The sequence below is a fragment of the Vicugna pacos genome, chromosome 26 (assembly GCF_048564905.1).
Source record: "Vicugna pacos chromosome 26, VicPac4, whole genome shotgun sequence".
NCBI classification, from domain to species: Eukaryota; Metazoa; Chordata; class Mammalia; order Artiodactyla; family Camelidae; genus Vicugna; species Vicugna pacos.
In genome coordinates this window covers 11008654-11152832 of record NC_133012.1, presented here as the reverse complement: position 1 = coordinate 11152832, position 144179 = coordinate 11008654, and the positions used below count along the sequence as shown (strand labels likewise).

General features: G+C 40.9%; 4 protein-coding genes and 4 long non-coding RNA genes across 8 annotated transcripts; 5 read left to right on the top strand and 3 right to left on the bottom strand.

Moving 5' to 3' along the window:
* Positions 1–36836: 36836 nt before the first annotated feature.
* LOC140689608 (uncharacterized) lies at positions 36837–37825 on the top strand. The gene is made up of 2 exons (XR_012064646.1): positions 36837–37027; positions 37556–37825. It is a non-coding gene; the product is annotated as an uncharacterized lncRNA (long non-coding RNA).
* Positions 37826–56370: 18545 nt separating this feature from the next.
* Positions 56371–69873, bottom strand: SARAF (store-operated calcium entry associated regulatory factor). Its single transcript, XM_072950336.1, has 6 exons — positions 69741–69873; positions 64658–64836; positions 61077–61494; positions 59077–59206; positions 58285–58439; positions 56371–56642 (listed from the first exon to the last, which is right to left on the bottom strand). The coding sequence occupies exons 1-6, from the start codon at positions 69841–69843 to the stop codon at positions 56617–56619; spliced, it is 1011 nt and encodes a 336-aa protein (XP_072806437.1). The 5' UTR covers positions 69844–69873; the 3' UTR covers positions 56371–56616.
* Positions 69874–72391: 2518 nt separating this feature from the next.
* Positions 72392–80889, top strand: LEPROTL1 (leptin receptor overlapping transcript like 1). The gene is made up of 4 exons (XM_006201150.4): positions 72392–72550; positions 77351–77426; positions 79559–79745; positions 80578–80889. The coding sequence occupies exons 1-4, from the start codon at positions 72535–72537 to the stop codon at positions 80692–80694; spliced, it is 396 nt and encodes a 131-aa protein (XP_006201212.1). The 5' UTR covers positions 72392–72534; the 3' UTR covers positions 80695–80889.
* Positions 80890–91180: 10291 nt separating this feature from the next.
* Positions 91181–96990, bottom strand: MBOAT4 (membrane bound ghrelin O-acyltransferase MBOAT4). Its single transcript, XM_006201149.3, has 3 exons — positions 96872–96990; positions 94348–94572; positions 91181–92201 (listed from the first exon to the last, which is right to left on the bottom strand). The coding sequence occupies exons 1-3, from the start codon at positions 96988–96990 to the stop codon at positions 91238–91240; spliced, it is 1308 nt and encodes a 435-aa protein (XP_006201211.2). The 3' UTR covers positions 91181–91237.
* A 4083-nt stretch (positions 96991–101073) lies between these two features.
* DCTN6 (dynactin subunit 6) lies at positions 101074–118980 on the top strand. Its single transcript, XM_015236749.3, has 7 exons — positions 101074–101202; positions 104439–104503; positions 112883–112988; positions 114352–114440; positions 115657–115704; positions 116723–116865; positions 118511–118980. The coding sequence occupies exons 1-7, from the start codon at positions 101180–101182 to the stop codon at positions 118607–118609; spliced, it is 573 nt and encodes a 190-aa protein (XP_015092235.1). The 5' UTR covers positions 101074–101179; the 3' UTR covers positions 118610–118980.
* Positions 118981–119925: 945 nt separating this feature from the next.
* On the top strand, positions 119926–126127 carry LOC140689470 (uncharacterized). Its single transcript, XR_012064449.1, has 4 exons — positions 119926–120036; positions 121089–121333; positions 121982–122035; positions 123637–126127. It is a non-coding gene; the product is annotated as an uncharacterized lncRNA (long non-coding RNA).
* Positions 126128–129327: 3200 nt separating this feature from the next.
* LOC140689471 (uncharacterized) lies at positions 129328–137118 on the top strand. Its single transcript, XR_012064450.1, has 4 exons — positions 129328–132643; positions 133154–133237; positions 134179–134300; positions 136798–137118. It is a non-coding gene; the product is annotated as an uncharacterized lncRNA (long non-coding RNA).
* Positions 137119–142681: 5563 nt separating this feature from the next.
* Positions 142682–143376, bottom strand: LOC140689404 (uncharacterized). Its single transcript, XR_012064320.1, has 2 exons — positions 143149–143376; positions 142682–142851 (listed from the first exon to the last, which is right to left on the bottom strand). It is a non-coding gene; the product is annotated as an uncharacterized lncRNA (long non-coding RNA).
* Between the last annotated feature and the right edge of the window lie 803 nt (positions 143377–144179).

The window sequence follows — 144179 nt, the reverse complement described above, 5'->3', positions numbered from 1 at the left end:
CTCAGTTGATTTGCATGCAAATTCATTTCCTGATTTTCTGAAATATGTCTGTATAAACTTTCCTTTCCTTTTGTTCATTTTTATGATACTGCAGTGTTTTAGAAGGGTCCTAGTTGGATTCCTTTTTTGGTCTAGAAACAGTTAGATACTTTGGTGGGTTTTGTTTGTTTGGGGGGTTGGGGGAACAGATTGTGATGCTTCCAATTTGGGGGTTCCCTTTGTCTTATAGGACATAAAATTCCTCCCGTTTTCTTCTTTTCTCCTTCACCATCCAATTCCCAAAGGGCTCATCTTCCTTCTTTTTTGCCTTTTTCTCTCCTAGAAGATTTTCCTCCAGAAAAGTATCCTTTTTAATCATGCCTGTTCTTTCAAATCAGGTTTTCCCTTTTAAGTAGTTTGTCCCTTTAAAATGAATGTCTGGCCCTTTTCTTCAGTATATCTGATCCTTTAAGACCTGAACACTTTGAAATCCTTTCCCAACTCTCATGCTCTGATCTGCCTGGTTACCTTTTAAGGATGTTCAGATTTAGGGGGGATAGAATCCTTCTGCTGGTCCCTGCAAGTCACCCTCAGGTCCCCTCAGTAGCATCCCTCTTTCGTGTCCCTGCAGTTTCTCCCTGTCCCTTTGCTTCTCACCACCCCCACGTGGTGCGAGGAGCGAGCGTGTGGACCACGCTCTGGTATTTGTTCACTCTTCTCACCCCCAGTTCTTCTACGGTTAAGAGGTGGCTTCCATGGAATTTCCATAGATGTAACGTTCTGTCCTATCATGTGGGGAGTTTCTTTACCACTCGGCGGCCACTGCCTACGCTTCCCCATGTCTCCATTTCTAAATCTTTTCTTAAAGGATGACAGACAGACTGGAAGTGCACATACCACAATGTACCACTCAATAGCTTTTCATTAACTGATCCAGAGGGAAAGAACTGCCAACCTCGCAGGACCGCCTTGTGCTCCTTCCAGTCAGCACCCCCACAACCGGACCACAGAACAGATGAGTTTTCCCTGCTTTAGCGCTTTCTAGAAATGAGTTCATACGGCAGGTACTCTCACTTGTCTGGCCTCTGCCATCATATCTGTGAGATTCATTCAGGTTTTATAGTTTGTTCCTTCTTGCTGCTGAGTGCTATTCCATTTGGGAATGTGCCAGAATTTACCCATCCGATGGTTTGGGGGTGATTTCGAGTTTTTTGGCTCCTTTGAATAGTACTGTTGTGAACATTCATACACATACCCTTTGTATATATGTATATATGTAAACATTTCTGTTGAGTATACAGTTGATCCTTGAACAATACAGGTTTGAACTGCATGGGTCTATTTATACATGAATTTTTTCAACTGCTACATTGGAAAAATTTTGGAGAGTCAGAACAATTTGAAAAAACTCACAAACTGCATAGCCTAGAAATATTGAAAAAATTAAGAAAAAGGTATGTCATAAGTGCATAAAATATATGTAAATATTAGTCTATTCTTACCTAGGCATACATTTAATATAAAATTAGTAATGTGTTAGTTTTCTCATGTTTTTGTAACTTTGCTTTCAAAGAATTACATGACTCTATAGTATGCTTCTCATAATTGGAAAAGCTGCATATCATCCTATCATCACAGGTAAATGGCTTTTTTTAATGTACCAATGTTTCCAATACTGTAGTATGACTATGACAGTAATACTGTGTGCCATAAAACTTTTATGGTTCATTCATTAGTGTATACGCGAGGCTACTACGAAACAATCGTATTGCTGCTCCTTCATTATCAATGAAGGAATTGTTATACCTGTAAATAAATATGAATTTCTTCTTCACATTACCTTTTCCTTTTTTATCTCTAGTGTTAACAATGCATATAATATCTACAGTGTTTTGTATCATACAAGACACCATTGATGGAGGTACTGACAGACAATTCATCTTGTAAACAGATGACGTAAACTAACAGTACTGATAAATACAGTAGAGTACTTAAGTGCATTTTCTCTTCTTTATGTTCTTCTTAATAACAATTTCTTTTCCCTAGCTTACTTTATTGTAAGGATACACAATACATATACTATATAAAATATGTTAATCAGTTGTTTATGTTATTGGTCAGGCTTCCAGTCAACAGTAGACTACCAGTAGTTACATTTTGGGGGAGTCAAAAGTTATAGACGGATTTTTGACGGTGCAAGGGTTGGTACCCCTAACCCCTCATTGTTCAAGGGTCAACAGTATACCTAGGAATGTAATTGCTTGTTGGTGCATTAGCAGCAGTATATAAAAATTTCTGTTGCTGCACATCCTTGTCGAGATATGGTATTGTCTCTCTTTTTTAAATCTGTTCTGGTGGTATGCAGTGATATCTCACTGAGATTGAACATCTGTTCAACTTTTATTGGCCATTTGGTTCTCTTTTGGAAAAGCCTCTTTAGGTTATTTTTCTCTTGCTAATAGGACCTCATTTTAGAGGAAAGAGATCTTTTACCTGGTGACTCATGATCTCCCCGTGTTTACAAAACTAGTTAGTCAGAGAGCGAAAGTCAGACCCAGAACAGCAACACTAGATTCTCCAGGCTTTTTCATTTACCACATGAATAAGGAGTTTGGAGTTAATCCTGTTAGCATTTGGAATACTTTTAAGGTTTTTGAGCTAGGTGATGGCACGGCATCAGTGAATTAAATAGGCTAACCTGAAGATGGTAGGTGGGGTAGGTTATGGAAAAGTGAGCCTATGGTTGGATAAATCACTGGGAAGACAAATAGCACAAAAGTGGTAAAAACAGCGAGAGACACAATAAGATTGGAAAATAAGAGATAGATCAGAAATAACTTGGAAAGAAAAATCTGACAGGAATGAAAGATTTCGCTAACCACTTTTTAAGCCCAGAAGGTGGAAAGAATAGTGATAACCCAAACAGAATAGGCAAATCACAAGAACGGACTATTGGGAGTGGCAGGGTGGGCAGGTAGGGGGATCATGAGTTTGGTATTAAATCCAATGATTCTGACATGACAGCAGGACATCTAGGAAATAGTATCTGGCAGGCAACTGAAAAATAAGCATTTTAGTTGAAGAGATGCAAGGCTCAAGATAGAGATTTGTGACTCATCTGTACAAAAGTGCCATGGGAGTAGGGATAATGTAGAGAAGAAGGACATGGAATCAGAAAGAGAAATGCCACCCCTGTTTAATAAATGGGGAGAATAAAAGAATTCAAGGAGACATCAGAGAAGAGGGGGCTAGACAGGAGAACAGAGGAGAATTAGAGCAGCATTATGGCCTGAGGCTCAAAGAAATAAAGTTTAAAGCAGGAGGTGGTCAACACCAAAACCTCAGAGAGGCAGAAGAGCACAAGAACTACGGGAGCAGAAAAGCCTGTGGGATCAGCTTGTATGTTGTCACTGGTGACAGGAGAGAGTAGTTTCAGTGCAGCGCTAGAGATGAAAGTCACAGGAGAAGACATTCAGAAATGAGTCGATAATCAGACCATACAGCTTGCAATATATTAATAGAACACTCCACCAATGGCTTCAACCGTGAAAAGCCGAAAAGAATTAGGTCAGAAATAAAAGACAGAGTCAAGTGGAAACCTTTTTAAAATGGAGATCGGTGCTTATTTTAGGTAGACAGGAAAATGTCCCCAAAAAGAGAAACCGACTGTTAATAACTGGTAAGCAAAGGGGCCATGCAGTCATGAAGCTCAAGAGGATAAGGTTTGGAATATCCCTTCTGAAAAGAATAGTAAGGAACTGAGGATCTCTGCTTCTGAGACAAGAAAAAAGAAAAAGTCCTGAAAATCTTTCTTCTGTAGTACAATCTAAAGATGCTGGATAAAATATAGCAAGTATTCTTTAAAAGTATAGGTGAGTTGGCAAGAAAATAAAATTTTCAAATGCCAGAAACAAGAAGCAGCAGAAAACAGAGGTAAGACTTCCAGTTGGCATCACTCTGCAAGGTGCAGAGGAAGGAAAGGGACGTTATTGTTTTTGGGTACCCTAGGGGTGTTGATTTTTTTGTCTGTGTTGGAATTAGAATTCATGCCTCTAATTCAAATTAGGACTCTTTAAAGATTCACTCTCATGAAAGGTAGATTAGAGAAAAAACAAACCAACCAGAGGCGCAGAGAGACATCCAAAGAAAGTTGTCTATTTCTAGCCTAACCTTGGGTGGGAAAAATATTCTCTCCTAAGAATGCATATATCTGGGTCTGGGCCACACACGGATATTTCTGGCTTGAGTTTATACTAGCCACAAGATGTGCTAACCCTTAGCCCAAGAAATCAACCAGGTTGTTAACCCTGGAATGCTAATGCAAAACAACTCTGAAAGGCTATGTCCCCAGTTTTGGCCATACAGGAGTCCCACTGATAAAGTACCAATGAAGATGAACTTCGAGCTCAATCATTGTAAATACATGAGCAAGACTTTAGAAATACACTAGTAATCTGTCCATCATGGGCACAATAAACTGCAGGATTAGATCCTCAAAAAATGCAGATAATTAATCTGAATAAGCTCAAAAATAATTATGTTTTAAATGATTAAGGACATAAAAGAGGATATGGGAAAAGCTTAAGAGGAAACTACTGTTTAAAACTTAAAATCAGGAAAGAAAAAGCTCAGAGAGAACAGATATTGCAAATAAGGAAGAAAAATTTCTAGGAATAATATATGTATGTGTGTATGTATATGTGTGTGTATATATATATATATATCTCCACTGAAATTATAAAATTCAGCAAATGCATTAAATAGCAGAGTTAACACAGGAAAAAAGGATTGGTGCCAAGATGAATCTGAGGAAATTACTCAACATGAATCTCAAAGAGACAAGATGAAAATATTAGGCTGAAATTAAGAGACAGAGGGTCAAATAAGAAGGACTAACACACACCTAGGAGGAGTTCTAGAAGGGGATTCAACCAAAGGAAATATGGAATTGATTTTATTTTTTGAAGACTTGAATTTAGAAAGCTTGAATTTTAAGTTGTTCGAGTTGGCACAACTGGGACACTAACTCTTCTTCCCTGATTATTTCAACCCACACTTTCTTCCTTCTCTGAAGTCCTTTGATAATTACACTCCATATCTCACAATGTACCATCTGATTATGTACTGTCTGCTGACAGTGACGATGGTTTCACACGTGCTGGCCATATCCCCCTATCTGAACAGAAGAAGTCCTGTCTTATATTTCTTTTGTATTTTCTGCAGAATATGGTATTATTTACTCTAAATTAGAATTCAGCGAAAGAAGCAATAGAATTAAAGGTAAAAACCTACATTTGAATCCTTTAATATATAATTATTTTAATAAAGGCATATTCATTTACCTTTTTACAGAAAAGGCATATCCAATTCAAGAATATGTGCTTCAACCAAGCCTGGCTGAGCAAGAGTTCAGCTTAAACTTTAGCTAAAAATTCCTTCAAGTATTCACTCTTTTAGTATGCAACCAGCAAGTCTACATGCTGAGCATATTTTGTAAATCAAACTATAAATAGCGATAATAAATGTCATATGTAAATTGATCTATTTTCAAGGTTTCTGAGTACAACAGAGGATCTGAATAATTTTTTGAATGGCTGACAAATACTTTTTCTGCTTTTGCATTTGGATAGCTCCCAAACAACTGAGCAAATTTTCCTAAAACTTCATGTACAATTCTCTGAAAGATTAAAAATGGACATGAGAAAATTCACTCTTAAGAAGGTAATTACTGAAGAAGGTCCACAGCAAAGAAAATTAATGGCTTGAGCCTGACCTGGGTTCCCTACATTCTCATAGCTTTATTCTAATGACACACTAGAGAGTGCAGGATGGAAACATCAAAGAATAACCAGTGGGAAAAGTACACAGGCCCACAATCCACAAGGGCACCTCACTGCTGATGTTTTTCAGCAGAAAAAGTCATTGTTAGGACACAAGTTGAAGGCATCCCAAAGCAATAATCTACACCTTCTTAATAACCTCTAAAGGGGCTAAGTGAAAGCAAGCCAAATCTTTAAAGGGTTTCTGCACCATGAAAACAACCAGATTCCTTCATAACACTGCTGTATTTCCCACACAGTCTAATGATTACGTACTGAACAGGGATACTATGCTGGCCAAGAAAGAAACTGGCCTGAAGAAATTAATAGATCAAGAGATACAAATCAGCGACCTCAGAGAGAGAAAAACACAGAGAGAGCTCCTCTCAGGCTCTGTCTCCCACCAGAACACCACACACACGCATATGCACACAAACCTTAAGCCAAAAGAAAGAGAATGTCAAAGTTCACGACAGGAAATGACAAAGGAGCAGCTGTCTCAGCTGACTAGGACATCAGTTGAGGTGGCTTTCGACTCATCAAAAGGAAAAAAAAAAAAAACCGCTAGAAACATGATGTCAATTCCCGTTTCTTTTGCTAATCTTAGTAGTTAATTCTCTTTACTTGAAGCATCCATTTTTATGGGAGGAGCAGCTGAACTGGGTAAAAGTTTTGACCCACCATGTTATAATGAACCTACAAACTGTCTTGGCCAGAATCTAAAATAAAATCCTAAGTTCTAAATGAAATTATACATGATATTATATGAACTTTAAGTCAGCTACTCCAAGACCCTCAGCTATCCATGCACTCAGCTCTTGAGGAAGCCAAACTCACCTGTCCGGGGTGACGTAAACACATAAACCAAACAGTACATGGGAAAGCACTTTGCTCCCAGGTCTGTGTTTATCTACAACAGGCTGTGCTCACAGCCTCCCATTGAGTAAGGATTTTTCAGCCATGAAATTTTCAACTGAAGTTTGTCTAACTCCTGAGTAATAACCAAGGGCTCCCTCACCAAACCACTCCTTGGGGATCTCTGGGACTTAATTCTATCAAACAGTTCAGTCCTCTCCATCTGTAAATGCCCGGACTTCTAGCTCAAAGGAGGAAGCCTAATTAGTTGAGAGAGCAGAGGGACCTTGAATAAGTCAGGCTGGAGACTGGGGACATCGAGTGCATGATGGGGAGAAGAGCTTCAGTCCCACTTATGCCCCTCCCAGGAAACTGACAATTAAGTCCACTGGGTCCCTGGGGAAAGAGGCCTAATGTGTACATTCTCCTGTGAAAGCATTCTTCTTTGAAAACCAAATCCCAGAAATGTCACCCCAGAAGCCAGCAGAAATTATAAGATGTCTCCTGATTCTTTCAAGTTGTAGAGACAATGAGGGCACTTGTTTGGCGCTATTGTAGAGACATTTAGAGGGACAGGAGCAGAGTTTCTTACCCTAAGAAACCTAAATGTGCCCCACATATGCAAAATGTTTATTAAGCTTAACACTTCTCTGTGAAGCCAAGACCTTCAAAGGAATCGAGAAAAAACTCACCTTTTACAATAAATCATCCCTGGATCAAGTCTGGTTTTTCTAATCTTATAATTTTATAAAACAATCAGACATTGCACTCATGGTATCACAATTCAGATCAAACCCCAAACACAGAAGATTTCTCTTCTGATCTTTTGTCCATTAGTATAGCATCCCACTTTTCTCACTTTTAAATGGGGTGGGCTGGGGAAGAAAGTCTTCACACCTCAAAATCAGTCCTTCTTCAGCACTTCACCCAACAGATTATTCTCAGATTTGATGATTAAAGTGTACATACTAAATATACAAAAGTAACAGATAAACAAAACCTGAGAATGGGGAAGAAATTTAAAAGTCACTAATCCAACCCTCTTACTGAGGCCCAGAGAAGGGCCTAGCATCTCATGGTTAGGGCCTGAGCCAACATCATCTGAAATTCAGATTCAGGTCACTGGCAGACCAGAATCCTCTCCATGCACCTATGCCTTACCCCCACAGGACTGAAGAATCTCAGGACATATGTGATGACCAGTTGGAGGATTCAAAGTCACATGCCACTCCACTTTGGCCAATACTATTTACATGTAATTTATGTTCATATTGTCTCTTTCAGTTCTCCAGGGTTTGCCATTCCACCCAACCCCAGTGCAAAGCCACTGCCCTCGGTCATGGGGAAAGTAATGTCTTTTGTATCTACCTCTCCATCCCAGGTCTAAGTTTTTCTTTAAAGCCACCTAACTTTCAAGATTGCGACCAAATTTTTTTTTATCTGATCTAAACTCAGCTCAGTGAGAAAACATGGTTTGGATCAACTCCCTTGAGCTGCCTGTGCTCGAAAAGCTTCCTCCTACTTTCTGAACCCACTGCTTCTCTATAACTACATTGTCCAGTACAGTATCCCTAGCCACAGCACTACGTAAGTTTAAATTCTAACTACTTAACATTAAATACAATTTAAAATTCAGTCACAGTAGCTGCGTGTCAAGTGTTCACTACCCACGTGCGAATCGTGACTACAATATTGGACACTGCAGATACAGAACGTTTTCAGCATCAAGGAAAGATCTATTGAAACACCACTGCTCTAGAAGCTGCAGATTTCTTCCCAGCTAGACTGTGAATTCCTTAGTCTTCTCAAATACTGCGACTCTGAAACCTATTTGCTTTTAGATTTTTAAGCCTCAGTCAGCCAAAATGGAATTCCACCAAATCTGCGTTTTATTTGTCGTGGAGAAGTTTACAGTCTAGCCCAGGCCTTGCTTTGGTTTGGTTTGGTTTTGAGATCACTGCAGATTCAAATGCAATTCTAAGAAATGATACAGAGAGACCCTATATCCCTTTTACTCAGTTTCCCCCAATGGTTGCCTCGTATATAACTATAGTCCAATATCACAACCAGGAAATTGATGTTGATATTCTCCACAGACTTCATTCAGATTTCACAATGTTACTTGTACACACTTGTGTTTATGTCTGTGTGTGTGTAGTCACATGCAGTTTTTACCATGTGTGTAGATTCAGAGTCAATTACAGTCAAGATTCAGAACAATTCCATCACAAGAATCTCTTATGCTTCCATTTTATAGTCACAACTACTTCACTGTCTCCTCCCCTCCTAACTCATGGCAACAAGGAACCTGTTTTCCATCTCTATAATTTTGTCACTCAAGAATGTTATATAAATGGAATCACACAGTAATTAACATCTTGAGATTGGCTTTTTTCATTCAGCACAATTCCCTTGCAGATTCATTTAAGCAGGGGTGGGTAATAGCTCAGTGGTACAGCGCATGCTTAGCATGCACGAGGTCCTGGGTTCAATCCCCAGTACCTCCATTTTTTTAAAAAAAAAGAGGTTCATTTAAGTTGTTGACTGTATCAACACTCCATCCCTTTTCAGTGCTGAGTAGTGTTCCCTGGTATGGATCTTCCATAGTTTGTTTAACCATTCATCCATTTAAGGACACTTGAGTTGTTTCCAGTTTTGAGCTATTACAAATAAAGCTGCTATGAATATCTGTGTGTAGGTTTGTGTGTGAACATAAGTTTTCCTTTCTCTGGGATGAATGCCCAAGAGTGCAACTGCTGGGTTACGTGGTGAGCACATGTTTTAGTTTTGTAAGAAGCTGCCAGATGCTTTTCCAGAGCAGCTGTCCACTTTCCATCCCCATCTGTGGTGTATGAGTAATGCAGTTTCTCTGCATCCTCATCTGCACTAAGTGTTGTCACTTCTTTTTATTTTGCCATTCTAATAGGTGTATAGTGATACCTCTTTGTGGTTTTAATTTGCATTTCCTAATGGCTAATGATGCTAATTATTTTTTTCATGTGCTTATTTGCCATGTGTCTAGCCTCTTCAGTGAAATGTCTGTACATATCTTTTGCTGATTTTCTATTGGATGGTGTGTTTTCTTTCACTATTGACTTCTGAAAGTCTTTGTGCACTCTAGACACTAGTCTTCTGTGAGATATGGGATTTGCAGATATTTTCTTCCAGCCTGTAGCTTTTCATCCTCTTCACGGAGTCTTGCACAGAGCAAAGTTTCTAATTCTTATGAGGTCAATCTATCAATTTTTCCTTTTATGGGTCATGCCTTTGGTGTCAAATCTATGAAACTGTCACCTGGACTTAGGTCGCAAAGAGCTTCTCCTAAGTTTTTTAGCTGAAAGTTTTATAACTTAACATTTTACATTTAAGCTCATGAATCATTTTCAGTTACTGTTTGTATAAAGTGTTAGGTTTAGGTTGAGTTCATCTTTTTGTCTATAGATGTCCCATTGCTCCCGTATCATTAGTTGAAAAGGCTAACTTTTTCTACTGAATTGCTTTTGCACCTCTGTCAAAAATCAGTTAGGCAGAAAAAGTTCTGGAGCTCTGTTGCACAACATGAATATACTTAACACAACTGAACTGTACACTTAAAAATTGGTTAAGATGATAAATCTTAAATATTTTTTATCACAATTAAAAAATTTTTAAAACAATTAAAAACTTAGTTGGGTATATTTGTGTGGGTCTAATTCTGGATTCTCTATTCTGCTCCATTGATCTATATGTCAGGCAACAGGCTTACAGAGATGAAACGGGATTGACCCCTGACCTCAAGGATCTCACAACAGCAAATAACTACCACACGTTCTAAAACAAAGGTTTACATAAAGCTCCACTGGAATCTGAAGGAATAAAAAATTTGATCAATCAAAAGAGGTCAGGTAAAGCTTCAACGAAAATTTGACATTTGAGTTAGTTTTAAAAGGTTTAAAATCATAGAGACAAGTCAGGAAAAGGACTACCTTGGGGAAAAAAAAATTTTTAAAGCACTTTTCTCAAGGAGAAGTTTGACTTTGGAATTCTTCTCCAATATGATTATCTGTCAGGTCCTTATCTGTAAAGCAGGGCTGACATCACCTCCCCTCACACAAATATTGTGAGAAATGACAGTGACACTCCTGATAGAATGGAAACCATCACCAAAGCAGGAGTGCCACACATGTCTCTATGTTCCCTGCATCACACCCACCCAGAGAACTGCCTTTCCAGCCAAGTGTTAGAACACAGATTTCCACCAGACAACCCTCCTCTGATGACTGTCATCAGGTGAGGGGGGGGGGCACAAACCAAACAGCTGGAGCCTCGGAAACAAGTTAGGAAATATTTTAAGGGATTGAGCCTCCTTGACAGGCAGACCCCTATAGGTAGGTCACAAAGCCAGAGACACAGAATATTCAACTAAAGGCAAACACCAGCTAATCAACACATTCATAGATGGAAGAGATGCCAAAGGTGAACGTGAACGATGTCAAAAGGAGTAAAGGCTCCCTGCTGTCGAGACAATGTTGTCCTGTTCACAGTTGATCAAGTCACTCATTTTTCAACCCAAAACCTGACATAGCACTATAAAGTTTAAACCCTTACCAAGTTAGGAGATGCATACTTAAATGACATGGCATCCAATTAGACTTGAAGTGTCATCCCAGCAAACTCTATGCTGGCCCAATTCTCATCAAAAGTTCACTTGAGAGAAATCATATCTGAGGAAGATGACCTCAAAGATGAGCCGCTCTCTGCTTGCTCAGTCAACAAGGCTGCCAGAGAGCTGCCTAGGCAACACTAATGGAAGCTTAAAAGTTAAAGTAAGCTTAAATTAAAGAGTCCTATGAAGTCCTCCTTGACTGTATAGCAGGCATGTCATGAAGCATGTTAATCGGCCCATAGGTTCCACCGTTTCTGTGGAACTTTCAGGAAATTTTTCTCAGATCTTGGTACAATACAGGTCCTGCATCTCCTGGAAAGAAGGTAAATTTTTTTTTATGGATGCTGTGACTATCACTACTCATTCTATTTACACTTTTGCTTTGGCTACCAAGAAGCACACGTACAATTATAACACACACACAACTGACATGCCCTTAGAGTCACTATACAGGCCCTATGGCATGTATTTGGTGTTATTTTTTAACCCTGATTTTTCCTTCACCCAATTTCATTGTTAGTTTTTTTTTTAATCTTCTTGTACTATTTCTGTAGGATATAAAAATTAAAATCCCAGACAAGGAGAAGAAATGTTGATATGTATCTGTTTGTAATGTATGTCGGTTAGTAGATGCCATCACCATAGGCTGTGTGGCAGGAAAACAACTGTCCTGGGAGAGAAAGTCTGACAGTACCCTCGGGTCTTGTACCAGGATCCACATGCTGGGGTCACTCACTGAGTGTGAGCTTCACCAAATGCCTCAAAGACATTTCCTCAGACTGGTCTTAAAGATCAGGCATGGAAGGAAGAACTGATGGGTACTGTTTTAAGGCAGTCCCACTTCTTTAAAAGGAGAATTGTTAAATGTATAATTGAATTTGGTTCAATGTTACTAGCTCTCTAAACTTATTTCAGAAATAAGTTCAGAATCTTAAAATGATGATTCTTTTTATTAAACCATATTTTTGTGAAACATAGCAAAAACAGTTATATTAACATATACTATTTTAACATAGGACCCCCTGAAGGCAGAGCTTGGGACAAAGACTCATGTGAGTCCTTCACTGAGATACATGATTCCAACGAAAAGGGATGAATGACAGCGTCAGCACAGCAGGCCAGGAGGAAGAGACGTTACAGATGCGCATCATCCAGCTGGCCTCCACTACTGACAATTGGCTTCTCACTTCTACAGGACTGTCTGACAAGCCATGTGAAATATGTTTTAGAACTGTCAGTAGACAGAAGAAATACTTATATACCAGTTCCCAACACCCATTAATCAAGGTTGACCCCATCAGCGTTGATGCCCCAATGTTTCCAAGTTGCACACATGCGGAAACCCAGTGGATTTCCACGGCACCCCCTGCTGCCAACATCGACAGACGATGCCCAGGGTGGGACACGGGAAATGGCAGTAATGGGCCAGAGGCATCTGCAGGAAGCAGGTCAGATCCCTCGCAGAACTGATTAGCCCACAGTGTCGTATTCCTGGGAACTTATTAAAAACAAACAGACTATGCATTCTTTCCCCCCCCAATCTGTCTATATCCTTTTAAAGCTGGAGGGAGAAAAAGAGAAAAAAAAAAGGCAGTCTGTGCACAAAGCATCAGTGATTAAAAATCAAAGACTAAAGCTGACATCAGCACTAGAGAACAGGTGGACCGGAAGTATCCCATTGTGTGATGTAAGTATTAAATTAAATTAAGGATAACATCACTGCAGGTACAACAAGGAATCAGGTACCCAAAAATCTTCTATCTGAAAGAGACCCTCATGAGGGAACCAGTCCACTGCCAATTTAAACACTGTGCACTCAGGGCTGTCTATTTTTCAGAAGAATGCCAAGTTAAAGGAAGCAGACGGCAGCTGTTTGAATGGAAAATTCGCTCTCAGACATCCAAGAAGTATTCAGAAACTTTGGCAGCCTAAAATTATCAGAACCTAAGACTAGAATCTTTTGCTATTGCCATTAGAATTTGTAGCAAAGACATTTAACTCCAGCAACAGAAGGTAGCTGCAAGAATAAGGCAGGAGCTGTGAATAAGGCTTAGGGCTTTTTTACACCTTGAATAAGTGAGTGACAGTTAAACATTCTCCTCAGAGGGAAATACAATTTTAAATATATTATTAAAATACATAATACAAAAGTAAGGTACTGAAAATAAACAGCCTTAATGTAATGAGAAATTATCACAACATTCTATAAAGGCTCTACTCCTTTAAATATAAATCGTGTATTAATCATTTATAACTATTCATTAAATGTGTATAGGGAAAACATGAGTAGGCTTTATGGGATTCTAGTTCTGTCTTACATTAGAGAATCATCTTAGCAACCTTTCTCAGAGTGGATTGCATGAATATTAAAAGGGCTTGTGAAAAGAGTTTCCTGGTAAGATGTGCTTGAGAAACTCTGGGTTAAACAAGGTAAACCGGTTCCTTTTCTGTAGAAATGTCACTTTCCTGGATCAAGATCATGACATAGGTCATTCCCACCTTTGGTCTCCATCACAAGAAGATACCATTGTGAAAATTCCAGAACCTGGGGATGAGGCTGGAGCACGGAGACCAAGGAGGATCTAGTTAGAAGGGGCATTTTGAACACATCAACCCTCCCCCAGGCCAGCACAGCACTGCACTAAGAAGGCCCTCTGGGCCTACAGCTCCTCCAGTGGAAGAGAGAGCCCAAGGTGGACCTCTAGCTTCCCTGCGTGACAGAAAGCTTCCCGGAAGACCCACTGGTGTCTCACCTCACAGAGCTCCCTGGAGGAATCTGCAGGGTTTCCTAGCTGGGGATTAGATAGACATGGGGAAGGGGGTAGGGCTTCCAGCAACCAGCATTCAGATCGTGGTGGACCGAGATCTTCTCTGCGGCAGCCCCTGAGCAGATACCAACCAGCGGTCTGCCTCTCTGCAAAGCTGAGCGAGTGGCCCCATCTGGCCAGGAAGCCTGGTTGTCAGCTCTGCCTGATGTGGAAATCAAGACAACAGGCTGTACCAGGGTGGATCCCATTCTATGGTCCTGCCTGGGCAGGGAAGCAAATTCATAGCCCTGCCCAATTGCTAAGCATAGTCCCCAATCTCCCCACTCCAGGAAGCACGACCATTAAAGCCAGGAAGTCACTGAGCATAACATACAACCCATCCAGGCAGAGCCAAGTAGGCAGACCTGCGCAACTGCTGGGCATTGCCTTGGGCCCCGCATGACCAAGAAGCCTGAACAGTGAGTACCGAGCAGCCTCAGAGCCCAGCCACAGCCCCATCCCAGCAGAGCTGAGCCGACAGCCCTGTCCAGTTGCTGAACACAGCCCTGGTCTTTTCCAGGCAGGGAGCCTGGCAGGTGGCCCTGCCCCCTCATGCAGCACCACCTGCATCCCCGTCTGACCAGGGAGCTCTGAGCATGACCCAGCCCATCCCCACTGCTCACTCTACCACCAGTGTCTACTCCACCAGCTGAACTCAGTGTCCCGACAGCCCATCACATCCAGTGGGATGGTAGAGCGGGCTCCCCAACTAACCAGGGTACAACCTTGAACCAGCTCCTTACCTTCTCTGGGCCTCAGTTCCTTGACCTATAAAATGAGGAGGAGGTTAGGACTAAGATCTCTACAGAGTATTTGGGCTGAAAACTGAAACGATTCTGTGCCCAGTCGTGGCCCAGTCCCACCGATTAGATCACTGGTAGCACAGTCACATAGTTAGCCTCAGAGTCCTTAGTACAACACAGCCTGCAACTTCTGCATCACCCAAATCAGTGTTAACTTGCAAAGGGTTTCCCATGGGGCATTATATCACTTAATAATGGGTCCTGCGATAGAAGTTTGGGCATGCTGCCTACTGTACTCTCCTCACAACACCACCATATTAAGGACCCTGAAAAGTCCCACAACCAAGAAATCAGTGTAAGTCTATCAGAATAACATCTTTAAGTTTACCATAAGTGCTTGTGCTAAGTATCTGTCAACAGCCCCACTTTGTCAAGCAGTGACTTGGATTAATGATAATTAGTTATTTTATACCCCACTGAGCCTTCCTTTCTCCTTTATGAGCCTCAAAGCAACATCAGCAAAGTATAGTGGCCACCAGACTGCCATATACTTGCATTATTCCTGTTCACAGAGAAAGTAAAACTTCCCGAATCATCTCATCCACCACCCACAATTCTGGAGAAACAGAGGCACCAAACCACTTAAAATTTCAACCACGTGCACATTCGAGAGTCAGGTCTCAGAATTCAGTGCTTTCTGACGTACAGATATTCTCAACTTACAGGTTATTCTCAAGTTATACATCTCTAAAATCAGTCATTTAAGAGCTGTATCAAGAAAGGAGAAATAACAGATTTTGGAAACACTCTTTCCAAAAGTAATTTTTTATACTTAAAAAAAAATCAGCCAAAAGCCTCAGTTATCAATGTAAGTAGTAGTATTTAGAGCCAAACAAGAATGATAGGTACAAATGAAATAAGGTATGAAAAAAAAAGCTTTTAAATCAGTGATTCATATTAGTACTGCTCTGTTGTCCATTTTAGCAAGAAATTAATTGTAAGGGCAAACTCCAGAATACCCTACAGCAATAATCTACACTGTCTTTATAACCTTTAAAATGACTTAATGAAGGCAGAGTTAAGTCTGGAAAGGTTTCATTACTATTAAAGGAGTGGCCCATTCACCAGTCTCTTTCATAATGTTAATGTGGTCTCCCTAGCACATAAAATTTAATTACTGAGAGACATAATAGATTGCCTAGGGACCCACCTTGGATGGAAAATTGATAGGACTTCCATGTCTTTTCTCCTGTTGCCCTGCTCCATCCATCCAAATCCTGTTTATTTTAAATTCAAGCTCTAGCTCTAACTCTCTCTTGCTTGAAATATTCCTCAATCTTTCAATGACTACTTTATGTTTGAAATCCCCGTGCTCCAAAGTAAGCCTAGAAGCATCAATCAGACCAGTACAAATGAGGGGACACAGGGAGGACAGCACAGATGAAGATGTGTACGTTACAGATGTGGGGGGAAAGCTGGATAGAAGGGTAAAGCTGGGGGGCAGGGAGGGATTAAAGAGCCCTCAAACAAACCGAGTAATTTGCTTTATCTAATGCAATAGCTCCCTTACACGAAATAGTCACCTTTTCAGTCATTATTACTTAAATCATCAGGTTTAACTCTTGCCTCTCACCAGACTTATTACCTTGGAAAAGTCACATTATCTTTTTGAGCCTCGATGTATAATTAGGATTAGGTTTGATGGCAGAGTTGGGGCGGGGGTGGATATAAAATAAATTGCAGTACTTAAACAAGATAGAAGTTTCTTTCTTTCTATTACAGGAGTTAAGAGACACACAGTCCAAGGCTGCTACGAAGGTCTAGCTGACCAAAGTCCTCAAAGACTTAAATCCTCCAAATCTATGGTGTGGCCACCTCAGTCCGACCCTAAGCAGTATCCTCGTTCTAGGCAGCTGGATGGAAGAAAGGACAGCAGAAGGAGTAAGAGGTATATACCAGCTGTCTCTTAAGGAAGTTTTCCATAAGCTGCCATGTCACACGTCCACTCTAAATCCCACTGGACAGAATTTAGTGAGATGGCCACACTTAACTGCAAGGTGGGGTACACGTCATCTTTAAGCTGACCATTCGTGTCCCCAGCTAAAAAACCTGTTATCAAAGAATGGGGAAAAAATACTAGGAGACAACTAGTTGTTTCAACCACGCTATTGTTTACCTCAGAGATAATATCTACCATATGGAATTTATTTGGGAGGAAGATTAGAATTAAATGAGAACATACAGACAAAGCATTTACACAATGTTCATGAATCAAAGTCCCAATCTTCCTCCTCCTCCTCTATATGCACAAAAATCAGCTTATCCACATGTATCTGCTGACTATCTTGTATCTTCAGACCCGCATACAATCACTAACCTTTCCAAGTAGAAAAATTAATATGCCACAATTTCTCCCTATTTTGACTTGCAGATATCAGCAACCTAGCACAAAAACATTGCCTACTACATTTCACAACCTTGCACAACTGTTTACACCATACATTGCGAAGGTGCCCATTAGAACAATGGGATAGTGGCAGTGAGGTCCCGAGCTTACACTGTCCTCTGGGATGTGAGCACCACCAACGTGGTGACCTTGTCTTAGACAGTCACACTGACACCCTGGAAGAGTGGTGGTATGCAGTTGAGATCAATCAGTATTTGTTGAAGGAACTGATACTGGAATTGTTAAATATCTACTACAAAATATATAATATTTTTAAAAAGAGAGTAGGAAGGAGTGAGCAGGATACATCATTGTTGCAAAACATACTGGAGCCTTAAATGGCAATATTGTGGATCAGGTGTTTAGAGAAAACTCTCCCAGTAGAGTGCACTAAAAATAGTTGAATAAATTAAAAAAAAAACAGAAAATAAAACCTTTTAAACACATGAATGAGCTAGCATGAAAGTAATGAGCTAGAGGTTGGGAAAAATAAGAAAGCTCAAATCCAGAAGAGTAAATAGTTGTGAAGCTGGGGGTTTGCCTTGGGGGTCTAAGAAGATAAGCCTGTGGCCTTACTAGGGTGGGAGGTTGAATTAAAGGCTTTCACTTCTTAAAGTTGGAATCCATGAGGGTAACCATCCTTTATTAAGTGGATGACCTAGGGGAAAAAAAAACACTCCACAAGTGAAGTCAGTAGGGTACATTATTATGTCAATCCCGGCTCTAGGAAGGAAGAGAGGAAGGGAGTGAGGAATGGGAAAAAAAAAGAAGAAAAGAAGAAAAGAAAGGAAGAATCAATCCTCCCCTAAGTAGTCCTAATTTACACTTAAGGGAGTTTGGAGTCAGAGTTCAAATCCACCTTGACTTTAGGTCTGAAGTCTAGGATATTATGATCTGCATCAAGTTTAGATGTGACTCTTCTTGATTTGGAGACTTACTATAAATTATGTTATGTCAATACAAAGTTACAAGACTTAATATAAAAAATGATGTTATCTCCCTCAACCCTCCTAATATACAATGGTGAGCCAGGTAAATACCATTCACATTTCTTTTTGAAATAGTGAAGAATTTAGGTACATAGCAGTCACTGGTGCCCCCACAGGCACATAAGGGCTAAGAAATCACTATTTTAAACTACTGAGTTTGGGAGTGGGTTTTTTTTTAACATTTTTTATTGATTTATAATCATTTTACAATGTTGTGTCAAATTCCAGTGTTCAGCACAATTTTTCAGTCATTCATGGACATATACACACTCATTGTCACATTTTTTTCTCTGTGATTTATCATAACATTTTGTGTGGGAGTGGTTATTATACAGCAACGGCAAATCAATTTCTTGATCAAAGAATTCAGGGACACATAAGCCAGTCTAAATTTGGAAGTCTCAGGCAATGTTATGAACTAAATTGTGTCCCCCAAAATTCAAATGTTGAAGCCCTAACTCGAAATGGGACTATATTAGGAGAGAGGAGATAATTAAGGTTAAATGAGGTCGTAAAGGTGGGGCCCTAATCTGATAGGACTAGTGTCCTAATAAGAAGACAGACACCAGAGAGCTCTCTCCCCGTAAGTCACAGAAGAAAGGCCATGTGAGGACACAGCAAGAAGACATCCGTCTGCAAGTCAGGAAGGGAGCCTCCACCAGAAATCAACCCTGCAGGCACCTTGATCTTGGGACTCACAGCCTCCAGGACTATGAAATCACAAATGTCCACTGCTGAAGCTACCCAGCCTGTGATATTTTGTTACGGCTGCCAGAGCAGACGAATACATGTAGGTTGGAAACAACAGAGGGTACGTTCATTGCTATTAGTCTCCTACCTCTGAGATGAGGGGTTGGCATTTTCCTCCTGAGTGCTTCCAATTCTACTAAACTTCTAATATGTGAGAACAGGGACCAACTTAGGTCATGCTGGGAGACTCTGGATGAAAACTGGGAGAACTGGCAAATAAAAGCAGGTAAGAATGTCTTCCACCGGCAATTGGTAGAAAAGGAAAGTTAATTTATTGACTAGCCAAAGGGTGGAGCAGGTTTTCTATGTGCAAATCTGGAGACAAAATCTCTTTGTCAGCAAGTTTAGATGGGGGTCCAAATGTGAGGTTGCACTCTTTGTCTGCATTTCCTTTAGTCGATTACACATCAAGGTCCCTAAGTGAATTAAAGTTCAGCTACTTTAGATAATTACAGTAACAGGTTTTCTCTTAGCCAGAAAGGTCAGGGAGAAGGGGAGGAGATATGTCATGTCCCTGATCTCATCTCCTTTCTTTAAAACCATCTTTCTTCCCTTCAAGCTCATTGGCTTGATACACAGCTGTATTAAATTTAATCCTGAGCTCCTCTGCCACAGCTTCTTTTCTGAAAAAGATCCTCTGAGGAGTTTCACACATTAAAAGAGTAGCCAGCAAGACGGAAGGAAGTGAGTTTTCCCTGTTTATCAGACTTAACGTCAACCTACAGGCAAAACCAGTAATCCAATAGCAACATCTGTTGAGTGCGTATCACCGGCCGGGCACGGTGCTAAGAATTTTATACACATCAAGTCACTGTTGTCTTAGTGTTAAGTCCTCCCCATCCCTGGTATCAAAATCTCCCTTCCTGTCTTTGGGGACATGCTGTGCCCTCTGCCTTTCCAGGTAGGTGATTCTCAGATGGCCCTGATGTGAGCAAGAGATGGGTGTGGAATGCAGACTGGAAAACGTGCTTCGTGCTTTGCCCCTCCCTGACCTGACAGTGACACTAATTGTAAGAGCAGCTTGGGAGAGAACAGGATTGGAGATGAAATGCTAAAAAGAAACTTTTTTGTGGACACGCTGGTGGGAGTGTGAATGAGACAAATGTTGACGTAGGCCCAACACAGCAGCTCTCACATAGAGTGCATACCCAAGAAACATTGATATCCAATAAATGTCTGTTATGCGTGCACATGAAGAAATAGTTTTAAATTTAAAAATAAAACATGTTTCCAACATTAAACCCTCCTACACTACTGGTGGGAATGCAGTTTGGTGCAGCCACTGTGGAAAACAGGAAACTGTATTATGTTTAGGTCAAAATTTGCAATAGGTATCCATTATTTCAAACAGGTCTATTAGGGAAAAAACTAGAGTAGAAATGGTTGCTTTCTGACTAACAAGAGAATACACACAGTATATCTGGTGGAAAGTCAATTAACATAAAACTGGAGAATTCATTTATGAGAGTGGTGAGTTAATTAACACCGGACTGGGGAGTTCATATACAGCATAAGTAAGCAAATTCAATATTCTATACAACAAATTTATGGCTTAAGTAAATGACTAGTTTCTTCCAACAAACACATTATTCCACATTTCTAGTTATTGCCAACTTTCCAGTTAAAATATTACTTTCCCAGGAAGTAAAATAAAAAGTATAGAGTTAAAAACTAGAATGACTTGGAAAGCCTATTGCTTCTTGTGCATCCATAAGCATGAGGAAAAGAAGTGTGATCATGACAACAAGAAATAAAGCACAGAAAGTTTTAAATTGAAACAGGACCTTTGCCCCACCAGGCTAGTATCTAACAGGGACCTCTGTTCACTGTGTTCTATAGTTAACAAAATGTAAGATGCTCTGACCTTGGTTTACCTCACTGTGACATGCAATAGAGCAACTTTCACTTACATTTTCAAAGGACTTCCCTCAAAAAGATATATCCTATCAAGTCTTCCATAAATTAGAATTGGTACCCATAATTTATTCTAAGTTTATATAAGGTTGATTCAATGTTGTAGTTTTGTTTTGGTTTAGTTCACTTTCTTTTGAAGCTTATAATGTTACTTCTGTGGTTCAATAACACTCAGAAAATGGAATTTTTATACAGAAAATATACATTATATACTGTTTCTGTAATTGACTGTTTTACATAAACACACACATCTATTTTGAAAAATATTCCAGAGGCAAATAGGGCTATAAAAAATTAGCACTGCAGGAAGCCCCATTAAACTGTTATTCATAGACTACTTTTCTCATAAAAAAGGGTATCCAGTAAATGCAAAAATAACTTTTTTTCTAAAACCTAAGGCCATTTTCAGTATCAGTACAGATTCACTGAAAATGTTTTTAATAACATTCATAGCTAGCGCCTCTTCAACTGCTGGCTTATGTTTGGTTGCCCATCTTAGCTTTACTGCTTTGCTCTCCTGTGATCGGTTGATGCCCTACAGCAGGGGAAAAGCCCCTTTCAGACAGGACAGGGCAGGTCTTCTCTTATCTACTCCATCCTGAGGACATCAGGGAAAGGGGTTGGGTTGAGGGGTAGAGGAGCAGAGGGAAAAATGGCGCCCATGAGCCTACACCATCCAATTACCCAAGATGCTCTAGAGAAATGGTCCCAGGCACCTGAGAATGCTGGGCCCAGAACAAGACCAGTTTGGGCTGCACAACCAAAGCAAACCTCAGAGTGAGATTTCCCCACCTGTTATTCCCACACTCTCCAGTCAGGGAGCCAAAACTACACTTCCAGCTCCCCCGTAGGGAGGGCAGTTGAGGGTCCAGTCTCCAAGAGTGTGGAGCATGAACGGAACTGGCGTGTGCCCCTTTGAGCTCAGGTCATTGGAAAGCCAGTGTGCCTTCTCTACCCTCCTCTCCCCCTTCTGCTGACTTGAGGCAGCCCAGCATGGGGACCTTGGGGGTCTTGTGTTAAAGTTGGTGGAGCCTTGATAGAGGGGCCCGTGTCCCTTCATCACTGCCTGGAAGGAAGCTGCCTGCTGACCGAGCACACCCTCGTGGGGCCACAGTGAGGGAGCAATGAACTTCTACCGTGTTGGAGTCATTATCCATTTTGGAGTTGGTAATAACAGCTCACACATCCTAACTAACACGTAAGCGTACATGCGGAACCTGCACCAACATTTTACATAAGGGTTCTTTCGGGTCCATAACATCTCCCTTATCTTTCAAACAATCCATTGTCTCTAATCATTTTACTCTTCAGTGTTCCAACATCATAAGTTCCAGCTCATCCCCAGGTTCTTTTTTTCAGCTATATTGATTTTTTTTAGCTACTTACAATTATTGACAAATTGTAAATGTAAATTGTAATATGTTTAAAGTGCACAACATAATGACTTGATATACGTAGACATTTTGAAAGGACTCCCACCATAGAATTAACATATCCATCACCTCGCAAATTTACCTCCTTTTTTAAAAAATTTACCTCCATTTTTGAGAACACTTAAGTTCTACTCTCTTAGCAAATTTCTGTTTTACAACATAGTATTATCAATTATAGTCATCAGGTTACACGGTAGATCTTCAGACCTTATTCATCTTGTAAGTCAAAGTCTGCACCCTTTCACCACTCCCCATGTTTCTCCTACCACTGAGCCCCTGGCAATGACCAATCTACTCTGTTTCTGTAAGTCTGAATATTTTTTAAGATTCCACATAGATGTGATACCACATGATATTTGCCTCTCTCTGGCTCATTTCACTTAGCACAATGCTCTTCAGGTTCATCTTTCTTTTTATGGCTGAATAATATTCCATGTATATTTATCACATCTTCTTTATCCATTCATCTGTCCATCTTAGATGCTCAAGTTGTTTCCCTACCTTGAAGGATATTATGAATAATACCAAAATGAACATAGGAGTGCAGATCTCTCTTCAAGATAATGATTCCATTTCCTTTGAACATACATGCAGAAGTCAGATTTCTGATCATACATTAGTTCTATTTTTAATTTTTTGAGGAAACGCCATACTGTTTTGCATAATAGCCTGCCAGTTTGCATTCACCCCAACAAAGTACAAAGGTTCCCTTTTCTCCACATCCTCACAGTATCTGTTACTTCTTGTCTTTTTTATAACAGACATCCTAACAGGTGTGAGTGCTATTTCAGTGTGATTTTGATTCCAATTTCCCTGATGATTAGTGTTGTCGAACTTTTTTCACATACCTGCCAGCCATTCGTATGTCTTCTTTGGAAAAATGTCTATTTAGGTCCTTTGCCCATTTTTAATTGAGTTATTTGGGGGTTTTGGCCATTGAATTGTATAAATTCCTGGTATATTTTGAATATTAAGCTCTTATCAAATAGTTTGCAAATGTTTTCTCCTATGCAAGAGGTTGCCTTTTCCTTCTCTTGATGATTTCCTTTGCTACATGGAAACACTTCAATTTGATGTAGTCCCACTTGTTTACTTTTGGTTTGTTCCTTGTGCTTTTGGTGTCAAATCCAAAAAAGCACTGCCAAGGCCAATGTCAAGGGGCTTACTTCCTGTGTTTTCTTCCAGGAGTTTTACGGTTTGCGGTCTGACATTCAGGTCTTTAACCCACTTTGAGTTGAGTTTGGAGTGTGACGTAGGATACAGGCCCACGGGATCTCAGATCTGGTAACTCGGGCTCAGCTCTCCTCACCAGCTCTGCTCCCTACACCCCACGCCAGTCAGCTCTTTGAGTGCTCTGTAGGGCACCCCAGCGGGTGATACTGCTAGTGATTATGGTTAATGGGGTGTTTATCACTGCATGTGCTGAATATCAAGTTTGAAGGGGTCTGATTTTGACTGCTAGGAACCTACGGTCTGATTCCTTTCTTAAAAGGCCACAGCCTTGTGGTAATGACACATGTCAACCCACCACAGATGGCAAAACTGGCGGAGTCAGGTTCTGACTCATTTAACATTTTTATGAGTGGTCCAGGAGAGTGTAAATGGCACGTTAATAGTATCTGCAAATGGTATCGTATGAGACAGTGAGCACAGGAGAAGGTGATGCGGCAGGCAGTCCCAGGGGCTCAGATGAAGGAAGAAAACTGAGAGTCAACCTGGCCGAGAGAGATGCGCTAACAGGCCTAGGAGGGATGGGACAAACCGCAGGTAATGAATGGGTGGTCTGCCCAGCTGGCGCCCGGGATGGAAACTCTGGGCGTGAGTCACATCCTCATGGGGCCCCAGCCGTCTGCGTCAGGCCACTGCATGGATCTGCAGCTCAAAGCCCCGCCAGGGAGGAGGGTGTGTGCTCTCCCAGCACAAGTAACTGGAATGATGAGTCTGAGCAGGGTGGGCAGGAAGACAGGAAACTCCAGGGAGCTGAGGGAGGAAAGTCAAGGCGTTCTGGAAGGGTCACGGGTACAGAGCATACACTTCCTCTGCCTTCTCTGCATCCTCAGTCGCGAGGTGAATGAACCTCAGACTCTCCTCCCAAGTGAGTACAAGCAATGCCTGTGGTCTGGAGTCCACACAGGTTAGACCACCGCCTAGGGTTAGCCCAGGTTCTTCTCCACCTAGCTCTCAATTTCTCAGTTACAGACTCTAACCATGAAGAGAATCACTCTCGTCGAAGAAATACATCTGTGGGAGTAGCCAGAAGTCTCTTTGCCTGTTATAACCAACAACTAAGGACACCAAGCTGTCTTCCAGGGCGGTGTATGAGGGAAATGCCAAGAGCTACTGCAAAAACCCCATAGAAAGAGTGGGCTGGGATGAGGTGGGGGTCTGGTGGGAGCCAGAGGCAGAGCAGCTCCATTCGAATCTGTTTCCTCTGAGGGTCTATGGATTTCACGGCTAACTTGCTATTAACAGTTTTGAAACTCCCTGTTGTCACTGGTTTCCTGCCTTTATTCTTCCTTCCTTGTCAGCAAGCCCATCCTTAAGCAATTAACTGCTCATTAACACCTTCACGGAAAATAAAAGGAATGAAACTGAAAAGGGATGGGGGTAAAATGCCGAATCTCAACTTGACCTGAAACAGAGAAAAGGTGTACTTGATGCCTTAGGCCTCATCTAAGATAAGAATCTTATAGATCTAACTACAGAATCATACTTGAAATCAAGGTAAGAAATGTTATCTCCTTTTGGCTTATTTTCTTCCTCGTTTTCTGAAATGTCTGTTTTATATTATACGACCCTTCAAATTCAGAATCATGGATACTATCTGTCTTAATGATAATCCATCTTCTAATTTATAGACAGGAGCATGAATGGGATGAATCTTCTCTTACTGAGACGTTGTTTCAAGTAGTTTTCCACTGGAAACCTGCAGTGTTTCTGATTCTCGTGGGCAGTGGAAGAGGGTGGAGAGATGGCGGTGGGGGGACACTTTTCAGAGTCACCACAGAAAACCTGGGGAAGTGGTTACTTCTGGCCCACGGCATCTTAGTCATCTAGTCTGGAAATTAGGTAGTGACAGCAGTAACCCTCTAGGAGGAAACAAGAACTTAGCGAGCAGGCAACACTCCAGCTTTGAATTAAGAAGCAGCCCAGAAGCCTTTCACAGCCGTCAGCCTGACCCAGCCTATGCCCGGAATATCTGTGATGGAGACTCATTCGTGAAAATCACAGCTAAAGAAAGTCAGGCTTCTCCAAAGGGGAAAACCAGCCTTAGCATTTACTGCCTTAGCAAGCAGTAAATGAGGGTATTTATACACGATGAATGGGACAGGCTAAACATGCAGGTGTAGGACCTGGGGATCTGGCGACATGGAAGGTTACTTTTGAAGCTAAACCCCTCTTGGAGATAACAATTCTCCTTGATGTAGCCATAATGGTTTCTGTTGTTTAAGCCAGTCCCTGACTCATTCAGACGTTGAAAAGTCATCTCCAACCTAACCTGTCCAAAATCAAACTCATGTTCACCACGCCCATCTCAACAAAGGGAAACCCTGTCATTTTGGTTGCTCAGTTGAAAAAATCTTGGCATCTGTCCCTTGATTTCTGTGTGTTTGTCTGTCCGTCTGTCTCTCTCACACACACATGTACATCTACTATGTCCTACTCACCAACACATCATGCTGGCTACCTTCCAAGTTCTCTGACATCCCCAACAACTTTCACTACCCCCCACCCTGATCTCACTAGCTCCTTCCACACTCACCCCAACAAAGTCTATGCAGTGCAGCCAGAATGATCCTTTAAAAACTTAAGTCAGGAAAAAAAAAAAAAACTTAAGTCAGATCATATTCTTTCTCTACTCAAAGACTCTCCACTGGCTCCTTATTTTGCTCAGAGTAAAAGTCTCTCCCATGGCCAACCAGGGCCTGGCAAGCTGGCCCCTCTGCTGCCTCTTCCATCTTCTCACCCACTGGGTGATCCTTCCTCTTCCCCCAGCTCCTGGCTGTTTCTGAACCTCACAGCACATGCCCTCCTTCACGCCTTCAGAGCCCTGCTTACACGGCAGCTTATTAGAGAGGCCTTCCCTTAACACCCTACATAGAAACCACTCCCGGTCCCTTTTACCAGACTTGACTGTTCTCCAAAGCATTTCACCACCTGGTGGATCTGGCCATGTGTCTCCACCCATCTCCCCCACTATAGAGTGTGAGCTTCATCAAGACAAGGTCTCTCTTTCACTGCTGTATCCCCAGGACCCGGAACAATGACACATCACAGACATCCAACATGACCGTGATGAGTGACTCATAACCCCCATTTCTCTGTCTGTAGAGTTTCTTCCTATTTCCTTAGTGTTATCGGTGTTCATCCACTAGAAAGGCCTTTTGAAAAATTTCTGCCTTATCCAGGCTACTCTAATGGAATAGGTGATCCATCTATACTACACTCAAGAGCAGGGAAATTATGCCCTAAGAGGCACGCATGGTGACAGCAGGGGCCACAGCAGGTTGAGCACCTAGAAGGAAGGAAGCTGGGGGCAGGTCCAGGGAGAAAAACAGGAGAGGACTCGGGACAACTCTGAGCACTGACCTCTCCTCCCTGTGGTTTCCTCAGAAAGGAAGTCAGACCCAGAAACTTTAAGTGACTGCATCACAGACGTATTTACTGGCAGAGCTGGAAATACGATTCAAACTCTTCCTATATGACTGAAATATTGTGCTATACACCAGAAAATGACACAACATTGTAAACTGACTATACTTCAATAAAAATATTTTTTTAAAAAATCCTGTGTCCTGGGATTATTTCCCTCCAAAGTGCATTTTTGAAAAAAAAATTTTTTTTAATGTTTAAGCTTCTGTTATTTCCGGGTATTAACTGATGGATCCATTTCCACCCTAACCCTTTTATGTTCAACATGTTTTTCATCAACCTGCAGGAAGAAAAAAGAATGCAAGCTTATTTCATTTGCATGTGACACAAATCTGGGGGAAAACAGCTAATAGAGTGAGTGACAGAACCATGATCAAAAAAATGTTGATGAGCAAAAGCAATGAGCCAAAACTGATGAGATACAATGTAGCAGGAGCCTAAAAATTTAACTGCAAAAACATAGGAAGGAAACATGATGGAGCCGCAGTGCTTGGGAAAACTATGTCTGTGCTTCAGGCCACTGCAGAGGTTTACCCAGAGGAACACAATGGACAACACAAGCCTGGGCCCCCAACCCCTGGTCCAGGAGATGCTAGTCCAATAAGCCCAGATACGATACAGGCATGCTTTTTAAATGTCACAGTGATTCAGAAGTACACTCCAATTTGAGGATCATCAGTTTTACAGTGAGAGCAGCGTCAGTCACAAACACAGCGTGGCGCCCGCAAACATCAATGCAGTCTTGGGCTGCATTCATAGAAATAAGACTCTTTAAAAAAGATGATCATACTTTCTACTGTATATAAATCAAAACTTTAGGTTCATTCATTCATTCATTCATAAAGTTTTGGTGCCATGCCTTTTAAGAGTCAGGCACTGGGTTTACCGGAACTAAAAGACAGGCATAGCCCTTGCTCACAGAGCTTACAATGGGGAAAGGCCGTGTTTGTGTAGCTGGTATCCCAGGCTTTACCAGCCTGTGAATGTAAATGAGGACAACTCTACAAATATTATTCCAGCTCTTGATGGTCCTTATCTCCATATGTTTGCCTCCCAAGAGGTCCAACCTATTCCTGGGATTCCTCACTGGAGATATTTCCAACAGTCTCCAGGAGAGTTTAGAACTGTCCACAATTTATTCGGGATTTCTTTTCGCTTCTAGGCAGAAGAATGGGGACGAAGACTGAGCCCAAGAAGCCAGACTCCATAACCAGTGGCTTCAGTACTAATGGCAAAGGAAATTTCCAGCACAGCCAGTCTTGCATCCTTACAGCACTGTGACCTGTTTTGGAAGTGGAACAGAGGACGTGCCCTCCTAAGCCAGGGGCATCCCATACCAAAGCTGCCTGTGCCTCTAAATGTTACCATTCCTGTAAATCACATCCATGTGACCAGAACCCCCAGCTCCACCCACCCTCACCTGGGTAGGTCAGGAAGTCTTCCTCACCCAAGATTACCTACCCCTCCAAGTGTCTGAACTCGATACTGAGGGTTGCTTGCAACTCATCTCTCCTTGTCCTCACAGCGAGGTCCTCTCAGGGGCCCCATTCTCCTGTCTGACCTTGTCTGAACCACCTCGGCCTATAAGACATGTTTTTAGATCCTTGGACATCAGTGGGAGTCAGAGTCCCTTCCAGGGACCTCTGCAGGGCCACATGCAAAGAAGTGGCTGCAAACAGTCGGCTGAACTTTCCAGAATCAACTCCATCTCCCTTCCCCTTCCCAGCCAAAGGCCTGTTCATCTCCAAATATCATCAGTTCTGGGGGCCAAATTTTAACGGGTCATGAGCAAGTTGAAGTTCTCTTCCAAAGAAACTGGATAGAAAAGAATGACAGAAAGAAAGAATTAGATGTGTTCAGCCTGGCCCCTTCTTAGTCTGGGATTCTCTGACTGGCACAAGAAAGCGAGCTTTGGGTGGAACAAGTTTGGGGTAAAGATATATAGTCTGAATCGGTGACTGAAGCACAGAGCTGAGATCGGGGGACAGCAGGAAAAAAAAACTGAAAGGGGTACTGAGGCCTCAGAAAGCCTAAGAAAGTCTGTTGGGGGCTTGTAAGACCATGAGGAGCTCATGGAGACGTGCGTAGAGTCCAGACCCGCTCACAGCTGGGCTGTGGTCCTATGTCGGCGGACTAGTTAACAGGTGCAGGGCAGACTAGCAACAAAGTAAATGGTTACGATACCACCAAAATGCCCTGGGTACCAGACAGCAAACATCTGAACTAGACAAAGTGTGATGAGAACCCCCCTCTAGAAAAAGGATTTGATGAAAGAGATATTACGGAAGTAGAATTTCAAAGACTCAGCAACTGAGTGGATGGGGTGAGCGGACCAAGAAGAGGCAGGAGTCAGGACTACCTCAAGTCCAGGTCTATGGGATCTAGTAATTTAAAAATGAGAAAGCAACAGAAGGAGTGCAGATTTGTTTTGGATTTGTTTTTTGTTTTTTGTTTTTGGTACTTCCCTGATGGCTTGACTGTATTCACATATCTGTAAAATTACTATTTTCCCCCTAAAATAAATGTATATTAGGTTTGAAATTAAATAAATAAATAAATACAAGAAAGTGATCTAGGTTCTGGGAAGAGACAGGGGAGAGATGAGGCATGTAAACAAAGAATATTCATTCCATTTTGGACATTTTGAGATTGAGATCGGGGTAGGCACCCAGTTGGAAATGTCTAGAAGATAGTGAGAAGATAAAAGTGATCTTCACTAGAGTAGGCTGAAGCTGAGGGAAAAAAACACTAAGTTAAATAACCAGGTGATCTTTGTGTTTGGAAAGAACTTCAGGAGAGATTGGGGGATGGAAGGTGAAAGGCAAGGGTTAGTAAAGGAGGTAGGCAGTGAGAGGAAGTGGGGAAAAAATAAGACAAATAACAATACAGCCCTTTTTATGATTATTAAAATGAATACTTTTTTTTTAATTTCAAGGACATACAAAGAAGAGAGTTTGAATTTCCCATACTCCCACCTTAGAGATACACGCTATGAACATCCTGGGCTAGTGCTCTCCAGACATTGTTTTTTATGCTTATATTAGGGAAGCCTGTGTTTTTTAATATGACCTTGATGCAGACTTATTCTTGATGGTTTCCTTTAAACTATATCTGGAGAATTTTCCTATGTAACTAAGTAGTTTTCAAATGTTATTTTTAATTTTTTCAGCAATAGTCCACCTTCTGCCTAAAATCAAAATGTATGTAACAAAGAGAGTCATCAGGGTTGTTTCAAATCTCTTATAAGTAAAGATCCACCCTTCATGATGTTGGAAAGAAAGATAAAAACAGGAAGTTTGCTCCAGGGTATGGCGGGATGGGACTGTGATTTTGAAGGGTTTTGTATCTAATGACGAAGAAATCTGAATTTGAAGACAAAGCAAAGAGAAATTGAGATGGAAAGCTGAAAGAGGAAGGCTCTCATTACCAGACCACAGACGACAGCCCCAGGAAGGCTTCACACAACCACGGTCAACTGTCACACAAGACAGAACCTGGGCCCCTATGTCTGCCTGGCCTGGCTGCCCTCCCCTTCCTGCTCAGGAAACCAGGTAGCACTGGGGGAGTCATCCTCACATAACTGCCCTCAGGGCTGATGAGATCACATCCTCAGGGAAAGAGGTACCTAGATTCAGGACAAAATATTGTTCTAATTATTCTGATAGGAGCAAAATAATTAAGGACCACGTTGATTCCTCTCTTCCTGGAGGATGATCAACTCAGGCTCCAGTGGCTCAAGGCTATTTCCTTTCCCCATGTTTTCCACCCCTCCGAAGAGTCCACGTGTCTATTCCTTCCTTGCCTCTCCGCCTTCCTTTGGTCCCCTCCCGGTCCAGTCCCCATTCCAATTTAAAGGAACAATTAAGATCTCCAAATGTCAAGGTCTGGGTTCAGCTCCCACACACTTGAGCCATCCTTGCTATTTGGGTTTGAGACACAGATACCTCCGGCAAAGGTTTTGTTTGAGCATCGGCGTGCGCTCCCTCCACTGCAAACTTGGTATCTTTGTGCTTGAAAGCACCCAAGTAGTGCATTGCCAGAGGAAAAGGACAAGATACATAAGTCTCCAAGGGGTAAACATCCTTTTGTATTTCTGATCCTCGGAGAGTATCAGGCCAGGGAGGAAACGAAGCAGCACTTATCAGGCCACGTGCATTGCTGCCACCGCGGGTTTCCCTGAAAACGGGGTTATAGAAGCACGAGTGGGAAGGTAGGACAGAGCTATTCGGCAGCCACGAGCGCCCTCTAGTGTTCAGCCGGCGGCCTTAACTCCTCCCCAACCTGAACAGAGGAATAAAACAATACGCGGATACATACATAGTAGATATTCATTCCATCGTATCTTCATTTTGTATTGCATTACCGTCACCGATCCAGGTCACACAAAGAACAGCTATCTGTTCTTGTGGAAAATTATTCAGAGTGAATAAAATATTTTAAGGGAACCTTGGGTCATTTAATTTACTGACCAATAGCAGCAGTTACCATGTTTAAACACTGAGCAGAATTATCATTATATATCTGGAAGCCAACCCCAGAGGATGTCTTAATGGTAACATCCAGTAATTGCAGAAAAACTGATAAACTCATACTTTGCTGGCATCATTGTAGATTGGAAAGCAATATGACAATATGTTTAAGTATCATGAAATATATTCCCTTTGATCCTGATCCCAGGAAATAACGCAGCAGGGTTTTTAAAATTATATATAGACAGGAAATGTGGACTACAACTTTATCTGCAATTGCTTTTCACTATTAAATCACTCATTCACTTAAAATAATGACTTTAAAACCTCTTATGTGGTTTGATGTGAAATAAAAAAGAGCAGATTACAAACTGCATTATAGTATAATTACAAATTGTAAAATGCATATATTGTATGGATATGTACTAATACTAGCTCGGAATACAAAATAATGAGAACAGTTGTGTTAAAATAGGGAATGACTAACAGTCTTTTGTTTTCCATTTTTAATTGCTTATTAAGAGGTACTTAGCTTAGAATAAAATGTTTAAGTCTACAGGAGCCTTTCCCAGTCATGACTAAGCTGTTAACTAACTTCTCAGCTTGTAGATTGAGGTCAAATGATCATTCCAAGGCTTTTGTTTCTAAAGGCCAAGAGCCCTATTAACTTGAAAGAAAACACAATAAACACAAAGCAAACAAAAAGAATTACTAAAAACAAAACAGCCTATCAGTAAAAATCACATTACATGAATTACATGACCATCAAGGATGATTATACTGTTGTCATTATTGAACGTCAAGGTGAGTGTAATATTGATACCAATTAGAATAGAATCTTTAAGAAAAATATTAGAACACAAAATTATACATCCACACTTGTTAATGGCAGCTTAATCACTGGTATAGGTACATAAAAATCAGAGACAAATTTGAATGGCTTCATGTTCATGAAATTGTTAGTGTTCTTTCTTATTGTGCAGTGAAGTTCCTGTGCTTCAGAATTTTTATGACAACTAACCCCAGAGATTAAGAACATTAGAGCCAAGCACAGGTGTGCTTAGTACTGCTTGCGGCTCAGGAGAAGAGGTCCCTGCAGTCTCAGCAATTTACTAAGAGACCCAGAGTGCTTTCAAAAGCAGGGAAGCAGTAGCCAAAACACGGTGATGGTTTAAAAGGCAGTCTTACAAGGGCCTTTTGGAGAGCATTAGTAGTATCCAGTTCAGAATTTGTGACGAAGATAAAAACTCCAGGCAGGGTTTTGGTCTCCCCCGGAAGGTTTGATGTAAGCCACTGGAATGGTCACAGGACAGATTTGAAATCGCAAGTCAGGCTCATGTCTATACAACCTAAAACTAATGAGACGCTATCCATACAGCTCTGGATTGATGATCCAGGGCTAGAGATCCGGCTCAGGGAACGTTTCCGAAACAGCCAAACCATTCAAAGGCAGAACAAAGAATTGTAAGGTATGTCCTAGAAGCAGGCCAGACTATGGTTCAGGGACAAACAAATCAATCTTGGCAAATAATATTCTCATAGATGTTTTCCTGGCTGAAATATGTATGCAAATCAATTTAACAGTAGAAAGATAAAGGGGGAAATGGAGATTATTCACAAAGTAAACAAAATGCCTTCACAAAGATGAACACATTATAATAAGAAACAACCCCTGGGGAAATATGAATAGTTCAGCATGTAAGACTATGCACTCCACTTGCCAAGAAAAACAAGACCATCCTGGCAAATGTCCTGAGTAACCATCACTGCAGAGTGGGCTGAGGATCCAGCTGGGGTTCCCTTTAGCTTCACGGTGTAACATGCCATGAGGGTTAACCTTAGGGGGAAACAGAGCTTTCTTTTCTTTTGCTGGAATACAGTCCATTCTTCTACTTCAGAACCAGGGTTCAGAGTTCTAGGCTGCTTCTCATTCCTTCCAGTTCCAGCCTCCTCTCCTCACCCTCCTTCCTCCTCTGACATCCAAACCTATAACAGTAGGGAATCCCAGAAAGGAATGTTCTGAGCTTACCCCAGTCTTATACAAGGCCCTGGATCTTTTCAAAGCTGTTTTTATTGCTCGTAAATACATCATCGAAATCTCACTGGGATCTTAAAGCTCACTGTAAATGGCTTACCCAAAAAACAGAGAGCAATGGGACAGGGGACACAGTGGGGAGCCGGGCGCCAGCCAGAGTTGGGGTTTATGAGGGAATCTTCTAAAGGGAGATTCTGTAGGAAGAGGAAAAGGCATCTGAGTCACCAGCAGAAATAAAATTGGGTTAAATTAGTAAATGTAGAAGAAACTGAGCAGAACAGCCAGACCTTGTAGCAAGAGACATGAGGTAAGGAAAAGGAAAAGATAAAAAGCAGAACTGTGGGATGCTTTGCATCTGTGACTTCAAAAGTCAGAAGAAAATCCAACCAAGGCTAAGGCACATATGGCCACAGCTCATTGACCTGGTGACCTTCCCCTTTCTTTCAACAGTGGCTTTCTGGTAAGAATAAAACACATTCCAAAGAAGAAAATAGTAATCTAAATCTAGACTATGCACATGCAGATTAATTGGCTCCATCTTGGGTGGGGAGGAAGTTGCTCAAGAGAAGAGCTTGGAAGTTTGTGCTCTGGGCAAAGAATGAAAAGGAAGACTCTGATTTGTATACTAAAAGGAGAAGTTGAACTTCCGGGGCCCATTGACTTGTTGCTCCTCCCACTGGTCAACCAGGGAATAAATTGCATAATTACATACCCACATCTACACACCAGCATCAGCCTAGAAGGCACCACAGTCTAGGAAATGATGAAAGATCATTTCCCAGGGTCCTGGGTTTAAAGCAATCTCTACAGGCTGCTGTTAGATTGCACTCTATTTGTTAGAAGTTAGCTTGGAGAAATCAACAAAGAAATAAACAAGCTCAAAAAATGTTAAATGTCTTGAACAAATCCAGGTAAACATACCATATATCAAAGTTTGCTCCACTGTGACAGGAACCCAGGTTCCTTCTAGCTTGTTGCTCTATCACATAGAGTCTTGACTTCATGGTCTAAGATGACAGCATCTTCCTTACAAGCAGTGAGATGAAGAAAGGTTCTCAAAATCTGCTGCACAATATTTCCACTTACATCCCTTTGGCTACAACTTAGTCACAAGGTCATACTCAGCTGTGAAGGAAACTATGAAATGCAGTGTTTATTCCAGACAGCTAGATGCTGAGCTAAAAACTGGGAGTTCCATCAGCACAGAAGAGAACAAATATTGGGAAAAAATTAGCAGCCAGTGCCTCCCTCTCCTTGACCTCACCCATTATTCATACGGAGTGGGGAAGGGAGAAGAGGGAATAAATGCAGAGCAGCACATGTATTGACTTCAGAAACATCAGTGGCCAGACAGTTCAAGGTTCGGTCCAATGTACATTTTAATTTTAATGGCTAATGTAGACAAAGAACTGACCTTTTAGAAGAAGGGTGTCTCTTGGATGCCAGTAGCAGGAGAGGGGTAAGAGGAGAGGGAAGGATAGGATAGCAGGAGGGTGCCGGGGACCCAAGAAGACAGGTCTTGGGCCTCCAGGGAGGGAGAGGAACAGAAATGGAGAAGGGAATGTACGAGATGTCAAAAGTAAACATCATGCCTATGTCTGTACCTCACTTCTCTGAGTGTCCTGGGTTGCCGATAACCAGTAAAGCTTCACCTCAGTCATCACTACCTCTCAGAAGCCAGCCTCATCTTTGAGGCCCATTAGCAAGGATATAAATCTGAAAACAGAAGAGCAAGCCCAGCTGGACAGGCTGCCACTGCGGGAGACTGAGGGTGGTCCTATGGCCCTGTGGTCTAACACACACAAGGTCTTACTCCTGTTTCTACCAATAATGGGTTGTAATCCTCCAAGAAGTCTCCTGGATTCTCTAACCCACATTTTCCTATTTATATAAGAAGGAGTAATATTTCTGCCCTCTGGTCATCTCTTAGAGTCATGGGAAGGTTTAAAACAGATAATAAACAACTTAAAGCTCCTTGGAGACAAATAGCTAAAATATAATGAGATAATATAAAGATATGTGTATCTATGCCTTAACTATACTATGTAATAATAGCATATAAGATATAATTATGATAATATATATTATGTTACATATTATAATATAAATATATCTGTATCTATATATTAATTATAAATAATTGTATCATATAATATACAATTATATAAATATAAGTGTACCCAGATGCTAATTATATCATATAATTATATCACATAATATATAATATAAATATGTGCATCTATGTTAATTATATCATATAATTACATCATACAATTATATAAATATGTGTATCTATATATTAATATATAATACATAATATAGTATGTTAATTATATATTAATGTATGTTATAGAGTATAATTATATAATCACATAATATAATATATATTTATACTACTATATAATTAACTATATAATATATACCATATTACATATTATATATTATTTCTACTTAACAAATAGGAAAGTTTAAAATATATGTATTATTATTTCTAATATATAGATATGCTTATATATAATATTAAGTAGTCTCACAGTTTTCACGGTTTCACCTATGGCCTAGAGGTTTAAGAGAAAGACTGGAGGTGGAGGAGAAATCTCGGAGGAGCCGAACGCCGCCCTCCCCCGGCTTCACGAGCGCAGCGAGGCCGCGTTCACAGCCCTCCATCCCCGTCCACGTGCTAGGGCTGCGAGGCGGGCTCTCCTCAGCTCACGCCGGGCCACAAAGGAACAGCCTCACGCACATTCTTTCTGGAAGAAGTCCTAAGCGAAAGTTCATGGCTCCTACAGAGCGCTTCGTACAGGCGCACAGGCACGGCGGAGCCGGAGGGGGCCGTTTCCGCGCTGACTGGAGGGCCGCTCTGCCCTTGGCCGGCTCTTTCCCGGAGTCCAGCCGGCGCCCGGCCCAGCCGCCACCCTCCCCTCCTCACGTGGTTCCTCTCACCTGTCCTCCGGGTCCGCGGCGGCGCTGAGCCATCCAGTCCCCGCAGCCAGCTCTCACCCGCAACGTGGCCACGGCCACGGGACCCCCAGGAGACCCTGTTCCTGCCGCTTCCACACTTGCCGCTGCCACCACGGGCGTGTGCGCCCCACCTTGCGCTGGCCGCCCGACGCCTTCCCTCACGGCCCCGGAGGGCTGCCTGACCTGGTCCGGCCGGGACGTCTGCCTCGCCGTCGGGCTCCCTCAGCGTCCAGATAACACGACCGCCGCGTGCAGCGGGGGCGGGGCGGGGGTGGTGCTGGGCAGCGGCCAGTCACGTGACCTCCTTAAAGCGAGCCGGCGCGTCCAGCAGCCTGGCAGCTCGTCTGTCCAGGGGCCAAGGGTTCCGGAACCTCCGCACTTTCCAGCCGCTCTCACCTACGGACCTCCTGGGATTTCCAGCTCACCTTTAACCCGAGCTCCTCACGGCAAGAGCCAAGTCCAGCGCACGCTGGTCACCACGCCAGGGACTTGGAGGAGGTCGTGAGAGGACGTGACCGACGGTTGACCCGTGAGCCTGCCAGCCATGGGAGGCTCTTCACCCCTCCCCTGTCCAGAAGTTTAAGATTCTGGCGGTGGGTGAGAGGGCTTAACAGACCCTTTCTCTGGTGCCAGAACACCTAGGACCACACTTCCTGGGAGTGGAAGAACCCTTATGCAGGATGCTTTCCAGGAAGGGACGGGGAATGTGCAAATGCGTCCAGAACCATCAAGCCTGACCTCTCTCTCCTCCCACCACATACATCCTCCTTCCTAGGACCAGCAGCCACGCCTCAATATCCCTAAATGTGCTAAACCTTTAGGTTACAAATTACAGATTCTTACCTAAACCTCATAGGTGAATAGAACAAATATATCCTAAACAATGCATAATAAGAAGTTGGTGGTGTGTTGCCCTCCAGAAGCTTAGAATAGAGTTGGAGAGGCAAAAGTGACCCCAAAAAAGAGAGACAGTAAATAGCATAAGGGCATATAACAGTGCGGAACTGCATGTAAATCAGTGTTTCTTCTCTCTCTCTCTCTCTTTTTTTTTTTTTAGAAGGAGTTCTCTAATTTCTCACCACAGGAGTTGAAACTTTTAGAAAATCCAGGAAAAACAAAACAACACAAAACAAAACAATAAACCAAACAAGTAATAATCAAGGTCTACATATGAAACAAAGTAAAATGTGTCATCATTTGGAACAATTAATGGAGTATAAGAAAATAGAATTGTCTGCCCTTGATGTTAGAAACATTCTTCCGTGAGTGTTATTATCACCCTGACATTCGACCTTTGAGAAGTGAATAAAGAAGGAAATGTTTTTTACTTCTGCTGTGCATTTTGCCATGAAAAATATTTACATAGATTGATGTAAAATCTTGTTTTCAACCTTCAGAAATTATCCATGAACAAAGGACTAATTACGTATTTTTAAAGAAGAAAGTATTCACTTTGCTAATATAAAAGTATAGGGAACTGCAGATGTTGAAAAGAGAGTGATGAATGGGGAAGCCACATGGAGCAGTTACAAGGATGCTAATATTCATACGCAGTCAGTAACTAAGAGAGAATGTCTAAAGAAGATTAAACAAGACACAGAGAATATGTGTCATTTGCATTTACAAAATAATCAATTGAAGCTCTGAAAGTGATTTAAAATCATGTGGGTATGAGGTGAGAGAGGGGAAGTGACAAAAAGATGTGTTGCACCCTCATCTTTCATAGCAGGAGTCACAGATAATGGGAAAAGCTAATGCATTATGAAAGATGTATGCATATCTTTTTGAATTATGGCCATTACTATCAGAGTAAATGATAACAGATAATGTAGTTGCCTCTGGAGACTTGACAAAGTTATGGAGGGAGTGGGAACTATTGATCTTGAATGTAAATTCTTGGATATTACTATTTTACATGTTTAAAAATAATAAAAGTTAATAATTCCAAATTAACACCTTCCATTTAATTTAAAACATTTAGTAATACTTCAAATCCTCCTTTTTCTGTGTTTTTTCTTTGGGTTTTTTTTTTTAAACACCTTTATTGTGGTATGGTTCCTATTAAATCTGTATTACTTCAGCATGCATCAGAGCACCTGAAAAACTTACCAAAAACTTATCAAAACTTTTATTTAGAAAAAAAAAATCAAAACCATCAAAAAAAAAAAAAAGAACACTTTTTTCAGTAGGTCTGGGGTAGGCTTGTGATATTTCTAAGAAAAATTCCATGTGATTTTGATGCTAGGAGGCCAAGAGCACAAAAATACAGCACAATAGACATCATTAGATAAGTTAGTGGTTTTGTTGTAACAACCAAATTACAACTAAAACTATTTAAAACTATGTTTTCTATACTAGCCAGTCCCTTGACTGTACCGGTCACCACTCTTAGCAAAACCAATTATTCTATTTCAAAGAGGAGAGTCAAAGACTACAGGAGAAGTACTGCTCTGTCTGGAAAATCTCCAACACATTCCTTGACTTATAAAGCAATTCAAAAGAAATAAATTTAAAACTCTTTCTGTACCTTTGAGCTTCAGGCAAAAATATATATATATATTCACCTTTCCTTTGGAGGAATGACTAAATTTTGTTGCTGTGGGTTGAATTAGGTAGCTGCTTGAGTTGGTACAATGAAACTCAAATATTTTGAACTTACTCAGGCCTTAGAACCTGAAAGCCTCAGTACCAGTCCCACCCCCACCATGTCTTCCTGTGAATTCAACCCTTTACTAGCAAGATCTAACCTAGCACCACAAGAGGGGAAAACATTCCAATAAAAGAAAGCCATAATTTGATTCAATCGGTATTTCAGCTCAAACAGGGTCTCAATAAATGTTCTTTACTGTAAGAATGACAAAATTTTTAACTCTAAGTTTCGCAAATTATTTTTCTGTAACCAAAAGTCATCTGAAAAGGGGGGGAAAAAGTTGTTTTAGGGAGATTCAGATGAATTTTTTGGCTGACACAGAGGTAGAGGAGACTTCCAGTTTCTTGTGGTCTTGATCCATCTGCTCAGCCTCCAGGGCCTCTGACCTTAGAGCCGGAAACGCTGATTCCCCAGGCCAGACGTGCTGCCTCCACACCCAACCAGCAAACTCAGTGACCTCTCCTCAGTCATGAACCTCTACATGTGAGCTCACCCAGTCCCACCTGCTAGGATAGACCCAGATAATTCAAAGAAAGTAGAGATTGTGGTGGTTGTTTCACCTTTTACCAGCCTCCTTATTTTACACGTAAAGGAATAGACGTCCAGAGAGTCAAGGTCACAGAGCTTCCACCTCTCCTGGAAGTCGTATGGGAAGAACCCTCATGCCTTCTGCAGCCAAAGCTCGGTTGCTCCAGTTTTCTCTCTTTTGGAAAGAGGGTTACAGAAGTGGGAATGGGCTTCTCTTGCCACCTAGCCTTGTGTGTTTTGTGGTCATCCATTAATCTGCTCCGCAGCCTAGTGATGACAATACATTTAGCGCTGCTGGGGGCCCAGTCAAACATGTTCACTAGTGGGGATGGGGCTAAATGACTTCCAGTGAGTGAGATAACTTACCAGGGAGACAAAGGATGGCAGGAAGGAAACTCACATTCATGGGGTCACCATCTCCCTACACAGCCCAGAGCAGAAGGACCCAGGGACGGTACCCCCCTTGCCCCAGGCAAGGGAGTAGGTTAAGCTTTGGTTGAAGGCTTCCTCTATACAGGTGGTAGGAGCCTGCTGAAAAGAGGGAGGTTGGGGAATGTTCTGTCTATACCCCACAGGCCTGGCAGGGCTGAGTTTGCCTGAGCTCACAGAAGAATCTCAGCGTGCAGTGCAGCCTGGAGTAGGTCTGGCCGATCGAGTGCTGGCAGGGCCAGGAGGGGAGGCTGGGCTGGCTCGGGTTCCAGCGCCAGCGGCAGTGTGGGCAGGCGAGGAAAGAGGAGGCTCTTTCCCACTGACTCACCTCTCCCCAACCCCCTGCAGCTGCTCTCCCTTCCCACTCTGCCCTCCTCCACTCCCACCCTTTTCCTGGTTTGGGTTCAAACCTTAGCAACAGGCTCCAACAGTTAACAACACCTGCTTACTCAAAAACCTGGGGCGCCGTCAAGGGACAGGTACAGAATCTACTATTTTGACATCGCACCTTCCCGTGAAACCAAGATGCTTGAAAGAAAGAGAGAGGACACAGCTCAGTGGACTGGCCCCTGGCAACGTGGGCACCTCAGAAGCTCACATTTGCATTTGCTTCCTCAGCCCCCAGCCCCAGGCCCAGTCAGTGGAGCGCATAGGAACAGGTGGCAGGCATGGACTCCAGCAGATGCCCTGTGCGCCCACAGCAGATGCGATATCACCCTCCTTGCAGGTTTCTTGGCTCCTTCAGGCCCTTCCTAAGCCAGCGCCTCATAGAAGCTGGCTTCCTGGGGCGAGATCCAGCCCCTTCAGCATCACAGTCCAGGAGCTGTCACTCACCCCACAGGAACTAGGAGCATGCGTTTTCTAGGTCACAGAAGTCTCTGTCTACATCTCACTGCCTGCAGCTCCTGCCAGGCTACAGAAACACCACATATAGGAGAGACCCAGATCATGGAGGCCTCGGGGAGAATCATCATCACCCCAGCTCTCCCCGCAATGGCAACAACCAAAAGGAGGATTCTGGAGCCCTCTGGAACACAGGTCTCCAGATCTATCTCCTTGCCTGTCCCACACTGGATAAGCGAGATGATACCCCATTTTCACAAAGCTCACCCCACACTCGCATCCATTCGGTTAAAAAATTATTTTTTGTTGAAATGTCTACTGAATGTTAGATTTCAATTTTCAAATCATTGGAACTTCGTGTGCACCAAATCAAGTGCCTGACCTCAAGGCACCTATGTTCTCATAAGAAAATTAAGGTGGGCAACTATAGATAATATATGTGTAGCTAGTTCACACAGCTTTGTGACACTAGACACAAAAAATGCCTATTTATTTTTTTTAGTCAAATTAAATCTAAATCTAAACTAAATCCACACGTTAGTGATAAATATCTGCTAAACGAGTCATTGAATGTGCCAGGTCCCCACCCTCCTCCTTCCCTGATACTATCCAGTGTTCCTCCACCAACAAACCCCACCCCTAAAGGACCTCGTATTCAAAACCAGCATAACTCAAGGATGGAAAATGGGAAAGTTTCTTTCATTCTTTCAAGCTGAGTCAACAGCAGAATTAACTCCAATTAATTTTCCAATCACTTACCACACACATAGATACATCTATCTATAATAACAGGATTATTGTAAGAGAATAGTTAATTAGGGACTGAGCTGGACCACATCACAAAAATGATCTTGAATTCAGTGATTTTTCAGAGTAATGATTTGGACTTGACTTAAGGTTGCTTTTGCTTTTGTTTGCTACTCAACTGCTCAGTGAGCAGTGTAGAGCACACACCCAAAAATAAAGCTATGGATGAGCAGAAGTCTCCTTGTCGCTTTCCTAGTTCCTCACAGGGAAGCGCCCAGAACTGAGTGGTTTCATCAGGTCAAGTGGAGTAAGGAATCCACCAGCATGGAAGAGCCCAGAGTCTCAGTTCATTGGCTTTCATAGGAACTTCCTAAACCATGTGGGAAGCTCTTGCCCATGGAAGTACATACATCTGTCCTATTTTTCTAAGAGCACCAGTGAGCCAGCTTCAGGTGTGGAGGGCTAGGTTTGGTCAGAACCCACCATAGGAATTACAATAGAAAATAGCTTGGTATCATCAAAAAATAATAATAATAAATTATTTGATGATTATTTGAGTCTAGATGTATGGTTTATGCAAGGAGAGTAATGTGCTATGGAAGACAGGGAGAAGAAGATGCTTTCAAACCAATGAAGTGGTTTTGTTTCAAGACTTGGAAAAGAGTAGAAGTTGAGTGTGCAGAACCAAGAAACCCACACAAACCAGGCTGGCTCAAAAGGAGGCTGTGGGCAGCGGTTTACACTGAGAGACTAGAGCCACCTGGCGGAGAAGATTGAAAACAACCAAGAAAAACAAGAAGGATCAGGGAAAATCTGCTAGTGAAATCAAATCCCAGAAGTGGTGACTGGAAGAGGTCTTTTAACATGTGATAAAATTGAGACCCAGAAAATTTAAGCGATTTGTCCAAGCTGAAAGAATTAGGTAATGGCATTATTAAATGGGTCACCCCCGAATGTGGTTTAAGTCCACTATGAACCAAAAAGTGGAGACACTGGTTTTGAAGAGACTCAACTATCAGGGGGTTTGTACTCCACTCTATTACTTTTCAACTCTTGCTCTCCCTTAATCCAGGAATCTGTAAAAGGTCAATCATGATCTCTTAGTCTGTCCTGATTCTCCACCTGGTTTGATTCTCACACAGCCAGATTCCCAGCTCTCTGTCACAACTTCACTGCCCAGCCTGACCGACTCCCAACAGGGAGGAAGGCAGAGGCAGAGAAACCCTGCTACAGTTAAGACTGCCTTCTCGACACCACCCCTTATCATTAGTAGAAATCACTAAGGTTGCTTTTGCAATCTCTCAAAGATTAGATGAGCCTGACCTACCTCAATTGCAGAGGAATTTTGAAAATTTACCTTGTTATGAGGTGACTTCAGACCTAAAGCTTACAAAATGGATCAGTGCAGACATGCTTTTGTGCACATGTAAGCATGGGCTTTTTTTTTTTTTAATTGAAGTACAGTGGGTTTACAACATTGTCTTAACTTCTGGCGTACAGCATAGTGATTCAGTTATATATATATTCTTTTTCATATTCTTTTTCATTGTAGGCTATTACAAGATATTGAATATCATTCCCTGTGCTATACAGTAGGACCTTGTTGTTTATCTATTTTATATATAGTAGTTAGTATCTGCAAATTCCAAACTCCCAATTTATCCCTTCCCACCCCCTTTCCCTACCGGTAACCATTAAGTTTGTTTTTGATGTCTGTGAAACTGTTTCTATTTTGTAAATAGGTTCATTTGTCATTTTTTTTAGATTCCACATTACAAATGATACCATATGGTAGTTTTCTTTCTCCTTCTGGCTTACTTTACTTAGAATGACAATCTCCAGGTCCATTCATATTACTGCAAATGACATTTTTTTATTCTTTTTATTGCTGAGTAATATTCTATTGTATATATATACCACACCTTCTTTATCCAATCATCTGTCAATGGACATTTAGGTTACTTCCTTTTCTTGGCTTTTGTAAATAGTGCTGCTATGAACATTAGGGTACACGTATCTTTTCAAATTTGAATTCTCTCCAGATAAATGAATGGGCTTACATTTATCTCAAGAAATTCAGAACTTTCTCATGGCTGAGGCTGCAACCTGGGGCAGGGACATGGGGTGGAAGTCATTTATTAAAAATATTTAAAGGAAAACGTATTAGCTGATGCCACCTGGGCAAGGAGTAAATGCTGGAATAAACAATAGGCAAACCGAAAAGCTTTGGAGGAAAGGCTGGGGTATGAAATGCTCTGGAGAATAAGGGCTTTGAAAAGCTTCCACATGTCTCTAGGATTCTAGAAAACCACATACATGTCCAGGGCTGGACCAGTGTTCAGAAAAGACCTCAGAAAGCTCTGATCTCTCAGTTCTGGCCATTGTTCAGGCTGTGCACAGGCAGAAAATGAAGGCTAAAGCAGAACTGTAAACGACCTGGCCAAGCATTGAAGGTATGACCAGCACACCCAGTCCATCTCCAGAGAATAGATTTTTGTTATGGTTCCAGGCATGAAAGTAACATCTCTGTAGAATCACTGGTTGATCACTAAACTAACAGAGCAGAGATTTCATTGGCCCCACATGACAAAGAATATAGACTTTTTAAACTTAGTCCATAAAAGTTACCAAACAAGCAGCAACTCCAACAAGCAGTAACAAAACTCCCTAGGTAGTGGGGGAGACTCAGATGAGCAGAGTTACCACATTCTCATATCCAAAACGTCCAGCTGTCAATTAAAAATTACAAGGCATGAAAAAAAAATAAGAAAGCCAATAAACAGGAAATAAAGATATTAATAGAAACTGTCCCTGAGGAAGCCCAGGCTTTGGACTTGCTAGACAAAAACGTTTTATTAACTATTTTAAATATGCTTCAGCAGGCGAAAATAACAATATACAAAGAACTAAAGGAAATAGAATATCTTACCAGATAGAGCATCAATAAACACCTAGAAATTATAGAAAGGAACAAAAAGAAATTCTGGAGTTAAAAATAAAGTACAATAATGAAATTTAAAATTCAGTACCATTAGTCATTAGGGAAATGCAATTCAAAACCCCCATGAGGTGTCACTTCATACCCACTAGGATGGCTATAACATTTTAAAAACTGAAACCCTCATCTGTTGTTGGCGGAAATGTAAAATGATGCAGCCACTGTGGAAAACAGTTTGGTGGTTCTTCAGAAAGCTAAACATAGAGTCACCATACAACTCAGCAATTCCACTCCTTACCTAAGAAAACTAAAAATGTATGTTGAAATAAAAATTGTACACAATTATTTAGAGCAGCATTATTCATAATAGCCAAATGTTTCCACTAAAAATGTGGAACAACTCAAATATCATTAACTAATGAATGGATAAACAAGATGTGGTTTGTCCAGACAATGGAATATTATTCTGCCATAAAAAGGCATGAAGTGCTGATACATGCTACATGATGAACCTTGAAAACTAATGAAAGAAGTCAGATACAAAAGGCCATGTATTGTATGATTCTATTTACGTGAAATGTCCCGAATAGGGAAATCCACAGAGACAGAAAGCCAATTCGTGGTTGGAGGAAGCTGATGGGAAGGGAAGACAGGAGATGACTCATGGGTTCGGAGTTTGTTTTTGCAGTCATGAAAATGGTTAAACAGTGGTGATGGTTACAAAACCTTGTGAATGTACTAAAAGCCATTGAATTATACACATTAAAATGGTTAAAATGGTGAATTTGTTATGTGAAGTTTATCTAAATTTTTAAAATATGTGTATGTGCATGCACATACCACAGGATTAAATTATTCAAGCTCTGGTTAGGCAATAGACTATACTTGACACCCAGCTCTACCAGGTAGGTGAATGAGAGCAAAATATTTAAACTCTCTGAGTCTAAGTTTCCTATGTAAAAAAATGGGGCTAATAATAATGCCTGCCTTGCAGAGTCATTGTGAGGATTAAAGGAGCCAGTGAAAGTAAAGAACATATCATGGGACCTAGAATATAGTAAGCTCTCAATAAATGGTGCAAAGCATAACCACATGTGCAGATAATACATACCTATGCAGAGAGACAGAGAGAGAGAAAAAAAAGAGAAATAGACTCCTACTGGGAAGAATATCCTAGTCAGCCCACAGGAATTTCTTGTCTTGAAACTTAACTAGTAAGAATTTTGTAATTTATCAATCATTCTCTGTTAGATTTTCCTACAATGACTCGGTCCCCTGAAGGCAAAGTACCTGATAAAATGACAAACTGAAATCATTGAATTAAAATGTTGAAATCCTATTTTCACACACACACGCACACACACATACACACACATGCAAGAGCCTGTCTGACATGACATACTAGTTCATCTCTAAAACAGCATCAGCGATGACTGAGGAAAGCTATTCATTGCAAAGGAAAGCAAATGTGAATTTCCACTTTGTGTGATGCATTCACCAAAATTAGAGCTCCACATATCTTCCAGCCTCTTTGCCCATACAAATCTTTCCAAGACCAACTCAAATCTCACCTCAACTGAGCCTTTCTAATCACCCCAGCAGAAGACACTTCCACTTCAATTGAGCTTCTTAGAAAAAGGAAGGAAGGAAGGAAGGAAGGAAGGAAGGAAGGAGCCAGAGGGAAGAGAAAGAAAAGGCACTAATTAAAAAATCCCATCTCCTACCATAACCTGTGCTTTCACTTCCCTTTCTCAATTTCTTCCCATCCCAAGACAAGAGCTCTTTGACCTCCTCAATGTCCCCAACACACTGACACTTCCAAACATTTTACCCAGCACGTCCCTCCTTATCCAGTGGCCATTCCAAGGACTAACACTGCATTTGCTCTCTTGCAAATACCTTCGACTTCTTGAACTCCTTCCAAATCACAACCCTAACTATGTATGGATCCAATATCACCGACCTCCTCTCTACCTCAACCTGCAACACTAGTTATTGCTGGAGAGAAACCCCAACTAGGCAAACAGGTAGCAGGTTGAACACATAATGATCAACCTTGAACTTACACACAATCATACCTCGAATCTTCCTAAATTTCTAAGCCCCTCTCCCGTTATTCATGATTCCATACCTCCCCCCTCCACTAAAACTCTGACTTCCTCCTTCCCTTCTACCCTCAGCTGATGCTCATTCCTCACACTTCATGAAGAATACAGAGCCCTCTGTGCCAAGTCCCTCACAGTTCAGCCCCCAAGCCTGAATTTGCAGCTACTACCTTCTGTTTCACAGAGGAAATGCCTTTCCCTTAATGAAACTCATTTTTCTCCACATCTGCTCTGAGCTGAATCTTCTCTCCATTTAGGGCCTGACTGTCCACCCAAGGTGTTAATAAGGCCGTGTCTGAGTGATCATGGGTGACCCGACCTTGGTTATTTTCTTTTATTTATCTTTGTTACAGAAGTTATCATCGATTACTTAATTTTTTTTTTTAAGAATTTAAGAGAAAGGTATGATCTGCTATCGTCTAAAAGTCCTGACAGGCTTGGAGATGTGGTAATACCCTTTGTCATTCGAGTCAACATTCAGCCCCCATTCGACTTGGGGGTAGGAATAGATGCCAAATCCTTCCAGCCACAAAGCTGGGTGAGCCCAAGTCTTGAGGAGACATGCTAAGAGATACTGAATATAATAACTACGTCTTGACAGGCCATAATCTCAAGCCTTTTCTGCAGCCAATTTGTCACTAATTTTCTAATTTACCTTAATCATAAAAACTGAGTCAGAGAGGTTACCTAATCGCCGATCCCTGAAAGAGGAGTGAATTCAAAAGGAGTCAGGCAGCATCTGAGGGGCTCGGAGGTTGGGGGGGGGGTTACCTCCGCGGAGCCACTTTTCTTGTCAGTGAATCACACAGTCAAATTACGGGAGCAAGTGACAGGAGCTGGGCTGGCTTCCAGCTCGCCGTAGCTCTCTGTTTGGCAAGGATGTTGCTTCTGATTATGTATCGCTCCCCGTGGGCCCCAGGCAGGACCTTTATTTTCTCCACAGTCATTCATATGCTCTCCAGGGTTAACAAGAAGAGCAGATCTAGAAGTATGTAAATTCATCCTCTAGTCTTTCTCCTCGTCACTCAGTGGGCCACCTCAGGGGCTCCCTAATGAGTCCCTGGCCAACTAACTAGCCAGCTGGCCAGCTTCTGTTCCTAATGATCTCTCCCCAAATGGGATTTTTTTTTTTTAATTTCAAATACACAGGCCAGTTCAACACACCAAAATATACAACTTTTCTGCAACTTTCTGGTAAAACTTTATCTAAATTGGGCCAGGTTAAAATTGAGTAACTAAATCACAACAAAATTGAAGAAATGCCCAGAACTGAAGAATTCAAATGGGCACAAATTCAACACCTGGGGACTTTTCTGTCCTCAGAGACTGAGCCCTCATCTGTATTCTGTTTTCAAAATTTCACCCTTCTGATGTTTCCTCCTCTCACAACTGCAAAATAAAATTTATACTCTGAGGCAAGTTTTAGATTGAACCTTATGAAATTGCCAATTTTTGATGATTTTTGACCTATGAACATGGCAGTTTCATATGGTGCAAACCTTGTGTACAGGCCCTTGGAGGGCTTCTGAAGGAGGCTGAGTTTTTCAAGCATAAAAATAAATAATCATAGGAACAAAATAGAGCACCTAGGAAAGAACCATCACATACGGTCAATTAATCTACAACACAGGAGGCTAGAATATATGATGAGGAAAAGACTGTCTCTTCAATAAGTGGTATTGGGAAAACTGGACAACTACACATAAAAGAATAAAGCTGGAACATTGTCTCACACCATGTACAAAAGAAACTCAAAATGAATTAAAGACCTAAACGTAAGACCTGAAGCCACACAACTTCTAGAAGAAAACATAGGCAGTACTCTCTTTAACATCGGACTTTGCAATATTCTTTTGGCTCTGTCTACTCAGGTAAGGAAAACAAAACCAAAGATAAACACTTGACCTAATCAAACTTAAAACCTTTGTTGCACATCAACAAAACAAAAAGGCAACCTACTGAAAAAGAGAAGACATTTGCAAATGATATGTCTGAGAAGAGGTTAGTATCCAAAATATATAAAGAACTCATACAACTCAATATCAAACAACTGATTAAAAAATGGGCAGAGGATCTGATAGGTAATTTTCCAAAGAAGACATGCAGATGGCCAACAGGCACATGAAAAGATGCTCAACATCACTAATCAACAGGGCAATACAAATCAAAACCACAATGAGATATCACCTCACACCTGTCAAAATGGCCATATTCAAAAAAATGAGAAATAACAAATGTTGCTGTGGATATAGACGAAAGGGAACACTGTTAGTGGAAATGTAAATTGGTGTAGCCACTATGGAAAGCAGTATGGAGGCTCCTTGAACAACTGAAAACAGAATTACCATATGATCCAGCAACCAATTCTACTCCTAGGTATCTGAAGAAAACAAAAACACTAATTCAAAAAGATATATGCACCCGCATGTTCACTGAATCATTATTTACAAAGCCAAGATAAAGGAACCTAAGTGTCCATCAACAAATGAAATGGATAAAGATGATGTGAGATATATATATATGTATATGTGTGTACACACACACACACACACACAATGGAATACTGCTCAGACATAAAGATTGAAATTTTGCCATTTGGAACAATGTGGATGGACCTGGAGGTTATTATGCGTAGTGAAATAAGTCAGACACAGAAAGACTCTATGTTATCACTTATATGTGAAATTTAAAAAATAAACAAATAAATATAACAAAACAGAAACAGACTCACAGATATAGAGAACAAACTAGTGGTTATCAGTGGGGGGAGCGATTTAGGTGAAGGGGCTTTAGAGGTACAAATGTTACTGAACCAGTTTCCTTCGCTTGACACACAGCAAATCAAACACTGAGACACTGAAGTTGGCAGCAGAGGAAACGTTTATCCATAAGGCAGCCAAATGAGGAGATGAGAGAACAAATCTCAAATCTATTTTCCCAAAGGCGAGGGGCATGGGGTATTTATGGGATAAAACTGAGGTGTGGGGAACATGGGGAAGGGTGATTGAAGATAAGAGTGAGGTAACCGTTGTTCCATGCAGTTTGTTCTCTGCATCTGAATCTGTGAAGCATCCTTTTGAGTGCATAGCTAAGCTCACAAGAAAATAATGGAAATTCTATTATTTTCTATTTATATATAATTTATAATTATATATAAGCTATATGATACCTTATGTAACATTTATGTGTATAATTGATATTACATACACAGAATGTGTGTATATATATACACAATAGATTATAGTATCTATTAAATGGACAGATTGATAGAGGTGAAATAGATATGACAACATTTTAAGACTTGATAAACCTGGGTAGGAGGTACAAGGATACATGATATACTTTTTTCATATTTGTTATATTTTTGTCATACATTCTAAAATTAGAAACTATTCACAAGGAAATCTGAAACTGAGCACTGAGGATGAATTTGCTGTTCTGGTCTCTGCCGACACGTGACCCAGGAGAGAGAACAAGGTGTCCAGTTTTCCCCACTTGTTCTCTTCACACAATTTCATTCATAAGTGACGTCACTAGCAAGAAAACCCCTTAGCACCTGGGAGGGGGAGGCAATCGGACTCAGATGTACCTAAGGAAGATGGATATAGCATATATTAGGGCAGAGATTCTCAACCCTGTTTCCTCTACACCACACCTGAAGAAGAAAAGTCACATTTGAGACACGCTTCCCAGAGGGTAACCTGGATTGTTTTTAATAGATAAGATTAGCTGTGGGCATTATCTGTTGATTTGTCAGCTATTAGTCCACCTCGTTCTCTTCCTCATATCAGAGAGAACAAAACCCTGACCTAAGGTTTGAAAAAAAAGAATAAGGCATTGACTTTGGGCATCTGCCCTCCTGATCTGATGAGAGCAGAGCAGAAGTGCTGTACCTGGCCTGGGGCATGGTTTGGGTGATGCCTTCTGCAGAGCCTCAGCTGTTTCCTTGACAGTTCCTCGCTCCCTCCCTCCCACAGCTGCAGTCCTGAGAGCCAGCCGTCACCTCAAAGGGAGGCATGGGAGTAGGGCAAATTCCCGACTCTGAGAAAATACTGAGGGTTTGAAAGAGGAAGCCACTCCCAGTGTTGGAGCTGGTGGCTGACAGTGGAGGTAGAAGTGGGGAAGGGAGAGGGGCCATCTTTCTTCGCCCGTCACTGCCTCCTGTGCTGGCTTCCCACCCTAGTCGTCCAAGCTCCCCCAGGGCCCATCCTCCAATAGTCTGAGGAAAAAAGAAAGGGGAAGAGTGGCCCCAGGCAGAAAGAAAAGTGGAGAAGTGAGGGAAACAGAATGGAAGGCAGTAGAGACAGGAGAGAGGGGCACATGACAAGTCCATTTCCCAGAGGCCCTACAGTGCGCTGGGTCAGTGTACGGAGGGGATTGTCAGATGGGCCCAAACTAGTATAGCACAAGAAATATACGTGATAATCTTTTCAAAATACTAATGAAAGCTACTTTTAAAGATGGAGATTAGATAAGCAACAAGGAGTTAGTGTATAGCACAGGGAACTATATTCACTATCTTGCAGTAACCTACAATGGAAAATAATCTGAAAAAAATAAATATAACTGAATCATTTTGCTGTACAACTGAAATAACACAACACTTTAAATCAACTATACTTTAGCTTTTAAAAATAGATCGGACTTCATACTTATTATATGATGCTCATATATTTTTAAGGGAAAGCAGAAGAGGTGTCTTATTTTTAAAAAGCTTGTCCTATGGGAACTCAATTATTTTAGTCAATAGATGTCTCTGATGCTCTTGAACAGGTGTTCATTAATTTAAGGAAATTTGGTCATTTAAGATCCTAATGCTTGTTCCAGTGGGCTCTGGTCTTAATTTGAACCCACATATACCCAATGGTCTTTCTCACCAAAAACAAACAAAAAGTTATCTGTGACTTCTTTGAAATCAAAGTAACCATCAAACTCCCCCATTCCACCACTATTTTCCCCTCCTTTCCCAAGCTTACAGGGTGAAGCAGGAGAGGAAAGCAAGGAGACAAGACAATTTCTTTTTCAAGTGTCACCTTATTATTTCTCAAAGGTGGTATTGGAATGGAAGCTGACAAGTCCCAAGATGTGCATGGTGGGTTGGCAAGCTGGAGACCGGGAGAAGTGATGGTATGGTTCCAATCCAAAGACTGGCAGGCTTGAAGCTGATGCTTCAGTTCAAAGGCAGTCAGGGAGAAGGAATTCGCTTTTATTTGGGGAAAGGTCAGCCCTTTTGTACTATTCAGGCCTTCAACTGATGAGTCCCACTTACAGTAGGGAGAGCAATCTACTTTACTGAATCTACTGATTTAAATGTTAATCTCACCCAAAAACACCCCCACAGAATAATGTTTGTCCAAATATCTGGGTGCCCCATGGCCCAGTTGAGACATAAAATTAACCATCACAACACGGAAAGATGGAAGCCATCCGAGAGGTTGCCTTTGTCTGTTTCCCACCAGTGCTGGCACTTTCCCTGCAGAAAGTGACAGTAGATCCTTTCATTTCCATGAAGTCCATTAAATAACAAATGTGAATCCCTTGACAAGTATCAAGTCAAGCAATACTGATCTAGTAACACGAATGCTGCTGTAATGAAGAGTCTGACTCCATTTTTTGATGTCTGACTGCTGACACCTTTTAAGCTTCAGCCTTCCCTCTTCCCCTTGTGTCCTGGCCTTGCATAAGAGCTCTCACCCCAGCTCCACCCACTAATCATGATTAAAACTCACTTGAAACCTGCTTGAGAGGCCTGCCTTGTTCTCCCAAGACAACTCAGTTATGTAAATAATAAACCTGAGTTCTCATACCCTCTTGTGTATGGGAGATGTCATCAGTCTCGACATCTAATCCAAACTTTGGGTGGGGGTCTACCTGCCTCTGCAGGGATCCTAACAGCATATATTTAAATAAGTGATTATTTTGTTTACCAGATGTGAACCCAACTATCACGATACAGTAAACAATTTTACCAATCTGTTTGTCATGATGATTTTGGAGCTCCCAGGTTCAAAAGAATTCATTCTCCCAGTAAGACATCCTACTTGCAGAGGTTTTCCTAACTAATATGGTTTTAAATAACTGTAGGAAGCAATTTCTCTAACTCATGCCATCGTCCCTTTCTTGCTAGCCAGAGCAGCTATGGTGGGCCATTGTATGAGGAGAACAAAACCAGCATATGATTGATTTCTGATTCATTCACTCAATATGTACCTATTGAATGCCTGCTATAAGACAGACACTGTTCTGAGCAGTGCAAATACAGTATAAAACAATGTAGACAAACCCCCCTGCTCTTGTGGGGCTTATATTCTAATGAGAGAGGGTAGAAAAAATAATAATAAATTAGAAGATAATAAGTGCTATGGGGAAAACATGCAACAGAGTAAGGGAGATGCAACGTCCTGGGGCAGAAATAGGGAGCTGGCAATTTTAGAGCAGTTGGAGTTCATGGCTGTTGATTACTAAACATATTTGGGTTTCCATTTCCAAGCCCATGCAAGGATTGTACTTCCCTACCATGTTAAAGCTAGGTATGGCCACGGGACTTGGTTTGGCCAATGAAGAGCAGAAATGGCATGTCACCTCCGGACAGAAGCTCTGTCAGGACAGTGCATGATTCTACACGTGCCCTCCCCTCTGCTGCAGAAATAGCAGCAGTATGTCCCAAAAGGAAGCTTCTATCAGCCAGAATCCCTGAGCTAACTGTGATGAGCTGAAGCCCCTAGTGAGACTTGGGGACTGTTTGTAACCAGTCCACCTTGACATATGCAAGCAGTCCGAGTAGACCTCATTGAAGTGACAGATGATGGTGATCTGAACCTGAGTGGCAATAGTGGAAAAGATGAGATGTCATCAGAATCTGGACTTATTTTTATGTATAGAAAATAATTAAGTACTATATGACTGAAAATGGGAGACCAGTGACAGCAGACCACACTGGTTCTAATAGTATGTCAAAAACATTTCATGTGAAAAACAACTGTGACACAACAACCCTTATATTCTGGTAACAGTCTAGGAGAAGATAATCTATCTAGTAGGTCTACAAAGGCATTAACAACCCACAAAATAATAAAAGTGGACATTTCACTGCTCAGTAACTTTGTATAGTGGAACATTACTGCCCTCTAGTGACGAAAGAAAAAAATTTAGAAAAAGCTAGGCAGTGGCAACCAATGCTAGGAAATACACATTTTGAAGTTTTGGGTTCTTTGTACCATGACAGGTTACTTCGTAACAAATTTTGATTAGGAGATACCATGAGCGATTCTATGTCAGGGAAAATACAATCTGGCATTGCTTGCTCTTCAAAGTTATTCACAACTTACAAGAAAGCAAGAACTCTGAAACCCATTGGTTAAGGTATAATAACTAGTGTAGGTGTAAGAATTAGTAGCATTTGTATTGACAACACAAATCTTTTCCTGTGCTCCATAAAAGAAAATTAATGAAGTTTAGTGAGTGTAACTTGGAATTTCTGAATTTTGTTTGTTTGTTTGTTTTTTAGCCTCTTTTACAAATGCAGTATAGTGGCAAATTTTCTGACTGTAGTTCATATGAAAGAGTGGCATTTTTTAAATCATCTTCATAAGCTCAATATGAAATAGTAGAGAGATGTAGCTGCCAAAAAGGCTACAATAATAAAATGTCCATCCATATCAAGAAGCAATATAACTATTCAACTTTGTACCAGTATAACAGGTATGAACTATTCAATTAGCTTGAGGAACAAATATGGTTGCATCTCTTATTTTTCCCAATTAAACTGGGCCAGAACCCCAATATTTTAGATTAACTAAAGGTATAATACCTCTCAAGGGACAGCTCTTCTGATCACTCCCTCCCCTTATTCAAGAACCCCAGGGACATTGTTCAAAGAACCTGAACATTATTTCTTAAATGCCTTCCAGAGAACAATCTGAAGAATTTGATCCAGCCATTAGCAAGCAAAATTTTCAGCTACCATTGTTGTTGCCACGTTCTGAAAACTGGTCTTGATGTATTCATCTCCACTGTTCTTTTCAGTCCCTCTTCATGTACAGGCCACAGTGATGCTCTACTCCTAAACAATAATTAGCAAATGAGGGAAGAGGTAATAAAATGCACTCTCTTTTATATTTGACCTTCCAGTAAGGAGAAATGGGGTAAGGATTTTGTGTAATATACCAAAAGAAAAACTGTTTCCTCTATAACAAAGATTTCTACCAAGTTTTACTGATAAAAACAAAGAACAGTCTATTCACAATACTCTTTCAAGGGCTTCCTAAATCACATTTTAAAGTCTGAACAAAGGTTTGTTTTTAAGTGGTTCCTAAAAGGTAAAAATGAGACTCTTAGGTGGCAGAGCTTAACTACAACAGATTGGGTAACCTTTGCAGGTTGGAAGGCTTGAGGATTTAATTATTTTTTTAATGAGTAATTTTTCAGCAGAGGCTTCTTTTCACACCATTTCTAAATTAAATTAAAAATTTTTAAAAACATTTACCAAATTGAAACAGCACATAAAACTTTACCCAGCTTAAACTACTTTTGCTTCCTTAAAACAGGTTGTTAATTCATCAGACCTGGAGTTACTCTACAGAGACAGCACTGCACATGTGCAAGACGGGAACCCATATCTCCAGGACAACCCTGGAACAAAGAATCTTCAGTTTACAGAACTCAAACAATAGAAATGATGCCCCCAGAGCCCTCTCCAAAGCCAGAAGTCCTTCAGTGAGAAAATCCAGCTTCCAGCAGCTGGTTACCATACACTGGAGACAAGCTGATTAGCTTATTCCCCTAACACCTTAAATTTCTCCCTGAACCCTCCCTGAATGGGGGAGACAGATTTGAGCTCTGCTTCCTGTCTCTTTGCCAGTCAACCTTGATATACAGCTCTCTCTCTTCTCAGAATCCAGTGCCATAGTACTGGCTTCTATGTGCTTTAGGCAGAAAGCTCTTGCTTGATAACAAAAAGACTGGTAGCTAAGGCAAGACTACCATGGGAAATTACTGTTTAGGGAGAGAGATCTTTTGCATGAACCTCCTTTTTTTGGGAAAAAGGGTAAAAAAGTAACACCAACTTCTGTTAACACTGGAAGAAAGAAACAATAAAACCTCTTCTTTGGTTGGTTATTTTTGTCATTTTAATTAAGATTGAAACAGACTGCTACAACATTTGAGATTCCAGAGAATTGCATGCTTCTGCTATTAGAAAACCTTTGCTGAAGCACTTGAACTTTTACCTCTAAAAAAAAAGAATATGGAGGTTTCAAGCATTTTTGTCAACACACAGTCATTCATAACAACCTTCTAGATACTTATTTTGTACCTTTTCCTAAAAAAGGTTAACTCTCACTTACCAAAACCCCACCCACTACTGATGGATTCAAAGCTCCTGAGCTCAGAAGTGATCAAAACACACAGGTAAGTAGAAGTCCAAAGCTTGGTTTAAATGTTTGAAGAACAGCAACACCCAATAATACATACCAAATAGATGACCATCGTTTCTATGATGCAATGACTTGTCAACTAGAACCACCTGAGATTGAAAATTTCCATACTCAGTGTCTACTGGTGTCTAAAGCCTTCACTCTTAATGCTTATGGCATCACAGGTTCTAGAAATTACACACCATTCCACAGTAATCATCACTTTGAAAAACTATAATAGACATCTGCATGTTACACAAACATACAATTCTCTACATGAGCATTGTGTCACATGTCAACTCAGCCTCAAACAATAGAATACAAAAAGCCATACAGGACAAAACACCACTGAACTTTTGCATATTCCCTTTGCTCAGTTGTCAGCAGGTAACACAGTTTTTTAAGAGAAAGAGATGAAAAATCAGAAATTTTGCATCCAGTGTTTGACCCCAACTTTTCACTTTCTTATCGTCTCCTGGTACCACCATATCCTAGAATGAGAAGAGTAAATTCTCATTAGTTTCTTTTTAATGTATTAGACTTGCTTATAAAATTACAAAAGTAATACATGTCTACTGTTAGCAAGTGAGTAAGAGATATGAGGGAAGGGGGTGAGGATGAGTGTGGACCAGCTGTGCAAGATGCAGTCCGTCGCCTCCCACAACAGCCCTTCCAATCATCCAATCATCGTCAAGTCCCCTAAACACACACATACTGTAACTTTAGTCAGGAAACCAAACATGGTACAGGCAATATCCAAAGTCTAAGCCAAAAAGCAGAGAGGCCAACAGAGCCTAAGCCAGGCCCTGCCACACACACACACACACACGTGTTCCTATCTGGAAATTCAATTTTTTTCCAGATTTTCTTATAAGTTATTTGGTAATGTCTTCTGATTTTCTTCATAAATCCCATATACTTCTAGCTGACATATATGGTTTCTTACAATTTTTGCATCCACTGAAAATGAGTTGTCCTTTGTCACATTATGTTCTATGTAGTTACATTTTTAGATATCCTCTCAATCATTACTGACCCTTTCACTCTCCAAAAGTAACCACTATCTTAACATCTAACGCCAGATTAGTTTTGCTTGTTTGTAAATATGCATATTTATGAAACATGAATGTTGCAATCATATTGAATATATTTTGTGCTTTGCTTCTTTCTGTACATTTGGAAATCTATCCACATTATTGCATACAACTATTTATTCATTCTCCTGTTGCACAGTATTCCACTATAGGAATATAACTCAGTTTATTCATCCATTTTACTGCTTTCTCCCAGTTGGAGGCTATTACGAATAAGGATGCTATGAACTATGAACATCCTAGTACTTAGCTTTCAGTGTACAAGCGTATGCATTTCTGCTGCTATATATCTGTGACACTGCTGGATCTTGGATACGCTTACGTTCAGTTTTACTAGGTGATGCCAAACAGTTTTTCAAAGGGATTGTACCAATTTATTCACACCAGCACTATGAGAATTTCACTCTTACATTTTAAAATACATTTAAATACATTTTCTCAATTTCAAGAATTATTCATTGTTCTGTAAACTTCCCTCTGATGAAGAAGACAAGTTTAATCCACAGTAATCTATTACTGCCTCATTATCCATTACCTTCCAGTCTTTGCTAAATAATTAGCTGGATGTTTACCTCCAAATAATTCTTTTTTATATTACATCTCTGTTCTTTTACAGAATTTCCTCTTAGCAATTGCAATAAACATATTTTTGACAATTATTTAAAGTGTGGTTGAATACATTTTTATTGAGTTTTACTAAACTAAGGAAAGTTCAACCTTCTACCTAAAAAATTTCCATTTTAGAGCTTAAAGGACTCCTAGAGATCACAGAATTAAATGTACATGGAAACCAATGTCCAGGAAGGTTTAAAACCTTGGTTAGTGGCAGAAGTGAGTTTAACCAAATTCCTGTTTGAGTTTTATAGCATAGAAGTGAGAGGAAAGAATGAATCTGAGTTATAATCTTAGTTAACTGGGCAACTAATATTTCTGATGGGCAGACCAAAGAAAACCATGATTGCTAAATATACAGTTACTCATCTTAAATTTCAAAGTATTTCTGTACCTTACGTAACAGGAACTTTATTTTTGCTCTCACCTGACGCTGTTCTGGTTCTTGGCTCTGAGCCTGAACATGCCGAATAGCTTCCCGGGCCCCCCCCAGGCGGCGAGTAAGTGCGGCTGTTCCAGGAGCTGGAGTGCGAGGCGGGGTGCGACGGGTAGTACCATGAGTCCGAGAAGCGTGTGGCAGCTCTAGAAAGACAGAAAAGTGTGTCGGGCATTTTTCTTGTGGCTGTGATTTTTAAATCCCTTCCGATTCCTAAACCATCAGAAAAAAAATCTTTATCAAGTGTTTTTCCCTCAACGCTCTGGCACATTAGGGTTAACATGAAATAAATATTGTTTTATATTTCTGCCAGTGTTATGGTCATTGCTATGAGGGAAGATAAGGACAGGGAATAAAGGCTCTTTCTGAATTCACATTCAAGTGAAATCTAAACTTAAACTACTATTAATACTGAAGACATTCCAAAATCTGGTCCCACGCTCTTTTCACCCTTGCTTCTATCATTCTACTACCAAACCAGAATCCCAACTGTTCTCCAAATGCTGTGTTCTTTCCTGCCTTCAATATGTCAAGTCAACTGTCTTTCTCCTAGCTCACGTCTGTAAGCATGACATGTGAATGAAAATAACTCATATATCACATGTAATATTGATCAGAGCACAGACAGCATTCCTTCCCCATCCCCAGAGAATCTGACTGAACAGGGTAATGTCACCATAATTTATTCTCCTTAACAAAAACAAACCCAGGCAAATTGTAAGCAAAACCAGCCTCTAAAGAAAGGCTGAATTAAAGAGCAGGTGAGATAAATGCAAAGCCTACCTATTGCTGCCAAACAAATATCCTAATATTCCTCCAGTTCCCAAGCCGGTCCAGAACCCTGGTCCTGAATTTTCATGTCCTCCTTGTCCCGTGAAAGCACTGCCAAAACCGTAAGTTGCACCATGCGGTCCTAGAAACAGAAATGATTCATATCCTCACTTAGACTAAACATAGCCTACAAAACTAAAGGGAGTATGACATGTCGATATTTTCACTTGTACGATTTATTAATAATGCTCAGGCCTCAACTTACAAACAACATATATTCAAAAAGTGTATTCATAAAATACTGTTTACAAAACAGTGTTTATAAAATCAAGGAGCGCCTGCCTTTCCCACACACATGGAAAAGGCGAATGTACTTTAGGATAAGGGAGGGTGGTTTCCTCCTGTGAGGTCACATCTGCCCTGTTCAAGATCAGCCACTAGAAGATGACCCCACGTGTCAGAGTTACTTCCTTTCTACACGGTGAACATCTCTAGAAGCCCCAGTTGAGATCTGTACCTGAGTGTTTCATGGAGGAATTCAAGAGGATATTTGCTACTTGGGAAGTCAGGTCTTAAAAGTGACCCCAAAAAATTTCTGCTCAAGTTTTTCTTAAATTGATGTATAACACACATAAAGGAAAAGTATGCCAATCTTATGTGTACAACATAGTAACTTCATATGTAAGTACCCATGTATGTAACACTACCCACATGAACAAAACTTTCCTAGCATTCCAGGGACTCCCTCGTGGTATCTCCCAACACATACCACCCGCATCAGAGATAAGCTTACTCTGACTTCTCTCACTACACTTTGGTTTTACCCACCCTTGAACTCTTTATAAATAGAATCATATAGTGGGTACTCGTCCGTGTCTGGCATACCATTATGAGAGTCGTCTCCACTACTGCATGTATCAGTTTTTGCTTTTTTCTAAACTTACGTATAGTATTTCAAGGTGTGAAAAAAAAAACCCACACTTTGTCTCATTCTAATGTTTATGGACATTCTATTTCCAGTTTTTGGCTGCTGTGAATAAACTGCTGTGAACATTCTTGTGTGCATCTTTTTGTGCACACATGCATGCACTTCTCTTAGGTCTGTATCTAGGAATGAAATCACTGGGTCATTGGTTGGCATGTGTCTGTTTTAGTAGATACTGACAGTTTTCCAAAGTGTTTTATCATTTTAACTTCTTCTAGCAAGTTCCAGCTGACTGTATCTTTGCCCTTAATTGGGACTGTGTCTTTTTAATGTTAGCCATTATGGTGGTTATATGGTAGTTAATTAAGAACCAGGTTTTAATGCACATTTTCCTGAAGACTAATGATGCCAAGCACCTTTCGTATTTTTAGTGGACATTTGGATATCTTCTTTTACTACAAAATGGCTGTTCAAGACCTCTGTCCATTTTCAAAATTAGGTTGTCTCTCTTTTCTTGGATTTGTGAGAGTTATTTTTGTAGCTACATGTTCTTTATTGGAAATATGTTACTTCTTCCAGTCTGTGGCTTGCCTCTTCACTCTCTTAATGTTGTGTTTTGATGACTAGACATTCTTAATTTAAATGAAGTGTAATTTATCCATCTTTTCTTTTTGGCTAGCATTTTTTATATTCTAAGAAGTTTTTGCCTATCATGACAAATATTTCCCTATGTTTTCTTCTGGAAACAATTATTTTACTTTTTATGTTGAGCTCTGTCATACTTCAGGAAAAAAAAATTGTGTATGGTTTGAGACAGAGTTCAAGGTAAATGCTTATTACCAAATCTGATCAAGTTTGTTCTGATTAGGATCATTTACAATTTAATCATGCATCCTTAACATAGTAATCACAATTATCCCTACAGAGAAACAAAACAGAAGAGGTAAAAGAAGGTGAAAGTACAAAATAAAATAAGGAGACAGATCTGCTTTTGTTTCCCAATGCAACCATTTCCTATTTCAGAAACCTGCACAGGATTCACGACCTGACTTCCACCCTACTCACTGTCGTTGCTAGGGAAACATACCTGTGAATTCAGGCTTGAAGCCTGTGGGAGGGGGTCCTGCTGAGTTGCTGAATCTCTGATACTGATGAGAATATGGAGGATACTCAGAATATGGTGGAGGAGAGTCTTGACCATCACTGAGGAAGAATTTATAAACTCCAAAGGCAATAGCAAGCAGCACCACAATGGTAAGGACTCCACTGATGTTACAAGAATCTGGGGAGTACAACTTATTATAATAATCAGAGAAAGAGTTAAAGCCATGGTTTTTTCCAGACTCTCTCAATTTCTTCAGGCCAAGTTCTGTGTAATCTAAGTTATACTCCAAGCCACAGGAACCTCTTAGTACATACTGGTCTTCAGAGGATTCATAGCCTTCACAGCTCACCACAGTTTTTCCAAATTTGTACGCGATATCTAAATCAGTCTTACATTCCCACTGTGAAGAAAAGTAGAAACAGATTATTAGAACCAAATAGTTTTTTCCTTTCATTTAATATACATTATTTGGGCTATACAGCTATCATAAAACAGCAAAAAGAAGCAAGGGAATGATAAACAAAATTCAGGATGAGTATTTCTGTATTGGGGGGGCTTCAGAGATATTGGTGATGTTAATGTACACTTAAGCTAGGTGGTGGGTACGTGAGGGCTCATTTTATTACCATTCCTTATTCCTTACATATAGATATAAGGAGTTCTTTTGTACGTACTAAATACTCCCTAATTTATAAGTTTTAAGCAAATTTTTAAGTGTCAACTTTTTACCACTGTTGTTAAAGATGGTTTCTTGAAAAATAAAGTTTTTTTTAAATGTTAAGGCTCAAAAATTAGCATCATATATGAATATCTGGTAGCTACAAAGACTATCAGAGACAGTGCACAATCATCTGAGAAAACTTTCTACATAATTCTATAAAAGGCATAGATCATCTTTCCCAGGGTCTAATCCTTTAAGTAATTTCCTTAAGTTTTTTTTTAAAGATATTTAGAAAAATGCAAAAAGAATCTGCACTAGCCTCAAATTTTTACACGTTTTAAAAAAGCACCCCAGTTTAGTTTAAATTCTGTAACTACTTTGAGCTGAGTAGGTAACATGTTCTTTAACAACATTTTAAAAGACATAAACTAAAATAGATCTGATTGGTTCTATTGCTTTTCTCTTTTTTGGACAAATTATCTTCTTCACTCAAACTTTAGATACACTGTAACAGCTTTATTCAGATATAATTCACATACTATTACATGTTCACTCATTTCAATGGTTGTCAGTATACTCAGAGTTGTGCAACCATCCCCACAATCAATTTCAGAATATTTTCATCACCCCCAAAAGAAATCTCATCTCCATCAGCAGTCACTCCCTATGTACCCCCAAATCTCCCAGCTCTAGACAACCACCAATCTGTCTTCAAGGATTTCTGTATTCTGGACATTTCTTGTAAATGGAATCATACAATATGCAGTTCGAGGTGACTGGCTTCTTTCACTTGGCAGAGTATTTTCAAGGTTCACACGTGTTCATGTATCAGCACTTCATTCCTTTTTATAGCTAAATAATATTCTACTATATGGATGTACCACATTTTATTAATTCATTCATCAGTGATGGACATTTGGGCTGTTTCTACTTTTTGGCTATTATGAATAATGCTGCTACAAGCTTTTATGTATGTTTCTGTGTGGACACATGTTTTCAAGTCTCTTGGATATTCACCTAGGAGTGGAGTGACTGGGGCATACAGTAACTCTTTGTTCAAACTTTTGAGAAACTGCCAGCCAGTTTTCCAAAATGGCTGTGTCATTTCACATACCAGTGTATGAGTTTCTCCACATCCTCAACAATGTTTGTTAGTATCTGTCTTTTTGATTATAGGCATCTTGTTGGGTGTGAGCTAGTTTCTTATTGTGGTTTTGACTTGTATTTCCCTGATGACTAATGATGCTAAACATTTTTCATGTTTTTATTGGCTATCTGCATATCTTCTTTGAAGAAATGTCTAGCCAGATGTTTTACCCACTTATAAATTTGGTAATTTGTCTTCTTACTGAGTTGTAACAGTTCTACATATTTTCTGGACACAAGTTCCCTATCAGATACATAGCTGCAAAAGCTTTCTCCTATTGTATGGGTCCTTTTCTCTTTCTTGATGGTGTCCTTTGAAGCCTAAAAGTTTTTAATTTGGATAATATACAATTTTTCTATTTTTTTTGTTGTTACTAAACTATTTCATTTTTAAATAATTTTATTTGAAGGAAAATGTATAAGCTTGTTGATTTAGATAAATAAGACAAATTAAATCTCTATTATTATTTCGCACTGTCATTTCCTTAACAGTATATACTAAAAGTGTCTTCTGATTATTATATTTAAACTTTCAGAATTAGAAGAGGCTCTCTTCTGCTACTAAGTCCATGTATGAAGTCCTCCATGCTTCTCTGCTCACGCCATTCATGCCTTTCTCTATTTCTTCAGCTCTAAAAATCTTATCCTTCCTTCCTAACACAGTACATACATTCTTCCTGAAGTCTTTCCCAATCCTCTCGACCAGACATGACTTTACAACACTCTGTTGGCACCTACACGTAATGTGAGTGCTTATCTTATCTTTGCAATTAGGAAGAGAGTTTCCTGAGGGTTGTGACTCCATCATTCATTTTTATATACTATTTAATATATGTTTAATGAATGACTTTACCATTAGTATCTTTTTTCCCATCAAGACTGAAAAGTAATATGAAAGTAAAAGTAATTTCAGCTTTAACCTGAAGATACTGTGATTCAGTTAGCAAGACTAGGAAAAAATGTTGTGAAATAAGTATCAATGAGCAAATTTGAACTCTCTCCCTAATTTGCATACACTAGGCCTAAAGATTGTATCAAGCAAGAACATCATTATGATGGAAGGGGGAAATTGTCAACACAAGTTTCTTGCCGAATGACCAGCTATCTTAAATACTTTTTGAAAGGGCAGAATACAAAGTAGAAATCTTCTGGTATTGATTTAAATTGAATTCACTGAATAAAATCTATTCCATTTCCAAAGCATAATAAATTTCGGAACTTCAAGGAGATGGCCTACCCTAAATAAAAAATGCCAGAGTCCTAAAGACAATAAAGCCCACTGAAATGTTTTCATTCAGAAATAACCACCCTCAGTTCTAAAACAATTTTAAAATCAAGCATTTGAAGCACAATAGGGACACATGTACCCCCACCATTTACAACCAACAATCCCTTATCATCTTAACTTTACTTTTTAAGGGTAGGTTGGTATTTGTTGAGGAATGACAGAAAAATGACAACCAAAAGAAATCCTCTACCCCTACCCCCAAGTATATGAAAAGTTTTGAAAATTTACTAACGTCTTAGAAGAAAGTTATGGTATAAATATGACCTGAGTATTTCCAGGCTTCAAAACCAGTTCATTTCTTTTGAAGGACGTTTCTTCCAGAGAATGAATGATTGATTTACATTTGTATATTTTAGGGTAACATGAGATTTTCTTTACATGCTTCCCCAAAATACTCAATAATGTCTCAATAAACACTTTACTGAAAAAAAATTCCATTTAGACTGCTATCAACGTAACGAATATTACCTGCACATCATAACCATCCCAGCCTTTGTTCTGACACTGTATGACTTTTGGGGTATAAGAATCACATCCAGCTGTGCCTCCAACACATTTCAACTGTGGGATGGGATCCAACCTACGGGAAGTGGTATAGCGGTCATGGTGGAGAGTAAGAGCTTTTATATCCCGCAATAATATTCTGTCTGAAACAGTAAGAACACAGTTAAACAGATCTTAAATATCTTATCATACAGAAAGATTCATTCTGATAAAATTCTTGTCATAAGAAATATTTTCATAAGTAAGAGGCTTTCCTGCCTTTTGAGGATGACTCAGAAAGAGAAGCTGAAACCCCTTCCCAGACCCCAAAGTGATCCCAACAACTTCGGGCTTTTTGCACAAATTCAGTCACAACTTTAAGGCCTCCCTTCACATCAGGATGGATGCCCCCTAAACTGTTCCTGTATCGTTATATTCTGCATAATTTTTCCAAAGGTAAGAACCAAAAGTTCATTAATCAGAAATGTTATACTATTGTATGACAACAATAATGATTAATTAAAATGGCAAAAAATATACATGAATGTCCCTGAAGCGCATTTAATGACTTAAATGTCTGTCAATAGGTGAATGGATTAGCAAAATTCTGGCCTATTCACAAAGTGGAATATTCTACAGCAGTTAAAATGAGTGAACTAGAATTCCTGTATCACTATAGAAATAGTAAAAATATTATAAAACAGTACTATATACCGTTAAAGTCTAGACATGTATATAATAATGGTATGAAAACATGCATAGGAATGACTGAATACCAAATTCAGCATCTCTGAGGAGAGAGGAAGAGAAGAGATTTTAGCTCTCTGCCCCTAATGTTTTATTATGTTGAGGGGGTGAGGGGTAGATTTGCTGCAAATACAGTAAAATGTGAAGATTCAATAAAACTGGGTGGTGAGTACATGGGTTTTCACCATATACTTCTGTGTGTTTAAATATTTTAAATATTTCACAATTTTAAAAAATTAGAAACAGTTAAACTATTCCACAAATTAAAAATCACACTGACAAAGTGGTTTAAAAAGAAGTCAACACAAGGAAATTACATCTAGCATTGATGTACATAAATGAATTTTAAAATATTATTGGAAAATGAACAGTTTTCCTATTTATCACCCTTGGACTATGATGGAAGATACTGTGGATTGGTTTACTCAACATCCGTTTTATCGTCAAACTGGCACAACTTCTCACTAAACTGAAAGAATCCTAAAGCCTCTTGCAGCTGCAGTTCCCAAAAGTGAAAGCCACCACTATCAAAACATACATGTAATTAAACCTATGTAATTCAAGCAGTAACACAGGCTTAGAAAAACTGATCACCATGAGCGCAATGTATAAAAATTAATCCCCAATTGTTAAATGTTTATCCTGACTTTCCAGCCAGAACTATAACCTGAAGCAGCCTCATATGATAAGGAAAATCTCAACTTCACTGAACAATACCAGCCAATAAATGCAGAGGAAATGATAGAATTAGAAAAAAAAATCACCATTTTACAACCCCTAAAGAAACTCATTCAGGTAAGGATTAATTAGTTTTAAAATCATTAAGTGAATGGATACTGATATGGTGCCAAGTAACATTATACAGAGTGCTTTCAAGTCACAAGAGGGGAAAAATAAATCTTCACAAAAGAGAAATAAAGCCAATTTAATCCACTAGTCAATCTTAGCACTAATGGTAGAACATTGATATTACAACATAACCTATGATGTAATCCCTGAAAGTATTTAATATGAATCTAACCAATTTTTTGGACCCAATATTCAGTTTACTAGAAATACAGGGAAGGTAAAAAAAAAAGCTAAAATAACACCATGAGAAAACAGAATCCAGAAGGTAGGATATTCTAAAGGACAACAGGCCCAATCCCTTCAGCAAAGCAGAAGCATGAAAAAAAGGACCCTTCTACAGTTTAAAAACACTTAAAGGATAATTCCACTTCTTTAATAAATGATTTGGGCATAACTAGAAGAAAATCCACCTGAAGCTCTAGAAAAACTTTTGGCCACATGGGCCAAAGATCTAACTTCCCAAGAACTATATTAAAATAAAATATGCTATATTAAACCCAAACTACTTCCTAATAAATAAAAAATTGTAACAATGAAAATGCACAATGGTTTAAAAAATCAGAAAGTACTATTAAACTAAATAATAGGAATAATAATTTGAATTTGTTATAGCAGGGTTGAGATAATGCAAAGAATACTGAATTAAATTCCCACCACCAACTTGCCACATGACTTTAGCCAACTCAATTTATCTGTATAAAAATTACCTGTAAAGACTATAATATCCACCTTAAAGTTGGTTGTGAAGCTTAAATATGATTTACTAAAATTATCTAGCAGAGGACTTGACACATAATAGGTGATCAAGTATGATAACTGTTACTGAAAATGTTTAAGGAGTCATATACATACGGGGTTACCATTATCATAACCCTACGGCATCTTTCCTCCCTGGAGGTCCTAAAGGTCGCTATGTTTTGTGTCACCCTAAATTCATGTTGAAGCCCTAATCCCCAATGTGATGGCATTTGGAGGCAGGTATTTGGGGAGGTGATTAATCTTAATTGAGATCATAAGGATGGAGCCCCAATGATGGCATTACTATCCTTGTGAGAAGAGGAACAGTCCAGAGCCCTCTCCCTCTGCCATGTGAGAACATAACAAGATAGCAAAGCCGGAAGAGGGCCCCCACCAGACACCAAATATGCTGGCACCTTGATCTTGGACTTCCCAGCCTCTAGAATGTGAGAAATAAATGTTGTTTACCACCCAGTCCATGGTATTTCCTTTAGCAGCCTGAACTAAGACAAGGTCTAAGAACAAAATGCTCACACCCATACCCCAACTAGTACATCAGTCAAAGATGACACAGAGTTCCCTGAAGTCCAGACTCACAAATTGAAATCGATTTGCAAGTCTCAAATTTAACATGAACAAAACCAGACTCCATCAAACCTGACTCTCCCACAGTCTTCCACATCTCAAGAAATGGTAATTCCACCCTTCTAGTCACTAGACCAAAAAGCATCGAGTCATCTTTGTCTACTCTCCTCCTCTCATCCCTACATTTAATCCCTCAGCTCCACCTTCAAAATAGGTGAGAAGCCAACCACTCTCGTGGACTCTGCTGCTTCTCCCCTGGCCCAAAGCATCACCACTCTTGGAATTCACTGCACAAGCAGCCTCTTTACTGGCCTCCCAGCTTCTCCCATCCACCCCCACACCCTAGTCTGTTTTCCACAAAGCAGACAGAATGAGCCCTAAAATACAAGTCACAGTAGGTCATTTACACCCCTCTTCCTTCAGGTTTCTCATCAAATGTCACCTTAACAGTGACATCTTCCCTGACTAATGTATGTTTTGAAAGTCCCTGTTTCTGCCTGCACCTTGTCCTCCTTATTCTGTTTTATTGTTTCCACACCACTACTCACAATATGAAATGCTACCTACCTGATTTGTTTATTGTCTATTTCTCCTCAATAGATGTAAACTCCTCTGGGGCAAAACACTGTTTTGTTCACTGCTATATTCCCAACACCCAGAAGAGTGATAAATATAAGGTAACTCAATAAAGACTTTTGAAAATTTTTAGATCTCTTTAGAAGTGATTTAGACAGTGATTACTACTTTACTAAATACTTGATAAAAACTAACTCAATACAATGCCTTCATAAACTAGTTCCTCAAAAGAAATTTAAAGCCAAGGAGAATTTATAAAATTAGTTGGGCTTACTCTGCAAAATATTTTGGTGCCTTTTGTTCCGCAACAGTATTATAGAGTAAGTAGACTGAGAACTACCAGGAAGCAGTTCACCATTAATTTAAATTAGGTTCCTTTTTTTAAATCTGTAAACTTCCTTTTTTAATTTAAGAACTGAGCGTTCAAGTAATTAATGTTTTAATCTAGCTTTTAAATTTTAACACTGATCGAAGTCTCCTATTTATATAAGACTTTCTAGGAATATATAAGGAAAATGTATGTACATTTAAACCCAACTTGGCTTTTTATTTATTAGTTATAAAACGTCCATATCAAAGGGGTACTCAAAGTCAAGTATTTACAATCACATTCTCTCATTTTAGCATTTAAGCATAAAATAAGAAACTGCAGAAATAAATCTGTTGCTTACTTCAAAAACAGGCCTTTCCTATCACCAAATCAAGACTGCAATACTTTTCATGCCTTAACATCTTTACTCCCCAAACCAAAAATGATGTTTTCATTGTTTAAAAATCATTGTTCACATCACTCTAATTTAGAAGCACACATCATTTATTAAATGGAAATCTATGTGTGTGTGATATGTGTGTATACAAATACAATCAGTTAAATGGTGTATTATCGATTCCATAAAAATTCGTTGGAGAATTCTAGTAACATAGTGATAGAATCTTTTCCCTAGAAATAACTTGTCGTGTACTATCACATTAAAAAGAAAAGGAAAATTTTTCATTTCAATGGGAAAAGATGGTGTAACGCAATGTACTTCACTGTAATGGTTAGAATAAGCACCATGAGTTATGCTTACATAAATAGTACAGTCTATGACTCTGCTAACCTACCTCCAAGGCTTGCAGCCCTGTCCACTAAGTGTGACTCAGAGACTGTCGGCGCCATGGCAACTGCTAGGTATAGCAACAGGCAGCCATGACAACAGTCAGCCACGATGACATCAGACAGTTATGACAACAAAGCAAGTTGCGCAGGTGAGTGTCCAGCCAGACTCGGGATGAGGGCTGTAGCCCGAGAAAAGAGAAAATGGGCAAATTATGACAGTCCAGGGAAGGGAGAAGGGAACGTTATTAACACTGGAGTCTTCCTGCCCTGTCCACTCCCCAACAGTCCACACTCGTCCAGCAGAACGTCTGGGAAGAGCAAAAGGACCAGGCAGCGCACAGATGAACAGCGAAGAGGATTGAAATGAGGAATTAGGAATGGAAGGGCTCAAACGGAGGCGAATCCTTCTATCACTATGTTACTAGAATTGTCTAACGAAGGAGGCAGGAAGGCGGGAGTGACAGCAGCACTCACCAGGGTCGTTCCAGCCCCAGGCAGAACCGGCGATCAACAGAAGCAAAAGGAGACTAAACACAGGGCAGCATCCAGCCGCTTCCGGCCCGCCGGCCGCCGCCATGGCGCTTGGTGAAGATGGCGCGCGGTTGTCCGGCGCTCACGAGCCGGAACCCGGGGACGCGGAAGTCTGCGCGCCGCTACGCACCGACGCCGGCAGCTCTGGCCGCGCAAAAAGGGAGGTCTATCTGCAGACCCGCTGCCGCAGAGGTCTGTGCGCCAGTCTGACGTCACTGCCGCTGCGGCGCGTGGTAGAACGTGATTGGCCGTTGCTGGGGGGGCGGCTCCTGGGCTGTTGTGGGCGGGGTCAAGGGCGGGACGCCGCCGTTGGGGCGGGGCCAATGGTGGGACGCAGAGGCTGTGGGCGGAGCCGAGGGCAGCCCTCTTGAGGGTCTGTTTAGCGCGAAGGTGCTGCTGTTGCAGAGTTAACTCATCGCAACACTACCTTTTTCAGACAGTTATTTTCAAGCTTTAGTTTGCATAGGAGTCCTTTGGAGTGTTGGTTAAAATTTCAGATTCCTGGACTCCGCCTACAAAAGTTATGATTCAGAAGGTCTGGAGTGGGACTCATGAAGTTGCATCTTTAGGAAGCATCCCAAAGAATTCTGTGGTAGGTGGTCTTTGAAATATAACATTTGGAAATATTGGTTTTAAGGTTTGGACTGACTCTAGACAAAATGTGTAGGCCAAAAAATAGTCCTTAGGGTAGTGAGTGGGTTTTTGTTTTTATTCTTGTTTTTCTAGAAACACTGTGGATCTCATGGCAAAGGTCAAAGAAGCATAATCACTTAGGATTCCCTCATGACCACAGATATTTTCTGACCTGAAGAACAATCCCAGTTGCCCATTAATGTCATAAAGGGTAAATGTCTAATGCCCAACCAACTTGTATTCACAAGAAGAAATTAGGGGACTAGCACCTCACTCAGCCACTAGGCCTCTGGAAGCCCCAAAAGACTTCCTAAAATGTGTCTGTCCTACCACCACCCCCCCCCCACGACTATGTTCCCTCAACCATCCCTGCTCTCAAGGCCAGAATACTGTGGAACAAAACAAATAGTGTTAGTGGTGACAATTAGGGATGGAATCATATACTTTTCCAGAAATTCTGCTAGTCCTTCCAAGATGTTGGGGAGGAGGATGCATATGCCTGCTTCAGTAACTTAGGGAAGGGAGCTGGTGGTTCACAGACTGTCTAAACAGCAGTGTTTCCAGAGCGTATGTTTAAGTGTGCCTTGTGTCTCTGCTATCACATCCTTAAGTGGAAAATCTTTCTTCATGTTTCAGAAGATGGCAGAACTTTTTGCAGTACCTTGAATAGAAAAACAATTCTACTCCACAAGACACAGAAGTGATGTGTTTTTAAAAAATTCTAATTCAACCCTGTAAGTATTGGAGGGAAGTGGGATGGACAATACCATTAGCTTCCCAGGAGCTCTTATTTTAAAGCATGCTGTTATTATCTCTTCTAACCATTCACTCTCTACGTCTTATATGCCAGTTCATCTTACTCTGATGACTGAAAAGATTGAATAATTCAAATCTTATGTCACCCCACCACTACCTGTATATTTTTAAATCCTTCAAAAGATTCTCATTGCTCAGGGTAAAAAAAAAAAAAACAACAAAATAAACAAAATAAAACTCCTGTAAGACGCTGCTATATAACCAAGCTGCCCCACCCCAACCCGGAATAATCTCCACTGGCCTTCTCTCCTCGGTCCAACAGACCAAGCTCCAGGCTCCCACAGTTTGCCGCCAAAGCCCAACATTTCTCTCTACCCACCTCAGCTATAAACACCTTTCCCTCCCCAACATGGCTTTTCCCTTTTCTCACTTTTTCATCCCTTTGTTGTCCCTCCCTCGGGGAAATCTCTTCTAACTAATCTAAATCAAGGGCTTTTCTAAGACCATCTACTCATTTTCCCAGCAGTTATCATTGTTGCAATTTTACACTTGTTTGACTGTCTCACTAAACAGCAAGTTCCTTGAGGGCAGAAACCGTACCTCGTTGCGCTCACCTCAGTACCTACCTCTGTTCCCCACACATAGTAAATGTTCAATCAATTTGTAGGATGACTTAAATAAATGTATTTATACCTCTGCTTTCTCCTTTTTTTCTTAGCCCTGTTACTACCAAAACAAAAAACAAAACAAAAACCTATTCTCACAAAACTCCCAAGAGCTCGAGTTTGTATTAAATCCACCTGTTACTGGGTCCCGCCGCTCCGATCTCGGGTCTCACCGGAACCCTAGTTCTGTATCGGAAAGAGAAGAGCCAAGTACAGACCACCTCCTTTATTACGTGATGGGGAGGAGAAAGAAATGGGTGAGCTTTGAGGAACTCAAAAAGATTCCCCCCAATGCTTCACACCATGCCTCCCCAAAGACGGCGGCCACTCGCGCTCCCTTCTCCTGAAAGAGTGTGGGAGGTCGCGGGATGCGCGACGAGGGCTTCGGCAGGGAGCTCCCCTGACACTGAAGGGAATGCCGCGGCTAGAGTCTACACGGCGGGGACGGAAAGCCTCAGAGGGCGGCAATCCCAGAGCAGCGGAACTGGGGAGGAGGGGGTCTGGCGGACCGCCCCCAGCTCGGCGCGCCCCCCGCGCCCCCCGCGCCCCCGCGCGAGCGCGAGCCGCCGGCGGAAGTGCTGCGTCGCGCACTTCCGGGTGTTGTCTGGTCGCCGCTGCCGTGCGTCTCCGGGCTCCCGGCCGCTGCCGCCTCGGGTCCTGGAGGCTGGAGCGACGTCAGCGCCATGGCCGGCATCAAAGGTGGGCCGGGGGCGCTGGGCGCCAGAGGGCTGGGCGGCCGCCCGGACAGAGTGGGAGGGAGGCCCACGCGGGCCCCGGACGCCGTCTCCCGTGGCCCGGCGCGCGCCGCGGGGTCCCTGCGCTGGCAGCAGATCCCCGACCCCGACCCCAGCCTGCGCCCTCGCCGCCCCGGAGCCGAGGTGGGCGCGGCGGCATCCAGGCAAGGACGGCGGGGTCGGCGGCTCCTCCGCCAGGCTCTACTTTGTGCCGACCTCGGCAGTCTCGCTCCCACCCCCTCGCCCCCCGTAGGAAGAATGAAGTGGCCCGCGGAGTGTTCGGAGTCCGGCAGCCGCTTGGGCCGTCACACGCGTTTTGCAGGAGTTTGCATCGGAGAGCGAGGCGGGCAGAGCGTGATGTTAAGGGGGTTGAGGTGGCTAGAGATGCCAGTTATGGAAAATCAGTGTCATTTCCCACTTAAAGGCACAAGTGCCGACTTCGGGTGCTGAGCCGAACCGAGTCCCCCAGGAACATCCTGCAAGGGCTTAGGAACCGTTCTTTCCAAAACCTTGGAGAGCACGTCCACTGTCAGAACCCGTACTCGGAGCTTTACGCACCTAAACCGGATGCATTTTGATTTGTGGTGTTGGTCTGATAGGGTAGACCCTGTAAGCCACCCACAAAGGGCTCCTGTTCCGTGTCGTATCCACAGTTGCACGTTGAGGCTTTTCTAATTTCAAAGTTTTTACTTAGTTGGGTTGGTTTTTGTTTTAAGATAAAAGAGTTTTTCATTTAAACTTAATGAAAAATACTCGTTTATTTGTGTATTTCCTTTAGAAATAAGGAATGTTGCATTCTTTCCAACTCATAGTTTTGTTAGCGTGGTTAGAAGCAAATACCACTAACAGCGTTTTCAACTTAACTCTTGACAACGTTGAGTTCCTGACCTGCGGCTTTTAGAAGGTCAGGCAAGCAGGAATTGAAGAACTTTAATATTGTTTTTAATTTCTTTTAAGGACAACTTTTGTTAAGCTGCTTCCCCAGAGTCACATTTTACTGTTTCTTGTGTGTTTGTAATGTCTGAAAACATTTCATTTCCCATGTAAATCGTGGTCAGTTGAGCAACTGAAATACCTTCCAGTCTCCTTTGGGACTATAAAATAACTTTGTAATTGTGGACCTACGTAAATATTAATCAGCTGAAAGTGTTTCAAATGGAATTGTACTTAGACTTTTGGTTTCAGTAAGACTTTCTGATTGTTGTGATTGTTTATCAGGATGTTTTCTTCCTGTTAGCCTATCTTAATATTAGGCGAGATGGTTGCTGTAATTGAATCCCTTAGTTATTTCTCAAGTCACTTGCTTGTTACTTTGTTATATACTGAGTTTTTATGTTAACTCCCAGGTTAGGGTACTGGTCCCTTCTACTCTAATCTCTTTGTAATCACAGAACCAGCACCCAGTCTCTTGAGAAGATAGATAATTGGGCTGTTCCATCCCTAGCCTGGGGGTTTGGGGAGTGAAAGTCAGACTCATCTAAGTTTTGCCTTCCCAATGTTGCATCACTCAATTACAATATAAAATGTTGCCTGGTTGATGTGTCATCTAGGACAACCATTTATACACAAATGATGAAGTTTGTCTGTAAATCAGCCTAGTTACTGATTTCGTAAGACTGGAGAAACTTTACAACTTTTGAGAACACCTTTGAGCAGTTTATTCAACCTCATTGGCTATTTATCTTATCTAGTATGCCTGGGAGGTCAGATGTCACATAAAATTACTTTTTGATACCTGAATCTTATCTCATTTTAGTTCTTTTAAAAAAAGAAATCATCTTCATTAACTTTTTAAGAGTATACTTAAAGAATTTAGACTCTTTTTTTGGTAATAAGACATAAGTAATTGTTCTCTATCATAGAACAAAGTTAACCTCAGCAACTGAGTCCTAAGGCTACTTATCTCTTGGCCAAGATGATCACAAATTTGAAATACTTTTTCATGTTTTTATGCCTGATTTAACCTTTTTTTCCCCCTCAGTCTCCTCCCTCCAGAGGATAGTTCTTGCTTGTATGCAGCCCTCCTTCCTATTTCTCATTTGTTTCAATATGGGAAACAAAATAAGCTTAGAAAATTTTGTCATGACAAGATACAGGTAACAGTAACTATTATCTGTATCTTGTGTTGACAAGTTACTTTTCACTTAACTTTGTTCTGGGTACACTAATTGCCTATTGAAATATATATATATATAAATGAGCATAGATGTTTTTTAAAATAAAAAGATTTTATTCTGTTGGAATTCGCACACAATTGTCACAAAAAAAAATAATTTCTGAATAAGAGCCTAAGTGTTTGTTTATAAAGAGTATTAGCATCAGTGTATGGGCTTTGTGACATTTATTTTCTCTTTTTTTCCTTCAGGAGTCTAAGCTATATTCTGGATAAATGGCTTGAATAAATAAGGTGTTGTTATAATAATGAAGTTAGCTCTTTGGCAATTATATCTCAAAAAGTAGAGGTAGTTTTTCACTTCTTCAGCATGTCTTGTAACAGGTATCTTTAGTGTTCTGAGAGTTACTTGCTTTTTAGATCTAGTCCAACTTGTATTTTATAGAAGAAAGAACCAGCTCTGAGATAACTTACCTAGCCAGTGAGGGGCCAGTAGGAGTGAGGACCTACTGCCTCCTGACTCTCAGTTATGTGTTTTTTTCTGCCCTTTGACGTTGGGCTCTCTTCTCTTCTGTTCTCTTTTTCCATCTCCCTCTCTCTCTCTCTTTTCCCTTTTCCTTTCATTCATTCTACAAATATTTATTATTGTGCGTTAAGAGCTGGGCCCTGAGCATCATCAACAACAGAACAACTTTTTTCCTGCTCTTGTGGCATGAACAGCTTAGACGGAAAGACCAATATAAATCAGTGTAACACTGCAGCTGTGGTAAACGAGCATGGGGAGTGCACACAGCAGAGAGGGCCTATGCCTGCACACCTCCCTCTGCCTGGAGTGCTTCCCACAGGTGGCCACGTGATTGGTTCATGTCTTCATTTCATACAGATCTCTGCTCAAATGTCACCTCTGCTCAGAGACGCCTTCCAGGCCAATGTGTCTGGAATAGCCCTCCCACCCTCTTACTGTACTTGAGTTTTTTCATAGCATTTGACATTTATTTGTTTACTTTTTAAAAAATCATTTTGAGCTTCATGAAAACAAGAGCTTTGATTTATTTTCATTGCTCTGTCTCCAGTGCCAAGAACGGTGTGCAACACACTTTAGGCACTCTGTAGTTAATTTGCTGAATGAGTGAATAAATAAACACGATAGGGAGAATTGGTCTATTCAGGAGGTTTGGGGAAAGTTCAGGAGGAAGAGGTGACTGGTCTGAGATCTGAAGGAAGAGTAGTCCACTTGGCGGAAAGAGGCAAGAACTGGGGCCAGAGTACAAGCTCTTGTCAGTGCCACATGGCCTTGCCTCATTTATTAACATGTCCTCAGCACCTGTTACATGTTTGGGTCTCTCTGGACATTTCTTGAGTGAAATGAATGAGTGAAAAAGTGCTTGAGGTAGAGGGGACAGCATGTGCAAAGTCCAGATGGATGCGGGAGCCAGCTGGTTTCCAGGAAATGAGAGGAAGAGGCCCATGCAGCTGGACTGCAGAGACCAGGATGCTGGCCCAGGGTGATATGTGTCCACTCAAGTCATCAGAGCCAGAGTATGAGGACTTGTTTTGAACAGAACAAAACACATGGTAAACTTGGTATTTTCTTCACTGTTTACAACTCATTCCCTGGTAAAGTTCCTCATTTGCCATAAATTAAAGTGCAGGTGTTTCTTTTTCTTTTCTTTGTGAACTGAAAGTCTAGGGGCGTGAAGGACTGAGTAAATGTGTTCAGGGTTGATGTGACCTGCATCAGTGAGCTGAATGATAACTGCCCAGTTCCCACGTCCGTGGGTGTCCTTGATTGTGACCATTTTAATTCAGAGAAGTGTGTCAGTAGGACTGAGCAGCATTTAACCCCTTTACTGTTAATTTTGGTTTGTATATGTTCGATTTTTGTCTTGGTAACTTGCAGACCTTCAGCAACTCTTGAATTTTAACATTTCTGTTAAGGTTTTAAAAAAAGACATAAGTTATTCTGTATTTTACCTGTAGAATGCATACATTGTTGGTTATAATATCCTAAAATAGTGATACCACAGAAGGACTGTATCCATTATCCTGCATGTTTTCTAACATGTAGGAGATTAGGGAAAGAAACCCAGCTATCGTTACACACTGTTTAAGGATCTGTAACAAAATTAATTGATTGAGATTATTGACTGCGAATATCCTTGGGCACTTTTTATCTGTGGACATTAGGAGCATATGTGCAAGAAGCAGGAGCTGATCAGGAGAGGTTTTCTGTAGAGGAGGCTGCTCAAGTCAATAAACCTGACTGTGGAGTTTCTCCACACACTGCTTTTCAAAACTGTGATGATCTGTAGAGAAAATGTCATACTAATGTCTGGAGGAGCATTGATCTCACAGACTCAGATGCTCATTGGAAATGGAACCAGTAATTTAGGAAAGTGGTGATGTGCCAGCAATAGGTCAGGACTTTAAAAATCAACATCAGTTTGTTTTGCTTTGAAGATGCCACCAAAGACTTACTCTGAGACCATATGACTTCAGCTTTTAAAGATAACTTGCTCTTAATATGTTTACTTTTTTGGTGTGTTTCATTTTGCTTTTTGCTTCCGGTATCACAGGTAATGTTCAGATTGCTCATAGTAACATTAATAAAAATAATATTAATTTAATTTAATTGCTATTTCTATTCAACAGCTTTGATTAGTTTGTCCTTTGGAGGAGCAATTGGGCTGATGTTTTTGATGCTTGGATGTGCCCTTCCAATATACAAGTAAGTACAATTTTTTGTCTGTTTGAGTATTTAAATGTAAAATGTTTCTAGTTTTAAAGCTTTAGTTCTTTTTTTTTTTTACTACAATAGAAGTAGCCCCGAGAAGTGGTCATTTACCAAGGAAAAACTATAAGTCTTCACTTAAAATTTGTTTTAAAAGATTTTAGGACACCAGGGTGCAAAACAGACTTCGGCTGTTGTCCCTTGTCTACTGCTAAGTCTAATGTAATGGCAGGCTAGCAACACAGAAGCCCAGCACTACTACTCCATATTGAGAACCTATTGATTAAATTAAATACAAGAAATTTATAATATCTTTTCAGCAAAATAATAATAATAATAGTAAGTGAAGTTTAAAGCAACTAATTAAGAAAAAAAAGTCATGTAAACAATTACTTTCCTTAGAATAAAAAGAACTTTTAAAAACTAATAGGATAAATTAGTAAGAAAAATATAGACAACTCAATAGAAAACTGAACAACAAATAAGAAAAAGCTGCAAATTGCTAATAAGCACGTGAAAATATACTCAGCCTCACTCAACATTAAATGAAATCCATTGGGAAACATAAAAGATTTGAGCAGACAAGCATTGTCATGTACTGTGGGTGGAAGTTTAAATAGGTGCACGTCTTCTTGGAGACGAGTTTGCTTATAGCTCTCAAAATGTATATATTCTTTGAACTAGCCCTTCCACTTGTTAGAATTACTCATACAAATCTACTTGCAGATGTTTGCCAAGATATGTATAGTCAGGGGAGAGTATGGATGTTCATGGCAGCCTTGTTTTTAATAGCAAAAAACACTGAAAGTGTCCTAAAGGTCTGTCAAAAGGAAAGTGGTAAATTATGGTACATCCATCAATGGAAATATTTGGCAGTCTTAAAAAGAATGAGGAAGAGCTGTGATTGCTAATATGTAAAATGTTCAAGATAATGTTGTTAAATGAAAAAGTGCAGCGATTCATTCATCTTTTTAAAGTTAAAAGGGAGAATCCACATCAGTTGGAGCGTGGATAAGAGAAAGTAGGGAAAACATGAAGACATGGGCAATGTTGATTTTTCACTTCCTGTGCTTTGTATTTTTTGCATGTTTTTTTCCTTAAGGATATGTCTACTTGTAATTTTTCTAATTCTCAAAACATTTAGGGCTAGATTTTTAGGGAAAACATATAGATAAAGCTTTGCTTATCACAAAAGCCTCTGAATGCAGACAAATCTCCATCTGCTATGCATTTTATTTTATGGTACCTTTAAAAGCCATCTATTTCTTTTTCACCTTTTATTTTGAAATGTTGATGGACTCTCAAGAAGTTGCAAAAACAGTACGGAGAAGTCCCCTGTACACACATCTTCTCCCAGGGGTAATATCTTACGTAACTGTTTTATATTATCAAAAACAGGAAATGACATTGACAAAACACAATAGCTAGACTGCAGACTAAAAGCCATCTATTTTTATTGTGATAAATTTGATATTCTGAGTGATAATCTTCAATATTTCAGTTCATTTTCTGTATTTTGATTTCAGTATTTTGGGAGTTCCTTGGGACCTGAGCTAAGTTTGCAGGTGTTCCAGCTTCATGCTGAGGCAGGATAGTAGAAGTCAAGGGCATGAACCTTGAATTTTAAAAAGTATTGTGTTAGTGGGGGGAGGCTATAGCTTAAATGACAGAGCACATGCTTAGCATGCTGGAAGTCCTGGGTTCGATCCCCAGTACCTCCTCTAATTATAAATAAATAAACCTAGTTACCTCCCTTCCCCACAAAAAGTAAAATAAATAAAAATTGTTTAAAAGTACTGTGTTAGTGATCCCATTTTTCATATACCTCTTTATTTATAACCTAAAATGAAAAATATATTTTTAATTTGGGGCTTTGATTTTGTTATAATTTATAAAGCATTTCCTTTTATTTTAAGAAATAGTTAATCATCGTATCATAATTGACTTTTAGGAATACTGTGACTCTAAATGTTTCTCATTTCAGTGTTCAGGTTATAGCTTATTTTTAAACTGTATCATATTTTGTACCTTGCAGTATGCTTCAGTCCTTATTTTTAAAAAGCATATTTTGTGTGTAGGAAAATGACAAAGATAGCAAAAACTACATTAACTTATTTTTCTTTTTCTAGCCAATACTGGCCCCTCTTTGTTCTGTTTTTTTATATCCTTTCACCTATTCCATACTGCATAGCAAGAAGATTAGTGGATGATACAGATGCCATGAGTAACGCCTGTAAGGAACTTGCCATATTTCTTACAACAGGCATTGTGGTCTCAGCTTTTGGACTCCCTATTGTATTTGCCAGAGCAAGTCTGGTAAGTGAAAGCATTCTTCTACTAACAATTTTACATTAGACTGTGTTAAATTTTTCTCAGAAAAAAAAGGTTTTGGTAAATAACATGAAAAAGAGGTAAGAGACATAGGAGCCTTGAGGATAGAGATGAAAATCCTGCGTTTATATTTGGTAACTGGTGGAAATAATTGGAGAGCATTGGCAGCAACTTCACTCTCAGAATTGGGCACATGGACTTACCCAGTGCTGAAGCCATAGGCTGGTCCCCGTACAGCTGAAAACACAGAAGACCTAAGGAGCTCTTGTGTTCTCTGCAGGTGGGAAAGTACCAGAGAGTAGAAGGGGCCTCACAGACTCACCAGTCACGCTCGCTCCTCCATCCTTGGGGAGGTAGACATGGCAGAGAAGCCAGAGACCTGCCAGCCTTCCACATGGAGAGGGCCATGACATGCCCCCTGCCTCTTAAAGAAAATGGACACGAGTGTGTTCACATCTCTGATATTTTAATCTGCTCTCTAGATAAAACTTAGGTTTAGTAAGGAAGAGTTGGAGCAAATTTCTTTGTAAACAGAAAATTGTAGAATTCTGTGCTGCCTCTTCATAGCCCAGAAGTCAAGCTTGCTTTTGAATAATTATCATCTTCTATGACTTTCTGTCTCCTTAAAGGGGCCAGAGATAAATAAAAACAGCAATGTAGAAGTACCATTAAGGCTTCAGTCGTGTCACAGTTACGGTGACGAGTTGTATGTGTCTTAGATCATGATTGGCGGATAACTAGAGCCGTAATTCGCTGTTCGTTTCCTTCTGTTTTTCCCTACGTCTGTTAACTGAGCGTTTCTATCTTACGTCCGTAGATCGAGTGGGGAGCTTGTGCACTTGTTCTCACGGGAAACACGGTCATCTTTGCAACTATCCTGGGCTTTTTCTTGGTCTTTGGAAGCAATGACGACTTCAGCTGGCAGCAGTGGTGAAAGGAATTACTGAACTCTTGTCAAGTGGACTTGTCATTTCTTGGCCATCTGTGCGCACAGGAGATGGGCAGTAATGCTGAGCGGGATAGCAAGCCTCTTGGGGGTATTCTAGGTGCTCCCTTGTCACTTTTATTGTAAGCATACTATTTCACAGAGACTTGCTAAAGGATTAAAAGGATTTTTTCTTTTGGAAAAGCTTGACTGATTTCACACTTATCTCTAGTATGCTTTTTGTGGTGTCCTGCTGAATTTAAATATTTATGTGTCCTCCCTGTTCAGTTTTTTGTTTAATCAATATGCAATGTTAAACATTTTTTAAATGTAATAACCATTGGTTAATAGAATTCTGCTAGCTGTTACTAGGCTAAAGTACATCTTTTTTTCTCGAAATTATTTAACCTCCATTATTACACAAAGTTATAAAAATAAGTTTTCAATCAGTCAGGATGACATCACTCCCAATTTTATGCAAACATGCAGACCATTAGCATACCTTATAGACTATATACTCAGTGCAAATATAGCTGCATTTATACCTCAGAGGGGCCAAGTATTAATGTCGTGCCCTCCATAGGGCTGCTGGTTTTACCGGTGAACAGGTGTTTTGTGAATGGAAAATTATTTTATGGACTTGCTTATGGAGTGCTTTTCTTCTCAATTTTTAGAAGAATTTAGTGTTGTTAAAGGTAAGGGTGTAAAAACAGATTTTTGAGATATGGTTTTTATTTATGTTCATTATAGTTGAAGTAGAGTGAGTTGCATTGTGGGAAGAAACGACGTTGAAATTCCATCTTTTGAATCCTGTCTCTATTTATAAGTGAACTTTTTGATCTTTTTTCAGCCTTTCATGTTTTACATGGGTAAAGGGACACACACGAAACTACTGCTGACATGGGAAAGTTGTGTGTTTGCATCCTACAAACCGGAAAACCTTTCCCCGCTTCCTCCTTTTAACTTATTTCATACGTTGTATATATGAAGTGAAATAACTTTTCAAATATAGTTGAATAACACATTAAATTAGAGGTGTTTAATGCACCCGGAAAGTGACCGCTACATCATGCAATCGAGTGTCCCCCACCCCGCAAGGCCTTGACGTGATTGACAAGTCACTTGTTAGTCTTGCCGATGATCCATGTATTAACAACTCAAGATTTAGACCACAGTAATTGTAGTTCTTATTCCCTAAGGTTATATCATATGTAATTTTAAAATATCTAAGACAAGTTTCCTGTATATCTCTCAACTGTTTTGATTTTTATTTCATCCTCATAGATCTGCTGTTTCCTTTTACAAATGGCCTTTATTGTGTGAATTAATGCAGAGTAGCCAAATCCAGCTGTATTGCAGCTTCAGACACAAACCTGACCAAAAAATTCCCGGTAACCAGGCATGATCAAATCATAGTGGTCATTTGCACCTCACAATTACCAGTACTTCTTTCAGGAGCTCATTATGAAAATGTTCAAGTTGGTCTGACAGTATTTTGTTAAGGACCTCGTTTGTATGTTTATTCAGTGTACTTACGTAAAAATTGTTTTGCCTTCAGACAAAACTGAGTAATCATGACAGCTATCTTTTGTTGTTCTGTAAAGCTGGTTTCTCCAAAAAATGGGAACAAGTTGTGGGTTTGTTCGGCTTCTTGCTAAAGATGCCTAAAGGCCACAGGTTTCATTGCCCAAACCGCGCTGTTACTTTTAGCCATGAGACGGGAAGCAGAGTGACATGGCGTGCACGTGGCTGTGTGGCCATCACACTTACACACAGGCTGAGAGTGGCTCACAGTGTTAGTGTGGTCGACTGAAAGAGGAAGGTGCGGAGCAGTGGATTAGACAGCTGGCGACACAGTTGGGAACTCAGTGCCTGTGATCTCCTGGAGAGGGTGCGTTCTCTGGTCCTCCCCATTTTCTGTTCTGGAGTGTCAGTGCGGTGCACTGCTACTGTTTGATTTCCTTGCCACAGACTCCTTTTCTAGCAGCTCATACTCTTTCTGTCTACTAATCGCACTGGCAGCATTGTGTCTCGGACTTTGCACACGAGCTTGACGTAGTGCTGTCTTTGGTTTCTAGGCTAGTTACTTGGGGTATGACTTTTCCATAGAATATGCACTGATCCTGCGTTGCCATTCTTCTATGGAAAGAAAACTTTTGATGATGAAACAATAAAGATTTTAAATATCTATTGTAGTTTGTGGGTGTTTTTGAGATGGAAATACACAACACACTTCAGTTCCTAAAGTGCAGTATCCGTCTTTATAATGCACTGTAAAGCAGGGATGGCGTTGTATGGTTAGACTTGTGGAGGTTTTGCTTCCAAAATAAAATTGAAGCCGCAGTAATAAGTGCTGCAGTGAAGCCCTATGAGTCTGAGCTGTAGTGAAAGGATTGGTAATCTGGGGAAATCGAATGTTTTACCTCACCTTTTACAAAAACAGCCATAGAAGGTTTGGTTGCCATAAAAAGACTCCTGACCATCTTAAGTCAAATTTGTACTTGTTCCTAAATTTTCAGAACTTTTTTATGATTGCATGTTTTATTATATATTTTTTATTATTCATTGTTAGAGCATTTTGCTTTTTGCAAACATTTCAAACAGTTAAAGGTAAAAAAAAAATCCATCTGTGTGGTACAGTGTGAAAAGTACTGTTCTCTCTTATCAAACATGAATCTTGTCCCAGATTGTCCTAATTATAGTCTCATTATATACTTTAAAAAATTCAGATCATAGATCCTTTAATATGATTTTGGGGGCATTGTCAAAATAATCCAGATTTCAAAAGTAAACTCTAGAATATTTATATTGAATGTTACTAGATTCATAAATTTTAGGTAACTTTAAATCGGCATATCAGATTCAACAAGGAGCCATGCAACATACCATTAAGTGACATGTACATTTTAGATCTCAAGAGGCTTTATGTAAAATACATAAAATTGGTGGGAATTTCAAATTCATATTTCTTCCCTGTAAGCCTGTGTTATCTTTTCTGTCAGTAAAGGGTGAGAAGCTCTTACTCGGTTGCAGGCCTCCTAACTTTCTGGCAGTCCCAGGGAAGAGAACATATTTTGTGAAATAAATATGATAGATAACTAAAGCTTAACTTAAAAAAACAAACAAACAAAAAAAACTAATATTGGTTTTATTTCAACTGTTTTGATGAAAGTGTTAAGTGGATCATATACCCTTTTATATTTTATTCTTAGAATATATTACAACATTTGAGTTTTCCTTGGTAATTTATGGTTATTGTAAATTCTTTCCCTCCTATTTTAAGTGACCCATACCTGCATTTTTCTGGAATTGTGTTTTTGCTGGCTTTTCTTGTAACTGAGTGTTTGTTCCTAGCACTCCTTTTGTTTCTAATTTTCTAGTCAATACTATGTTAGTAAGACTAGAAAGTAGTTAGGGGAAAAAATGAGGTCGCCAAGCTGACTTGAATCAAGTACCTAACATTTCTGTACACAGTACAACATCAGTGGGCTTAATTAGGGTGTCTCCCACTTCTTATACAAATGAAATCCTTTGTGATGGAAAGGGCTTTTTAAAAGACTGTCCTTGTTAACTACACCAAATAAAGAGGCGTTGTGAAAGGGAGTACCAGACAGGGAGACGTTACTGTGCTGTGCAGCAGAAGCCTCAGCCTTAAAGTTCAGTTTTCCACGCTTTAATGTAGGAGTTATTCTGGGCTTAAGGTAGTCGTAGAGCTTTTTCTGACTTCTGATATCTTACATCTCTCTTCACTATTTGCTTTCAATTGCAGAAAGTCTCAAGAAGAAGACAATTTTGCAGTTAATTTTTTTTTTTTGGAAACTTTGTACTGTGTATTTTGCTTCCAGTCTCTTGAAGATTATTTGAATTTATCCCTGGGTTTAGGATTAGACACTGAAGTCACAACAATTCAAATATTAACTCTTAAGCTTGTAAATTCCAGGTGGAGAGACTAAAACAGAGAATGTCCAAAAATGTTGTCACAAGTGAGAAATTAAGACCATAAAATATTCCTTTTTCAATTATAATTCTGTTTTCTTGTGTGTACATAGAGGCAGTACTGGCAGGGAGAAATCAGGAATTTTTTATTTTAGGAGCCAGTAGAATAGCTAATACTATGAAAGGGAAACTTTGTTGCAGTTTACAATCACAAAAACCATAAAAGAGAATAATAAAATGTTATAGAGCAAATAAGTATTTCCATATATATTTGTAAGAGCATTACTACTTTGCCATTTAGCTATTTTGATTTATAGTTTGGCATTTAATACCAGAAATGTCTTTTTCTCTTGTCAGATCAATTTATCATTCAGTATTCATAAATATAATGTGACATAAAAGTCAGTGAACTTGTGTAGATTTGTGGACCTCCCCAAAATTGGACAGATGTTTTCCTGAAACCTAGGTATACTTACATAGAGCATTTAAGGTTGTTTCCAAAAGTTCACAATCGAACAGCTTCTTAGGATTAAACTAAGATGGATGGATTTTGATTTATTTTTGTCATGCTCTAAATCATCAACTTCCAAAATGTAGGTAAGAATCAGCTCTAAAACCTAGTTATGAGTCTAGCTGTGAAGAAGAGGGTGCTAATCTCCAAAGGATTAAGAAAGCTGATTCTGAGCCATATAGCAGACTAGAGAAGTTCTTTGTTCCTAGTGGCAGTTATGCACTATATGACAGCATTCTAGATGCTGTTGGGGAACAGAAAAAGATGGGGACACATGATCCCTCTCTGAGTTAGCAATCTAGTGAGACAAGACAGTCACAAGAATGTACCAAAGGAAGCTGATGCCTGTACATGGCAGAGGAGAAGTGTATGGGTTCACAGGAGGAACGATTTGGGAAGCAAAAGTGGGGTGGAGGGTGGTTTTCCATTCTGCGCTGGCTAGTCTTCTGCTGTCAGGCAGCATCCTAGAGATGAGCATCTCCAGAGTGCGTTCTGGTGTGGGTTCCCCAGCTCCCTGAGGTGCAGGAGGCTGTTGGGGCAGCAGCCATGGTAGTCGGGGCTTCTTGATTCCAACACCCTGATCTCTGGGTCCCAGAAACAGATGTGAGAGGTGGTGAGATTTAGGGTTTATTTTAAAGGAATCGATCAAGCAGATTTGCTGATGAATTGTGTGGAACACAGAGAAGAGTCAGAGGTGAACACCAAGTTTCTGATTGTCCATATCGGGGGCATGGGGGTGAAGATGTAAGAGGAGGGTTTGAAAAAAAAATAATGGGTGGACACGATGTCCAAACTACTGGTTTACCATATCCATTTGTTACCTAGGGATATCATCATTTGTCTTGCTTAAAACCTTTACTAGACAAAACAATATTATTGACACTTTGCTCTTATAACTATAAATTCCTGGAGGGTTGGCATTGTAGCACAGAGCCATGGCTGACAGAGAACACTCTGTCAGGAACGCCATCACGCTTTGGGCAGAAGAGACCCAGCATGGAGACCCACGTCAGGGCTCTTAGAACTTCTGCCTGGGTATGTTCACCACCTCCACTCCCCTTCCACTGACCAGCAAGTCACATGGCCAAGCCTGATCTCAAGAAGAGGGAAGTAAAATCTAGCAAGACAGACCACCGCACTTCTTTTGACTACTCTTATTTCTCTCCTGTCCCTAACCTCTTATCCTGTACTTTAACTTCTTTCTGATTTAAATACTCTGAATCTAGTGTTAGTATGAATAACAGCATTATTTGTAACAGCCAAAAATGAAGTCTCTGTTCTTTCGTGAAGTGTCTGTTCAAATTTTTTGCGTAGTTTTATTGTCTTAGAAATAGGTGCAGTTGAGAAAGTTCATATAAAATACAGTCACTACCCCTTCACCTCTCAGAGCTGAACCCCAAGGTGATAGGAAACCAAGATTTCTGCACCATCTGCTATGTTATAAAAACACGTAAAGAAGAACCTGTTGAAAGTGACCTGAATCTACAGTCTAATAGTTGGCATTTTAACCAGGATAATTACTCATGATTGCCAATTCTTTTATGGCATTTGGTCATTTCCAGGTCCATAATCTCTTGGTCTCCACAGTGCTCCTGCAGAGACAGTGGTCAGATCTGTTCTTTCAAAGCCACTGGACCTGCTTCACCATCAGCCTGCTCCTCATTGTTTGATCCCTTCCCCTTCATGAGCAAGCTTGGCAGACTGGCTGCCAGGGCCTCTCAGATGACCAGGGAGAGATTGCCTGCAGGATGTTGGTCACATGGGCTGAGTGGCATCCTTTGGGCAGAGGTAGAACTTGGCTCTCACGATCTTCAAGTTCTCACCGAGACAAACTCCTCAGCAGTCTCCACCTGGGCCTCCATTTCCGTGTTCTTGTGGAACTGATGAATCAAGGATTGATGGGTCAACAGCCTGGATGTGTATCAGTGAAGTCTTCTTACAGTTTGCTTTATAAAACTACATTACAGATGAAACCAAGATGGGGTCACCTCCTTTGGAGACATGTAACAATTGGGGTCGATCACTTAGAGCCATTAGCTGCCTGTTGGTTGGTCATGGCATCTGCTAGCAGATGGAAAAGGAGGCCAGCATCAGTGAGTAGCTGCATGCGTTGGGGGCCAGGACTGCCCTGTGAGCCTGGCTTATCCAAAACAAGAGGTCAAGAGGTAACCTGAAGTTTTTGTGGCACATTCACTAGGCAATGCCATTTCAACAGACAAATAATGGCATCTATGGTTCCTTGGTCCTCTTAAGAAGGCAAATTTTGTAGCTTTTTGTTATCTTCTAATTAAGCTTTGCCAGTGATGACAAATTGAAATTATAGTGGAGTAATCAGGGTTCAGGCATACAAAAGTGGAGTCGGGTGGCCATTGAGTATCTGGTCTCAGACACACCTCTGCCCCTCTGAGTACTTGAACTTTCTTGGAACTGTACCAGGCCCAAGGTCGTATTCCGAACAACACCTGCCAACTGCAACCTTGTGGTCTCAGGTCTCCCCCTCATGACTAAACAACCATTCAGGACCCCAACCAATCCCTACTTAATGTACCCTTACTTTTTGCCAGTTCCAATTATAATTCTTGATAAACAGCTCATAGAACTAAATGTAACCTTGCCGTTTTTGCCCTTAAAATCCTCTCTTCCTATAATACCAATGCCAGTACTCCTTTGAAGATAAGGTTCCCTTCCCAGATGCCAGAGTCATGCTGACTCACTGTGTACATGCTAATCTGTAACTGTTGAAACTTTGAAGGAATGTACTTCTGTCATGATTGATATATGCTCTTTGTTCTGACAAGATATAAAGAAAGGTTACTTTCTTTCTTGGTGGAAACTGCCCTCCTGGGCTAGTCCTCAGCTTGGCTGGAATAAACCTCTCATCTGTTCCTTATTAATAGATTGTTTGTTGATTATTTGCATCAACATCTGCATTCTGAGCTTTTCAGTTATCATGGCTTCTCCCATTTTTAGGTATTTCTTAATCACTAGAATCTCATATGCTGATACTTTCAAACAAGGGGATGAGGTCCCCTGGGGGCAAACGGGGAGAGGATCTGTAAGGGCTCCTACCAAACCATTCAGAGTAATTAGGCTGATACCAAGGTGGGAGGCCAGGGCTCAGAAAGTGTATGCCCACCTGGGGCTTAGCTCTAGTACTTGGCCCACAGAATCTAACTCACTTGTCCAGGGCTACTGCTCACAGGACGGAGGCTGCTGGCCTTTTCCTTGCATTTGTAGAGGATAAGCATGATTTGTCAACATAGGAGCCAGAATGAGATAAAAAGCAGGGATGGCCTGGGGCCCTTTCTAGATCAAACAGGAGAAGAAGAACATCAAATCCAGTTTCGGAAGCAAGATCAGAGCCATAGATTAATAAGAGGAGAATAAGCAGAAGCTATCAGTCACGTGTCAAAGGGAACTGGGGAGGTAGTGGGCACAGTCTTGCAAGTGACAATCAGTAACTGAAGGAAAGGGAAAATAAAGTTGCCAAGGAGCCAGGACTGCAAAAGTTCAGTCCTAACAAAGGAAATGAGGACTGAAGGGAGTCTCTCTGTTCCCTGCCTTCTTGGACCCCAGGATCTCTGCAGACAGATGGCTCTCGGGTCTCCATCTCTGGCTCTGACTTTTTTCCTTAGATTAACTCCCTCAAACTGCATTGTTCTTTATATTATCCAGCTAAATTAAACCCTTCCTAGAAGATGCCAACAGGAAGAGAAGGAAGTAGATGTCCTGGTTTTAACCAATCAGAGGAGCAGAAATTACCCCTGACCATCAATAGTAGATTTGGAGACCAAGTTGCACTTTGAAAGACTTAATTAACTTATTTTCAAAATTGAACATTCTGTCATAAGCATTTCCCTAATCATTAAAAGCACTCACTCAAAATTATTGAAGTGTAACATTTATCCAGAAACTTGCACGTATCTTAAGTGTACAGTTCAAAGGATTTTCATAAACTGGGGCACATATACATTCATGTAGCCAGCTCCCTAGAATTGCCTCTATAAAAAAGCAATCATTTTTAATAGTTCTGTAACAGTTTATCGTAATTTGCTTAACCGTTCTCCTAATGTTAAACATTTTTTTCTGTAAAAGATAATGCTTCCATGATTATTTGACTTTTCTCCCAATTTATGACACAGCCACCATCACCACCACCATCCCACTTGCTTCTCTGGGGGGCTTCTAAGGGTTGTCATTTCAATGCTTGTGATGGTCTGAGAGTCTTAACACCCTCTTGGCTACCTACTATACCCCCCTTGACCATTCCCAACCCTGGAAACCCCATTTTGTCCACATTGTCTCATCTGGGCTATTGAGCGTAATGAGAAAAAGAACCGTGCTGGGTAAGGTCACAGATTCTTGCCGTATGTTCCAGGCCCTTGCTGCTTGTTGTGCTGTGTGCTAAGATTGGGAGCTATTTGTTTGCCTAAATGTTGGTGAGTGATACTGACCCAACTTTCTAAGTGATCCATAACCTCTTAGTACTATGTTTGTCAAGTTTTAAAAATTAAAAGATTTCTTGCCATTTTAAATTTGGAGGATGAAGATGATTGGTTTTGGAAGCTTAGATACTTGTACAATGCTTCCTATAGTGCGACAGATGTAATCCTGGGGGAAGCAAGTGATTTTAAGTGGTACACAAACATTTTTCATCTAAACAAGGATGTGTTTCTTTTAGTGAGCATTAGAATAAAATATTGTTAGTACACTAAAGCCGATTTTCACCAATGCTACTGCTCAGAAGGAGGGTAAGTTTTTAAAAGTAAGTTGAAGTAAAGAAAAAAATAGATTATATAACAATCCACGTGGCCCACAGATGTGGCAGTAATGGGAAAACGCTAGTTAAAATGACATTGCTTCACTGTAACTTGGAGGTCCTGACATCTTTCTCTTGGTGTATTTCAAATTCCAACAAGAAAGAAACAGAAGAAGTTATTTAGGATATGCCAAGAAAAAGGACCAGACCCTCAAAGTTGTACTGAAATGGCATTTACTTCTTGTTTTCGTCTCTTTGTGTGACATATTTCATGGGTCAGTTTTGTATTTAACAGTTATGTAAGTGGTTGTCTAGTCTTCGCTGGATTTTCGGTTTATTAACCTATCTCTGATGTAATACCAATTTTACAATTACTCAGATGACTGTTTTCAGATTACTTCTGGAAAGGATACATCTCTAGTTCATGTAACACACCGATAATACTATTTAGGTTTGGTTTTGTTGATTTTGTTTTGCTAAACTTGCTTTCCAGAACCAAGTGTAACAACTGGACCCTCAATTTTTGGATGTCCATGTACAGATCTGCCTCAACTTACAACGGGGTTACATCCTGATAAATCCATCATCAGCTGAAAATATCATAAATTGAAAATGCATTTAATACACATAACCTACAGAATATCATAGCTTAGCCCAGCTACCTTCAAGGTGCCCAGAACACTTACATGAGCCTACAGTTGGACAAAATCATCTAACACAAAGACTATTTATAATACAGTGTTGAATATCTCATGTAATTGATTGAGTACTCTACTGCAAGTGGAAAAGAGGTTGGTTGTCTGGGTGCAGAATAGTAGTTGTAAGTGTATTGGTTGGTTATTCTCATGATTGTGTCACTGACTGGGAGATGTGGCTACACTGCCAGCATCATAGGAGAGCATCGTACTGTAAATCACTAGCCAGGGAAAGATCAAAATTCAAAATTTGAAGTACGATTTCTACTGAACACATATCAATTTTGCATCATCATAAAGTTGGGGAGTTGTAAGTTGGAGACCATCTGTATGTACCATTTGCCATTGGTTCGCAGTACCTTATGTTTTTATGTATCATATTAAACCTAAACTTTGGTTCCACACCCAAACTGTAAACCCTAAAGGAAGAAATCATGTCTTTTTCTTTTTTGGTTCCTCAGTACCAGTATTAATAGCTGGTTAAAGTAGATATACAGATTTCTTTTCCAAGACATGAGGTATATACATCCAATATTTTTTTAAAAAAACATTTATTATGGAAAAGTTCAAACACGTGCATCTTCAAGGCACCATCTGGCACTTTCTAAAGTCTGTTTCATGGATGTATAAGATGAAGGTTGGGGAAAGACGTCAGTTAAATTTATGCTTTCTCTTCACTAATAGAAAAAGCAAAATACAGTACACTGTGGGAAAGACACTGTTGTAAGAATTACACAGCAGCCAGAGAGCAGAGAGGCTCCTGACCTCCACGGCCAGCATGATGTAGGCAATGATGAGCTGGGTGTGGGCCCAGGTGAGGGTTCTGTAGAGCAGCCACATTGGCCAGGACCTGATGAACAGGTTGACACGGGTGTGAATCAGGTAGTCAGCTTCTAACATCACAGCCCAGCAGAGGAAACCAAACACCTGTCCAGGATGGAGCCCGTGCCACCAGGCGGAGAAGACAAATGTTTGCATCAAGGGCCAGGTCCTGCCCTGCTGGAAAATTAGGCGTCGGAGCCACCGAGCTGTGCTTTGGTTCCACTTTCTGGTGAACAGAGATATCTTGTGGGTGGTTTCCAGTGTCCAAATGTCCGCATCAGGGATGTACCCCTTCTCACCAGGGCTCTGATCAGACTCAGGTCCAAAGCCCGCTGCGTGGAGGAGGGAGTCATCCAGGATCCAGTGGGAGTAGTAGGTGAGCTTGAAGAGCCCGGCTGAGGACCACATGACAAAGATGCACTGGAGTTGCCGGCAGTCGGTCAGTCCTGCTCCTGTGCTCACTACCCACCGCATGACCACCTTTAGACACTCTAGTCCCAGGATCTGCAGACCCCTCCAGGTCAGAGCCCAGAAAGAGTGTCTGGGATACAAACTGCTGGGCCCTTGAACACGAGCCTGAAATCTCTGGAAGGAACACAGGGGGCCTCCTAGGAGAGCAGGGAAAAAGAGCAAGTAGCTGAAATAGGGCAGTGCCTTGCACAGATGCTCATACAAAGAGCTCTTGCTCCTGATGCCTCCTGATGCTGCCTCTGCTTTCCCCTCACAAATGTCCAAAGAGAGGGATGTGACCCTCTGGGTCAAGAGCATGAGGGAAGAAAGAGTGATGTAGAACCTGAAAGACATTTTTTTAAATGTAAAAACACTCCACATTTATTTTAACCCCTTCCAGCCCCTCACACAGGACAAATGGCAAATGTAAACAATTAAGACCAACCTCAGGGCCTGCAGTACCCCCCACAAAGATGCTTGGATGAATTCAGAACCACAGGCTCCTCTGAGCAGGATGGAGAGGTAAGTAAAAGGAGAAATGAATCATTAGTCAGAGAGGCAAATAAAAGAATGACAAGGAAGATTAGAGGGAAATAACTGAGTATAATAACTCTAAGAATGGCTTATAAAGATTAGGATCAGGGATCGGGGAGAAATTTGCTGTAGAAGAAACGAAACCTTAGTCGTGAAGAGACCATAGGAAGATTTTGCATATGAACCCATCGCTGACTGTAAGATTCTGCAGGCTTTGGGGTCTGGGCTGAGGAACAGTGAGTCAAGCTAGAGGTTCAGGGGGTGTGCTGAGTCATTAACCAATCACCTGAACTGCTCCTTCTTCACCATCAGAGCACAGAAGACCCTGTTGGCAGGATTATTGTGGAGAAAATTAATAAAAATTACAGTGACACACTCTACCATCAGGAATGCTGTTCTGTGGGGACAAAATGGCACTGTTTCCCAACCACTGCTGTTTCTTTCTGAGTCTGAGGACTTAAGGACAACTCATCTCCTTACTTGACTTATCCTAACAGTAAGCAGAGTAGCCACCAAATGCCACCAACCCCTGTTCACTCACCTTCTGTTAAAGGGTGAATGTGCCCCACCCCAAATTCATACATTGGTGTCCTAACCTCCAGTACCTCAGAATGCGACTGTATTTGGAGTTGGGGTCTTTAAAGAGGTAATTAAGGTAAAACGAGGCCAGAAGGGTGGGCCTTAATCCAGTATGACTGGTCTCCTTATAAAAAGAGGCTAGGACACAGACACACGCAGAGGGGAGAAGACGGCCACATACAAGCCAAGGAGGGAGGCCTCAGAAGGAGCTGAACCTGCCAGCACCCTGACCTTGGACTTCCAGCCTACAGAGGAAATAAGCGTCTATTATTGAAGCCATCGTGTTCCCGGTACTTGGCATGAGATCCAGAACAAACTAACACACCTTCCCACTTCAGCTCTGGCTCAGCCTCCCTCCCGTCTAGCCAGGTTCTGTTCAACTCACTCCTCCAGCCCCATCAGGTGCCGGCTCCTTGCCAAAACTCTAACTCACCACATCGCAGTCAGGGCTCCCCACCCCCTACCCACCTGCCATCTTGCCTTGCCTTCAGAGAAGCCAGCCCCAAGCCTTTGGTGAAAATAGAATCAAGAAAAGGATTCTGGATGTGGGAGGGATGGCATAGTGAGGGAGCTAGAATCAGAGAGCTGACCCTCCTCAACAGGGTCCCAGCTCCAGCTCATGGAGCAACTATGGACCCAAGCCAACAGGGATCACAGCGGAAGCCAGAGACAACAGGCCTCGGGATGGCAGAGATACCTGTTTCCCTCCCTCTAATCCTGGTGATCTCACCGACTCAGGAAAACACTTCCCTAGACTGTAATTAGCACCTGATTTTTTTTCCCCTGGATTGGGTGACTTCCCTTTTTCTAGGGGGATGGAACAAACAGTTGAATCTCAATCAAAATAAAACTCTTACACAGCAGGTGCCATGGGAAGGCAGCAAAGGTTTACAGTGGATTGATACCTTCCCTGTCCTACTAAGAGGGAGGAGAGGCTGCTGACTGTGTGTCTAAACCACCTACGCTGAGGTGTGCGTACTGTGCTTAGTCACCTATAGGCTGGCCCTGTAGCCCTGGGACTTCTGGTTCACCCCCTTTCTCGTGGTCACGACAATTACAGCTAATGCCAGACACCATGCTGTGGAGGCAATACATGGTAGTTATTAGGGTGTTAGTCATATAATTACACTTACATTCATAACCTCTAACATAAGAGGTTTGCAGGATAGGTAGTTACCCCTGCAACATACACACACCTTTCATTTCGGAAAAAGACATTGAGGCTGATAGAGGTTAACTGACTGGCTCAAGTTCACACTGCTGAGATGTGGAAGAATTCAGATTCAAACTCAATGCCCAGGTTCTCTCCACGACCACCTGGTGCATGCAGACTCCTGGTGGGCTTGGTGCCAAAGCACAGGAAGGGGCTGCCTTACCTTGTGGAAGGAGCTTCTTGCAGGTAATACTCCGTGTAGTGCAGACCCAGGTGGCACAGCGTCTGCCAGCTCATCTGAAAGAGGAAAGTCCACCTGTGGACGTCCCGGGGGCCGAGCAAACAGATCAGAACCACGGCGCACAGAGCGGGGGTGAAGACCAGCACAGCGAAGGAACCCATGGCGGCCACGGCCAGGGCACTGCCTCCCACCAGGAGGAAGAGGTACCTGGAAGAGAGCATGGCCCGACCATGAGACTGCCTTACAGAGTGCAACAGGTGAGTCACTCCAGATGGCCACCCATCTGGGGAGCCCAGTGGAGGTGGGCCCCAGCTTACCCCCTACAGAAGCAACACTGCTGTCCCTGCAAAGTCTTCCTCATCTTCTTCCAAAGGAAAGAGCCAGAGTCAACTTGTAAACAACTTTCTCAGGAGACAAATCTTGATTCCTGCCTCCAGGACCCTGGGCACCCCTCTTTGATATCTGCCAAGCCCGTGCGGACACCTGCCCCTAACAATCCTGTGGAGACAGGCCTGGAATGTTTCCCAGTGGGGCCATCTTAAACACCTAGCCGTGGGCTTGCTGCCCGACCGAAAAGATGTGACTCTCAGGTGGAGGATCTAGGAGGGCTCTCCAGACACCGTCTCATCCACATGAGTCTCCTTTTCCATAGAGTCGCACTGCCCTGGCCCTAAAAAAAGGTGGTGGTGGAAGGAATTCAATGCCTCCCTTTGATAAGCATTTGAAAACTCCATTAGAAAGTTTTTATATCTGCCCATAATCCTCTCTATAGCATTTTAAGATCTCATGACTCAGAGCTTTTTTTAAAACATAAATACCCACATCAGTTAAGTGGTTTGTGGAGGTGCCTCGTGGTGCCTGGCAGATCTGAGGAGGCCCCAGGGACTCCACATTATGAAGACTCAGCTCTCCTTTGCACAGTATACAGAGGTTGGTTTGTTTTTTCCTTTGAATTAATTAATAGATCTGAACAAAGAGGCCAGAACAAATGTGAAACAGGGACTGAATGATCAGGGACAGGAAAAGTGAACCAAAGAGGATTTTCTCTACGTCACAGGGCGTAGATCATGGCCCCTTGCCCTTGTGACGCACACACCTTTCCAAGAATTTCTTTTTCTTTCTTGAGGGTGACGGTAGGTGCCTCAGTGTGAGGACTCTATTCCACAGGCCCTGGCCATTCCTGAGCTGCTCTTTCAGCCTAGGCCTGGGGTGACTCCTCCCCCACCCACCCCGATGAACACTATGGTCCAAGTCTTTGCCTCCCTGCCATCGGGAAATAACGGAGAACACTTTTTCCTAACACAGCAGAAGTGAAACCTGAAGCAAAGCTCTTCCTAGAAGCAACTGCCCTGGGGATCTGTAAACATTAAAATGCCTACACATGTGCAATGCAGGATGTATGGTTTTTTTAAGTACTTATTTTATTCTGGGCGTTGTGCTAAGAATCCCTTTATAAGAAATATCTTTATTTAATCCTTAGAATAACCCCATGAGGTAGACATTATTCCCCTTTTACAGGTAAACTCAAAGAGAGTTTATTCACACACACAAGGACACTTAGGAGGCGAGGGGCCAGGACTCACCAGGCTGACTCCAGAGCCAGCAACTTTAATCCTACAGGAATTCACTCTTATTTTTGCACTTGTTTTTCTTTATTGTTTGCGATTCTTTCTCAACAGGAAACGTTTCCACAAGGGCCTCCCCTGTCTCCTAAACGAAGGTTAAGGGCTGTCAACTAGTTGTGAACATGTAATAACCTACCACAGTTTAATCAAGCTCAGCCATCCTGATTGTCAGATACAGATAGATTTTACTTAAGATTCTCCAGTATATAAAAATCCTAGTTTTCAAAAAAGTGAATTATTAGGAGGTAGAACTTTGGCAATGGATTTTTGCTTTACAAAAGGATATTCCATAAAACTCTTTTTAAAAATAGAGACTGTCTCTAATGTTTTGAATTTATTAGCTATAAAAAACATCATTTCAATCAAATTATCAAATCCCTAGCAATAATAGTTATTGGATTCCAGATTGAGATATAGCTAATCTAACAAAGTTTGAGAAATCATACAAAGGCATTTTAAAAATCATTGGTGTATATTTAATAAAATTTAACTTTACTGAAAATGATAGAATTCCATGAAATTAGGACTGTTCAAGAATATCGGGGAGGGGTATAGATGTTGGGGTATAGATGCATCCATTTGGGGAATTCCTTTACCACCTCAACATCCATCTCTCCCTGGCTTACTTTCAGCCTTTTCCTACTTACTGTGAACCTATCAAATTTTGGCTGAGTCAGTGCAGACATGATGTCAATTTTCAGTTCCGATTCACTCTATCAGACATATTTATGATCAAGTAGTCAATAATCAGTGGCAGTGATGATAACTTAAACACAACCAGTGTATTTAATATTTAATATTCACATCTGCATTCCAATCTGAGCTTTTTGACCTACTGTAGTATTCATAGACATAAGAGCAAAACTAGCCATCAAACCTACCTGGCATGAGTGGAAAATGAATCCGTAATGCAGAGGTAATTAAACAGAAGTGCAAAAGGAAAAGCAGCCCCTTGATAAAGTGATACAGGCTGGAGGAAGAATAGCTGAAGCCAATCCATCATGACCTGGAACAGAAGATACTGTCCTTTCCAGAGTCCTTAACTGGTGCTTTCCTGTAAGAGCAGCCTCAACCAGGCTCTTTTTGATCTTTTATATGGTTTAGGAAAGCCTGGGTGAGCAAAAGGCAAACAAAAGCCCTGGAGATAAGCAGTAGAAAAGTGGACTTTCCGATAAAGGGAACTCACCATAGAAACCAAAATGCATTTGGAGTTATAGTACTTAATGACATGTACGAAAAGCATTGCTTTCAGAAGTTCTGGTTTGGTTTGCAGACTGCAGTGTTTGCCTTTCCAGTCATCTGACTGTCATATTTTTTTCACTAAGTAAGTGAAAAATCTCATTTGCCCACGGTGGACAGTCAACTCACCGGATTGGGGAGGGGGAGCAAGAACATGAAGGGAGGTGGGTTCTAAAAGAGTAAGATTCCTCCTCCCAACCATTTCTCCTAATGCTCCCTATAGTATTTCCTTATGCTCTTTCTTTTTTTTAACAGTACCTGTCACCACCCCCTTATATATCTACTTCTCGATTACTTTATTGACCAGCTCCCTGCTACAACGTGAGCTGCAAAGGGAGGAACTCTGTTTTGTTTATGGCTATATTCCCCACACATAGAACACTGCTGGGTACATACGATGTACTCAGTAAGCACCTGTTAAAGTTAAGAAGGTTTTGAGGAAGCAGAAGTGTAGAGAGGAACATTTAAAGAGAATTTTTTTCTTTGAGGTCTAGACAAGAAATACAAGAGACCCTGCCTAGAGGCAAGGCAAGAACAAGAGGCCATCTCTCGGCTGGTAGAGGTCTATCTACTGAACCCAGTGCATTGGAACACTGGCCCAGACCAGCCATTCTGCATCTCCGAAGGCACATGCAAGAGCAAGTAGCCTTAAGTAAAGAATGGGAGAGTATAACCTGATACAAAAGCATCTTAAGGGCAAGGATCACCTCCTAGTGACAGACAGCTCTGCACAGAGGAGAAAATCTAAAAGAGAGCCAACATTAGCTGGAGAACTCTGAGCAAATCACTTCACCTCTCTGAGACTGGATGCCTTCATCTTAAAATTAGATATAGCAATGCCTGTTATTCAGCAGAATTGTTCTGTTGTTTTCAACAGAATTATTCTGTTGTTTTCAACAGAATTATTATGAAGATTAGATAAAGTAGGGAACAGCATAGAAGATAAAGCTGGTTGGTTGAATGTAGCTGAAGGTAAAACAACTGAATAATAAAAATGATGAGCATTATTGGGCTACCATTTTATGTTGGACCTGTGCTAAGCACTAGAATGGAAGGATGAATAAGATATGGCTCTTGCCCTCAAGTAGCTCTGAATTGCCTAGGGAGACAGAAATGGCAACAAATATTTCCATTAAAGAACCGTAGGTGCAATGTAACACGGGCACACTGTAGTGGCTAGATAAAGAAGCAATCATCTGCAGAGGTAGGAAAATTTTTAAATGCAAGGGAAGTGGAGAAGTGGGAATGCTTCAATTGACTTTGGGAGGATGTTTCCTAACAGATGGATTGTTTATTCTAGGCCACAGATGGCACAGACCTAGACAAACAGTAGAGGAATTAATGGGGAAGAAGGAACTCCCTAGGCTACAAATAAGTTCAAATCATATTAAACATATTAAAATGCAACCCCCATTAAATATAGTTGTGAGGTACAGAAGAATGGAGTTGCATTTAATTTGTTAGGGAAAAAGCTTATGATTTTTTGTCATTGAATTAAATATTAATTCATAGTTGTACATTTTCTTTTGCATTTTGGAATCAGCACATTTTAGTTTCACATCTCAAACATTTTGTAGGTTCCCCGAAAAGCTTATAGGCCCTAGACACTGTACCTAATATTGATACAATGGTTCTTCTTATAAGCATGCTGTGATGGTTAATTTTGCGTCAACTCAGGCCCAGTTTGGTCAAACACCAGTCTAAATGCTGTAGTGAAGTTTAAAGTGAGATTAAAGTTTGAATCAGTAGACTTTGAGTAAAACAGATTACCACCCAAAATGTGGGTGGGCCTCATCCAATCAGTTGAAGGCCTTAACAGCAAAGACAGGTTTTTCCCCCCAGAAAGCAATTCTGCCTCAAGAGTGTAACATAGACACCCTGCCTGAGTTTCCAACCTGCAGATTTTGGATTTAAGACTGCAACATCAACTTTCCCCTGAATTTCCAGCCTGGAGATCTACCTCTACATAATCACATAGGCCAATTCTTTAAAACAAATATGTGTGTGTGTGTGTGTGTGTGTGTGTGTGTGTGTGTGTGTGTGTGTGTGTGTGTTTATCTCCCATTGCTTCTGTTTCTCTGGAGAATGCTATTACCCATGCCATGGAAGTCTTTCAAATGAATTTAGACAGACATTGCTTGAAAATGAATAGGTGCTTACATACTTAGAGATAACAGAGTGTTCTAAATTCATCTATACATTTAGTCAACTTTTTTTTTGAGTATCAACTATGTGTCAGGTACTATGGTCACTGCTGAGTAGACACAAAGTCATATGGCCTTATTTTCATGGAACTTGATCTTTATGGGAGATAGTAAAATAAAGTACCGCAGGGAATAAGTGCTATCCTTATCCCATGGAGAAAACCAATAGTATAGCAAAAGTGACCTGTTTCTGACTTGGTGGTGAGAGAGGGTTTCTCTGAAAATGAAGGTCAGTTTCTTGTGCCAACTTAGCTGGGCTAAAGTTCTCAGTTATTCAACCAAACATCAGTCTAGATGAGGTGCTGAAAGTATTTTGTAGATGTGATTAAAGTCCATTACCAGCTGATTTTAAGGGAGATTACCCTAAATAATCTGGATGGACTTGATTCAATCAGTTAAAAGGCCTTAAGGGCAGAGCTGGAGCTTCCCTGAGGAAGAAATTCCACCTGTAGACAGTGACTTCACTCCATGTGTCATTCCATGCATGAGTTTCAGCCTGTCCTCCCAAATTCTCACTTGCCTAGCCGGTCCAAGACTAGCACATTAAGCTGATTCCTTACCAAAAAAACCCTTAATATATTAACTCCTAGTGGTTCTGTTTCTCTGCTTGAACCCTGACTGATACACTGAGTATGTGACATCTATCTGAGACTTAAAGGGTTAGAAGGGAGCTGGGGTAGGGAGCAAAAAGAAGCTGTTTGGGGCTGAGATTCAGCCTGGCTTTTTGGAGAATGAAAATGTGATTAGAAAAAGAGGAAGAGGAAAATGAAATTAGAGAAGAGAGAAATAGGCAGGGGCTGGATCAAGCCTAGAGACAGGTTACAGAATAGTTTGGGTTTTAAAATGAATGGGAAGTAAGATAACTGAATTTGGTTTTTAAAGGATAATTTTAGTTACAGGAGAATGGCTTGGATGGTGGCAGAAGGGGAACGGGGGCATGACTTTAGAGGTCAAGGGTGGAAGGGGCAGACTACAGGGGAAAGGTGGCGGCTGTAGAGAGGGTGTAGAGTAAACCATACACAGTGTAAGAATGAGAGGTAGGACCAGCAGAACTTGCCAGTGAATTATATATGGAGAGGCGAGGACTGCCAATGATGACTTGAGTTTCTGGCTTAAGCAACTGGGTGAACGGTGGACTCCTTTATTGAGGCGGAGATCCTAGGACCAACTTGTTGGAATAAAGGGCAGGGGCGTAAATCAAAAGATCTATTCCGGATATTTTAGGTTTGATAAGGCCTTGAGGCATCCAAGTGGACACGTCAAGTAGGCAATCGAATAAACAGGTGTGAAGCTCGGCAAGGAGGACAGAATTAGAGATATTAATCCGAGAAAAACAGCAGGAAGAGGGTACTTAATTTATGAGAATAATGAGCTCACACTGAAAGGGAAAAAGGCCCAGGGTTTAGCATCCTTAAGGAGGGAGTGGGGACGAGAAAAGAGACTGAAAATGAACAGTGGGGAATAATGAGGTCATAATGACGTGCACTGGATTGTACTAAACGGCTGTTTTAAATCAGAGTCCATCGACGCCCGGACTGGGCTACAATCAGCTGGTGGCCAAGAGCCCGCCCACCCAGGCGAAGACGAACCTAGAGCCGAAGCCGGCCCCGCCCACGCCGCCCTCCCACCCGCGAGCAGCCCCAGGCTCCGCCCCCTTCTAATCCTGCCAGGCTCTGCAATCGCTCGTAGAGATCATCGCTTTGCCTAGGCTGTTGTGTCGATCCAATTGGATATAGGGCCCAAGCCATGGCGGAGAAGACTCAGAAAAGGTGCGTCTGCTGTCTGAAAGAACCCTGTTCTCTCCTTTCCTCAGGGGTGGAACCTGTACCTGGTCGCCAGTGGTGGGGACTTAGATGGTGTCTTAACTCGCCCAGCCTGGACGGTTCCTAAGGCCCAGGCCCGGCCTCCATAGAGAGAGGAGGTGGCGGGGTGTGGTAAGGGAGGGCCGGGAAGGTTCTTTTTCTTCATCCCTCCGCCGCCTCGCCTCCCTGCTCCGCAACCCCCCTGCACGGAAGGGGTCTCCAGCGGGGCTGTGAGGGGAGAAGGGCCTCGCCCCCGGCCCGGGACACGAAGAGACTTCTCCTTTCCATTCTGCTGCGGTCACGGCGCTTGGAGCTGCCCTGTGTCCCCAGACACCCGCGTCAGTGCTGGCCACTCCCCAGTCCCTTCCTGCCTGTCGTGTGTGCTGTGTTTGTGTGGACGGACCCACGGTCACTTGTCAGTAAGGGGGCTGCGCCTGACCAGAACTAGTTTCTTTGTAAACGCGCGGGGACAGGCCCTGGGTCGGCTTCTCCAGCACTCTTTCTTGCTGGGCACTGTTGGAAAGGAACGGCTTGGATGAGAGTCACGCTTACGTGAAACTGTTTCCTAAAGCAGCAGTGTTGAGCACCCTCTGCTGACTCTTTTTGAAAAAGAAAACACACAAACCTTGTTTTGGGTGCCGTAAATTAACATTTAGGTTTTTCTTCTATTTAGGCAGGTAACTGTAATCTTTTTCACGAGCTAAAGAGGAACAGATCTGTTGTCAATATTATGCACAGTATACAGTAGTGTGCAGTGGAGATGAAGGTATAGTTGATTGTTATTTTAATATACTTTGGTCTTCGGCAGAGCCTCCCAGCTGCCTGCTGTCTGGTGCAGTGGAGTCTATGCGGAGTGTTTGGACCACTGTTGGCCTAGTGTGAATTTAATTATTCCTGCTTCATAGAGAAGTTTGCTGACTGTAACACACACTACCTGGGGCCTCTTCCTTGGGCATAAAACTGAAGACAGGGCACTTGTGAGTCTCCCCTATTCTCGCTTGCCCAGGATAAGTTAAAAGTTAGATAATGCTTTTTTCATTAAAAAAAAAAAGTCATAGTGAGAAGGAGGCCGAGGGAATGGAAAATTCGAATGGGAAATCATGTCTAAAATGAGTTATTTCATAGAGGTTGACTTATCTGGCCAGGGCTTAATAAAATTGCCTATTTAAATGCACAAACCTACTTTACATGGAAAGTATCAAAGAAAAAGCATTTACAGGTGGTGATACATTCAAGGATAGCATCATTCAGCTGTCACAGGAAAAATAACCAAAATGACAGGATGTTTCCAGGAAATTTGTAGCTAACAGAAAAGAGATGATCGGTGTTAGGTAATGATGCCCTGGGAATGAACTTTGCTTCAAGAAATTTTAAGTCTCTGGGCTTCATTTTCCTCATCTACAAAATGAGAGGTTTGGACCATTTTCTGCTTTCTACTCCGTGTCACTAAAGTTTTTTTTCTTTCTTCTCCTACTCAGTAGAAAGTTTATATATTTTCTTTGATTTCCGCAGTCAGGTGACACGTAGTAATATGGGTGGATCATTTTAAAATTTCATTAACTTATGCCTTGTAGAAAGTCAATGCCCATCAAAGTGATGAAAACAGACATAGCTGTGTCTAATCTTGCCAACATTTCTTGAAGACAGACCCAGGGATTATTAGTTTTTTGTTTGATAGATACTCTTTTTATTTAGAGCTTTACAAATACTGCATGGTAGGAAGGTTTGCTCACAGAAATTTATAGAGGAAAATTCATACATATTTTCTCTTTAGTTTTCCATATCAGCAAGGAAGTTGTGATTTAAAAAAATTTTTTTTGGTATTACTTTACATTTGTATTAGGGAATATTTGGGAGGATTCTGGAATATGCATAATGGAGAGATTTGTTAAAGAGTTTGTGTACTCTGCTGACTCTCAGAGCTGTATTTCCGGTCTAGAACTCTCTCATGGCTCCTGATCTGTATTTTCCGCACACTGGGTCTTTCTCCGTGGGAACCTCAAACTGAGTTCATCCAAAATTAACCATACATTTTTCATTTTCTTTTTTATGAACTGATGTTTTTCCAGATCTTCCAAAAGATATGTCAAATGCCTAGTAATATTTTCCCCAAATGCTCATCACATAATCTTTCTGGTTTTGTTTTTTTTTATTTATTTTTCCTTGAAGATCTTCCCCTTGAAGTCTTCTATCATGTTTGCTAAGACTGATGCACAGCTGCTTTCCTGATGTTTCCCTCTGTCCTCGCACGCTAGAGCCTCTGTTGGCTTACTTTTGCTTCGCTCAGTACATCCTTAACTTCCTAATAAAGAGTGCATAAGAGGTTTTTTGGGTTTTTTTTCAGTCCTTGCAGGTCTAAAAATATCTTTATTTTCCTTTCATACTTGATTGCTAGTTTGGCTGGATAAACTGCTCTAGGTTAAACATACTTCTCTTTCAGTTTTCTGTAGATCATCTGCTGGTCTTCTCATATTCAGTATTGCTGTTGAGGAATCGGATGCCAGTGTGATTATCTTTTCCCGTCTGTGTGTGGCTTTTCCCCCTCCTCTGGAAAACTTTTAAGGATGTTTTCTATAGTGTTCAAAATTTTATGATAATATTACTTGGCATGGGTCTTTTGCATTCACTGAGTCCTTACAAATAGGAATATTTGTAAACTTAAAATTTCTACATTGATTTCTATATTAGTATTACCTTGCTGGTGGTTAAATATTTTGAATGTACATTATTTTTCCTCTGTTCTACCAAAATAGTATCATTATATACTGTCCATCTTCTGGCCTTGATTTTTTTTGACTTAATGTAGTTTGGAGATTATTCCAAATATTAACATAAAGAATTATTCATTATTTTTTATGCTGTGTATTAGTTCATAGTATACCATAATTTATTAACCAGTTATCTACTAATGCATATCTAGGTTGTTTTCAGCTTTTTGCTATTTAGAAACAATATTGGTGTTAAGAGTCCAAAGCCTCTTTTCTTCTCAAGCATTTTAAGAAGGCATCACATGGAATTTCCCCACAGTGTATGGTGTGCCACATGAGATGCTATAGAGTATTAAACCTTTTGCCCTCATACAGTTTACTTTTCATTTTTCCATCAGTTTGTTTTAACCTTTTTCTTACTGCAGTGTCTGGATAGCTTCTACAACAATATTATTCAGCCTCACCCATGATGAATGTTATCTTTTCTTCCCACAGTGTGAAGATAGCACCTGGAGCAGTGGTGTGTGTAGAAAGTGAAATCAGGGGTGATGTAACTATAGGTAAGAAGATCACTTATTAGTGTTGTTTCTCAAGAATTGGTGTGATTTAATTTATTTCAGTGCTTTACAGTTTCAATAGGTATTATTTTTTGTTTGTCCTAGTTTGATGTCCTAGTTTTATTCACAGAACAATGTATTTCTCTAAATGTTTAATATTTCTAAAAGAATTTAGTGTGATGGAGTCTGTATATAAACTCCTATCTGATAAACTAACAGGGCCATATAATAAAGTCAGTAACATTTCAGAAGATATCTGTTGTGTACCTGCTGTGTGCCAGGCACTGTGCTAGCACTAGCGACACAACAGTGAATGCAACAAAGGCACTGTCTTCACAGAGCTTACGAACGTTCTCTTAAGAGTGCGAACCATGGGTGGAGTCTGACAGACCTGGGTTAGCATCCTCACTGTTTACCTGCTGGGTTACCTTGTGCGTATCACTTCATCTGACTAGTCTTCATTTTCCCCATCTGTGTCATTATGTGTACCAGAGTGAGTTCAGTTGCTTGTGGTGGAGGCTTAAACATGCACAGGTTTACTCTCTTATATACAAAGTCTCTGGGTAGGCAAGTCAGGGCTGGTCAGTTGATTATCGGAGAGCTCCAACCTTGCAGGATGTGATGGCTGGAGCACCAAGAGTGATCTTGGATAAAAAAGGGGAGGAGGTGGAGATAAGGGGTGTACTTCCCAGTAGAGTCAGCTCCCTTTAAATAACCTTCCTGAAAGTTCCATACAACCTTTGCCTTGGGCTTAGTCTCATGGACACATCTAGCGGCAGAGAAGGCCGGGAGATACAGTCTGAACTGGGCACATTACTGCCCCCTTATTGGGTTCTGTTACAAGGGGAAAGGGAAAAATGGATATTCAGTGGTAGTTGGTAGCTTCTGTCACATGCAGATTAGGAGTGCCTCCCCAGTAGGTTTTTAAATGATTAAATAAGAAGATATTTGTGAAAGTCATTGCCCAGTACATAACACACAGTATGTGCTCAATAAACATTAGCTGATTGCACTGTTAAATAAATCAGGGTAACCTTCTAGAGGTGAAGTCTGACATTTAAACCAAATGCATGTAACATGTGGCAGCTTGCTTGTATGAACATGATTAAATCCCCCAAATGCACATTTTAGCCACCAGTTCTTTTACGTATGTTTTCACTGGAAATGGTGCCCTGGTAGCTTTATGAATGTGAACCCATTCTTACTAGCTGCTGCTTGTTACCATAGGAGAACTCTCAGTGAACTAAGTACACTTTCAGAGAGAAAATATGCCTCGTTCTCTTATACTAACAGTATCTTTAAAAGAAACAAAAAACTAATTTTAGTAAGTCTAAGCCTCCAGCCAACTTAGGCATCATGTCTTATAAAACCCCTGAAGATTGTTGCCAGTATTATGGAACATCATTAGGAATTTGCCAGGTTGGATTTGTTTGTTTTTAACTGACAGAATTTCAAAGTTTAGGAGGTGAACCTGTTTCTTTTCAATGCTATGTTAACTCTTAAACCATACGCAAACTTTTTATGGGGAGAAATTATGACAGCAACATGTTTATCAAAATGCTCTTCAGCATTATTTTTATTCTGGTATTTTTATGGTTTTCATTATGGTTTGAGGAATAACATCTAATATTAACTCACAAGATATTCTATAATTAGAAGGAAAGTAAAACTAAAATAATTATATACTTTCCCTCTCATTTCTACTTCTTCCCAATTTTAAACAGTAAGTATTCAATATCTGCTGTGTAGTAGGTACATGGAGGGTATAGATAGCTCTGTAGTATGAATGTGCACACAAGTGTACATATATGTTTGTGTGTGTGTGTGTGTATTTCAGATTTGAAATAACAGGTTCTGTGCTGGCAGAAGCTTTTCTAGAATATTAATAAAGGCTTCATACTGTGAAAAGGAGAGCTAGACCACTGCCTACGACTGGGGCTGGGGGAGTTTCAGAAGGTGGCACTCACTTTCCTGTTCTCCCTCTGTTTTTCATTTCTTTGTGCTCCTCCCTTTTCTTTATTCCTCTCATCTTCCTGCCTTTCCTAAACGTTGAAATTGTGTAAGGAAATGCAGTATTTAAATATACTTTACATATAGTTTTTGACCACCAGCTGATCATGTACACCTCTGATGGTTAAAATATATAATGATTGTTCAACACAGATTTTCAGTGATGAATTATAAGCATAAGAAGTGCTAATAATGGTGTAGCCACTATGGAAAACAGTATGGTGATTCCTTAAAAAACTAAAAATAGAGTTACCATATTATCCAACAATCCTACTCCAGGGTATATATCCAGAGAAAACTCTAATTTCAAAAGATACATGCACCCCAATGTTCATAGCAGCACTATTTACAATAGCCAAGACATGGAAGCAACCTAAATGTCTGTCAACAGATGAATGGATAAAGAAATTATGGTGTGTACACACACACACACACACACACACACACACACACACACACACACACACACACACACACACACACACACACACACACACACACACACACAATACTACTCAGCCATAAAAAAGAAAGATAATGCCATTTGAAGCAACATGGATGGACCTAGACATGATCATACTAAGTGAAGTAAATCAGACTGAGAAAGACAGCTATATTACTTAATATGTGGAATCTAAAAAAAAAATGATACAAATGAACTTATTTACAAAATAGACACTTGCAGACATAGAAAACAAACTTATGGTTACCAAAGGGGAAAGGGGAGGGGAAGAGATAAATTAGGAATTTGGGATTAGCAGATACACATTACTACATATGAAATAGATAAACAAGGTCCTACTGTATAGCACTGGGAACTACATTCAATATCTTGTAATAACCTGTAATGAAAAAGAATATGCAAAAGAATATATATATATATAAGTGAATCACTATGCTGTACACCAGAAACTAACACAACATTGTAAATCGACTGTACTTCAATTAAAAATTAAAAATTTTAAAAAGTAATTTTTTAAAAAACTAGTGATTTGATGTTTATCATAGAATGAATCTGTTAATATCTGTTGTTTATTTTGGACCCAGTTTTTTAAAGCAAAGAAAATTTTCTCACTTTACAGAAACATCTCCATTTTTAAAATTAAGGAAAAGATTTAGAATCGATATAGTTATCCAGTGTTTTGTATTCCACAATTCTTAACTCATTTTTGTTGTGTGTGTTATCTTTAATTTTATATACAAATACAGAAAATTTCCAGAATTAGTGTTTAGTCATTTTTGTCATTGTTATATTTAATATGAAATAATCTCTAATCTTTTAGCTACTGTTATTTCATTTTTCTGATATAATATACCAGATTTAAAAAGCTCCTGGGAGATATAAAGTTAAAGCAGAGCAGAGAGTGGAGATAAGTTATCTGATTAAAACTCATTCTCCCTCCCTACCATGTTTTATTTTTTGGTTTATGGCTGTTAGTGTTTTTGCTTAATTTACCAGAATAATTGATGTAAGTCTTCTTCTTTTACGGTACAGATATGGAGATTTGAGCACTTAATAAGCTCTGTTTTCTGGGTTAAGGAGCAATAAACTTAAGTGTAGTTTAAAATTAACAGATTTTTCAGGATGTTTTACATAACTTTCCATCCACTAGTCAGTTATACTCTTACCAAATTATTCCATTCTGAAGTATTTGGGGAAAAAAGGTAGTTTTTCTTTTGCTATATTTCAGTTAGTAGAACTTTAAACCTGATCTTCTGTTCTCCTGGAAAATCAGGTATTTAGTTTATCAGAGAAACTAGTCTGAAGCTTTGAAGCACTGTACTTAACCAGAAACTCTAGGGTTTGTGGCTTTGTTGGAGCCTGACCCCTTTCATTAGAAGCTGCTCGGAAACAGACCTTGGGAAAAATAATAGCTCTCTTGTTAATTATAATTTGGGTAAATAAGGTTTCATAGTATCAAACTGTTTTTAATTAAACTGTCTTGATTCATGGGTCATGCATTATTTCCTGAAAGTCTTGTTTTGACAGCTGAAAAACATTTCAGAAAGGTACCTCGGAGTACAGTCGTGCAGCCCTGCTATAGGGTGAAGGCAGTCTCCTGGGGTTAGGGCAGGGCTTGGTTGGGACATCGTAATGTGAAGGCAGAACTCATGTCTTCAGTGGAAAGTTTTGTGATAGAAGCACTTTGTCCCACTTAGTCTTTCTTTCCATTAGAGTTTTCAATATAGATCAAAGGCTTCCCTTTTATTGTGAAATTTTTTAAATTGAGGTAACATTGGTTTATAACATTATATAAGTTTAATATATATAACATTATAAGGAAATCTTTTTCATTAAAGCAGAACAGTGGCTCTAACTTGAGAAATTCATCAAATATAAAGCAGTTCTTACAGGCACTTCAGCTTATGGGTCAAAGGAATTGTTTTCATTTTCAAAAGAGACCTTGTGGCTTTTGGAACTATTTATTGACATGAAAATGTCCACAGAGGTTGCTTTCTGTGGCAGAGATAGACAGGAAAAATGCCCTTTACTAAATGAGGGAAATGGAAATTTGATGCCAGGAATGTCTTTCTGGCTAGATTGCGTCAAGCCCAGCCAACCATTTACAAAAATAATTCATCAGCCAGTAAGGCAGCTCCAACTCTAGACACATTTATCCAAACAAGGAGATAAGCCAAATTGAGTTTCAGCACATTTGGTAAGAAAATATACAAACCACCCTGCCAGAAAGAGTGCCAAGAAAGTTCACAACAGCCTTTTGAAAAAAACTTTCCATGGTGACAGATTTTTATTTTTAAAGCGTTTTAACCTTAAGACCTTTCAACGTGCTTTGAATTCAGACCCATTGTAGGTAAAAGTACCTCTTGCGTGCAGAAGAGTGTAGAACAACCTATGCTCTTATTTCAGCACGTGGTCGCTGCCCGGGTCTTGGAATAGTGCTCAGGCTGCCAGGCTCCCGTGCGATCTCCAGCTCTGTGCAGACAGGGCATCACTCCCCTGAATCAGGAGGTTCTTTTTAAGTACACAACTCTGAAGTCTTAGGAGTCACATATACTACAGTTCATGTATATGTACTAACCTCTCTAGTCTCTGCCCGCCCCCCCAAAAAACCTGCAAGAAGTTAAGGGGAACTATTCAGTTTATTATCACCCATGACCTTGCTGTTCCTTCACAGCTGGAGTAGATGGTTTCACCTTTAAAGTCATTTCAACCCCAAAACTTCAGGGCTTGTAGTTTGGCAGTGCTGCCTCCAGGTGGGGATGTTGTCCTAAACACAGGTCTCACATAAGCTTTATACCCCAGATTTATATGTCGGATTTATAACCAGTTTTCTAGTTATTTACTAACTAATTTACTAATAATCATTAAAAAATAATAAAACACCTGGCTAAAATAGCTCCAGCATTTTAAAATACTGTGTAAAGAAGACATGGGACTGGTATTATTTAATTTTTTTTAAACTTGTATTCATCTCTTTGGGTTTTTCTTTGTATAATTACCATGTATTATATTATTTTTGAAAGGGAAAAATGAAAATACTGTTTTCAAAGCTATACTTTAGAGGAGCTGTTAAAGAAGCACAGATCCAGTAGTACCTTCATCTTACTAGTTCATTCTCAGGTAGCTTCTTGCAAGTCTGCTTGTTAAAAGCAGCAGCCTGAGGACCAGCAGAGTATCCAGTGCCTCTGGCTTCTTATCTAGCCGCTGGCAAAGGATCCGCTTTCTGTCAAAGCCACGGTGACCTCTTCCTCCTGTCGGGTTTTTAATGCTAGTGTGGAAAATGCCTTTATTAACCTTCTTAACTATCCTACAGTAAGGTGCAGAATTTTCGTCCCTGGTTAAAAGGAGGTATTACCCTGATACTTGAGTAGGGAAGCAAAGCAGCCCCTTTTCTTCTGTTTCTCAGATCACGAGTTACTTTGTTCCCTGTGACAGAGTTGTTAGCTCTTGGTGTCAGACAGTGATGGACCTCGAGTTTTGAAGAATCATGGGCTGGACCCTCCAATCTCCCCACTAACATTATGTTATATAATCCACACTTCAACCTAGTGAGGTAAGCTGTCTTGGATCTCATCGTTTTACAGTTGAGAAAACTAAGGCACTTGAGAGATTAAGCACAGAGCCTTTTAAGTGATGAAGACCAGGGCCTAGACTTTCTAGACAGGGGATGAGGTGCTGGCTGGGGCTTTAATTACAAAGAACCTAAAATAGAAAGATCGTGTCTCTTTATCAGAACATTGTGACGTAAAATGTAAATCTGGCACTGTGCAAACTACAGATTTAAAGTGGTTCACACAGCTGGAAGACCTGTCAGAAATTGCTCATTACAGAAGGAATCCAGTGTTTGTTTCAGCATTGTTTTAGCAGCTCCCCCTAAAAGTGGTAACTTCTAAATGCCCATTATTAAGGGATTAGTTAAATGAATTATGGTATATTAATATGATGTAAAATACTATTCAGCCATTAAAAAGAATACCTAGCTAGATATCCTTATATGGAAAAATCACCATGACTTAACTAGGTGAAAAAAGCAAATTGCAGAATGATAAGTACTTTTCCTTGGTTTTTAAAAATAATATGTACTTATAATTTGTATTTTTCCTGCTTCGTGTTGAAGTAATGTTTTAAGTCTGTAATGAAATATATTTTATATACAATGATATTTACAGATCTAAATATTCAGTAGTACTTAAGTGTGGAATAATATTCCCCATATTTTTAAAAATAGTTGCCTCTGGGGAATAGGATTAGCAAGAAGAGAGATCTTTTAACTTTGATTTAGTTTTTTCTAATGAACATGTATTCCTTTTATAAATGTGTGTGTGTGTGTGTGTAACTTTTTCAACAAAGAAAAAAGGCACATATAGTCACAGTCATGGTCACCTTGAGAAGCTTCCCAGGAATCTGAGTGATCCTATCTTCAGAAATCTCTTATCCTGAACAGGAGAATTTGCCAGGGAAATTTTACTTTAGCAGCTGACGATTTGGGGAGCCAGAGGTGATGGAAATAACAAAGCCACTCTCATGTTATTTCTTACCAGACTGTGTGTCCTCTGACCCTGCATCCTGTCGTGGGCCCCACCCTCTATCAGTTCCCAGCACTTCATTCTTAGGGAAAAGAATATGCCGCATTGAGATTCTTTCCAGTTCTCTGGGCACCAGGAACACCTCCTTATTTATTTTAATACATCTGTGAGTGAGCATGTTAAATATCCCCAGTTTTCAAAATAAACAAGCTCAGAAGGGCAAAACTAGCACGTCCTTGTTTCCCTATAACATACAGCCCCGTATCATGCCTATCACAAGCAGATAATAATTATTGAATAAATTAACAGTTTATTAGTACACTTTATTAATACAATTGAATACTGAATTTCATGGACAGTGCATCTTCCTGACTCCCTCCCTGCATTCTGTCAACACTTCTCCCCACCCTCTCTGACTTTCAGAGTTGGTTACTTCCTGTCTGCTTGTTTACAGATAAAAATGGCCTTGGTATGGGTGGGTGGAGTGGGTGTTGGAGGGAGAGGCTGCAGTGAAGTTATGTTTTGTCATCAGTGGTTTCATTATCACCAAAATGCTAGGCCTTTATGTAAATAAAAGTGGGGAACAGGGAGGAGGATGTGTTACATTCCAGAACCAGTGTCCATGTTGAGGCGCTGCAGTGCCTCCACCACCCTGATGGGGAAATTGTGTGATGAGACCCCTTCCTGCCCCTGCGACTTGAGGTTGGAGTCGTGCTCAGCTCTCCCATGATCAGAGTCTTAGGACTCCAGTGACCACACTTGGCTCTTTCCTTGCCTTCCTTTAGCCCTTTTCAACCTTTAACTGTTAAAATCATATCCTAGACCAGATGTCAAGAACTCTGCCTTCTTGGAGTGGGTAAGCTTATAATAACAGAGATGGTGACAAAGTAATAAAGTTAAGGTTAGTCTCTATATTTTCTAACTCCCTTCCAGTCCTTAATATGAGGACTATTTCTGTAGTACACCAGCATGAGAAAGTGTTACGTGGTTCTCCAGCATGAGAAAGCACCAACGTTTTAAGTAAAGAGGGAAAAGGAAGGAAGGGAATTAATTGTTATTGCCAACTATGTGCCAGAATACTGTGTCTACAAACATTATTTCACCTAGTTCTTACAACAGCTCTGCAAGACTGGTATTATCACCTCTCCCATTTCACTGCTGAGATAACAGAGGCTTCAAAATAGAGGGTGAGCCAGGGCTGTCTGGCTCCAAAGCCTGTGCTGTCTCCACTCGGCTCGGCTTGAGATCTGGCGCTAACCACAGTGATAACATTTGTAACGTCCCTAATGTGCCTGGCACATAACCTTAGGAAACGTTCCTCCCAGCAGCTTCCTTGAAAGTGTAGCCGCCGCAAGTAATTTCTTTTTACCATCCTTTCAACAGGACCCAGGACAGTGATCCACCCTAAAGCACGAATCATTGCGGAAGCTGGGCCAATAGTGATTGGCGAAGGTAACCTCATAGAAGAACAGGCACTTATCATAAACGCGTGAGTAAGACTCTTACAGCTGCTCTGAACGAAGTGCCACAGAGAGTATTTCCATTCATTTCAGTTGTTTCTAGGGACATTTTCCAACTGACATCTGAAAGCCCACCAGTTGAGAACTAGAGAAACACTAAGGCTCCTTTTCAGCACAAGTAATTAGTAAATGAGGAAACCAAAGACCAGGTGGGCGAAGAGACTCGGCCAAGATGAGATAGCTTGTAGGTGGATGACTAGACTCTCCGAGCCTCAGTCTGATAATCTTCCCCTTACATGTGACATCCTCTTCTGTTCCTTAAACATTTCCTGAGTACACCCCCAGCGTCCCAGTGCTGTGCTGACCACCTCCAAGAGAGTCTTTTGGTTGAATTCCTTGGTTCTGGCTGAAATAATACTATTCATGCGCAGACATGTGAACTTAACTCTGATATATATTTTCATTTGTCTTGTGGGGGTAACACCCAGAATTATATTGAAAAATTAGGGGGTCCTAGAGGCAATTTTTAAAATGGTTAAGATTTAAAAAATTATCAAATATTAGGACATGTACATGATCTTAGTGAACTAGACTGTAATACCTATGAAATTTTTATAAGCATTTGTAAAGCTTTCTAGATAAAATTTTGGCAGGAAATTCAAGCTTATACCCAATTTATAGCAACAATGTATGGAATTTGTAATAAAGACCTTGGGAAAATATTTAACTATGATAAAGAGATTGATTTGTCTTAATGCTTACTTAGGATTTGGGCGTTTCTTACTATATTAAGCAGGTTCTTTTTAAAATATATTTTGGCACCTTTAGTGTAAGTCAGTTAACAACAGCTATATTCTGCAGTAACTCAACTGTCAGTGATAAAGCACCATTTTTAAATGGCTTTCTCCTATTAGATCGCAAACATTTATGTTCCAAATATTTCAGCTCACCACCTAATAGCATTAAATGATTGTTTTATGTGAATATCTGTTTATATTTCACAATCTTGAATGATTATTAAGAATGGAAAATTTTCAAGTTAGGCGTGATTTTTGATTCCAGTTTAACCAGCTGGAAGTCCTAGCCAGCAGCTGTTCAACTTTGTCCTGGGAAAGGCCCTCTGGCCTTTGAGTTTGAAAAATAAACAAAGGAAGGCTGACCTTCTGTACACACCTGTGACTTCTTTACATTTCAGTAGTTCTTTTTCAACTCAGAATCAAGTCTTCTCCAGCATAGAGGATAAGTAATTCACTTGGATTAAGAAATTACTTACATCGTTACATATATTAAGCTGGCTGGAGGTAAAATTGAGAGAATGAACCCAAATTCCAAAACAAGAGAACTGCTGGTTGCATTATTGACTTTTTGATAATTTGTCTCTTCTTTTTATAGTCACCCTGATAATATCACTCCTGATGCTGAAGACCCAGAACCCAAACCTATGATCATTGGCACCAATAATGTTTTTGAAGTTGGCTGTTGTATCCTTTGCAATAATTTAAGATAAATCATTCCCAGCTGTCCTTTCGTACCCAAATCTCCTCCGTAAAAATTGTCATAATATATCTATCAAATACTTATATAGGTGTATGATTATATATAATGTTATATATTATGTATATATATAAATATAAATTACATTTTTAAGACTAAGCCATCCAGCTCTTTGAAAAGACTTACTTACAGTTTAGCAAACAAATTATCCCCTTTGCTTCATTGAATAACCCAGTAGAATCAAGAAAGTATGCTGTTTTTAGATGTGCATATGCATGGACACACACACACACACACCCCCACACACCTTTAGGTACCATCTTGTTCCTGTTGCTACAGCTTGTTGGCAGGTAGCAATGACTGAATGGCAATAGACACAAAACAGTAATGCAGGCTTCAGTGCTGATTTAAGAACTACAGCTCTGTCAGTTTGATTTCCTGTATAGTTTTAGGTTGATGATATATTGTCTGATGCAAGAAAATGGTAGATGGGTATGAAAATATTTCATTCTTTGCTTTTTTTCCCCCCAAGTGTCACCAGTCCCTATGCTGACTTTGTACTCTAAAAAATAGTAAAATCTTTTCATGATGTCAGCAAAACATTATTTTATAATAGAAATTACTTCAAGGGAAAAATCTAAATGTTTAATAATAACAAAATATTTAAATAAGCTGCAAGCATAAAATGGATCATTAGAACCACTAAGCAGTCATTTAAAATTATGTTTTTAAAATGGTATAGAATAATGCTTACAAATGTAAGTAAACTGAGTAAAGGGAGCTACAGAAGTTTACACAGTATGATTTTATATGGTTTGATTTTATACAGTTTGATTTCCAGTTCTATGAAGGGAATTACATATATTTATATAAACATATATCAAACCATTAACAGTGTTATCTTTAAGTGATTGGGTGTTTTAATTTTCTTAAAACAATTGTGAAAATGTTACTCATAAAATTGGGATATAAGATGCTCATTTCTTTAAAAAATAGAAGTCATTTATTTATACTTGGAGATATTTCTATTTAAAGGTTAAAACTTTACTTTCAGTCTGCCCTGGACAAGGAGTTCTGGCTAGGCCAGCCTGCGCGGCCCCTCCCATGCCTCCGTCTCTGCCCCAGTGCAGGATAAGGACAGAGTGAATTAGCAGGGAAAAAAGATGAACATATTTACAATGTTTACTTAACTCTGGCTTACAGATTCCCAAGCCATGAAAATGGGAGATAATAATGTTATTGAATCAAAAGGTAAGCTATATTTGGAACTTCATTGTGGAAAGTAATTAACTCCTTTCTCTTTGTGGTATTCTGGAAAAAAGCCTAAGTACAGACGATGGCACAGTGGTGTGCTTGGAAGGAAGGTGTGGTTCGAAGTGGGCTAACATAGCTGTGAGACTGATTCTTTGCCTTTAAGAAACCTAATCCCCTAATGTGTTTAATACATTAAGTTAACATTTTAGCTAGTAAGTTTAAATTTTAGCTGTGTATATTTAAATCAGGATTGAATTAAACCATAACTTCAGGTGAAAGATAAGAAAAAGATTTCTACTGAAAACTAGTGTCAATAGTAATTTAGTTGATTAATGACATTGTATAGTTAAAGAAAAAAAATCAATTTCTCTAGCAGTTTGCCTTCTTTAATTTCAAGACAGCTTTATCCCTAGCCCATCAGGAACAAATGTAAGTGGAGCTAGGCAGGGGGTCACCACGACTACTAGGAGGCAGCTCCAGGAGCTTGCCCAGGAAGAACTGGAGTGATGAGACTTCTTTAGATGGTGCTTTTTCTTTGTTGGTCTTGATTGGCGTGAAAGAAAATGCTTCTTTTTTTAAATCATAAAATTAGACTTTTTTTTAATCTAGTTAATGGTTTTTATTTTAATTTGGATTACCAGTTATGATGATGATCACTGTCATTTTCTATTTATTGTGTACTTCCTATGTGTCAAACCTATGCTTAGCACTTTACATTTACTATCTCCTTTATTCCTTGCAGCAAACTATGAAGTGGTATGGTCTCCATTTTATGGATAAACTTGCTTAGAGAATCTGTAGTGACTTGCCCAAGGTCATACAGATAGTCAGCAGGAGAGCTCTATTTTGAGTCCATTTAATGGCACCTAGTCTGGTGCCTGCCTGTCTGCTGTACAAATTCTTATTAACTGGAGTCTTCAGGCCAGTTTGTATTTTTATGCTTGCATCAACAAAGAAAAAGTGTTCTAATCATTCAGTGTCTTACGTGGTAGTTCTCTTTGTGTCTTTACTGCAGCGTATGTGGGCAGAAACGTCATATTGACGAGTGGTTGCATCATCGGGGCTTGTTGCAACCTGAATACATTTGAAGTCATCCCTGAGAACACAGTGATCTATGGCGCAGACTGCCTTCGTCGGGTGCAGACTGAGCGGCCACAGGTACTGGTACCTCTCTTTAAAAACAGTTCTTTCTAGAGCCGCTGATTTTCCCAAAATACCACATAATTGTTTTAATGGGCAGCAAGCCTGCTATTTAAAAATCAAATGATTATGAAACATTCCTAAAACTAGAATTTTCTTTGCAATGGTATTGTTAAATCTTTAATATCAGAAATATCTCCAGAGGTGACAGTGAAATATTATGGGAAAAGAAAACCCAGAGGAAAAAAAAAAAAAAAGAAAGAAAACCCAGAGATATTACTCCTGGTCTTACGTATTTTCACTAGAGATAAATCACCATGCCTTACAAACTATGCTGATTTGCTCCTAAAATATCAGCCTTCGAGGGTAAGAAATCAACCTGCCAAATGTATACAAATTTATACTGGACAGCCACCTTGGGTCCATCTATGAGTTTACTAACCTAGTTGGCTGGAAAATTAACACAGCTTGCGAATATGCAAGTCTTTTTAGATATTTTCCTGGCTTATGAGAAATTGTCCCCTCCTAATAACCAAGGATAATGGAAAGTACATATTTGGAGAGTCATGTTAGAGTAGGATATAAGATAGAGCATTTGGGGCTTCCTTTGGATAGAAGATACTCTGAAGTTTTGAGCCTCACTGCCTGGCACACTCAGTATATTTCCTTAGTTACCCAGCCTCCATCCCCTCCCTTAAAGAAAATATTTTTCAAGACATTTAAAACTTTGTTTCTGATTCTTAGCCATATTTTATCAGAAATTAAAATTCCAGTTCTTTCTGGGTTATTCTAATTCTGTAATGTTTGGCATTTATTGTTACTATTATAAGCAAGCATTACTTCTATGACCAAAAAGGAAATAAGAACAAATCCAGTATTTTTTCACCATCTTTCTGCTTAACGACAAAAATGACTGAAGAGGCATAAATGAAACTGGAGTTGGGTTAAGGGAGATTAGAATGAAGTGAGTAGGAATATCTAAAGTTTAATACACAATGGTGTGCAACCCTGTTTTCCATATTTCACTGATCATAAGGATCATGTAGAGGTCCTTATTAAGAAAGGATTCCCCAGATTTTTTGAACCAAGTATCTGGGGCAAGGGCCTGAAAATCCATAATTTTCACAAGCACCCCAAGTGAGTTTTACAACGAGGGAGGTTTGGGCAAAGCTGATGTATGAAGAGTGAAGATCAGGTGAGTATCACAGCTCGGTGCTGTGTGGGTCGTGTAGAAAGCAGTGTACTTGGGCTGTTTTACTTAGGTTGCCTACTATAATTGGAACTTTTTCACTTCTTAGAGGCCAAAGTGAAATCTATAAAAGCAAGGTTGAAAACTGATTAGCATATATATTTCCCCCCCCAGGGGAGGTAATAAGGTTTATTTATTCATTTTTTTTTTAAGTGGAGGTACTGGGGCTTGAACCTAAGACTGTGCGTGCAAAGCACACACTCTACCACTGAGCTATACCCTCTTCCAAAAATTATGTAAAATTTTTTGGCTTTTTCTTATTACTAAACTTAATGTGTCTTCATTGTAAATTAAACAGAGAAGCAGAAACAAGTCAGTGAAAATCACCTGTAATTCCGTGATGTGGTGAAAGTCATTGTTACCTGGTACTCTTTGCTTTCTGCTGGTCAGTTCTTAATTCTCTTATCTCTTTAGCCCCAGACACTACAGCTGGATTTCCTGATGAAAATCTTGCCAAACTATCATCACTTAAAGAAGACTATGAAAGGAAGCTCAACTCCAGTTAAGAACTAAGAACAATATATGACATCAAGATAACATTTGTCTTTGACCACTGTCTTTTGAAAAGGCCACAATGTTTATGCACTCTTAGCAGTCCACAGAATAATATGTGTTGACTTTATTCTGTAAAACTGAGTTAAAGGGGAAAGTAATGGATTTTCATTGTAACTGTGCTCTATAATTTATGTAAAATGTATTATTTTATGATACCCTTTTCCCTTTTCTGATAGTTTACAAATTTTTTGTTTTGTGTTGTCTTGTTATATAAAATGTTGGCCATGAATTTTAGTTATATGAAAGGCTACCCATGATAAGAAAGAGCCTATTGTTATGTATTTATATTCTAGCATTTACTAAATTAAATAAAAATGTTGATGACAGGACTTTTAGTGAATATACATTAATCAATTTTTCTGCTTGCATCAACTTTCCCAAAATAGCTTTTAATTTTTATTGCATACTAGCTATATATTAAAGCTAATGTGTTTACCTTTTCCTTTTGTGAGTTTGTAGCTGTTTAAAATTTCAGGTGAAATTTCAGCAGCTATTGAATTAATTTAGACTTCATTTTGTTTCCAAGAAAAAAAAACTTTACTTAGTAATCAGGGAAAGATGTATTCAGTAGAATACAAAGTCAGAAAGAATGATGTCTGATGACGATGACAAGTAAATGACCATTGAGTGTTATTCTTAGGTCTCTGAGGACAATGAAACTAGAAGAAATTTTGATATATTTATAAATATATAAAATTATTTTGGTATAGTACTAATCACTAATTATTGACTTTCTTATAATTCTATTTACCTAATTACATAATGAGCAAAATGTTCAGGATTTTACTGTAATTCCAAGTTTTTTTTAATGATTCAAGTGCATACATTTAATATGACATACTTTTTAACTTTCAAATCTGTAGATGTCAATTAATACTAAGATATTAAATGCTAAAATATTTTCTTTTGAAACAATTTTTAATTGTGGATAGTAAAGAACTATTTGAATTTCTGAAACTGACTGGTACAAATTTGCTTTTGTTCTAAATGTGAATGACTTGATTTTGGTAAGAATATTCATGACTTAGGTTAGAAAACTAACTACATAGAGTGGTTTGAAAAAGGAAAATATCATATAAATGCCCTACTTTTTGATAGCTATTTATTCATTTTTTAACCCAGATGATCAACTTAGGATTTTGTTGATCATGAAAATTTCTAGATAAAAGATCAGAAATTACAAAACTGCCCTTGAAATGCTGTGCCAGTCTGAAATATTATTTCTGGACAAATTCTGATATGCTAATAAATGCCCTGTGCTCCAAACTATACAGGTAGTCTGTGAAGACGACAGTGAGACACCTCCCAAGGACTTGGTAATGAGATAACCCCAGAGAGTTAAACTAATTAAATCAACATGGGAGAAGAGCCTTAACAGTTCCCAGGTGACTGTCCCTTTTAAGTGCTGTTAACTCATTTGAGGAAAGAAAACGTTAACAAAAAATGTCAATATAGTAAGAGTTTAGAGAAACAAAATGTGACAGTGTGAATACAGTGTTACCCACAGAGGGAAGGTACTGAATCCAAGAGATGTGGACCATTCGAGGACCAGAAGTGTTCTCTACTCCAGGCAGTGTCAGTTTATCAAGACTTGCTGTGGCTTGTATGTGAAAGAACATACCTCAAGACTTGCCACTTTGGCTCTAATTGTAGGCTTAACAGAGCCACCCTCTGATTGCTGGCATGGCATCTGAGCTATAATTTAGGAAAAGGAGGGACTCTGGATGGCAGCACCAGAATGCCATTCTGAACATGGTAAATTTAGAGAGGCTTTCTGATGTATCCATCAGTCTCATGTGAATGTGTCCATCTCTGTCAGTTTAGTCTGTGAGTTGAATATTATGATAAAATAGTTTCTGACCCTTCAGGACAAAGAATCAAAGCCCAGTTTATTGCAGTCTTCACTCTCTGTAGCCAAGCTACCAGCCCTCTCCTAGTAACATTCTCTGTCACACTGAGGCCACACTCAAACTTCAAAACGGATATTCTAGGCAGTTACGCTAAGTGGTAGGACAAACCCTGACATGCTGCTGACATAGAAGGTAACAACTAAGCAGGAAGAAAAAAGAAACCATTTTATCACAGCAATTTGGCGATAGTTCTTGGGTCAAGATCATGGGATTTCACCAGGTGAATCACATTAGGTCTAGGAAATGTACTTCATCCTGCCATCCACTTCATCCATTAACACACACCATAGTGGTTATCTGTGCAGTGTAGAAAATTACCCTAAAGTTGTTTTAAAACCACATTACTTATTTATTTTCAATTGGGGGTGTGTGATTTCAGTTTGTTTGTTTGTTTATTAACAGAGGTAGTGGGGATTGAACCCAGGACCTCAGGCATGCTAAGCATGCATTCTACCACTGAGCTATACTCTCCCCCCACCAAAGTTGTTTTAGCACCTTAAAAAATGACCATGTACTATCTTGCACAGTTTCTTCTGGCCAAATCCGGGAGTGGCTCAGCCAGTGGTTCTGGCTCAGTGCCCTGCATAAAGTTTCACTCAGGCCAGACAGCGTCATCTGAAGACTTGACTGGGGCTGGAGAATCCTCCAAGATGAGTGCCTCACGTGGCTGTTGGCAGGAGGCCTCAGCTCTGCACACGTGAAGCTCTCCACAAGGCTGCTGAGTGTCCTCATGACATGGCAACTGGCTTCCTCCAGCTTCCTCCAGATCCAAGTGAGGAAAGACCTAGTCTCTAACGTTGCACACCACCACTTCCACTTCATTTTATTTGTTAGAGGCAGGTCACTAAGTCCATCTCAAAGTCAAGGGGAGGGGATTAGGCTCCACCTTTTGAAGGAAGGAGCATCCAAGAATTTATGTTCCTCTTCTAAAACAACCAGCAAACCCACATTTCTTCCTGGGTTCCTTCCTGGTGCATCAGCCCCATCTCTCAGGGGCTGCCACACTGGGGAAGCTTTGGGAAGGACTGTTATTAATGGGCACAGCAAATGACATCATCGAAGGTCTGCATTTCATCATCTTCTATAAACCCTATCCTGGACATTTAGGTTACTTGTTCTAAATACAGCATACATTTCATTAAGCATCAGTTTAACTTGACTTAGTAGAAATTGTTAATAAAATCTTGAAGGATAAGAATGCTGAATGAGAGATGCTGAAAATAATACAAAAACTATTATTCTTAATGCTAAAATATATACTTAGTAAACTCACTGACATTTAAAAAATTTTGCATGTATTTATGAAACTTGTATGGAACCTGTTTCATGCAAGGCACTGTTTAAAGCAGTTTACACATAACTCATTAACAACACCTAAACTTACAGTCAGGTAGGTAATATTATTACCACTCTTTTACAGATGTGGGAATTGAAGCACAGAGAGGTTAAGGAACTATCTGAGGTCACTCAGCTGGTAAGTGGCATTTTCACTCCAGAGTTTGTAACAACCCAATTCAATGCTGCCATTTGGAAGACTGGTTAAACCTTTTAAGATAGAGATTCCATAACTTGGTGAGCTTCCTAAATGCTAGTTAGGAAAATAGCCATGGATTTGTCTTGCTTAGTTTTTGTTTCTTTTAAGGGTTTTAAACCATATGAGACAAAACAATAGGAAAATTTTAAAAGAATTGCTTGGTCTTCCCAATGAATTCAGTAAAAATTACCCTAATTGGGGTTCTCATATCATGGCTACAGATGGTGACTAAATGCTTCTGCTTATTATTACCAGTCAACTGTGGTGGCCAAATGTGGTGGTGTTTTTGTTGTTGTTACTTACAAAAGTAATATCATTTCACTTTAAACATTTAGAGGGTAGAGAGGATACACTTCTAATTCCATGGCCCATCCTCAAGCACCACCACTTTTATCATTTTGGTGTCTGATTCTTAGTGTGCGATCCAACCATTAAGGAAGGTAAATGAAGGTCACTGTATAAGCCCGCTGTAGACCTGCTGTTGTATCACAACAGGGCACCAGGAAACAGGGTCGGTTTTTCCCCTTTTGGCTAGCAGGTGGGTCCTGGAGAATTTTATTATCCTTTGTTATCCAACCTATATTAAGGCTACCTTAGACTTCAGTGTTTTATTAAACATAAAGTAGGAATAGTTCCTTGCCTGCCTCCTTCACAGAGAGATATATTTAAATATTTTAGAGCACTCACCAGGAGTAGACCCAGTGACACTACACACATCCAAATGGGGGCTCAGGCACTGCACCCACCTTCAAAGAAACCTTGCTGGTCCCACCAGAGACCCAGCAAAGAAAGGTCTATCAAATCTTTGTTAGCCTCCCTCATGAGTTTCCACATAAACTTTACTAAGTTTCTGAATTTAGATGTTTTGCTTCTTAAACCAACTCAGCTTTCCTGTGCTTCAGACCTCTGAACCTCTGTTCTCTGCGGAAAAACAGGGCTGGTGCTCAAGGCCCATACACTTTTTAGAACCACTAAGTCCCTGATGGGCCAATCACTTCTCTCTGACTTGTATGCTTTTCAAGTTGTTGTATGCTTTTCAAGTTGTACGCTTTTCACTTGTTCCCAAACTTGTTTATGCAAGTTATACTTAGTAATAATGTAATTTAATTTAGTATTACCAAAATCAAACAAAGATGAGTGTGAAGAGAGGTGTAATCTCTATGAAAATAAGTTGAATGCTTGAGAAAGACCTGATCAAGACAGGCCTTTCTCAAGGAAAAAAAAATGCTGTGGAATTAGGTGTGGGCAAAATAAATGTGAATGCTTAAGTGGGCAGAAAGGGGTGTCAAAATCTAGAAGAATTCTGCCCTCGGCTTGCTCCACGAGGGTCTTGGGCCCTCACTGCCCTGAAACTGACATTGACAAGGCTGTTTGCTGTGCTACCGGATCTCTAATGTGCAGCCCCAGCCAGCAGACCCCATCAAAGAAAAAGCCTTAGCCTGATATCAGAGGAATGCTGGATGCATGGGTGCTTGTGTATGTTTTAAATTAAAAATAGTTTTTAAGGGTATTTATTATAATTTTGTGATTGCTCACTGTAGCTGACTTTTTAACTGACCAGCGACAGATCCTGACTACGTAGGGGAAGAGAGCTTCCACAGTATAATTCCAGGAGCTGCAACCAGATGCAGGTATGGGGAGATGAATTACCTGGACCTCGACACTCGCTAATGACTTAAGTACATGTTGAAATAAATAACCTCATTTTTCTAAAGATTACACAGCATCTCTTATTTCTCGGTTAGATGTGCTTGATTTTAAATACAGCAGATTTTTATAACTTAATTACCTATAATACGCCTAAGGCTATCTGAAAGAAGGCTTTCACCTTATCCTATAACCGTGCCAAAAATATGTTTCCTTTTTACTTAAAACTGGCATACTTGTAGGTGTGTGATGTATGTTGCTTAACTGCATACAGCCCGAAAGGGGAAGGCTGTGACTTAGTATTTACCCATACAGTTAGTGAACCTCTGCCATTGTGCTCAGTATTTTTTTAATTGGAAAAAGAATGACCCATACCTGATCCCATATGATAGCCTTTCTGTTTTAACTTTGTCGTAATGCAGTAACATTAGAAAGCTCTTTACTGAATTGTAGATAAATTATTAAATTTTGCTTGTGCCAGATGACAGAAAATGAAGTGTTTTGAATATTGAAACAGATGGGAGAAAACTCATGCTGTACATGACATTTTGCTTAAGTCACCTTCCTCTTTCTGCAGTATACAAGGGCCCCTTCCATATGTTTCAAGCTTTACAGAAAAGAAACTGTATTAGATCAGGGGCAAGCAACCACACCTCTTCTTCCTCCTCAGCAGATCCTCAAGTTTTGTCCTACTGTCCATGAGATGCACAACTAAACCTCAATCAGTCCATGCCAACGAGCATTTGGTCTTTCTCGGGTCCACAGTGCACATGTAACTTAAATTTGCTTAATTCAGGCGAAGGGAAGAATTGTAGTTGGGGAAGGGATTTTCCTTCTCCCACAGGATGTGATCAGGGGATATGCTGCCCATTTGCTGCTGGCAGCCACCTTACCACCATGAGGGGAGGTAGCCGAATGGTAAGACAGAAAAAATATAAGTGCTTCAAGACATGACTGAGCCTAACTTTAGAGCCCACCTAACCCTGAACTTGTGAGGGAAGATAAAACATTTTCCCCCTGCCTCAGCCAGCATAAGTTGGGGTATCTATTACTTGCAGAAATTTTGTATCCTAACTGATACAAAATAACAAAAATTTCGAAGGAATTTTGCCTCAATATTTTGGTGCCCAGCTTTGCTGATGCAGTTAGCATGACCCAGCACTGCCAGCTGCTGCGTGGGTGGCAAATTGAAGAAAGGCCGAAGTGAATAAAGAGGCCAGATAAGAAGCTTGTTAACAAGAGATGATAGTGGCTTTGGATGTAGCAGTCTTAATAGATATGGACAAGTGGAAAAACTAAAGCAGTATTTAGGAGGTAAAATTGATAAGATTCAGGGTTGGACTAAATATTGTGGGGAAAGGGAGAGACAAGATGCCAAGCATGACCTAGCGGTTTCTCCTTTGTGTAAGTAGATGGGTGGTGGTCCACTCTCTACGTGCTATAGAGCACAGGAAGAGGACGAGGTTGACACTGAAGAACAAGAATCTGGCGTTTGGGTTGAGTTTGAGACCCCCAAATTAGATTTTTCTAGAGCAGCTTGAGACATAATTTATCCTTAAAAAAGTGTATGATTCTGTGGTTTTTAATCCATTCACAGAGGTATACAATCATCATGACTTTTGCATTTTTATCACTCCAAAAAAACCTCCTTCCTCTTAACCGCTGGCAATCACTCAGCTACTTTCAGTCTCTATAGATTTGCCTGTTAAAGATATTTTCTATAAATGGAGTCATACATTATGTGGTCTCCTGTGACGCTTCCTTCATTTAGTGTAATGTTTTCAAGGTTCACATATGTTATAGTGTGTATAGTACTCCATTCCTTTTTATGGCTGAATAATATTCCAATATTTATCCATTCATCATTTGATAGACATTTGAGTTTCTACTTTTTTACTTTATGAATAATGCTGGTATGAACATTCACTTACAAGTTTTTTGTGTGAACAAGTTTTATTTCTCTTATGTATACCTAGGAATGGAATTGCTATGGAATTGCTATTAAACTCTATGTTTAATTTTTTGAGAAACTGCCAAACTGTTTTTCAGAGTGGTTGCACCATTTTACATTCCCTCCAGCAATGAATGAGGATTCCAGTTTTCCACATCTTCACTAACACTCATTAATATTTGTCTTCTTTATTTTAGCCTCCTAGTGTAAGTGGTATTTAATTTCTTAAAATTTTTATTGAAGTATAGTTGATTTACAATGTTGTATTAGTTTCTGCTGTACAGCAAAGTGATTCATATATATATATAAATATATATTCTTTTTCATATTCTTTTCCATTATAGTTTATTGCAGGATATTGAATATAGCTCCCTGTGCTATATAGTAGAACCTTGTTGTTTATCTATTTTATCTGTTTATTGTATCTGCTAATACCAAACACCTAATTTACCCCTCCCCCACCCCCTTCCCCCTTTGGTAACCGTAAATTAGTTACCTGTGTCTATGAGTCTGTTTCTATTTTGTAAATAAGTTCATTTGTATCATATTTTAGATTCCACACATAAGTGATATCATATCGTATTTATCTTTCTCTGACTTACTTCACTTAGTATGATACTCTCTAGATACATCCATGTTGTGCAAATAGCATTTCATTCTTTTTTATGATGGAGTGGTATTCTGTTGTATATATGGTATCTTATGGTTTTGATTTGCTTTTCTTTGATTACTAATGATGTGTGGGGCACAGATCATGGTTGGCATGCAAAAAGTATTTTAATAATGAAAAAAGTATTTTAAGTATTATAAAGTATTTTGATAAAACATATGTCTAATAATTTAACAGATAATAATAACTTCATTGAACAATACTACTTAAGCCATCAGGTAAAGTAAATTTACAGAGAAACAATGCTTTTATCCTTTAGAAAGAAGCTTATAATATAAATGGGAGATATAATGACAATAACACATATATTTGCATATTTTTAAGTTGAAGTACAGTCAGTTACAATGTGTCAGTTTTTGGTGTACAGCAGTCTCTCAGTCATGCATACACATACATATATTCATTTTCATGCTTTTTCTCAGTAAATGTTATTACAAGATATTGAATATAGTTCCCTAAGTTTACATATTTGTTAAGGCTCAGATCAACACTAATTACCTAAATACTTATCCTGTGGTCCATGGATTATATGCAAAATGTGCTTTTTTTTTCCTAAAGAGAGGGTCCATAACTTCCCTGAGTTTCTTAAAGAACTCTAACCACTACCACTCCCCAAAAGCTAAGAATGCCTGCTCTAAAAGTTTCAACAAGGAAAAATGACTAATACATTCTTAATGTCTGCTTCTGTTTAGATTTCTTCCTCAATGTTAGTTACTGGTTAAGATACGCATTTTGCTTTGGTTACCATTTTTTGTAGTCAAAGCTTTTGGGTCACAAATAAAGACATCGCTTCAAACTAGTTTCAGCAAAAGGCCTTTATGGAAGGCTCTTGAGGTGGCTAATGGATTCTAGGGGCCTCCAGCATGACTGGGCCCACAGGGTACTAGACCAGGAAGCCAGCAGCCAGCTCCCCTCCCTCACATTGTCTCTCAGATTGTCTGCTCCACTGGTCTCTCAGCAAACCAGCCACCACTGCTTCAGCATGCCCCGACCCAACGTGACAGCCCTCACTCCCTAGTTTACATGTCCTCTGTCCACTAACCTGCAGGAATGACTAAACAGTAACTCACAGTTCCAATTCAAAGCTCTCAGGATTGAGACTCTCTTAGTCCCACTGCTAATCCCATCAACTAGATCCATGATAATGGATCATGGGTCCCCTGGATGCATCCATTTGAACAGGATTCCCCACGGAGGCTTCCATGTCACTTATTAGCTCATTGGGTACTGGAAAATAGTCAAGTCTCAAAGCAATATTCATTTCAATTCAGTAAAACACATCACACCCAGATCTCACAGCACTCTTGGAAATGCGAGAGTTTGTGAAATGAAATATGGGATACTACACGTTGAGATTCACCACTTCAGATGATTGATATCAATCAATAGGCCAACCATGACAACTTTTAAGCTGAATATCCAGGGAGACATCTGTTGTTTTAGCTTATGTGTTTGTGGGTGGGTGAGGGATGGTGGTGGTGGTGGTGATGGTGGCCGGGATCTGAAACTACAATATGGGAAGTAACATAAATCCCTCAAGGCTAGGTTTGCAACAAAGATCAAAGACCTAGATCAACATAATGGAGATTTTGATCTGAAAGTAAGATCAATAAATTTTCTCTCTTAATTGTCATCTCCATAGGAAAGGAGAGCATTTTCAGATTCTAGGGACTCAGTATAAATGAAAATTTCCTGAAGTTCAGGTGTACAGACGAGCAAATTCATCTTCAATTGAATGGAGTAGAAGACACAGTTGGGGTGTCTCTCAATCTCTGCTCCCCTTTCCTGGGAGTTGTCCCTGCTCAGATCCAGGGGCAGTCACCAGAGTCACTCTGGATCCACAGAATCTTACCTTCTGTGTGAAGTTGCAGCTACATTCATGTTTAAGGCTTTAAAACAATTTTGAAACAAGACGCCATTGGATGGGAATCTTCCGGTACACCCCAGTCCCAAGCTCATTCTTCTAACTCAGGATCCTCTGAGGCTCGCCTTTCGGCAAATAGAAAAGAACAATCAGACTGGCAGTGTGCTTTTGCCATATGTCCAGCTCTTTCATCTCTGACTGGAAAATTTGGAGGCAATAAGGTCCCCAACATTCTGAACTGAAAAACTTGTCTGTGATTTTTGGTAGCCATGATAAAGAAGAAAAAAGGGCAAGTTCTATTGTTCTCATCACATGTAATAATGAGGTTTCAACTAGAGGACTGCTAAAAATATTTCTAGTGCAGGTCAGAGAGACACAGAGACACAAACAGGATTTTCCTGTTATCCCTCAACTAGATCTGAGACGCTGCCCTCAAGAACCGACATGTACAGCCAACGGCCCCAGTGCAGTCCCTGGGAGTCTCCCAGAAATGCCTCATGTGAGGGTCTGGAGTGAGAGCCCGCTTTATACAGCAGACAGTGGTTGACATTAATGGCACAACTGCAGACATTAGAAAAAACTAGCAGACTCCCATCTGGGCACAAAGGCCAAATCTCTCTTCATACGCCCTCCTTTAGCTCTTCCTTTTTGCCTCTGCCACATCCTTAGGTGAGTCCACTTGGAGATACACCTGACATGACACCAGGAGGTGGTTTATGAAAGCATTACCTCTCCGCAGGTATCCTAGCACAGTGCGTGGTACACACCCAACAAGTAAATGGATAAGAACCAGAAATTACCCTAATGGTTCAAGTTCATTCCAGAAAAAAAATTTAAAGAAAAAAATGAGTTGTCGATACAAAATTGTCAAAATAAGACGCCACAGATTTCCCCATACGTGCAGCCGCCTCCTTCAGTCACATCCTCACATTAAAAATCTTCAGAGATGAGTAAGCCAGAAAGAGAAAGAAAAATACCATATGATGTCACTTACACATGGAATCCAAAAAAAAAAAAAACTTTTACACAAATGAACTTATTTGCAAAACAGAAACAGACTCACAGACATAGAAAACAAACTTGTGGTTACCGGGGAGAAGGGGGTGGAGAGGGATAAAATGAGAGTATAAGATTTGCAGATACTAACTACTATATATAAAACAGATAAACAACAAGGTCGTACTGTATAGCACAGGGAACTATATTCAACATCTTGTAATAACCTATAATGAAAAACAATAGGAAAAGGAATATATGTATGTATAACTGAATCTCTGTTGTACACCAGAAACTAACAGAACATTGTATATTGACTATACTTCAATTTAAAAAAATTTTTTTAAATCTTCAGAGATGATTATAAAACTTCATACATTTAAAGTTTGCACATATAGAACAGGATTCCACCTGTGATGTAAACCTAGGCACACAGACCCTTTATGGCATTATTAGGATTGCCATTTGTTTCTTTATTTAAGTAAAATTTCCAGCTGACACATGGTAATTGTTAGAGGTGCTTAACCATGAAGACGGCAGCTGGCCTGCCAGGATTAGGAAAGGCCATGTGGCTCTTCTGATGGCGGGGGAGGAGTGCTTTTCTCCCCTGACTGCTGAGCATCCAGACCTTCATCAATCAGCCCAACACCCAATCTCTCAGCCAACGAGCAGCAGATTCTTAAGAAGCTTTTTTCTTGCTTTTCTCCTGGCATGTTCCTACCACAAGCTCAAAGCCATGCTCAGAAATATCAGTGAATGGTATTGACACTGATATTTGTTTCAGTGCAAAACAGGAGAGAGTGGTATTGGCCCAGGGGTCCAGAAGCCTGAGCAAAGGGAGAGTATAAGACCCTTCTTGCTTTACCTCTGATCCTGGAGGCCTAAGCCCCAGAAGATCAAGATGGCAGCCTCCCTTAGAGCCGTGGATGATGGACCAACAGCAAATTAGGCTGAGCCTGGATTGAGAGAATTTAGAGCCCGCACAGGGGCTGACTGCCCAGGCTAACATACCACTTCCTGCCCTCCTCCCCGCCCAGCCCCAACCCATTCCCCTTGCTCCCACTCCACCTGTCTACTACTCTCACTGGCTTTACTGATTTTACTTGCCCTGTGACCAGCCTAGTCCATCATACAGTGATACCCAGCCTCTGTTCTCTCCTTATCTTCTTCCTGGCTCAGTTTCCACTGCCACCCCCTCCTTAGCTGCTCCTTGGGTTTCTGTCCTGGCCCTTCTTGAGTGATTCCACCCACACCGCTGGCTTAGCTTCCTGCAGTATGCTAATTCTTTGGGCCCAAATTTCCCACCCTCTATCTTCTGATATCCAAGCTCCAGCTGCCTTCTAGTGAGCTCCACCTGATGTCTGTCTAGTACTGCATTCAACGTGTGCTTTCATCCGACCAGCCTCCCAGAAATGCTTCATGTGTGGATTGAGAGCCCCATTACATACAGCAGACTTGCAGACATTAGGAAAACCAGCAGGTTCCATCTGGCCACAAAGGCCAAATATCTCTTCATATGCCCTCCTTTAACCCTTCCTTTTTGCCTTCTGACAAGTCCTTAGGCAATTCCATCCTTAGATTCACCCAACATGATACCAGTTTGTAAAAGCATTACCCCTCCTCAGGTATCCAAGTGCACGGTAGGGATGTATTTCCCCAAACTAGCAAACTTTCTGTCAGACGTTACTCCTTCTCACACCATCAGCAGCCAGCTCAACTCAATCCTACATCCTAAATATTTTGAAACACTGTCCCTTTGTCCCCAGCCCACTTCCTGCAGAAGGCTTCGTCACCTTCACCCCTCTCTCTGGTCCATCTAGTTATCTTCCTAAAACACAAAATACACCCTGCCCACACAGGTTCAATGACTTCTAGTTGCCTGTACTTTAGTAAAGCCCAACCCCAGCGCCTGGTGTCCCAGGGCCTTTGCACCAACCCCCAGGCAACTTTACCGTCTTCTCTCCACTCAGTCCCAAGTACCCAGGCCTCCAGCCACACCCACTGTCTCCCCTGCCCAGCACCCCACCCCGCCATACCACCAGTCACACTGTTTCCTCAGCTCTGAATGTTCTTGTCTTTGCCTGTCTAACACCCACTTACCATTAAAAAACCCAGTTCAGACAAAGCACTCACAGATCCTTGGGCAGAGTCGGCCACAGCCCCTGTGCTCCATGCGCTGGTGTACCAACCTCCCTGAGGACAGGACTGGGCTGTGATCTTACTCACCTACTGCCGACCCCACTCCCTAGTGCAATGCATCAACCAGGCAGGTGCTTGGAAATGCATGTTGGTTTTGATTTCACCAAAGTAAGAGTTGGAAAGTCACTGATCCATTTTCTAGCAGTCTCATGACACTTACATTCTCTCCTGTCTCCACAACAGACACTGTTTACGTGAGAATCTAATCTGATATTTATTGAAATGTCTTCTAGAAGCAAAGAATAAGCTCTTATGAGGAAACTCTCACCATGGAACCTTATTTGGGAGGTAGTCTCCCCGGAGTGGTCAGTCTTTGCCTGGACATCCTGGAGCAGGGTGGCAGGTGGGGGAGGAGGAAAATTTGTTTTCATTAAAAGGAAAAAGGAAATGGTGCTGTAAGACCACCCCAGAGTTAGAACCCCTATTCCCCAACAGCATAGCTTAACCCCTCACATCTGTCTAGGTGTACAGTTCAATTAAGCCTATAGAGAAGTAACTGGACTTAATAAACTGCAAAGAGCAGATGAAAGCATGGATAATGGGCTTGGGACTTTGGGGGGTCTCTGCTCTGCCCCCTCCCTGACTGGTCTCTCCCTCTCCCCTGGCTTCTGGCTTCCCAGTGGTTTAAGGGAAAACTTGCAGCAGGTGGATCATCGGAAGGCTGGGGTCTGCTGGGGAAGGACTGGCAGAGGGCAGAGAGGACAGAGGGCTGTGGGAGGAGATGGGAAGGCTGGTTGGGCTGTGGGGCAGCAGGATGGAACCTTCTCCTCTCCATCCCTTTCTCCACTGCTGGAATTTGGGTTCTGATTGCCTCTCCCCGGGACTGTTCTCCTTGGTGACTAAGCTCAGTATCCCATCGCCACCCGTGCCCACCATCACTCCAGTATCCGGGCTGCCACCAGAGCAGTGTCTCCAAGAAGCTAATCTAACCTTGTCTTTCCCTTGCTTCTCAGGACCCTGGTCTGCTACAGGATTAACCTACCTGCTTCATCCATCAGCCTTGGGCCTCCTAGCCCTCACCCCTGCCTCTTCTTCAGCCTCACCTCCCCACCTTCTCACCTCCCCTCCTCCCATCCCAGCTCTCTGCTTGTCGTCTGCTGCCTCTGTGTACATGCCCTGCCCTTCTCTTTGCTTGAAATCTCTTTTCAAGATTCAGGTCAGGTGTCTTGTCTTCAAGGAAGCTGTATACACTGTTGACCTGAAACAGAGACTGCCAAAAAGGTGGGTTTATTCAGATCAGCAGAGAATTGTGGAGGGGAGCCAAACTTGCCACCCTAAAATGCCTCTTTGTCATGAGAATTATTTCAAGCTGAAAACAATGAAGGCCCAGAAAACTTGGGAAGAAACTTTGGCCTTCCCCCTAACTGCCTGAAAATTTTACTAGAGGGCCTGTTCCCAGAATAGAGCAATCATTGGAGACAGCTGCGGAGAGCATGGTGTCGGTGTGGTGGGGGAACTCCTAGAGATCAGAGTCCACTCTGGGTCCCACTGTCTCTGCGGATCCCAGCAGACATTTATTTACCAAACATTTGCTTTTCCATCTCCATGTGAATTGCTTTCCTCACCTTTGAAGTCTCAAACCACGACCCCTAACATCCTCTTGGTATTTAAGGTGGGGGTTTTGGCCATTTTGGTGAGTTAATTTTCCTGGGTCTCTCCCATGTGTACATGTCATTAAACTTCTGTTTGATTTTCTCTTGTTAATCTGTTTCATGTCCACTTAATTGTTAGACCAACCAGAAGATCCTTGAAGGGTAGAGGAAAATTTCTCTCCCCGACAATTGCAGTTTGGAGTCTGCAGCCATAGCGAGCCAGGTGCGAGTCCCCCAACGTGGCAAGGGAAGGAGCTGACTTTTATGGGGGATTGGTTGGTGGAAGACGGGGAGGCCGTAGTAAACAGAGTCCATGGCTTTTCATTGGTTGAGTCCTTGCCAGGGAAGAAGAGGAGTCTTTCTTCTTTCCATTGGGCCCTGCTGTCATCACAGGGCCTGAAACACCCCATTCTGGACTCCCAAGTCTATTTAAGATAAGTTGAGGTTTCTGTTTATTAATTTTTATACCCAGACACACACTCAGACACACATATAGACAAACACATACACGTACACGTACACTCACCCCCCATACTACACCACACTCCAAGACTGGGCTAAATCCCTTCTCTAGGCTATCACAGCACCTGATCCCGACCTCTGTCACTGAGCTGACCTGCTCTTACTGACAACTCTGCCCTCCTCCCTCAGTGATAAACCCTTCCAAGTCAGAGACCATACCCTTTGCAACTTTAACACCCTGCTTTCTCCACACTCTGGTTCACAGTGGGCCATCAGTAAAGCTTTGCTAACTGAACCCAACAATAATTCCAGGGCAGACTGGAGGAACTGGGAAATGGTATGGCTTCCAGGGTGACCAGATGTAAAATTTATTCTCTCCGAATCCCTGGGCAGCCAGCCACCTTTTGTGACAGTTGGCAGTATCAGCATCACCCCACCCTCAGGTCTCATCCTTGCCCCTTAAAACACACACAAAGATGGTGCTCCTAAAACTTAGCCATTCACTGCTTAAGTCAAGGACTTTCTCCAATTTGAGATTTTCAGCATAATAAATTGAGCCAATGCCATTTCTAGGCAGCCAAAAGGAAACAGAAAAGAGTCTTGCTCAAAGCTTCATTCAGCGTGCGCTTCATTTCCCATTTATCTCCTATATTAAAACCTTTTGAAAGCAGAAGTTACGTCTGATTATTTTATTCCCCACAGCTTTCGATAGCTTTCAATATAAACGGCACAGCGTTGGAGAAGACAGGGTAAAATGAACACGGCCCCTTGGATTTTCCAGAGGAAAAAAAATGACATGTAGCTGGAAATGTAATAAAACCTCTGTAAGTACGTCACACTACCTAGTCAATTGTGGGAGCCCAGCTCTGTTCCACAGCTGTTTGCATGCTCGAGTCACAGCACAGTCACGAGCACCAGCTCTGGGCAGAATCTCCGTTCTGTTGTGCACCCTGGGTTAGCCCCTTGGTCTCCAGGCCCTCACCTATAAAGAGAAGATAACATCCCTCAATGAGAGGGTGTCCAGCACTTAGCTTGGTGCCCTGTTAATGGTTCCTATTTTATTGTTGTCATCATTAGGTGGGTCCTCAGTATATTTGAGATGGGAGCAGATATTCTAAATTAGAGCAGAACACTATTCAAATATGGGTGGGTTTGGCAGTTTGGAGAGGTATAATGGAAGAGATCACACCTGAATATATGTGTAGACAAGAAACAAATTAGTAAGCAACTTGTTAAAACTTAGGACGGGCGCCTAAGCAGGACATTTTCTTAGCAAAACAGGACAGGTGAGGAGGAGGTCTAGACTCTGCCCACTACATGGAACAGGAGAGGGAGGATGTGTCTGGCCACTGACAGAGGGTCAGCTCTCAAACCTCATTTAGGTTCTAGGTGGCAGCAAGTTCCCACCTGGAGAAGGAGACACAGCCTAGGAAATTCAGGTAACCGGTGCTCCTGAGTTTGGATCTTAATGCCCTGTCCAGAATTCCAGCTCCCAGGAAGAGAGATCAGCAAGAACCTCACAGGAAGTGCTGTTGGGTGGTGATGCAGCCCTGGGCTTCTCTGAGGCTCTGGACACCCCCACCCCACCCCATAGGATTGGCTGCCAAGCACAGCTGGGACCAAGATGGGAACCTGGGGGGGTCAGCTGAGGGCCAGGGTTCCTAAATCCACAGGAATTGGGGGGGTGCGGGGGTGCTTAAACTCTGTAATTACTTACTGCCTGAGCACCAGCTGAGGAACCTGCACTGAGGGGTGAGGATGAATGAAGTCAGTGGTCCCAGCTATGAGCAGCTGCTAGAGAAAGGGTCAGGAAGACGGGATGCTGAATTCAAATAGACTGAATTATCCATCATCAATGTTTGTCGACTTCCTTCCTCCCAGAGGAGTCTTTGTACAGAGGGACAGCTACCTGTGCAGATAGACACATACTGTTCACTTGTAGATATTTTTATAGTAATGTCACCCAGCACTTACATGACGCTGTGTAGACTCCAAAACCTTTCACAAAAACTGGGCTCACTTGTTCCTTAGAATAACCTGTGAGGTAGAAAGGGAGTTGATTTTTATGCCCTTTGAATAGAGGAGACCTTAGCCATGTTACACATTCCATAGTGGGAGCAGAGGACAAAGCCAGTGTGATGCCTGAGAGAATTTGAAGAGATGTCACAACACTTGGTTCGGGTCTTGAAAGGAGGAATAGAAGTTTGCCCATCATAAATGAAAGAACGCTTTCTCTGAACATTGGTCATTTGCCCCATTAAATGGACCCCAACCCATCTGCCCAGCTGTTTTAATGCTGGACCAAGAGCAGGAGCGACATACTGGTTCCAATAGAATACCCTCATGGGACCAGTGTCCTGGGGCTCGCGTGTGACCTCCGATCTTAGTTTTAATGTAATGTCTTCCAAAGCAATTAAAAATACTTGACTCATGGATTGACATCGAATTCCCTTCTCCGTACCCAATTAAAAAATAATGATAACAGTCTTATTAGATCTAAAATAAGCCCAGATTAGAAACAGCCTGTTTAAAAATCAATAAACTTTTCCTAATCCCTGCAGTGGAAAAAGAAAGAGGCTCCTCTCTGTCTTCCCTAAAAAGTCAGTATTTACATAAAGCAGCGCGTTGCCGGAATCGGAGACGCATAGGTGCCCGATGTTTCACCCAGCTGCCTGCACCCCCTGAATCCTTCAAGACTTATTTGGCTATAACTAATCTTAGCTCCAGGCTTGCTTACATTTTTGGGTGACCCCTTCGCCTGGAATGCTTCTCAGTGTTCTCATTAGCGCTGTCTTCCCAGCCCCCAGTCCTGGCTCTCCCTTTGTTTCAGTTACTTTCCGACCCGCCATTAGTAATCTTGACTGCTCCCAGCATCCAGGCCGGGCGTGTTCCCCATCACGCTGACACTCCGTCCCTGAGCCGGACCCAGGCCGACTCTCCCACAGCCAAGTGCCTCTCCTGCTCTTCTTGGATATTTCCAGTTAGATTTGGGGGGGTTAATTCTTTTCCTTTCTTTCTTTTTTTTAATGGAGGTACTGGGGATTGAATCCAGGACTTCATGCATGCTAGGCATGTACTCAGCCACTGAGCCAAACCCTCCCCCCAATTCTTTTTCTAATTATGAAATATTTTTATGCTTTTTATCAAAGACCATAAAGATATTAGGAAAGCCCTCATAACCCACACTCAAACACTGCTATTTTTCTAGTGTAATCCTTATTTAAAATATATTTTATTGTATGTTTCACTGAAAAAAGTAATATATCTCTTGAGATGATGTGATGAGAATGGCACTTAACTTTTGCGATCTTTTCCCCCCAGATTCGTAACCCCAGTCTAATCATGAGAGAAAGCATCAGACAAACTCCAACAGAGGGACAGTCTACAAGATATCTGACCGGAACTCGTCAAAACAGTCAAGGTCATCAAAAGCAAGGAAAGTCTAAGAAACTGTCACAGTCTAGAGGAGCCTAGGGAGACATGACCACCAAATGTCCTGTGGTGTCCTGGATGGGATCCTGGAACGGAAAAAGGACGTTAGAACGAAAACTTTAAAAATCGCAATAAAGAATGGACATCAGTCGACAATAACGGTTTAATATTTGTGACAAATGTAGGACGTTAGCAGTAGAGGAAATGGTACTGGATCTTTGGGAACTCTGTATTGTCTTTGCAACTTTTCTGTAAATCTAAGCCTATTTTCAAATTTACAGTGTTTTCTTCTTTTAGTTTTATTGAGCTATAATTGACATACAGCATTGCATAAGTTTAAGGTGTACAGCATAATGATTTGACTTACATACATCATGAAATGATTATCACAATAGGTTGAGTGAACATCTATCATCTCACATAAATACCAAAGAAAAGAAAAAGAAAAAAAACTTTTTTTCCTTGTGATGAGAACTCTTAGAATTTGCTCTCTTAACAATGTTCATATAGAACAACATTCATATATAACATACAGCAGGGTTAATTATATTAATCATATACAACATTATAGTCCTAGTACTTATTTATAACTAGAAGTTTGTGCCTTTTGACCCCTTCATCCAAGTTTGGGGGAAAATTCAGACAACACAAAAGTGTGTAAAATAAAAGGCAATAGTCCTCTGCTTAGATCACCCCACCTCACAGTTGGCACCAGCCTTATTTTCTGGAAATGTTTCCTCTTAATTGCAGCTTATGCTGCAATACATTTTTAAATCCTGGCGTTTTTGTGGAGCGTTATAGCACAAGCATTTTCCCCTGTCCTTAAGAACTCTTCTTAAAGATAGTTTTATAGGTTGCATAACAGTCATTGCACTGTTTTCTTGCCTAAAGTACTTGCGATCCAGTTCTTAGTTTCCAGATTTGCTTTCATTACCCGTGTTTTAGAAAGTTTCCTCCTGCAAAGAATTGCTCTCCTTCTTTCTCCTAGCAACGAGGAAGACAGCAAAATCTTCATCCAGGCTCTCCCGGGGCCTCCAGAAACCTTGTTTAGTCCACCGTGTTTCAACAGAGATCGGGTTTCAAGCTTTTCTTTTCGTGATCTCTTCTTCCTGTACCTTCATTTCTCACGAGTTGGGGATTTCTAATCCATTGGCGATAACCCAGGTGCTATCATGGCTAATGGCTAAAATGTGGATTGTTTGAGCCCTGATGTACTGGACTGAATTGTCCTCTGCAAATTCAGATCCACGTGGAACCCCAGAACAAGACTTTATTTCAAAATGGGGTCCTTGCAGATGTAATTCGTTCAGTAAGATGAGGTCATACTAGATCAAGGTGAGCCCTGAATCCAATGACTGGTGTCCTTCTAAGAAGAGCACGTGAAGACACAGACAGAGAAGAGGATGACATGTGAGGGCGGAGACAGATTGGACAGATGTGTCTACAAGCCAAGGAATGCCAGGGACTGCTGGCACCACTGGGAGAGAGGCGGGGACCGGATCCTCCCTCGGGGCCCCTGGGAAAGAACCAACGCTGCTGATACCTTCATTTTGGACTTCCAGCCTCTGAAAAGGTGAGAGAGCAAATTTCTGTTGTTTTAAGGCACCCAGGCGGTGGTATTTTTTGTGTCAGTCCTCACAAACTACATACAGCAGGCTGTGGCCTCAGAGGGACATGGGTCTGGGCAGAGCTCTGGCACTTGAGTGGGGAACAGGGCAATGGTTGTCACTGTGGGGCGCAGTGAAGTATTTGGTGGGGGTGGGCATGGAAGGAATCCACAGAGATCACAGGTGTCAGGCATTGAGCAAAAATCCAATCAGAGCACAGGTGTTTCGTGTCATGTCCTTTCCCTACCATCCTCCCCACCTGATGGCCATTTCTTTCTGATTAGACAGAAAGAGGACCACAAAGATCACTTTCCTCCCTTTTATCTGCAACCATAGTATTTCTAGAAGATTCTAAGTTGTTGTTTGCCAGTATATGCCTTTAACACACAAAGCCTCCAGGTTGCAGACCTGTTTATTTCAAAGCTTTGGCCACGACAAAATTAATTACTTCAGCACTTCATTTCTTAAACATTACTTACAGTGAATTTGCTTTGCCAACGTGTGCATACCTTGTTGCCATGTGTGTTTTCCACTTTTTCTAAAATGAGCTTATATTAGTCTTACAGAGAAAACATTTTTATAAAATTTCCTTTAAAAGGTGGGGGAGCTCAGTGTTGTATCTGCTGTAAAAACTGATTGCTAATGGAGAGATTCTCCTCAGATAAGAGGAGGCTCAAGGTTGGTGAGGAAAGCATGAGTAGGTTGTTGGCGATAACATTTCAGTGCATCAGACCTGGGGACCTCTCAGCGGTCCAAGGAGTCATTGCCTGTGCAGGGCTGTGAGGTTCCACGAGGTCCTGAGGTGAGCGTGTGCTGAGGGATAAATTCCTCTTGCAGGGCTGGGGTAGGGGCGATGCTAGAGAACAGAAACTTGAAGGAGCTTGGTGACTTTTCAGACAACGATGGGGTCACGATGGCAAGAGAAAATACTTCTCAGCCTCTCCCTGGGCTGCTGTGAATTAAACCCGGGGTGGGGATGAGGTTTGCGGGCAGGACAGAAAGCTCCTGTGGTTCACCACAGGAAGGCGGGCCACACCTGCCGAGAGGCCCCTGCGTGTCCTCTGAAGGTCCCAGCATTGCTTTCTGTATTTGTTATCCGTTGCTGTGTAACCTCAAAACTGAGTGTCTCAACACAACCATAAACATTTACTACCTCAGCGTCAGTGAGGGTGAGGGGTCCAGGAGTGAATCAGCAGGATTGTTCTGGCCTGGGATCTCATGAGGGTACAGCTAGAATGTCTGTGGAGCCGCAGGCGTGTGAAGGATTTCTTTCCCAAAGGCTCGCTCACACATCTGGTGAACTAGAGCTGGCTGGGAGGCCTCGGCTCCCTGCCAGGTGGATGCCTCCACAGGGTTGGCTTCCCCCAGAGCAAGGGATCCAAGAGAGAGCACGGCAGATGCTGCGGGGCCTTTTAGGACCTCGTCTCGGAAGTCACTCACTGTATCATTTCCACAATGTCCTACTGGTTACACAGGTTGGCTCTCTTCAGTGTGTGTGGTCAGGGGAGGCTATACAACCAGGAGGGGAGGACCGCTGGGCACCCTGTTGGAGGCAGCCTGAGCGAAGCTACGAGTGTGGCTGCATCCCTGGATGTGTGGCTGACTGAGTCCCTGGAAACCTTCCCCCGACAGCAAGGCACAGGAAAGTTTTCCTGGGCTAGAAGTAAACATCTTTCACACACACACACACACACACACACAATACCAGCAGCCTCACACTCAGGTCTGATTCTCTTCTACCACCTTCCCAACCGTCTGAATATCCACTAGGGTGAGGTGGGAGCTATGGGATCCACCCAGGGTGGTGCTAGATTTAGATGCAGATCCACAGCCCTCTCATCTCGGAGGCCTCATTGCTTTGAGCCCATAGAAAGCTAAAGGGGCCTCCTACCCAAGCTCAAGTCCTCAGCTATCCCTCCAGGCCTGCTGCTGACTTGGCCTCAGGGCAGAAATAGACACTTGGCTCTAGACGATAATCCTTGTGAATGTTTATACCTGGCTGGGCCACAGTATCCTGCGTCAAGGCATTGCCAACATGCAGTGAGGAGCCTCTAGTGGCCACCGGGAGGCAGGTGAGGGACGTGGCCAGGCATGGAGTTCGCAGGGCTAGTGACGGGCTGAGGATCTGGCCGATCTGGTGGAACAGCCTGGGACCCCAGCGATCCCGGCCCACCTGCCTGCCTGGGAACAGGCTGGACTGATGCAAAGGAGCCAGTCATTAACACTGAAGACTTCATTCCAGCCTTGGTTACCGCCAGGTCTGAAAGCCTGGCCTCATGAACAAGGGCCAATAGCTCTTTCTGCTTCCTTGTCCAGCAGCTGGAAGCAAAGAATCAGAAGAGTACCTTTTCTGTGCATAGAGATGCATGGCCATCAATACAGATTTCAAGGGGGAGGGTATAGCTCAAGTGGTAGAGGTTAGCATGCATGAGGTCCTGGGTTCAATTCCCAGTACTGCCTCTAAAAAAAAAAAAGAATTACTTACACCCCCACCCCCGAAAAAAAATAGATTTCAAGACTTTGGCAGGAAACTCCAGCCCCTTCCTGCTGTAGCTGCCTGCTATTTTTAACTTAATTCACTGTTGGGGTCCCCCCGCAAAAAGAAAATTCTGCACAATCCACGCAGGGAAGGCCACCCTCTCACTTCTGATAGCCCTGTGTGCCTTTATTTTAGACACTCATACATTTAGGCTTCCAGTTGGTAATTGTGGTGGAGGAATGCTGGGTGCCAGGCTAGATTGACTCGGGGTGGGAGGCGGGGGTGGCTAGTTAATCAAGTATTTTTAAAACCATCTCAAAAACTAGTTTTTTTGCAATTTGCAGTGGCCAGGAGAAGAGTTGAAAGGGTGAGAGAACTGGTAGGAATGGGCAGGTACCTATGCCCCCTGTTTTCCCTTCAAGACTTAACCAAGCTCCCTTCTCCCTCCACGTACAGATCCTCTCCTAGGGCCCTTGGCATTTAGGTCTCCCTTCCCTTGGGAGCTTTTTTATCTGGGCCACTCATTCATACATTATATTAGAGATCTGCGGTGTCTGACTACAACATAAAATAAAGATTTTTAAAACTAAGGTGTAATATTGACATAGAGAAAAGCACAGTCTTATACAGTTGCTAAAAGCAGGGCAGGGAGTTTCTCCAAGCCTCCTTCCTGGAGGCCAACGTTAAACGGCAAAGTATCGTTGAAGGGGCCGCATGGCATCTTCAGGTGTGATTAGATTGGTGTTTAGGAATAGAATGTCTTCTCTCAAAACTGAAAACTGAGAAAAATCTCCCCTATGGGTCCAGCCAAAGACCTCAGGTGTGCTGTCTCATCCAAGAAGTTGGCTAATCTCTCCTGATAGCATGGGGGTTTGTTTTGGTTTGGTTTGATTTGGTTGTGGTTCCCCCCCCCTTTTTTTTTAATCAAAATGACTTACTCCTTTGGTAGAAATGAGAAAAGCACAAATCGATGCAAATGAACAAGAAAGAATCACAGGAAGAGGGAAAAGATGGAAGAGGCATTTATCATAACTTATCAAGAGTAAAGGACAGAAACACATCTGTTAAAAAAACACCCCAAACCTAAAATTCCCACACTAGGAACCATTTGCTGCATCCCCACTTTAGCACCCATCACAGTGATTGGCCCAGAGTCATTCCAGATTGTTGTTGTTTATCAAATGGTTGTTAGCCTTCCTGTTTGTAATTTAACGCTGTTTAATAACTGCTTCATCTCGACTTCCCTTAAGCAATAGCCCGAGTTAGGCTGCAGTGTTCCAAATTGCCAGCAGGTGTCGCCAGCTAACACGATTCAGAGAAGCCTGAAAACGCAAAGTACATTTTCCCTACTTGAAAACTTTCCATGGAACCTTAATGTGGGCAAAGTCCAAATTCCTAACGAGGACATCCCAGGCCCTTCAGATTTAATCCAACCCCTTTAATGGCCTTAGTTCTTACCAATTCAGGCACCCATTCAATCAATCAGTAAAGGCTTAGTGAACATTTGTTTTTTTTAATCAGGTGCTTTGCTTGAGGGGCTGGAGATTAAAAAATGACAGAGATTTCACCTCTGCTCTGGAGAAGCTCGCTGCCCTTTCCACCTGGGAAAGCAGTTTAGCGCTAAGCTGCTATATTAAAGAGACATCTGTCTACGCACACACGCACGTGCACATACACACACAGTGGCTTAAAGAAGTTTCAGTTTATTTATTTCTCACACCAGACCAGAGTGGTCCAGTCTGGTGGGTCAGATGGTGATCTGGCTTCTTTCCATCTTGTTGTGCGTCACATCCGTAGGATGTTGTCCTTAATTGGTTGAACGGTCAAAGCTGGGTCATGATCAAATCCATGCTTCAGCTGGGGAAAGGGGAAGAGAAAAAGAGAAGGCCAGGCAATTTCCTTTTGAGCACAGAAGGTGCATTGACCCTTTTATTTACATTCCAGAGTAAGGACCTCATCATGTGGCTGCATCTAGCTGCAAGGAAGTCTGGGAAACATAGCCTTTAGCTAGGCAGTGTCATGCCCAGCTAGCAACAGGTTGCAACTACCACTCTGATCAGAAAGCATCTCTTTTTTTTCAAGCAACCCAACTTTACTTTTAATTGATTCATGAAACAATTTTGGTATCTTCTACATGCTGTCAATGGTACTTACACTGTGAGGGTTTAGGAAGGCCAGTTCATGGAAATTTGTGGTGAATAGTAGCAGTTTACTATGCACATTTCATATTCGTGAGACATATATGTTACTGCCCATCAGAGATAATAAAATATTATCACAGTGACAATGGAGTTGATAAAATTCAGCAGAATGAAACTTAGAATCCAGTTTATTTCCTACTCATGAGACTATGACATTTGAGTTGGCTTCTTGAGGGATGAGTATAAGTTGGTCAGGTAGGGAAGGAGGAAGAACATTCTAGAATGTGAATAATGTGTGTAGAGGCCTGTTGTCATGGTGAGGTCAGCTATTGGTACAATGGTTATAGAGGGTGGGTATGTGTGTGGGGAAGGCAGGTAGGGAGTAACTGGAATAGAATCAGATTTTGCTAAGCTTCCTACTCCAAACAAAGGAATTTGGATTTTACCTGGCAGAGCAGATGCTTTTGGGGTGCTCCCAGTGTAACAGCCAAGCCCAGGTCCCAAACTTTCTGTCAGTCTATGTGGATGGGCTCCAGGCAACCAGTGGACACTACTTGACCCCGCTGTCTCACTCATGGGACAGTGAATGGGGATAACGTTGCAAGGCAGAGGTGTGTGTGTTGTTTTGTTCTTGTTGGAAATGACGTGTGAATGTTCTAAGGAATCCATAGAAAGGATCCAGAAGCCAGAGGTTGAGAACAGGAGAGAGAAGTGATGATGGACAGTTTTATGTTCCTCCAAAGGGCTCTTGTTCAAGAATCAAGGCAGGAATGAAGGACCTAGCTTTGGAGGAGGGACGGCACCCCTGCCCTAACTAGAGGACAAGGAGAGGCAGTGGCAGGCTTTCATTTGGTGTTGGGAAGAAGCGGTCACAATTGCTGTCTTTCTATTTCCATTTCTCTGTACAGTAGGAGCAAGATCATCTGTTGAGAGTCAGGTAGAGTGGGTTCGAAATTGTGCTCGAGAGAGTGAGTGAACCAGCAAAGCCTAGTAGTGCTACTCAGTGAGTCACCAATTTATACACTTATTCAATCAACAAATGTT

What these genes read in the sequence shown, in the direction of transcription:
- SARAF (XM_072950336.1), bottom strand. Translation starts at nt 69,843, where the DNA reads ATGGCGGCGGCCGGCGGGCCGGAAGCGGCTGGATGCTGCCCTGTGTTT. An exon ending in GGGATGGTTATGATGTGCAG is followed by an intron (nt 61,495 to 64,657) that starts GTAATATTCGTT and finishes TTTTCTTCACAG; the next exon opens with TGGGAATGTAAGACTGATTT. An exon ending in TATTTGTTTGGCAGCAATAG is followed by an intron (nt 58,440 to 59,076) that starts GTAGGCTTTGCA and finishes CTGTCTTTCTAG; the next exon opens with AGCTGCCACACGCTTCTCGG.
- LEPROTL1 (XM_006201150.4), top strand. An exon ending in TGTGCCCTTCCAATATACAA is followed by an intron (nt 77,427 to 79,558) that starts GTAAGTACAATT and finishes TTCTTTTTCTAG; the next exon opens with CCAATACTGGCCCCTCTTTG. An exon ending in TATTTGCCAGAGCAAGTCTG is followed by an intron (nt 79,746 to 80,577) that starts GTAAGTGAAAGC and finishes TTACGTCCGTAG; the next exon opens with ATCGAGTGGGGAGCTTGTGC.
- MBOAT4 (XM_006201149.3), bottom strand. Translation starts at nt 96,990, where the DNA reads ATGGATTGGCTTCAGCTATTCTTCCTCCAGCCTGTATCACTTTATCAA. An exon ending in TCATTTTCCACTCATGCCAG is followed by an intron (nt 94,573 to 96,871) that starts GTAGGTTTGATG and finishes GCTCTCTTCCAG; the next exon opens with GTACCTCTTCCTCCTGGTGG. An exon ending in CAAGAAGCTCCTTCCACAAG is followed by an intron (nt 92,202 to 94,347) that starts GTAAGGCAGCCC and finishes AATGTCTTTCAG; the next exon opens with GTTCTACATCACTCTTTCTT.
- DCTN6 (XM_015236749.3), top strand. Translation starts at nt 101,180, where the DNA reads ATGGCGGAGAAGACTCAGAAAAG. An exon ending in GCGGAGAAGACTCAGAAAAG is followed by an intron (nt 101,203 to 104,438) that starts GTGCGTCTGCTG and finishes TTCTTCCCACAG; the next exon opens with TGTGAAGATAGCACCTGGAG. An exon ending in TGCAGACTGAGCGGCCACAG is followed by an intron (nt 116,866 to 118,510) that starts GTACTGGTACCT and finishes TTATCTCTTTAG; the next exon opens with CCCCAGACACTACAGCTGGA.